This window comes from Myotis nattereri (genome assembly GCF_964212035.1).
Source record: "Myotis nattereri genome assembly, chromosome: 16".
In the NCBI taxonomy this organism is placed as follows: Eukaryota; Metazoa; Chordata; class Mammalia; order Chiroptera; family Vespertilionidae; genus Myotis; species Myotis nattereri.
The window spans coordinates 18,601,848-18,746,026 of NC_138091.1; the positions used below are offsets into that span (position 1 = coordinate 18,601,848).

The following is a 144,179-nucleotide window of genomic DNA, read 5'->3' on the forward strand; positions in this document are numbered from 1 at the left end:
GGAGACGGGATGCCCTGCAAGCGAATGCAAAAGGGAGTCACTGTTATTCTACTAAAACATGGGGACATAGATGAGGGTGGGGGGAGATCGGGGCGAGCGCTGGATGGCATCGATGTTATGTTTGAAGTTTGTAGGCAAGAGTACCAACCAGAAGAGAATGAAGAAACGTTGGACACAGGTTGGAAGTCCTGTTTCAGTGTCTCCTATATGTACTTTTTTTTGAGACTACTTTTATTAAAGCTGTAAGAGTCAGAGAGGATGGGTTGAAAGAAGGATTTGAGAACAGGATGAGCGTGTCAGAACAGAAAAGGGGGAGGACTTGAAGTCGAAGTTTTCGGTGCTACCAGGATTAAGCATTAGTGGGTAGTGAGCGAGGTGGAGGAAGAATTTGGAGTTCAGAACACGGGAAACGGGGTCATGGGTTAAAATTTTGAGGAAGAGTACGTCTGGCTAAGGGACACCTGGGAGATGGGAGGGAAGAGGGTTATTGAAATATGTAAGAACAATAAGATGCCCGGGGAAATGATGGTCCAGTTGTGGCGGGGAAACTAAAGATGTGGCGGTATGGGTAGGGAGGTGCTTAGAGGAGCTGCACTGAGCAAGCAGCACTTAGACCAGCGGTTCTCAACCTGTGGGTCGCGACCCCTTTGGCGGTCAAACGACCTTTTAACAGGGGTCGCCTAAGACCATTCTGCATATCAGATATTTACATTATGATTCGTAACAGTAGCAACATTACAGTTATGAAGTAGCAACAAAAATAATTTTATGGTTGGGTCACAACATGAGGAACTGTATTTAAAGGGCCAGAAGGTTGAGAACCACTGCCTTAGACTAAGAAGGCGAGGGGAATACTATACTTTGCCAGGTTCCATGGAAGTGTCCTAGCGCAAAGCTTCCCTGGCTGTCAAGAATGGGTTGTAAGTGTGCCAAAAGGTGAGCCCTTGGGGCCATCAGGGTGGCCAAGAAGCCTCATCTGTTTTACCTTAACAGTACCCTACAAGTATTGTCTGGGTCACAACATAAAATGACATAAAAGTGGTGACATGACTGATGTCTGGTCTGACAGCATATGACAGTGATGGCGAACCTTTTGAGCTCGGCGTGTCAGCATTTTGAAAAACCCTAACTTAACTCTGGTGCCGTGTCACATATAGAAATTTTTTGATATTTGCAACCATAGTAAAACAAAGACTTACAGTTTTGATATTTATTTTATATATTTAAATGCCATTTAACAAAGAAAAATCAACCCAAAAATGAGTTCGCGTGTCACCTCTGACACGTGTGTCATAGGTTCGCCATCACTGGCATATGACTTACCTTTGCCTCACCTACACCAGCCTAATTAGTGTCTGGTGTACAGCAGCTGTTCAGAATGTTTGAGGAGTTGTTACCACTGTGACCTATACCAGGAGTCTGGAGAACTGGGTTCAAGTTTGGCTCTGCAACTGATTTCCTGTGTTGGTCATGGGCAAGTCCCTGCAAGCTTTACACTGCCATCTCAGATTCTCCATCTATCCATCTATTTGAAGGAGTTGGACCAGAATCCATGGTTCTTAATGATTTGAAGGGTCATGACCCTTAGAGCATTTGATGACCTTTTCCCCTAGAGAGCATGTGTTTATTCCTAACTTCAAATCCTCCCCCTTTCCCTTTAAGAGATTTAATCCACGCAAGGGCTTGACTACCTCCTCATCAAAACTCACCTTCAAGAAGCCCTCTAACAGGTAAAAGCAGTCCTTTTGGGAACACCTTTCATACAACCCTGCCTCTGGGCCCTTGTCTTCTGAGTGGGCTCTACCTGGCATGAGTCCTCTGAGCTCTAGAAGACTCCTTAACGCCTGTAAATGAAAACATCTGTAGTACTCAGCGACTACAACACCCAACAGACTTGGATGGAGCTACAATAGATATGACCTGAAATACGGTCATCTTGAAAATGTTGAGCACTAGAAAACATCGTTCATCTTAAGACCTAATTCAGGTTTTTCTATCAGATTAATAGAAACTTTTTTTTTCTTTTTACGAACCCTTCTGTTGAGGGCTGACTTTCAATAGATTGCAGTGAGGGAGCTGCTCTGCTACATACAAAACCCCGACCCAGCAACTGGTCGTCTACGAATGGTTTAGCACCAGGTTAATAGAAACGTAATGTGGAATTGTCTCGGGCAAGGAACATGAAATACAGAAGGGATAAATGCTGACTGCCTTAAGAGCACAAGGGAACAGACTTTCTGGGGAGGCAGTGCCATAACATGGTAGGAGGAGGAAGGGCATTGCTAGACCCAGACTGGTGCCAAGTCCAATGAATTGAGTTCAAGTACCAACCTCAACACATCCACTCTCCATGTGACCCTAGAAAAGATGTTCGTGAGGTAAGGGATAACAGCACCCAGCACGTAAGGTGCTTGACTACCTTTGTGGAACTGAAACCTGGCCATGAAATTTGCTTGACAAATTTATCTGAACCTCTTTCCTTATGAGATTTGAAGGATCCATGTAAGAATTTGGCTAGATCCTTTATGAAGCCTACCTAGCAAAAGCCTGTCACACAGAACCTCAATAAATAGAAGCTGGTGCTCTTTAGGGATAAATGAGATGTCACCAGTGTCACTTATTCCTAATACTGCTGGCAGGAGAGAAAAATCAAGTATCTTTCCTGTGGTTTTCTGTGCAGCTCCTGCCTGAGATATGGCTGCCTTTTGTGAACCTCTTCCTTCAATTCATTCCACCCATGTGAATAGGATTCAAAATTCTTTAATCATTTTCACTATAGCTCAGTGTGATGCGCTGACTCAACGAGTCAAAAAGCCTAATCCTACCCTAGCAGATTATATCTGAAACTGAGTGACCAAAAATACTTTACCTAGAAATAACTTGCTCTGCAGACTGAATCCTGTTGAGGTTTGCAATCCCCCAGAAAATAAAAAACTTAATTTAATAACATGGTTACAAACCCTCTGAGAGGTTGGGAGAAAATCAACTGGTCTTTACTAAAAGCCCAGTTAGTGCCTGGCACAATGTAGCACACCTAAAACCTCAGTTGCATTGGCAGCAGCACGCAAATAAAACCTTTTTGCTATGAACCTTGAGTAGATGGTTATGCATAAAACGGAGTGTTCAGCAACATTATTCACGCCCTTCTGTAATAATTTTATTTCAAATATATTTACCAGGGAAATTAAACTTGGAAAATGACTCCCAATCTTCCCCAACAGCTCCCAAGGATTTTCTTGCTTTGTAAAAAGCAAGCTCAGCTCCATGTTTTCTGTTTGTAAGGAAGAGATCTTAATAGCCACTGGCAACTTGTATCAACACAAACAAGCTTTCAACACCTAACACTGAACTATATGTAAAAAATGTAGGGTAAGAAGCTGAATATTGACATCCTATTTAAACAAAACAAAACTATATTGCCTCTTTTGCCACTAACTTACTAAGTGGTCCTGTGCAGAGATTTGGGCCAAGTGTGTCCATCTATTTAAAAGAGGGAATAGGGTGATTGAGATGGTGCCTGTGGTCTCTTCCAGTTCACATTTGAGTCTGGGTCCTTCATCTTTTGCTTATCTTTATGGTAGAGCCAGTTTAGACCAAAGACAAAATTTCTGATAATGCTCTAACATGTGCTCATTTTATTTAGATTCTAAATTAGCATCACAGAAAACTCTGATTAAAGAAGGGTGGTTGATCCTTTACTAGAAAATTTAAGACCATTATATCTGGTTGGAAGTAAACTTCCCACCCTCTGGTTCCTTCTTTAAATGAAGTTTTAAAATTTTTTTTATCAAGGTTCCCCTTGTGGACCTTTTGGTATCATGGGCTGTTTATATAAAAAGAATCCCACAACTTGCTTTTGAGACCTGCATCCTAAAACCAAAATAGCTCATGATACAGCCTCTAAGTCATCATTTATTGATTTATAGAGCCCCCATCACATGATTGAGGTGCTTTACAATACAGTAAACATCAAAACAGAACTCACATAGTTAAATACAATCAACAAATTACAGAACTAAAACTGGAATGAAGCAACATTATGTCAAATTTCAAAGATGCTGAGAAGTGGCAGTACAAAAGGTAATTCCACCAACTGGAGACCAGACGGGCAAAGATACACAGGCACCACAACCCCAAATAGGCAGATTTGTAAAGGGTGAGTGAGTGTAAGATAAAATTTCACAACTAAGAATGAAGGCCATTAAAAAATACTAGTGACACCCAAGTGATCACACAACCAGTGGAATAACCTCACAAAGATATTACCTTATAAATAACAAGGTAAAACCAACTTCATATGGATTTTAAACTCTTTACAAAGAGGCCAAAAAGCCACTGACATCATCTATCCTGTTATGAACAGACTGAATTCTATAAGCCTTTACAAGAACTTAGAATAAATTTAGGAAGCAGCCAACAGTTCTATAATCCATGACTATGGAGATGTCAATAGTTGGCACAAGGTTAGGGAGAAAAATCCTTTTCCTAAAGCAGAGAGGACTCACCTCACACTAACGGCAAGGCACTGGTGGGACAACAGCCACCTGGATCAGTGTCACCCAAGTGTGATTTAACAAATATGGAGGCATTTAAATTCACACTGTCAGATGAACTCTTGGAAAGGCACAGATGACACCTCTGACAGAGGAAAAGTCAAAACATCTATCTAGGCCTGTGTTTCCATGTGTAGCATGGCCAGGGCACCAGGTGGAAAGGTGCACTCATTTCTGGCTCTCCCTTCTAGATCTAAACTAAACACATATGATTATACCAAAGTAACTGAATTAAAGTGGCACTTAAAAGTTCCAAGAATAGTTGTCCCTGAGTTACTAGGTCATTTGCCACTCCCAAATCACTAGGTTTTAAACTCAACAGATTGCTAGGCAGAATTTTTGCAACAGGATAGCAAAATTCAGACTTCATTTTGTCACAACCACCACCATGTGAACAATTTCTGATTTAAGAGTAAAGGGATTGCGTTCAAAGTCCCAGGTAGGTGTGCAGTACTGACACTTAGGGGCAACAATTCTTAAGAGTCTTAAAAAAAAAAGTCACAAAGTTCTTAAAGAAATTTGGGCCACAATGAATAAAATAAAAAATTTCACATTCAGTCATTACACATTTATGGGTTTTTATAATGCTTCAGAGTGGAAAACAGCCTGAGATTTAGAAAAATCACTCTCTATGGTGACTACGTCCTTAACCATTTTACTTCTGCTTAAAAAAGGACATGCAAAGTTCATAAAGGACTAGGCTACTTGCAGGAATCCTTTCATTATTCTGCCAAAATAGTTCTCCAAACTCATCAGAGCAGAGATGCACCAATTCTCACAAATACCATGTCCAATCTGGTACTGTCTCAAGTTCTATCCCTCATCTGCCAAAAACTACTTCCCAATCCCAACCTCACACCAAACAGAGAGGAATCTGGACCTCCCTTTAACATTGTACATGCTCATTTTACCATTTCCTGAAATTATTTTAGAAAACTCACGAAATATATTTATACTCAAACATTAATAAAATCCAAGTGCACTGTCAGTGACAGAATCTGTATGTCAAAACAGAAAGCATTTACACCTCTGTAATGCTTTGAGATTCACTTAAGAATCTAGATAGAGACAAATAAATATACTGTCATGGTCATGTGATTTTCAAGTATTAAGAGTTTGTTTGCATAAAGAATCAACCTGAGATTTTTCTAAACTGCACTTCTCTGGCATTCAGTATTATAACCTTCATTCAATACAATAAAAGCCAACAACTTGACAATTATTGGAAAAAAATTATATTTTGGAAGAACTCACTACATAAGGTGACAGAATTCCAAAATCAAATTACATGAAAATATACATCGCAATTTCTTTGTACAATAAGTGAGAAAAATCTGAGTATAGAAGAATCGAGGCAAAGAAATATGAAGGGCTAAGGTTATGAGGGTAAATAGCATTTTTAATAGCAAACCCAGAAGTTAAGTAGAAAGCCTGTAGCTGTGCATGCTTTAGTCATCCAACTTTAACATTAGGTAACTGGAGGGCAAAAATAAAACCAAATCAGAATTTTGTATAATTGGGGTAAATTTCACTAAATTGAATTCAGAACCAACTCTTTTTAGTTCTTAGGAATAATGACAGTTCAAGAGCTCTCAACAGCCAAAAAATGTTATTGCTACATCCAATCCAAGTGACGGGTACAACTAGAATACAAAAAGGACAAAGCACCTAGTGATGACCACTCCTCCGAAGTCATCATTAAAATCAAGTAACTGCTTATTTAGTATTTCAGTATTGGAACTAAATGATTTGAAAACCTTCTGGCAGATAGAAGAGATAAACACAAAGGGGAGTGTGTCAAAACAAAGAAGATACAAACTTTAGTAAATGGAAAGAGTTTAATGAAGCCTCAATGGTTTAAAGGAAATTAAATGGAAACTTTTCATCCTAATTGCTTTTCATCTGACATGCTTTAAAGAGTCTTTTAAAACATAAGAAACAATGAGTAGGGGAAGAAAACCTGCTAAAATCTTTTAGAATTTACACGATTCTTATTCTACTACAAGAAAGCATTATTTGGTACAAGGTGTATTTGTGGATGTACATGAACAGTATATATATTATCCGGATCATGTTGTGCTATGTACAGGTCTTTACAATTCTTCCTGAAGGTTAAAACAGTTCATTAGAATTCAAAATACGTAATCATCTGTAAGTTGGCACTTGTTAGGCTCTTGTCAGCAATGATACTGGCATGTTTTATTGCAGCCCAGTTCCAGCCAGTGTTTGCCAACTTGTTACAAGAGAAGTCCAGCAATAGGTGGGTAGAGTGCAGGAAAAACAGTGCCATGTTTCTCGATTGGAGACCTACAACAAAACAAACAGCATTATAAAATAAATTTATAAATTACAAAAGAATCTATTATAAATTTTTACTCACATGCTATTTCTTTAAAAACAAATTAATTTCATTTTAAGGTAACCTTTGTGTTTGTCCAATATGGGAGCCACATATGGCCACTTCACTTTACATTTAAGTAATAGTAAATAAAATTTTAAATGTAGTTCCTGCCATGGCCAGTGGCTCAATGGTTAGGGCATTTGGCCCAAGCACCATATATCCATCCACCTGTTAAAGTCACACATTTTATTAAAAGGCCCTAAAAATACAGAGCAGACAGTATGCTTCCAAATAAAAAACACTTTTTGATATCACAGACAATAAAAGTACTCGCTCAGGGGTAGTGGTTAGCCATTCTTAAGTGAAAGCAGTCCATGAATTAATAAACAGCTTAGTATCGCCGAAACTGGTTTGGCTCAGTGGATAGAGCGTCAGCCTGCGGACCGAAGGGTCCCGGGTTCGATTCCGGTCAAGGGCATGTACCTGGGTTGCGGGCACTTCCCCAGGGGGGATGCGCAAGAGGCAGCTGATCGATGTTTCTCTCTCATCGATGTTTTTAACTATCTCTCTCCCTTCCTCTCTGTAAAAAATCAATAAAATATATTTAAAAAAAAATAAAACAGCTTAGTATCAAGAAGTTTTCCCATTACTTTCACACAGACACTTCCAAAAGTTCCAATTCATACTGAACTGGCACTAAGTATACTAGTAGAAAACAATTCTCCCCTCTCACCTGCCCTGCATATCACCAATTCACTGGTTTTCCACCAAAACTGATTCTTATATCTTATTAGAGGCCCGGTGCACGAAATTCGTGCACACGTGTGTGTGGGGGGGGGGGCCGGGGGGGTGGCGGGGGGAAGTTGTCCCTCAAACCTGGATTGTGAGGGTGCAGGCCAGGCCACGAGACCCCACCAGTGCACAATCGGAGCTGGGGAGGGATGCAGGAAGTTGGCCAGCTGGGGAGGGACCCCGGGAGGGTTCCAGGGCATGTCCGGCCTTTCTTGCTCAGCCCCAATCAGCCGGATCCTAGTAGCATGCTAACCAACCGGTCAGAGTGTCTGCCCCCTGGTGGTCAGTGCCCATCATAGCGAGTGATTGAGCGGCCTTAGCATATCATTAGCATATTACACTTTGGTTGAACGGACAACCGGACACTTAGCATATTAGACTTTTATTATATAGGATTCTTTGTCTTATGTCCTGGCATTGGTGACCATCCACATCCACTCCCTGTCTGAGGTCAGTAATGCTTCACTCTCCTTCTTGTGGCCAACCAGCCCATATGTTTCTGTCTCTGTTTCTTCCTTCTGTCCCTCAGTGTGGAAATTATACAAGATGCTGTCCTTGGCCCTAATAAGTACTGCTCCCTACATCAAGTGAATTTTCACCTCTACTCTGGAAACTTCCAATCTCACCAGCACCTCTATGTCTAATCTCTGTCCTAACCATCGTAACCATTCAGTACTTAGGCATGTGCTGACTTATCAAAACCATACTCTGCTTCTACTCCTACTGGAGTTTTTAATGTGATTTAACCTTACCTTTTTATGTCTGATCTAACTGGCTAAATTAACGGCTTTTTAATTGGGCAGGATAATGTAGATAATGTATCTATGTAACTATCATGCCTTTGCAAATAGTAGGCATTTAACAAATATTCATTAACAAGAACTGAAATAAGCTCAGTGTGTCTCCTGTTCTTGGTGTTACCTCTCATTTCAGATATAAATCTTGATTCTTAATAACATGGAACTTTCACCCTAGCCAGTTTGGCTCAGTGGATAGAGCATCGGCCTAAGGACTGAAGGATCCCGGGTTCAATTCCTGGTCAGGGCACATGCCCAAGCTGTGGGCTCGATCCCCAGTAGGAGGCATGCAGGAGGCAGCCGATCAATGATTCTCATCATTGATGTTTCTATCTCTCTCTCTCCCTTCCTCTCTGAAATCAATAAAAATAAAAAAATAATATGCAACTATTAAAAAAGGAAGCAGATATATATATATATATATATATTATTGAGCTAGCAAAATATCAAAAGACAATGTTGAATTAAAAGTACAGAAAAAAACAAGCTTAACAGTAGCATAACTAAGATAGTAACTAAAATTAATCACTGGAAAAAAAGAGTGCATTAATTTCATTTAAAATTCTATTAAGGACTCTAAGCTGCCACAATATGCATACTGAATATATCTGGAGTACTTGCAACTTTAAAGAAGGCTGTTTTGTTATTAATGTGTGAACAGTGCTGACATATGTTAGTGAAGATTTCCAATTATTGCTTCCATACTCTTTAAAAACAGTAATTAGTTTAGTTTCATGAGTAACAGTATACTGTTTTTCAATTAACTTATTCTACGTAATGAGGTATTTTAACTCAACATTTTTTGACTCTATCTTTTTGATAAGTGAACTTTAATCTTGAGAGGTATATCTCTTTTTTTAAATAATTTATTGATTTTTAGAGAGAGGGAGAGAAACATCATGTAAGAGCAACATCGATTGGCTGCCTTCTGCAAGTTAATTTAGCCAGTTAGATCAGACATAAAAAGGTATGTTTCTCTCTTAGTGTCTACAAGAGATCAAGTCTGCAACCTGGGCATGTGCCCTTGACCAGAATCGAACCTGCAATGTCCTGGTGCATGGGATGATGCTCAACCAACTAAGCCAGATCAGTCAGAGTTTGACAAATATATCTGTTTAAAAAAATATATATATATTATTGATTTTTTACAGAGAGGAAGGGATAGGAATAGAGAGTTAGAAACATCGATGAGAGAGAAACATCGATCAGCTGCCTCCTGCACACCTCCTACTGGGGATGTGCCTGCAACCAAGGTACATGCCCTTGACCGGAATCGAACCTGGGACCCTTCAGTCTGCAGGCCGACGCTCTATCCACTGAGCCAAACCGGTTAGGGCAATAAATATATCCTAAAGATGTGAATGTTATAAGCATAAATTAACTCTAGTCCCACTAGTAAAGGAGATAATATATAATCCCTTATAAAATTTGTTTCTGACACTTCATTAGTACTTATCTAACTTACAATATATTATCAAGGTAAAAGTAATAAAATTCTTCGTTATTTCCTAAAGTTTTGAAGTACTGTTAAGGTAAAACCACACATAAGCTTAGGCTTCAATATGTTATTTCGTTCCTCATCAATTCTTTGTTGTCGCCAAGCCCTTTTCTAACTTGAAAATGATATGGGTAAAAACCATGAGTGTGTCTGTTGTTCCTAAGATTTTGTCATACTCATAAACCAACCGATGCAATGAGTTGAGCTTTGTGAAGATCAATGTGCAGCTGTATCCAGAACAAATACTCAGGATGAAGTAGAGGCTGGCATGAAGGATGTTCAAAACTAGCAGACTAAGGCAGTGTCTAGTAACAAGAACTTGATCTAAGGTGGTGGAAAGCAAGAGTTAAAGAAGGGAAAAGACATGGACCACTGACTAGATGTGATGGAGGTATTACATGTAATGATAATGAAATAACAAAATTATTAGCAAAAATAAAAAGGATATAAACAAGATGAAAAACAAATAATTTTGAGACTATAAGCTTATTATTATATCTGGTGGTAACAGCAATAAGTCAAGTTAATTTTCAGCATTTCAGGTTATTATAAAGAGATCAGCTGAAACCGGTTTGGCTCAGTGGATAGAGCGTCAGCCTGCGGACTGAAGGGTCCCAGGTTCGATTCCGGTCAAGGGCATGTGCCTGGGTTGCGGGCACATCCCCAGTAGGAGGTGTGCAGGAGGCAGCTGATCGATGTTTCTCTCTCATCGATGTTTCTAACTATCTATATCTCTCTCCCTTCCTCTCTGTAAAAAATCAATTAAAAATATATTAAAAAAAAAAAGAGATCAAAAAGTAGATCTGAGTCTCTTCAGAAATCAGAGATAGTATATAACCTTAACAATTCCACCCATAGGTATACACACTAAAGAAACACATAGTACATGTGCAGCAAGAAACAAGAATAGCCACATTCTCTATAATAGCAAAAACAAAGCAAAATAAACAAGCAAAAAACCCCCGCCATAATCTGGAAAATAAATGCAATTAAGAAATTAGAGGAGAGACGTAATTTATCTAATAACCCACTACATAACAGTGAAAACAGATTAAATGTAGCTGCACATAATACAGACCAATTTCAAGAATCTGATATTGAATAATAAGTCATAAAAAAAGGATGCATTATAATTCCATATATACAATTCAAGACATCCAATATTGTTTGGGAATACAAACTGATAAAATTACAAAAAAAAAGCAATGGTAAAATGGAAGAAACTTGAAATAAGCACTTTATCATTGGAAATTTTACCATCTCTAGTTTCTGAAAAAGAAATAAACTGCTACCATACTAACTAGTTTGGTATACCTACTTGAAAACAGCTGGGCCTACTAAAAGAAAAAGCAAGTAAGTTATACACTGTTTCTGTTGAGAAACAGCAAACTACTGGATACTAACCACTAGAAACTGAAGCCAATAAAAAATGCAATTCAAATAACTAAATCACATAATTTCCCCAAAAAAATATAACATTTATAAAAAAGGCAAAGTAATAATATGATTTTTAAAATGAACTTACCCTGAAATAAGTAAAATTACAGATATTGAATAAATGTCACTCAAAAGCAGTCTCTTGGCTTTTTCTTACACAGCGGGCAACTTTTCTTTTGAATTCTCCATTTCTGTCTTCCCTCCATTCTTTCTGTAGGTACAGAAGTGAGATCAACTGACTTTATCAATTCCTCTTATAATTTCTAATACTAATTTTACTTTGAATGTAATGCTTTGACAATATGTAAGCTGATAAGATAGAAAAGGAGTCAAAAAATACTTCTGCAAGGCACTCTGCTGGGATAAAAGAGTAGAAACCCCCCCATGCAAATCACCACTATAAGCAAAATTCTCTTGAAAAGGGAAAGATCATTAACAGTTTTATATTATACTAGAGGCCTGGTGCACAAAAATTTGTGCATTCGGGGGGGAGGGGGGGTCCCTCAGCCCGGCCTGTGTCCACTCACAGTCTGGGACCCCTCGGGAGATAAACCTGCTGGCTTAGGCCTGCTCCCGGGTGGCAGAGGGCAGGCCCAAACCCTAGGTGCAGCCCCTGGTCGGGCTCAGAGCAGGGCCGATTGGGGAGTTGGGGCGCCGCCCCCTGTCATGCACAGAGCAGGGCGGATTGGGAGGTTGCGATGCCACCCTCAGTCACGCTCAGGGTAGGGCCGATTGGGGGGTTGGGGCACCGCCCCGTCACACTCAAGGCAGGGTCGATGGGGAGGTTGCGGCGCCACCCCGTCACGCACAGAGCAGGGCCCATCAGTGGGTTGGGGAGCTCCCCCCCCCCCCGTCACACACAGAGCAGGGCCCATCAGGGGGTTGGGGTGCCGCCACTCTCACACTCAGGGCAGGGCCGATGGGGAGGTTATGGCTCTACCCCGTCACACACAGAGCAGGGCCCGTGGGGGGGGGGGGGGGGGCGCACTGCACCCTGTCACACACAGAGCCGCAAGGCGATCAGGGGGTTGGGGAGCTCCCCCGTATCAAGCACAGAGCAGGGCTGATCAGGAGGTTGGGGCGCCTTCCCCTGTCACGAACAGAGCAGGGCGGATAGGGAGGTTGTGGCCCCGCCCCCTGTCACACACAGAGCTGCAGGGCGATCAGGGGGTTTGGGCGCTGCCCCCTGTCATGCTGATCCCAGTGCCGGGAGGCCTCTCGGCTCCTCTGATCCCGGTGCTGGGAGGCATATTACCCTTATACTATATAGGATAGAGGCCTGGTGCATGGGTGGGTGCCGGCTGGTTTGCCCTGAAGGGTGTCCTGGATCAGGGTGGGGGTCCCCACTGGGGTGCCTGGCCAGCCTGGGTGAGGGGATGATGGCTGTTTGCAGCTGGTCACACACCCTTCAGGGTGGGGGTCCCCACTAGGGTGCCTGGCTAGTCTGGGTGAGGGGCTGAGGGCTGAAGCTCCCAACTGCTCCTTTTTTTCTCTTTTATTCTGGGCCAGCTTTAGCTCTGGCTCCAGCTCTGAGGCTTCTGCTGCTGAAAGCAGGTATCTGGTTTGTTTGGGTTCTATAATCGAAACAATGTATAACTCCAGCTCTGAGATCCCGGCTCGCTGAAAGCAGGTTTCTGGGGTTTTGTTTAGCTCAGGGGTGGGCAAACTTTTTGACTCGAGGGCCACAATGGGTTCTTAAACTGGACCGGAGGGCCAGAACAAAAGCATGGATGGAGTGTTTGTGTGAACTAATATAAATTCAAAGTAAACATCATTACATGAAAGGGTACGGTCTTTTTTTTTTATTAGTTTTATTCATTTCAAATGGGCCGGATCCGGCCCACGGGCCGTAGTTTGCCCACTGCTGGTTTAGCTTCTATATTTGTTACAATGTTTCAAGCTGCAGACTCAGAGGGCAGCAAGGCAGGCGGGGAACGTTGGAGTCCTCCATCACTGAAGCAAGCAAGCCTCATGTTCACTTCCAGCTGCCTGGCTGCCGGCTGCCATCTTGGCTGGCAGTTAATTTGCATAACTCCCTGATTAGCCAATGGGAAGGGTAGCAGTCGTACACTAATTACCATGTTTCTCTTTTATTAGATAGGATTGATAAGAAAAGTACAACTTATAAATAAGATATGCAAGCTATCTGAAGGATTACTGACTCTCCCTGACGGAAGCAACCAGAAAGTAAAAAAGACAAAACTCTCCTATATACAGTAGACAGGTGGAGTACATCACATTGAGATGATACTGAGCACTACTTCATGGGGGGGCGACGGTGGAGAAGAATGAAACAATATCACTATCACTGCCAGACACATGAAAAAGGAACACGAAGCAGCACTGGCACAGTTTCGCACAAGAACAGAGCTGATTTATCTAGCATGTAAATACATAGTAGGAAATTCCCACAAAAATGCCCAGGCTTCTTTTCCCACCTTTTTATAAAATAACATCCATTTACAAACAGCGAAAACCATAGACCTCTTCAATCACTGCCCTTGTGGAGGAACACATTAGAAAATAATTTTGCCCTCAAAGCAAAGAAGGCACCACCAAAATCCAATAATTACAATAAAATGAGCTAAATTATAATGCTAACATGTCCAGAGACTGAGATATATTACTTAAGTATTTATGAATAAAATGTTATAAAGTCTGCAATTTCCTCATCACTTAAGTAAAAGGAAGAAAAGAGCAATTCTAGGCAAAGGGAGATGGGGGGGGTGGGGAAGACACCTAAAAATACCATTTAGCCGAGAGAATTTAGAGTATGAGCAGGGTCCTGGCCAGTTGCTCAGTTGGAGTGTTGTCCTGTACACCAAATGATTGTGGATTCGAGTCCCGGTCGGGGTGCTTAAAAGAGGCAACCAATCGATGTTTCTGTTTCTCTTTCTCTCCCCCTCCATGTATCTCCCCGCTCCCTCCCTCCCTCTCTAAAAATTAATGAAAACATCTCAGGTTGAGGGTTAAAAAAAAGACTGCCCTGGCCAGTGTGGCTCAGTTGGTTGGGTGTCATCCCGAGCACCAAAAGGTTGCTGGTCTGATTCCCAGTCAGGGCACATGCCCCAGTTTCGGCTTGATCCCCAATCCCCAGGAGGGTGTGTGCAGGAGGCAATCTCACATAGATGTTACCCTCTCCTTTCCTCTCTCTCTGAAGACTAAGAGCAGGGATCAGATAGAAAGCTATTACAACAATGTAGGTAAATAAGTCAAAAGGACAAGAGTCAATGGCAGGGGGATGGCAAGGAGTTTAGAGAGACGATATAATATGACCGGCATTCTCTGATGACTGAGACAAGACTGGGCAAGGATGACTTCCCCAGTAAAAGATAGATTGGTAGATGATGGTTCCAAAGCAGGAGCTAGCTAATACAACCACCATTTGTTTCATCCAGTATAGCATAAACTTGGATAACCTGATAGGTTATATTATCTTCTGCATTTTATATAAATGGAGAACCTATGAATTCAGTGGGGCAAAAAGCATATGTTTTTCTCTATTTGCTTTCCTGAGAGAAAATATCATATGGGAATTTTTTCATTATCAAAGAAAATGACAGGAAGTTATCTAATAATGGGGGGGGGGGGGGGGTTGATGAAAGACCAGAAGATCAAAGAGTAATGAAATATGAAGAAAGAAGAAAAAGTAACAGTCTAGAAATGCTTCAATAGAACCAGAGCAAAAGAGGGAAAGAAGCTATTAAACAGAACTCTAAAGAAGGTAAAGCTTGAAAATGGTAAACGTGAGAAGAAGTAGTAAGAAGTAGGGCTGAAAATAAAGAAATAGAAGTCTGTATTGCTCAACAGTTTGGCATTCCTTCCACCTATGTGCAAAATTCTAATACCTTCCTAAAATAATAATGATATATATATATATATATTTTATATAAATATGCTGCGCTGAAGAGTACTAAAATTAGAGATGCTTCATTTAGGCATTTACATGACACCCCTCCTCCTCCAATCCTTACTCTTAGTTTAGTATCTGGCTTGCTACTCACACACTCGAGGGAAACAAAATCAGCACCTGAGCGCAAGCACACACACACACACACACACACAAATACATACACCTCCAATCTGCTTTCCTAAACCCTCATTTATTACTTATCATGAATGGAGGATAGTTACGTAGAAGGCCTACCTACAGTTCTGAAGAAGTCTTCAAAATACAAAAGAAAAACTGACTTCAAAGAAAGAGACTTCAGAATTTAACTTTTAAAAATCTCTAATTTGAACTCCCAAGAGAAACATTAAGTTCATTAAAGAGTGATTTCATGAAAAAGGAAACAACGAAGAAAAGACCAAGCATTTAAAATTAAAAGTAATACTGTCAAAATAAAAATTCAACAGAAGATTCAAAATCGGCACCATTTTTTTTTTTAATTCTTTATTAGTTAAGGTATTACAAATGTGCCGTTCGCCACCATTTTTAGATTAAAAGTTACAAGGGATCAATCTGAGTTATAGCTACAAGTTCAAAAGAGGGAATAATGCCGCCCTGGCCAGTAGTGTTCAGTGGTTAGAGTGCCGCATGTTCAACTCCTAGTCAAGGGCACATACCTTGGTTGTTGCGACCCCACTGAGGGCACATATAGGAGGCAGCCAATCCATGTCTCTCCTTTACATCAATGCTTCTCCCCGCCCCTTTCTAACTCTCTCTGAAAAGCAATGAGGAAAATATCCTCAGGTGAAGATTAACAACAAAAATGAAAGAATGCCAAACCTGAAAAAAATTTTCAAAATAATTTAAAAGGTAAATTTCCCACAGCCGAAGTCTTCAAAGTATACATCAACTAGAGGGATGGAAAATTTTACATATTGTGAAATTTCAGAAGACCAATAATCCAGAAAAGGACCTAAAGGGAACTAGAAAGAAAAAGGAAAGAAAAGGCACCTATAGACACAGAAGAATGAACCTAGCATCAACTTTCTCCTCAGTAACAATAAGTACTAAAGAAAAATTCTGTAGAAATTTTATTTTCTACCCTAGAATTCTGTAAACAAAGTATCAATTTTAAGGTCAGGACAGAAACACTTTCAGACATGTAAGAACTTAATTCCCAGCCACCTTTTCTTAAACATTACTCTTGGATGAAGAACAGCAAAAGAAAAAAGTTAACAACAAAAAAGGGGGCAGGGGAGACCCAGGAAACAGATGATCTAATACAGAAGAGCAGCAAGTGAAGGAATGAAAATACAAGGAAAGCAATCAAGCAGCAGGCTTAATCAACCTAATTTGGATCCAAAGAATGGAGGGATCCAGGAGAGAGATCTCCAAGAAAAATGGGAGTTCCTTAAAATAGGTATTCTTCACTGATTGAGAGGTGAGAAAAACAAACAAAAAATACATAATAATATGATTAAAAGGTATGCAATGCAAGTAGAAAAGGCAAATAAGAAAGGTAACCAAAACTGTTTACAAGATAGCTTGTGGTTTAAATATGAGACAACTGGTTAAATCAGACAAAGCAGCAGTGGGTTTCACAAAAAAGAACAGGACAGATTTTGCATAGTCTGTGAAGTCAAGTTTGTATATTTCAACTTCTTATAAAGGCCATTTTCTACCCTTATGAAAATTTTGCCTATTCACATTGTCAAATATTTATTTGTTCTTATTTTCTCCTTTTTGAAGATTAAAACTCAACTTGTCAGTTCCAATCTTATAAAAGAGCTGACAACTGTGAATGAAACAGGAATTACTTCTCAAAATGATTCTATAGGATTTTTTTAAATATATATTTTTATTGACTTAAGAGAGTAAGGGAGAAGGAGAGAGAGATGATGAGAGAGAATCATTGATCAGCTGCCTCCTGCACACCCCACACTGGGGTGTGCCCTGACCAGGAATTGAACGTGACCTCCCAGTTCATAGGTCGAGGCTCAACAACTAAGCCACACGGGCTGGGCAGGATTTTTTTTAAAAAACAGCTTTCACCTCTTCTCCCTCACTCTCTCTTATACTGTTTGAATACTTGACTAAACAGAAAAATAGAATAGTGTTCTACCAGGCTTTACTTCAACTTGATTACTAAATGCAAAATTTCAAAGCCATAGATATGAAAAGGGATTATCTATGTAGTGTTTTTCTACATCTAAGATCTCACCTAAATTGTTTTGTTGTGTTGTTGTTGTTTTTTTGTTAATCCTCATCTGAGGCTATTTTTCCATTGATTTTTAGACAGAGTGGAAGGGAAGGGCAGGGGAAGAGAGGGGTGGGGAGAGAGAGAGGAAGAGAGAAAGAGAGAGAGACACACACATTGATGTGAGAGAGACACATTAATTAGTTGCCTCCTGTATGTGCCACAACCAGGACAAGGGATCGAGCCTGCAACCAAGGTGCGTGCCCTTGCCCAGAATCGAACCCAGGACTCGTTAGTCCGCCGGCCAACACTCTATCCATTGAGCCAAACCAGCTGCAGCGGTTCTCAACCTGTGGGTCGAGACCTCTTTGGCGGTCGAACGACCCTTTCACAGGGGTCGCCTAAGACCATCCTGCATATCAGATATTTACATTACGATTCATAACAGTAGAAACATTACAGTTATGAAGTAGCAATGAAAATAATTTTATGGTTGGGGGTCACAACATGAGGAACTGTTTTAAAGGGCCAGAAGGTTGAGAACCACTGAGCTAGGGCTTAAGTTTTTATATGATTGAAGTAACCCACCCCCCCCCCCCCAAAAAAAGGTGATTTTAATCTTCTGGCTTTCATATACAGTAACAAATAAAATTCCAAGAATAAGAATAAAAACAAAAGGCTTTTCAAAGAAGGACAGAAGATTGAGTAACTAAGACTATTAAAAAAGACTAATAAAACAAAAATATAATGTGAAAATATAATATGGGCCCAGCCTGCATGACTCAGTGGTTGAGCGCTGAACTATGAACCAGGAGGTCACAGTTCAATTTCCTTTCAGGATACATGCATGGGTTCTTGGTGGGCTCCATCCCCAGTGTGGGGTGTGCAGGAGGCAGACGATCAATGATTCTCTCTCATCATTGATGTTTCTACCTCTCTCTCCCTTCCTCTCTGAAATCAATAAAAATATACATTTTTAAAAATAATAATAAGTGGGATCCTAGATTCTGGATTTTTAATAACCAAAAAAAGGAAGCTATAAGAACAATATTGAAGAAATCTGAGTATGGGCTGTATATGTATATTCAATAATAGTACTGTATCAACGATAGACTCGTACTATGCTTATATGGAAAGATACCCTTGTTCTTAGGAGATATATGCTGAAGTATTCAAGTATGAAGAGTTAGGATATCTGTAAAGTATTCTCAAACAATTTGGCAAAAAAAAAAAAGTAAAATCTCCACTACTGGTAAATCTAGGTGAAGGATATAGGAATGATTAACTAATGCCAGCTTTGTTGTAAATCTGAAATCAACAAAAACATACTAAAGACAAAAAAAGCCCAACTGATGAGGTTTAGAGGTTGAGCATCAACCCATCAACCAGGAGGTCATGGTTCGAGTCCCAGTCAGGGCACATACCTAGGTTGTGGCCTCAATTCCCAGTAGGGCATGTGCAAGAGGCAGCCTATCAATGATTTTCTCTTATTGGTTGATGTTTCTATCTCTCTCTCCCTCTCCCTTCCTCTCTCTGAAATCAATAAAGACATATTTAAAAGAAAATACAAAAAACTCAGGAATAATAATATGAACTTGATATTAAATTTTCCTAGGTATGACATGTAAGATGGTGTCCTTATTCTTTGAAGATCCAGGTTCAAGTATTTAGGGGTGAAGCTGAGTTGTATCTGTAATTTATTTTTGTAAAATGGATATAAACAGATACATACATACACACACACACACACACACACACACACAGAGAGATATATAAAGATACTATATTTCTGAGTTTCATTAAAGGGGAGGGGATATGTGCATATGACCACCTTACCGCAGCATCAACATTAGCAGGTGAGTCTCCATTAGGATCTGCCAGCATAGAAATAACACTAATCATGATGGTTTCCACGGTGTGAATGGGAAGCCAACGTTCCTCTGGTTTTTCATAACCATATTTATCTTCACCAGGCTCATGAAGAATAGAAATGCATACATCACCATTTTTATCAACTGCAAAATTAGAGAAAAAACAGTCCTGTTTAAAATACATATTTGAAATAACTTGGTTATACAAAAGATATCTATTATAGATCGAGTCCTAATTTCCACAGAACCTGTATAAAACAATGAATATACAGAAGTTAATTTCCAAAATGGAACCTGTTAACCTTCTAAGAAGACCATGGACTTTACTAACTAGGATTCATCTGAAAAACCCAATTGAATGTAAGTTATCTTGTACATCTGAGCAAAACTTCAAGATACCTAGCATGTAGCTAGATGTTGCCTAGCATTTACATGTAGTAAATACAGCAGGTCCTGGAATATTATGCAGCCGTAAAAAAGAAGGATCTCTTACTTTTTGAGACAGCATGGAGGGACCTGGAGAGTATTATGCTAAGAGAAATAAGCCAGTCAGAGAAAGATAATTATCACACAATCTCACTTATATGTAGAATCTAATGAACAAAACAGATCCAGAGACACAGAAGCATGGAACAGACAGTCAAATCTCAGAGGGAAGGTTGGGGGTTGACGGGGTGTGGGAAGCGATCAACCAAAGAACTTATATGCATATATATGCATAACCCATGGGCACAGACAATAGGGTAATTGAGGCCTATGGTGAGGGCAGGCTATAAGGGGTCAATGGGAGAAAAAAGGGGACATATGTAACCTTCAACAATAAAGACTAAAATATAAAATAGCCCTAGCTGGTTTGGCTCAGTAGATAGAGCCTCGGTCTGCGGACTGAAGAGTCCTGGGTTCAATTCCAGTCAAGGGCACATGCCCGGGTTTCAGGCTGGATCCCTTGTGGGGGGTGTGCAGGAAGCAGCCAATCAATGATTCTCTCTCATCAGTGATGTTTCTATCTCTCTCTCCCTCTCCCTTCCTCTCTGAAATAAAAATATTTAAAAACATATATAAAAAAATAAACAAAATAAAAACTCATATTCTCTAACTTCCTCTTCTATGCCACCAATACACCTTTATAACTACATATCACTATCATCCTTCAGTTTCACCATTAAGTCTACATGTCCACCTTTGCCTTATATAGACCATAATTTCCTTATAGAAAGAGACCATACTGCATTAATCATCTTTATATCTCCAGTGCCTAACAGATACTCAGATGCTCGCTTTTCCTCTCATTCCTATTTCAAAATGACTTTTCACTCTTTCCTTGTCTAATTCTTCCTGTACTTGCCATCATTGCCCCTCACCTCCTCAGGTATCCTTTCTTAAGTTTTAATTATTTCACTCCCCAGTAGGGGGCCTGCAGAAGACAACCTATCAATGATTCTCTCTCATCATTTATGTTTCTATCTTTCTCTCCCTCTCTCTTACTCTCTGAAATCAATAAAAATATTTTTTTTTTTAAATAAGGGCACTGTGGTTAAAAAAAAGTCTTTTCAACTTGAAGAAACACACACACACACACACACACACACACACACGAAAACACTTGTTCCCTCAGCTTTCCTCTTAAATTACCTAGGCCACTGCTATGTTTCCTCTTAACAGAAAAGAAGTGCCACTTACTGTGTACACATGTGCTCTCGTTTAATTCTCACAGATAGAGAAAATAAGGCTCAAAGAGGCTCTGCCTAGAATTCTATAGCTAATCTGGTGTAGCCAACAGTGAGAAGCTTAGTCATATCTTCAGAAATAGGTGCAAACAGACTGATATTGCACATTGAATAATTCAAGTGAAGCATAAGAAACCCTGCCAAAAGCCCAGGAAGAGATGAAAGAAATTTCAAAGAAACAAGAGGTGAATCTCATTAATTCATGCATCCATACTTCATGTAGGACTATTGTTAATGCATTTTCCCACAAATAAATTTTAGATATTTTTCTCCCTTCTAAACAAAAGTAATTATATGCCTTTTGTAACCACTGCTATCTCAGATGCTATGAAGTATGGTAGTCCCCTTGGTTCCCAATAGTTTTCAATTTGCCAGCTCTAGTCTCTCAGAAGACCCATTTGTTTTGCAAGCCACTAGGTTCTAATATATACTCCCTATCCATGCAATAATGCCTTAATTTATTCTATAATCCATACTCTCCCACAGATTTTGTTGAAACTAATTAATAAGGGTTTTTCTTCCTTGCAACTGAAAGAACCTTGACTAGGAGAAACAAAAGGCAGATTAGTGTAGTAGTCTAAAAAGACAGCTGATGCCCTGACCGGTTTGGCTCAGTAGAAAGAACATCGGCCTGCAGACTGAAGGGTCCCAGGTTCAATTCCGGTCGAGGGCATGTACCTTGGTTGCAGGCACATCCCCAGTGGGGAGTGTGCAAGAGGCAGCTGATCGATGTTTCTTACTCATCGATGTTTCTAACTCTCTATCCCTCTCCCTTCCTCTCTGTAAAAAAATCAATAAAATATATTTAAAAAAGAAAAAAGAAAATAAATAAATAAAAAGACAGCTGATTACAAAATACTGATAAGTCAACATAATTAGAAAACAAATCCTTGCAAGCTCATACAAAACAAGGCCAAAAGTTCAAGGAAACTGTGTATAATAAACATAACTTATCTATCCTAACCTTTGGTTCACAAGGTGGATTTTATTTATTTATTTTTTCACAAGCTGGATTTTAAATGGTAGCAGATCTTTGGGTAAAAAAGTCAATGTCTTCATTACACAAACAGCAGTACTGGGATGCTTTCCAAAGGTTAAAACGTACACTATTTCACCTCATTTGAAGCCCTCAGTTGTTTTATGAAATAGGTAGGACATGCCCTGTTTTATAACTAAGAATATAGTTTAAAAAGTCTAAGAGCTAAGAAGAGAAAAAGTAACTACACAATCCAGGTTTAATTACTTTTGTGCTTTTTGGAATAACCAATGAGTCACCTAATGCCTTGGAAATTATCTCTTCAATTTTAAGAGTTCTATTAATGCTGAATATCATCGTATCACCCACCAAACTTGCCTCTAGTTTGGAACATCATGAGACTCAAAGGAGCTGAAAACTAAGTAAAAAAACCATTTTTTCCATATGATCTCTGTTGCTCCTTCTCACCCAAAGAATCTAACGCATGGCCATGTGCATAACAAATACAATGAACTTAGTACAAAAATACCAAAGCAATTTCATTGAGAACTGTATCTTTCTTACTGAACTTGAAAACTTCAGTGACGGGCCATCATATTTGTAAATGTAAAAGCACAAATAGATAAACTTACCATTTGGATGCCAGATTTCTGTAATGAATTTCATTTTAGGAGGCCGGAGGGGATAATCTTTTGGGAAAGTGAGATGAGCCTTAAAAACACCACCTTCACTGGAAAGCAAAACATAAACAAGTCCTTGCCAATAAGTTCCTGCTTATAAGTAAACAATTATTAAAACAAACATAAAAACAAGGGTGCTGGTGTTGACAGCATAAATAAATGAATAATCTGGATTTCAAGCAGTTTACTTTATAAATAACCAGGTTTAAAAACTGTCATACCTACACCATCTTCTTAAACTCTCAAAAAACTAGTAAATATCTCAAAAAAGACATCCAAATCAGATTGCACTACTGCTGAGCTACAAAACTTCCTATTACTTCCCACTGCACTTAAAACAAAATTTAGAAGGTTTAACATTGCCTTAGGGTCAAGTTGCCAAATTTCTATGTTGATCTCAAATCATCACTCTTTGTTCTAGCCCGTTTCCTTTCCTTTTTTCAAACACAGTAAGCTCTTTCTCAGCTCAGACTTTATGCACATTTTGTTGTTCCTTGTCTGGGAAGAAATGTGTTGACCTTCTATTCATTCATCCACTTATTTATCTCATCATTTAACAAATGATGTGTCAGACACTCGGAGCATAGTAATGAACAAAGCATACAGTCGCTCAAGTAATTTATATTCTAGTGACTTTCCAAAGGAGTCTTGTGCAATAGAACATTCTACACATTGGAGATGTTCTATATTTGTGTGATCCAATATGGTAGTCACCTGCCACTTGAAGTATGGCTAGTGAAACAAAGGAACTGAATTTTACATTTTATTTAATATTAATAGCCACATTTGACCAGTGACTGCTGTATTAGTGCAGTTCCAGAGCACTGATATTTACTTAAGAAATATTCTTGAAGAATTGTCAGAACAATAAAATGAGTTTTATATGTTAACAATAAAAAATGAGATGAAGTCAACCTTATGGGGCAAAAATGACTAAGTCCTGCATTGTGGCCTTGGTACCTACCACCTGTCTCTTCTCTTTGAAATACCAGTTTCTCCTTGTCATTCAGAACTCAGCTTAAATGTTACCTCTTAAGAAAGATTTGACTACCCAATTTTAAACAAGCCACCATGTCCCTTTATTACATTGACCAATTTGCTGCAACAGCAATTTGCATATCAGATTTTTTTTACTGTTCAATGTACATACCATTATGTGATTGTGTTTGTTTTACATCAGTGAGAAATAGAATTCTCAGCTCATTAAATGGTTTTCATTCACTGAACAAATATACATTGGTTATCTACTTGTGCCAGACACTAGTCTATGTAAAAGGATATAACAGAGCAAGACATTAGCACTGGTTTCATGGCACTTACCATTCTAGTGACAGAGGAAAATACAAAAAAAAAAAAAAAATCAGTAATAAGTACTGGAATAATATGAGAAATCTATTATTAAATTTAAAAAAGAAACATAAATATCTACTGGATAAACCCATCTATCTTTAAAATATAAAAAACACGGGTATGTTTACATGAAACATGACATAAATACATTAACAATGGTTAACTCTGGAGCACAGGATTATGAATCTTTTACTTTCTGTTTTGCACATTTCAGTAGAGCTTCACTTTTTAACCACAGCAAGTATTCATTTTTATTGCCTTTCTCTGATCATAAAAGCAAAATTGGGGAGAGGGTAATAAAAGAGAGGGAGATCATTAATACCAAGTAGTCCTAAACACTTAGCAAATGCCACTCACTGGACTCCAAGCATAAAAAGTAACCTTAATAATACAATTTTGGTAAAAGCAATAGGAAAAGACTGCCAAGGCAGAAAGTAAGAATAAAGTGGTAAAGCACAAGCATAACAAACAGGATAATTTGATTTAACAGTTAAAGAAGATGGTAACTTGCCCTGGATGGCGTTGCTCAGTGGTTAGAGTGTCAGCCCAAGAACCAAAGGGTCGAGGGTTCCATTCCAGGTCAAGGGCACATTCCTGGGTTGCAGGTTCAATCCCACATGTGAGAAGTAACCAATTGATGTGTGTTTCTCTCACATCAGTGTCTCTCTTTCCCCCGCCCCCACCCCAACTTTCACTCTCTCTAAAAATCAATGGAAAAAATATTCCTAGTAATGATTTTTTAAAAAGAAGATGAGAAATAATACAAATGAAAGGCTTTAAAAGAGAGGGGCGGAAGCCAATTTTTTTTTAAAGTAAGTGGTAGAAAGACTAAAAAAAGGGTAAATAAAAAAGTAAAATAAGAAAGAAAATAAGGACCTAACAACAAAACAAAAAAAAAGCTTTTCCTTCTGTACAGGAAGAAAACCAGACTGAGTGCAGTACAAATAGATATCCAGAGGCAGAAAGGAAGAAAAATCACAAATTTTATGCCTGCCTTACTGGCCTTAACTTTCATAATTTGTAAGATTATGTACTGAAGGGGAAAAAAAACCTGAAGATGAGGAAAATTGAGAGTAGAGTATCTGCTGTGAAGAATGCATTACACTGATAAAGAGATAAGACTATTTTCTCAGCCTGTATTACCCCAATTGTAAAAGATAGTGCCAAAACTGGTCTTAGAACAGAATTATATTAACTAGTTTCTCAAGCTGGGGCTATAAATCAATTAAGTAACTAACCAGTTTTCTTCTTAAATAAATAAAATTAGAATAGAAAACAAAGGTGCTTATCACAAGTAATTTGTTTCAGTTATATGATCTACACACATGCTTCTATTCATTAAGATGTATACACCTGCCGAAACCGGTTTGGCTCGGTGGATAGAGCATCGGCCTGCGGACTGAAAGGTCCCAGGTTCAATTCCGGTCAGGGGCATGTACCTGGGTTGCGGGCACTTCCCCAGTGGGGGATGTGCAAGAGGCAGCTGATCGATGTTTCTCTCTCATCGATGTTTCTAGCTCTCTATCTCTCTCCCTTCCTCGCTGTAAAAAATCAATAAAATATATTTAAAAAAAAAAAAAAAGATGTATACACCTAAGCATACATTGGGTCACGATGTAAATTATTCCTGATTATGGGTTGTGGTGTAAAAAAACAAAACAAAACAAAAAAAAACACAAACGGTTTGAAAGCCATAATTACAGAAAATAGCCAAGAATCGTTGCCACAAAGCCCAAGCACTTTATTCTACTGATGAGGCTAATCCTCAATATTCAGTTAGCTTTTCCTTAAATTTTGATTGGTTAGATCCCCTTAAAAGCTTTATATTAGCTGACTGGAATTCCTGTCATAAAAAATTACCTAGTCTCATTATTTTCAATCAAATCTAATTAACAGGATTATCCTAGAACATTTAAAGCGCAGATTTTTTTTTTACTCTGTCTGCAATGCCCTCACCCATACTGTACCAACCATGCTATTCCTTATAGTTTTTCTCCTATAGGTGGATTCCTTAACACTTCCTTTATCATTTTGTGTGTGTGTGTGTGTGTGTGTGTGTGTGTTTAAGTCTTGCTCAGTAGTCCCCATTTGTGGGTACAAACTTCTAGTTAACAGCTAAATTAGCAAAGAGGAACTCAAAAGACCTACAGGATCCAAAACATTGTAAAATAAGTATTAACATGTCACATGTTCACTGTTTTTCAACTATACAGGGATGCTACAGTGATGAGCAAATTCGAAGTTTATTGAAAAGCATCAATGAATTAAAAATATCTTCTCTTCTATTACATATTCTCTTCATCACAGATATTATTGGCATGATGTTAAAAAAGAGTGTACAGTCCAGCCAGTGTGGCTCAGTGGTTGAGCACTGACCCATGAATCAGTAGGTCAAGGTTCAATTCCAGTCAGGGCACATGCCCAGGTTGAAGGCTTGATCCCCAGTGGGAGACGTGCAGGAGGCAGCTGATAAATGATTCTCTCTCACCATTGACGTTTGTATATCTCTTTCCCTCCCTCTGAAATCAATAAAAAAAAAATTTTTTTTAAGGTATGCAACCATGAGTTCCCAATTTGAAAAAGTTGAGAAACCTAGGCCTAGTTCAAGTTTCTTCTATTACGCCTATCTTACTGTTTTTGAATTAAATTATAAAAATCTGACAAGGATCAGAAATCCTATCATTCTGCTTTGTCAGACCCTACCATTCTGCCATATGTACTTCGGAATCCCTATCATAAAATGATAAATTGTATGCTGTCATATAAAATTTTGCTCAACATTTTTCTTTTATATACACTCATCTTGATACTTGTCTCTTGTTCATTTAGTTTACCTGCCACATTCCACAGTTTATCCATTACAATTGTAAGACATTTGATTGCTTCCATTTTGCTACTGCAAGCAACAGAACACTGAACAATCCAAACACTTCCTAGGCATAGGGCTTTGACCCTAGAAATAAAACTGCTAAGACAATGTTTAAGTAATTGTTCAATCATACAACTAATAAAAATGGTAGAGTCAGGGAACTAAACAAAGATAGTTCCCAAAGCCCATGTTCTTAAGCACTGAATGATAAATGGTATGGCATAGCCAGTGCTCCGTCAATTCCTGAGGAATACGTGTATGAGGTTCATTCCCTCCAAAAATTCATTACAGAACATATGGCTGTGACTGTATGTCTTAAAAGTATAAAAAAATTTTGTTACTGTAAAAGAATATTAATCAGAGTTTGGTTACCTAATTCTTTATTTTCTATATCATCTCAAGGTAAGGCAATAGTACAAAATACAGCCCAGTGGTGTGGCTCAGTGGTTGAGTGTTGACCTATGAACCAGGAGGTCACGGTTCAATTCCCAGTCAGGGCACATGCCTGGGTTGCAGGCTTGATCCCTAGTGGGGGTGTGCTGGAGGCAGCTGATCTCTCTCATCATTGATGCTTCTCTCTTTCCCTCTCCCTTCCTCCCTGAAATCAATAAAATATATTTTAAAAAAACAACAACACTACAAAATACATATAATCTTAAGATTCTCTCATTTTTCATTGCCAGTAGTAAGAAACAAAGCAGCATACAACGTGAACAGAGTAGCCATTACTGATGAAAGAAAAAGAGAGTAAGAGATAAAAAAGAAGTTGTACATTCACCATTCACCAATATAAATTTAAACATATATTTACACAGTGCTATCTGGGTGTCTGAGACTTTAAAAACCCACTGCCATTTCTACCTGAATTTTTCATTTCTCTGGATATGAATAGCTATCCACTACTTGATAACCAGTTGTATAAAAACAATAGGTATATCTATCACACAAGTTTCAGAATCTCTTTCATAAAGACAGCCTCAAGAATTGATTCTTAACAGCACTAGAAAAATTAATAGACAGAGAAGTAATAGATTCAAGACTGTGTAAAGATAAATATAATGGCTAAATTAATACTCATGGCAACTATCAGTTTCAAATAAAGTAATGCATAAGTATACCAGTTCATTACATAGATTGTAAAGAGTATGGACTGCCCTCTAGTGACTAAACGAAGGCTAATGTTGCCACCATGAAATATCATGCTAGCTTTTAAAAAACTTTAGTAACCTATTCTTCTATTATTACATTAGAAGCCCGTTGCACGAAAATTCGTGTAATAGGCCTTCCTTCCCCTGGCTGCCGGCACCAGTTTTCCTCCGGCACCTGGGACCCAGGCCTTTGGTCCAGCCGCAGCGGAGGAGCCAAGCCTCTTCAGTCTTCAGTCTGGCCGGAGTCATCAGTCTTCGCTCCTCGCCTGCGTATGCAAATTAACTGCCATCTTTGTTGGGTTAATTTGCATACTCATCTGATTGGCTGGTGGGCATAGCGGAGTGACACCAATTTGCATGTTTCTCTTTTATTAGTGTAGATTAGAGGCCTGGTGCACAAAATTCATGCACAGATGCAGTCCCTAGACCTGGCCGGCGATTGAAACGCGAGCATCTGGCATGGAAGGGCAGGTCACAGCTGACCTCTGGGCCCTGGGCAGCACCTGAGCCCTGGACCCCGGCATGCCCACCTCCACCTGAGTCACAGCGCCAGAGTCCCCACACGGAGATGCAGTAAGCGCGGCCAAAAATCACAGGCCAGGGCGCAGTGTGGGCCTCTGGATGGCCCAGTGGCGCCACACGGAAGCCAGGCGGGCAGCGTACTCTTTCCCAGCTGGCCTCGCAGACTGGCTCCTGCGCGAACCCACGGGGAGCCTAACCAGCCCCTGCAGTCCAGTGGCTGCGGCCCAGCGTCCTCACAGGCGCCCAGTGCTCAGGGCCACCTGATTGCGGGGGCTTCCCCAGTGCACAAGCCCTGACGTCCCAGGGGAGGGTAGCACTGTATCTCCGTCCCTGTCATCCCCGCCCCCAGGTAGCCGGTGAGAGGTTGCAGTGTATGGCTGACACCCGCCATGTTCCACGTCGCCCCCTGGTCGTCAGCGCACGTCATAACGAGCAGTCAAACTCCCGGTCCAACGACCAGAGGGAACAATTTGCATATTAGGCTTTTATTATATAGAATAAATTATCTAATCATTAAGTGGAGAATTAATCACGTAGGTCTAGGTACCATCTAAGCCCACATTAACTAACTTTCAACCCTATATCCTTGCCACCCTGACCCCCATTGTCAGCCTCTATTTCTCTTCCTGGCAGTTATTTATACTCAAGGTCTATGTATTCACTCCCAAATCACTCCTCAAACAGAATGATTTCTACCCTCTTACTCTCTTCACTCCACTGAAGTAACTACAAGAACACAATGCCCGTTCGATTCCTGGTCAGGGCATATTCCCAGGTTGCGGGCTTGGTCCCCAGTGTAGGGTGTGCATGAGGTAGCCAATCAATGATTCTCTCATCACTGATGTTTCTATCTCTCTCTCCTCCCTTCCTCTCTGAAATCAATACAAATGTATTTTTTTAAAAGAACACCCATTGCCCTAACTGGTTTGGCTCAGTGGATAGAGTGTCGGCCTGCAGACTGGGGGGTCCCAGGTTCGATTCCGGTCAGGGGCATGTGCCTTGGTTGCGGGCACATCCCCAGTGGGAGGTGTGCAGGAGGCAGCTGATCGATGTTTCTGGATCTCTATCCCTCTCCCTTCCTCTCTGTAAAGAATCAATAAAATATATATATATATATATATATATATATATATATATATATATATATAAAAAGAAACAAAATATTACAAATACTCCATAATCCTCTAAAAAAAAAAAAAAAAAAAAGGAACACCCATAATCTCCTTACTGTTAAGTAAATAAACACTATTAAATACCTGATTTTCGATTCTTGATTTATAGTAGAATTTTAGAAAGCTTACTTCTATAAAACCTTTCCTCTCCTTATACCTTTCCTGGCTAATTTCCTCTGCTTTCTCATTGTCCTACCCTAGACACATATGCTCTTTCTTTAACCTCTAAACAAAGACTGCTGATCTCCCTACTTCAGGCAGCCACGAGAACCCCTCAAACTCCGCAAAATTTGTCTATAACATTCTTATGTTATAGACAAAATTTTAAAATAACATTGTTGTTGCAGAAATACAAGTAGCAGGAAAAATAAAACCCATAATCCCAAAATTATAATACTTAGTAATTCAATGCACATTTTTTAATATAAATTTAACTGGTGCCTCCAGATGCAAAATTTCTCAATGGCTGGGCTTTGTCCTTAGGACAAAAGATAAATTCAAACTCTTTAATAGTATTTGTAAATTTCAACTAGCCTTCGACTCCCTACCCAACCTCATTTCTTAAAATTCTTTATAATCATTTTACTGTTTCCATATCCTTATTCCATCCCTTTTTTCTAGGCTCTATGTATACAGTTCTCCCTATGAAATGCTTAATCCCTAGTTCCCGTCAACTTACCCCTACCACTCACTATTATTGCCTGAATATCTGTCTAGTTAATTCTTACCTTGCTGCTGACAGTCCCAAATCTCTTCCATCCAAGAATAATTAATCTAAGCCAGATGTGGCAATCTGATTCATATTGCCAGTTACTGGTTAAAGAATGAGTAGGCCACTCAATTCTGACAAATGAGACAAGAAGCAGAGCCTGCTGAAGAAACTACCTTCTCTTATTTCCTTGGGTGATATTCTCAAATGTTCGAAACTGCTGTAACCATTTTGTGTCGGGACAACAAATATTCAAAGTATTCTAAGCCAGTTAAAATCAGATTTCTGTTACTTGTAGCCAAAAAGCCTAGTAACTAATACAGTTACTAACTCTTCATTTCCCATTTTAGACATCTTTTCTTCTTGGAAAAGTTCCTGGCACATTCAAAACCTGCCATGTTTCCAATGACTTATCATAATACCCCATGCCTATCTGCACCATACCTATCACTAAAGTGTATTAAATGACTATGCAATGATCTGTTTTGTCAACTAAAGTACAACCTCTTTGGGAACAGTGACTATTAACTAATTCAAGGTCATGTTCCCATCTGGAGTAAAGAGTACTCAAAAGAAATCGGAGAACTAAATAAATTAAGTAGTGTAAATGCCAGTATAATGCTTTATTTTTGCAACCATTCAAAGGAGGACATTGCCAAAAGTGATGGCATAAATTTAATAAATCATAAACCTCTTTTTTGAGGGCTTGATAGTAAAAACAACTTTATAACTTCCAGTACATGAATTTTAAAAATAATCATTAATAAAAAGAAATCAGATCCAAGTAATTTTGGATGATTATTATGTCTGTCAACTGCATTAAGGCTTGATTACTCACAGGATGCTCAAATACGCATGGCACTGAGGTCAAATTTATATAGCCCAGGTGTTGCTGGTGCTCTCATCAGGATGGGACAGTGTGGAAGTGGCCGTCAATTGTCTCATCATAGGTCCATACTCCAAAGGAGCTACCAACAAATGCTTCTGCTATGCACATTTCGTATCAAACAGCCAGCACTTTTTAAATGTATATTCAAGGCCAGAAATAGGTTTGTATTGATGAAAATAATGGTCTATTAACTAGTACAGTATTAAAAAAATATTCAGAGACAATTGCATGAAAAAAGTATAAGAAATCTGTGAGGTCCTTAGAGATGGAGCTCAAGTCTAGATGCCTAACCAAGCCTCTATATCAGGGTTGAAGTCCAGCATGATGGCCATATAAGACAGGAGAAATCATTTGGTCAGGCCCTGCCAAGGCATTATGTTAAATGTTTGACAGAATATAGCAGGCTAATTTTTAAGTCGATAATTTTGTATGGCCTGCAATTATGTTATAAATATCCAAATGGCCCTTGGTAGAAAAAAGGTTCCCCACCCCTGTTCTACATAGACAACATCAGTTTAGAGGAATTTCTCTCATTATTCATATTAACTGTAAGAGTAACAAGATTCTATCACTGAAATATTGCTGTGTAAACATTCATGCAATGTGTTTTGATTGCAAAATCTAGAAAAGACCTGAATTTCATCAAGCTCATAAACCAGGTTGTATGTATGGTTTTGTGTATAAAATTTGGTTAATTAGCTTTCAGCCCTTGCTGGTTTGGCTCAATGGATAGAACGTTGGCCCAAGGACTGAAGGATCCCAGGTTCAATTCCAGTCAAGGGCATGTGTGGGGAGGCAACCAATCAATGTGTCCCTCTCTTTGTTATTTCTCTTTCTCTGTCTCTCCCCATCTCTTCCACTCTCTAAAAATCAATGGAAAAATATCTTTGGGTAAGGATTAAAAAAAAGGAAGGAAAAAAAAGAAATTAGCTTTCAAATAATAACAAGACTGTGGCGGACTACTTCTAGGATGTTTTCAATGGCCACTGTTATCTATCAAGCTAACATGGTGGTTATTGTAAACTGAGTTATTTTCATTTGCAACAATTACTAATGCAAACATACATCTGGGAAATATACCAGCAAAAACTTTGATTGACAATACGTATGACAAAAAAACCCCAAAAATCCACACTATAGTTCCATGCTCTATGTCATATACCAGTCTACAGAGAAGTAGCTGAGTTTTCTTTTCTATCATGTATTTTGTGAGGTGAAAAGGGGTTGCCATCTTAGTATACCTAAAATGAGACTACTTGCCCTAACCGGTTTGGCTCAGTGGATAGAGTAGGGGTCCTCAAACTTTTTAAACAGGGGGCCAGTTCACTGTCCCTCAGACCGTTGGAGGGCCAGACTATAGTTTAAAAAAAAACTATGAACAAATTCCTATGCACACTGCACATATCTTATTTTGAAGTAAAAAAACAAAACGGGAACAAATACAGTATTTGTATTTGCATGTGGCCCGCGGGCCGTAGTTTGAGGACCCCTGGGATAGAGCGTCGGCCTGTGGACTGAAGGGTCCCAGGTTCGATTCTGGTCAAGGGCACGTATCCTTGGTTGCGGGCACATCCCCACTAGGGTGTGTGCAGAAGGCAGCTGATCGATGTTTCTAACTCTCTATCCCTCTCCCTTCCTCTCTGTAAAAACTCAATAAAATATATTTTAAATAAATAAATAAATAAAATAAAATAAAAGGGCATTACTTGACCATCAGAAAAAAATGTGTGATGCATCCAAATCCTTGCCTTAGTACCATCAAGGAAGGACCATGGCTGAGTGAGAACGTGTAGTTAGTCCCCAAGAGACTCAGATCTAGATTTGTCCCTACTGTCTCTCAGTTGTCTGTCTGTGAGAAGGTCACTGCATTTTCTTCCAATACCTCAACTTCTAAAAAAATATGGAACTTGTACCAGTCAGGTACAAGGTAGTCATGACCTCTCTTACAGAACATTAAATATTAGTAAGTTTAAGTTAGTCTATAAACACTTGGGGCAGAAAATAAAACTGTGGCCTTCCAATCTAGAAATGTATTACATAAAATATTTAAGAAATTCCATCTCCCTTTTTCTATTGCTCTTTGATAGCAGTACATTCTGTTGTTCATCTTTACAAATCAGTTAGTAAGTGGTTAATGAAAAATGATTAACTGTAACAGTCACATTTACAAACTGGGAAAAGATGACTGTAAGTTCATTTTAGAGCGAGAACACCTTGGTTCTAGCCAGTATTCTGTGAGAACCCAATTAGAGAACCGCTGAAATTGATATTCTTGAAAGTTCTTTCCAGCCTGCTCAAGACACTTTTGTGTACACTGTGCTCTGTATGAAATCTCCCAGATTAATAGTATGCTTTCATTAAACTGATAAAATGTTAAAATTTATAAATCCTTATCTTTAAAATTATAATGTTCAGGCAAGGCACAGTAAGCACAAGGGAAGGAAGAAGGAGAAACATTTCAATGAAGAATATTCTTTTCTATCTTGACAAAACCAATCCAATTTCTGTAATACAAGTAAAAAACTGTATTATTTATATGTAACCTCACCTTAAAGATAGCTTTTCTGTAATAAATTTGTCCCAGGGAGCAAGAATATCTGAATTTCTGAAACTCATATATTTAAGAAAGCAACAAGTTTTAGACAGTTTCAAGCAGGATACAAAAACCCTAGAAAGATCATTCCATACAAATAATACTAAATACAGCCATTTCATCTGCTTTTTAAATAATTTCATTTCAGTTTGCCAAAATAGTTTACATTTCAATTAATTAAAAGAGCTCTACTTTGATGTCAGTTTCATTGTACTTACTAAAGTGTATCTGGAGGACCAATAATAAGGACTTCCCATCGGTAGAGATCATTGTCATCTATTAAACCTGCTGAAAAACCTTCCACTGGATTTTTGTTGAGTTCTGTGGAGAAAGAAAAATTTGATCAAACCTTTAAAATTAAATCACATAAATTTCACCCAACAGATGAATTACAAAACTTGAATATACATTTTATTAATTTTAAACTATTAAATAAATATAACGGGATTCATTAGCAAAATGCTACCTGATGACCAAAACATTTCCAACTCTGATGACATAAGGAGCCAAATGAGCAAAAGTAAACTAAACTTCCCAGAAGATCATCTTCTACTGCCCTCTAACTTCTACCCTGGTTTCAACTAGGTTCTTATTCTAGGTAGCTCTACAATAGTATAAAGACACAGTGGTGTAGAGAACTTGTAAAAATGCAGATATCCAGGCCCATTCACCAGAAACTCTGTTTCAGAGGGAAATTATTCAACCAATACTTCTGACGATTCTTATGCTGTGGTCTATAGGATGCACTTTCAGAGTGCCTAACACTAACAGAGTGCCTAATACCATTTCATTGGGATTTGCTGAGCTTAACCAACCTTCACTTAATACTAATATCTACATATCTTTTTGTTAACTCCTCTGTAATCCTGGGGAATATACACCTACAGTGGATGCTCAAACGTGCCCTGCTTGTGTGTGTTAATCCTTCTGCTGGCCACAGCTTCCAGCACACAAGAGTGGCTTAAGAATAATTCCCCGTCCAGACAGTGCAGCTCAGTGGTTGAGCGTCGACCTAGGAATCTGGAGGGGTCACAGTTAGATTCCCGGAGCAGCAGCGATCGACCTGCCCGCCCGGGCATCCCATGTGCGACCTGACCCAGGGCGGCGGGGCGGGACAGCGTGGCTCCTCTGTCACCCCAGCTTCCTCATCACAGCTCCCTTGGGGGCCTAAGCCTTTAGTCGGACATCCCCGGAGGGTTCCCTGGCTGCCAGAAGGACGTCTGACTGCAAGCTTAGGCCTGATCCCTCGGGGAGTGGGCCTAAGTCAACAAGTGGACATCCCCCAAAGGGTCCTGGACTGCAAATGGGTGCAGGCCGGGCTGAGGGGGACGACCCCCCCCCCCAGTGCACAAATTTTTGTGCACTGGGCCTCTAGTAACACATAAAAAAGATACTGAAAATGGAAACATGGGAATTACACTTTAATCTTATTTTGTTTATGCATGCAAACATTTACTGAATGCTAACTACACAAAGAGCTGAAAGTCCCACTTTTACTGTCAATTGAGAGACAGGGTAGAGCACAGACAACTGCAAAATGGAGTTATCTCATTTCCAATCTTTTTCTAGATAAACACAGACCATTTATCCAACACTATACAAGAGTCTTGTAGAAGATTCTATAATTTATCTAGAAATCACCTAGTTACTGCAGTTTCTGTCTGAAGTTTTGTGGAGTTTTATAAATGTAGTTGGATAAGCTCTGAAATGAGCATATATGGTTTAAAAAAAAAAAAAAAAAAGCCCTTAACAATTTTCTTACACTTCCCATAAAGTATGTCATTGCATCTCACTTTTGTAAATACACAGTAAGTTCTTAAAATCTTTTGCACATTTTTACCATGCTTTTCTTCCATAGGAATTGTGTCTAGTGCTTGTTTCATGTAAGTAACACAAAAGCAATGTTGAAGAATGTACAAGCACTTCAAACTCACATGCCGCGAGTTTGACATGGCTTTTGCCCTCTACCATGAGTCCTCATAGGTCCATGGATATTCAACAGGTTTAATTTACCTATAGTTGCAGATCATTACCATACCTTCATGAATGCTTCCTTCAAAGTCCAATTCAAGTAATACCTTCCTCCATGAGGCCTTCCTTAAGTAATTTACCAAAAAATCTTCTTTTGACTTCAGAGTTCCTATTAATTATACTTGTTGTCTGCACTACATCAGCTGGCACTTAACTATCAGCTCCTGATTCCACAATGTGTGTAAACTCTCCAACATTAGTACAGAAATGTGGAGAGCACAAAAGAAGGGCACATTATAATCATGAAGAGACAGAAAGGGCTTCTAAAAAAGAGAGGAGACATCTGAAATAAGACAAAGGATTTGGGTAAGAGAGTTTCTAGAGTTAGAACAAATACAAAAATTGAAATATGGGAATCAGTATGTAGAACAAAGGGGATGCATTAAGTTGAAACCACACAGAAGGAACTGGACAGCAAAGAGCCTTTGTAAGAAATGTAAGTTTAGACTTTATATCCTGAGGACTACGATGATGAGCCTCTCTGTGTTTTGTCTTTAAAACAATGAGATAACCTCTTAAGATTTACATTTTTGAAAACCAACTTTTCAGTAAGTGAAAGATGACACAGAATAAGGCCATGGTGATGACAAAGAAAACAAAAAAGAAGCTAGTAAAGTAATCCTGGAAAGTGTACCTTTAGTATATGGTAAAGGAATAATGATGAAAAACAGGAATATTTAGAAGACAGAATAACCAACCAAGCTTCGTGATTGTGGGGGGTTAAAATAATAAGTTAAAAATCACACACAATTCCTCAAAAAGTTAAAGATAGAGTTTCAATGTAACACAGCAATTCCACTCCTAGATATATACCCAAGAGAAATGGAAACATCTGTTCAAACAGGAAGTTGCACACAAATGTTTATATAGCAGCATTGCTTATAATAGTAAAAAGGTGGAAACAATCCAAATATCTATCAACAAATGAATAAACAAATTATGGCATATTCACATAATAGAACATTATCAGCCATAAAAATGAAGTTCTGATACATGTTACAACTTAAAAGAATCTCAAAAAAATCAGGCTAAGTGAAAGAAAGCAGACACTAAGGTCACATATTGTATGACTCCTTTGATATATCCAGAAAAGGCAAATCCACAGAAACAGAAAGCAGAATAGAGGTTACCAATGGATGGGCGAGGGGGTAATGGGATGTGATTACTTAATATGTAGGTATTGGGGGAGGGGATGTTATAGGAGGATGAAAAAGTTTCGAAACTAAATAGTGGTTGCACTTTGTGAATACACTAAACACCACTGAAATATATACTTTAAAATGGCTAAATGAATCAGTAAACACCTCTGAGTTTGTGTTACAGATTAAGCTCCGCACCCCCACCCCCCACTTTTTTTTCTGGAAATTTATGAAGTGCTTCTGGTTGCCAATGGTCACACTGTCCTGGCCTCCCTTAGGCTCAATTCCTACAGAGAATATTAAGGAGCTTTCCACATTAACATAAAGGTTTTATTTTCTGTTAGTTTTTAAGTCCAACTTTTTAAGTCTTTTAAGATTTAGATATTTTTAGATGGAACATTAAAATTTTGTTTTGCTTGAAGAACCAAGGTTACCTTGGTATTACTGTATAGTATATCTGCATGCACACCATTTTTGTGTAAAAACAATTTTTACTATAAAGACATTTCAAGAAATTTAAGAGAAGTGCTTTTGCTGAAACCGGTTTCGCTCAGTGGATAGAGGTCGGCCTGCGGACTGAAAGGTCCCGGGTTCGATTCCAGTCAAGGGCATGTACCTGGGTTGCGGGCACATCCCCAGTAGGAGGTGTGCAGGAGGCGGCTGATCGATGTTTCTCTCTCATCGATGTTTCTAACTATCTCTCTCCCTTCCTCTCTGTAAAAAATCAATAAAATATATATTTTTTTTTAAAAAAAAGAGAGAAGTGCTTTTGAGTTATATGGTATGGCATAAATACTTTCAATTACTAATCACATAACTAAATGTTATTGAACTGCATTAATAAATGAGTTCAATCGTCCTTTGGATGACTCAGAATAACCTAATTTTGCCTACCCTCTCCTCAAATGGAAACATATGCTTATACTTGTAGTGTTCGTTGTATTTTTCCCTCATTTTTAAAAATTTGTGACACATTGAAATGTGCCTATAGGAAGTTAAGAAAGGTATTTTGCAAGCAATTTCGATAAAGCCTTTCTTAGCAATAAAATTCCTTTACATTTTAAATTAAATTTCACAGTAGGAAGAAATAAATTCAATGAAAATAGCTAAGTAAAGAATCTTAACATTTCTATTAGCAATTGGAAAAGCTTCACTTTCTGTCCTTTAATTAAAATCTACATTTCTCTTATCAGTTTTGTATTCTGCATTTGTGCCACAGTGAACATTCAGTGATGTAGCTGATATGCCAGGCTGGTGTCATAACTGGATGAACAGCAAAAGGGAATAAAATTGAAAGAAGGATACATTGCACTCATATAACTTGAGTTAAGGAGACCTTATTTCATATGTATAAGTACTCATCGTGTGTGTGTGTGTGTGTGTGTGTGTGTGTTATAAATAAGGGTGCATGTATGTGTGTTTTAACCAGCTCCAGAAAGCTGTTGGAAACAAAGATTTCTTTTGCCAAGAGCAAATTGCCAATGGTCAAAGTTATGACTCTAGTAAACGTTTAGTAATAACTAGATGCCAATAAAGTCATTGCAAAGGTTAAGACCCTGCATCACTGAGTTATAAAATTGTAACTCTCACTCTGCAATGGCAGATAATGATGCACTCAGCAGGGCTGCTCTAGGTTTTCTGATGCTTAACTAACCTGAAAAGTAGTTTCAGGTCTTTTTAAGGACCACATATACTGAAGGGACAAACTTTCAGTAAAATTGACCATTAGGGGAGAAATAACCCATCATTTTCTTGGACAGATAACAGTTCTTACATATTGGATATGGGGCAATACTTTTCTCACCTTCCCCATCCTTTAATTTTTCATTTGTGAAATGTAGGAGAAGGTTTTGCTTTTTGGAATTCCAATCTTTTGCAGGCTTTATTGATTTATGTTTCTGTAAAGTGAGCATCAATGTATTAGTTTATATAAGTTATTTAGGATTATTATACAATTTATATGCTTGTTAATATTAGCATCATTAAACTCTTATGATGTTCTTTAAAAAGGTTGAAGCACATGAGTACAGAGAGTCCTCGGGTACGTAGGACTCAACGTACGTGGTTACGTCGCCATCTCCCATTTACAATATTTATTAAAAAAAAGTTCCGTCATTTCAACGTATGTACATATGTGCTTTATGTTTTTTATTATTTATTTACCACAAGTAAAGGTCAGTAATTGTTAACTTTCTTTTAAGTTTTTTTTTACTGTTTCACTTCATTACTGCTGTGTGTGTGCTCCATGTGAGTGACATAGGTACGTATGTAGGTGGGTTCCAACTTACAGCGAAAATCAGGATAGCACCCTAGGAACGGATCTCTGACGTAACCAGAGGACCTACTGTAGTACTACAGAAAGAAGTGGAATCAAGTTCATGATCATTTTAATGAGTCACTGAAAAACACCTGGTTTTCAAAGCAAGGCTATAATTCTTAAATCAAAGACTGAGGGCACCATGGCCAGTGTGGCTCAATGTTAAAAGTGTCTGCCTGGGCACAGAAGGATCACAGGTTCAATCCCTGCCCCTGCATGTGAAAGGCAACCAATCAATGTGTCTCTTTTACATCAATGTTTCTCTCCCTCCTTCTCTCTCCCCTCTTCCTCTCCCAGTCCCTCCCCCTTTCACTCTCTCTAAAAATCAATGGAAAAAATATCTGCCAGTGAGGATTAACAAAACAAAACAAAAAAACTTGGAGTAATGAAAGAAAATTATATCAAATCACCACATCACTTATCTTGGATTCAAATATGAAAAGTAGCCTCATAAAAAAAAGTAGCAATTCTGTAAATAATGAGATAAGGAGAATTTAAAAATTTTAATGCCCAGCACTATCATTGACTGATTATACTGGAAAGGCATATTTCTTTCTCTCTCATGTAGTATACATGTAGACAAAACACCTTTTATAATGCTTAACTTTGTCTTTAAATAGATAGGGATTTCTAAAGTATTATAGGTGCTATTGAAGTAAAAACAAAAGAAAAAAATCAAGAGTCCGGGGAGAGATACTGAGCAGTGTTCAAGGTTAATCGATGATTGGTTTGCCTTTAACCTTTGGGCAAAGTCACTAAAATCAGATGACGATGATGATGATGACCAAGGGTCTCAAGTCAAATGGGGCTAAGTTCAGACCTCAGTCACTGGCTACTTTGATTTTAGGTGTCAAAGTGATCTTGAGCAAGGTTATTAAAACTTTCTGAGGCTTATTTTCTTTACCTATATAATGGGATGATATCTACCTTCCAGGGCTTTTATAAGGATAAATTTGGTCGTGTTTATAAAGCATTTACAGCAAAGACTTTGGTACTCAGTAGCTAATGTAGCTATAAATCTTAAAGGAATTTTATTTCTAACTATTTTCTGAAAGTGTATAATTCATGAAATGAGCAGAAAAATACTCTCACATTGAGTTTCTTGTGTTGAAGTTGTCTAATTGTCCAGATGTAAGTGATTTACTTTGCATATATTCTCTGTAAACTCTTCTTACCTCATGGAGCCTAAGATATACCAGAATATTTTTTAAAGTAAAAGAAAAGTACTATTTTTATCATTAGATCAAGTCTGATTATATCTACTTTATCTCCATTTAAATAATCAGAATCTTGGTGATGTCTACTAAATTTTTACTTATTATAAGAGCAATTAACAAACAAGACATTAGGAAGATATTTCCTATCAAATATCCATTGGCTTTTTCATGTTAAAAAATTGTAAAGATACAAATAAAATATATTTAAAATCATAAAAAGGTATACCATCAAAAAGTTCTGGAACTGTGGTTCATTCCAACCTACATTCCAGACACGATATATATGAGTGACAAGGACACAAGAGCATTAATAAACCAGGTTGCTGGGAAGAAAATCAGTAAAGTTGATTCTGAAGGTCTGGCTTTAATTAAATTTGTTAAGAACAGAGTGGCTGAGAAAATGTGCAGGACCATTTTAACTATTAACCACTTTTACTTCCCCTCAAATTTCTTTTCTTCATTTTAAAAAAACATCTATTTTTTTATTGATTTCAGAGAGGAAGGGAGAGGGAGAGAGAGGTAGAAACATCAATAATCAGAGAAAATCATTGATTGGCTGCCTCATGCCCCCTTCTGGGGATCAAGCCTGCAACCCTGGCACATGCCCTGACTGGAATCGAACCATGACCTCCTGGTTCATAGGTTGGTACTCAACCACTGAACCATGCCGGCTGGGCCCCTTCAAATTTTTAAGATTTTAATAAACAAAATAGAAATAGATTCACAGATACAGAGAACAAACGGACAGCTGTCAGAGAGAAAGGGGACTGGATGGCTAGGGGGAAAAGGTGAAGGGATTAAGCAAAGGAAAAAAATTCAGACACAGACAACAGTATAGTGATTACCAGAGGAAAAGGGGGGGTGTAGGGAGGTAATATAGGGCCATGGGGGGTTAACAGTGATGGAAGGAGACTTGGGTGGTGAACACACTATACAATATACAGATGAGGTATTGTAGATTTATACATCTGAAACCTATATAATTTTCTTAACCAATAAATTCAATAAAATATTTTTTTAAATGGCTAAGTGTATGTTATTTGAATTCCAACTCAATTTTTTTAATATATTTTATTGATTTTTTACAAAGAGGAAGGGAGAGGGATAGAGAGTTAGAAACATCGATGAGATAGAAACATTGATCAGCTGCCTCCTGCATACCTACTACTGGGGATGTGCCCTCAACCAAGGTACATGCCCTTGACTAGAATCGAACCCGGGACCCTTCAGTCCGTAGGCCGATGCTCTATCCACTGAGCTAAACTGGTCAGGGCTCCAACTCAATTTTTCAAAATGACAAACAGGTTTCTATACGGAGCAATTGGGTATAAGTCTGTTCATTCTCTGAAGTGAGAAATATATGAAGATGTGCTGATTTGAGAGATGAGGGGGAAGAAATGATGATAAGTTTGGTTTTAAATGCCCATGGGGCGTAAGTACAAATATAAATTTCTTTTTTAAAAAGTCTGAGTTAGCCCTAGCCCGTTTGGCTCAGTGGACAGAGCTTCGGCCTGGGGACTGAAGAGCATCACAGGTTCGATTCCAATCAAGGGCACATGCCTGGGTTGCGGGCTCGATCCCCCTGGTGACATGCAGGAGGCAGCCATCAATGATCCTCTTTCATCATTGATGTTTCTATCTCTCCCTCTCCCTTCTTCTCTGAAATCAATATATATAAAGTCTGAGTTTGAGATAGAGATTTGGGGGTTATATCAAAACATTGTTGATAACTGAAGTCATAAGATTGAAAACATCACCAAAGGACGCACATTAAGTATCCTATATAATAAGAGAGGAATATGCTAATTAGCCATTATGTCCTGAGGGGTAAAGACCAAGGGCATCACTACCAGATCACCACGGATTAGCTGTAGGGTGGGCCAGCAAGATACAAGCAGGCTGTGGAGAGCTACAGAAGGGGGCAGAGCAGCAAGCTATGAGGGGGGGAGGGGGGAGCTGCAGGAGGGCAGGGCAGCGGGAGGATGGAGAGCAGCGACCTACTGGCTACAAAAAGGTGGCAGAGAGCTACAGGAGAGGGCAGGGCAACAAGCTATGAGGGGAGGGGGGGCAGAGGGGAAGCTACAGGAGAGCAGGGCAGTGGGCGGAGAGCTACAGGAGGGTGGCAGCAACCTACTGGTGCATGGATTCGTGCGCAGGGCTACTAGTAAACCATAAAGGATCTAACTGAAAGAATTCTAGAGAATACCACTATGTGGGAGATAAAAAAGAAGAGGCTACTAAAGTGACCTAGGGGATAAAACTGAGAAATAGGAAGGAAACCAGGAAAAAGCTGTATCAAAGAAGATGCATTTCAAGGAGAAAGTTACCAACAATGATAAATATATACTGCTCAGGAAGGAGGGGTCTAAATTCAGTCCTTTGGGCTCAATAAACAGAAGATCAAAGGCTGGCCTATGCCTAAATAGTTTCAGTGTAATGATGAAGCAGAGACCATAAAGGCAACACTGAGTTGACTAAAAGAAGGCACAGTAGAAAAATATGAGTGGAAACTTTTTCTAGAAGTTTGTGGGTGGAAAAGTATAGTAGCCAAATGTAGATGAAATTCAAGCAGGTTTTTAATGGAAAAGGCCAAAAAGGATGTTTAAATATCCTATCTGCTTTTAAATGCTGATACCTCACACTACATTCAAATCCCAATGGATTACACATATATAAAAAAATAAAACTTAACTAAAATACAGGACATTTTTTTTTTACATAATTTTGGGTAAAGGCGGCCTTCCAAAGCAGAGCACAGAACTCAAGTCAGATTACACAAAATATTTTAAATTTAATACAGCAATAAAATTTAAACACAAGTGACAGGATGGGGAGAACATTTACAACACAGGTGGTAAAAGTCTAATATCCCTAATGCAAATAAAGTTCTTGTAAATCAAAAGAAGAGAAAACATGCAAAGGGTACAAACACATGGGGAGAAAATGGAAACAGCTTATAAACACAAAAACCTAGCCTGCTTAAGGCAAATATTTGAACCAAGAAGTGCCTATGCTTGGTTTTCTACTTGTATTTCCTAAGGTATTGCAGAGAAGTTTTAAAGGTGACAAAGATGAAGATAACATCTTTTGTGAATGCTAACTGGACGCACAATTAAGAGTTGGAAAGACCTACAAAGGGCTCTGTTTCCCACAAATCATGAATGATAAACAAAACTGTAAAGTTCTAAAACAGGCAAAACTAATCAACATTATTCAAAATCTTTTTTTTCTCTTTTCTTTTGGAAAGGGGAATGAGAATAGTATCTCAAAGGAGGAATAAAAAGGACTTCTTGGGTGCTGGTAATGCCATGCTGTACATAATATTTTGTTGTTGTTAATCCTCACCCGAGGATATTTCTCCATTGATTTTTAGAGAAAGTGGAAGGGAGGCAGAAAGACAGAGAGAGAGAAACATAGATATGAAAGAGACACATTGATTTGTTGTCTCCCAAACAGGGAGGGAGATTGAGCCTGCAACTGAGACATGTGCCTTTGACAGGAATCAAACCCTGGACCCTTCAGACTGAAGGCCAACACTCTATCCACTGAGCCAAACCGGCTAGGGCTGTTATACTTCTTAAAACTCAGTAAATCATGGAGTGTCACAGGATTGTTAAATGAGTTACATATGCATTCTGTGAATCTAGAAATACTGTGGGCCAGAGTGCTGGGGTCCAACCCCAGCAGGTCCAGGGGTCCCCAAAGGTGTGGACGGAGTCGGCGAAGAAGGAATGACACGGAGACGGCGTCCAGTTGATCAGCAGCCTAGCCAGGATCTCTAGCCAAGTTCTGCCTAGGTTCTCTCACTAGGTTCCCCAGCCAGGTTCTGTAGCCATGTTCCCTCGCTAGGTTCTCCAGCCAGGTTCAGGCAGCGTTCAGTTGACCAGCATGGTTGGGTTCTCTCTCCTGGTTCTATCTAGGATCTCCAGTTAGGTTCTGTCGTCAGGTTTGGTAGCTAGGTTCTTCAGCCAGGTTCTGCCTAGGTTCTCCAGCTAGGGTCTGTCACCAGGTTCTAATCAGGTTCTCTTGCCATGTTCTATCCAGGTTCTGTAGCCAGGTTCTGTCTCTAGGTTCTTCAGCCAGGTTCTCTCGCTAGGTTCTGTCTCTAGGTTCTGTCTCCAGTTTCTGTCCAGGATCTTTTGCCATGTTCTCTCCAGTGAAGTTCTTCTGTCTCTAGGTTCTGTGTAGGTTCTGTGTCTAGGTTCTGTCTAGGTTCTGTGTCCTGTTGTCTTATAGCATCTGTATTTATACCAGTTGATTCCAATCCTATCAATCTCTATTCCAAAGGTTAGGGCGTTTCTTATCTCCATTCCAGGGAGTAAAGATTATGTAGCTTAAGCATGATTGTTCGTAGTTAAAGTGATTAATTACCCGCCTGGCACTTAGTTAAGGGGTTTTATTCCCTCCCTAACTTCAGGGGAAAATCCCTACCTGGGGAAACAACCTTTCTCAGAGAGGTGAACTTGGTTAAAACACATGGTGCCAAGAAGGTGAACAAACATATTAAGAACAGTATGCCATATATGCCAGGTCCCTTGAAACAGCAAGGACCGGCACCAGAGTGCTCTACAAACCATGAAAAAAAAAGGAAACCAAGCACAGGAAATGTCCTTGAGAAGAATGATTTGAATAGGTATAAGTGATGAAATATAATGCATGACTGACTTGCTACGATAGAGTTATTATTCAAGGTTAAGACTAAAAGAGAGTGAGGAGAACATATGAATAGGAAAAAACTCTATAGTCCTGAATTTGAACTGGAAGTATCAGTACAAATTCATGACACAGATTTAAAAATTCTAATCTCACCGTGGCTGGTTTGGCCCATTGGATAAAGCGTCGGCCTGCGGACTGAAGGGTCCGGGGTTCAATTCCAGTCAAGGGCACATGCCCGGGTTGTGGGCTTGGTCCCCAGTAGGGGGCATGCAAGAGTCAGCCAATCAATGATTCTCTCTCATTGATGTTTGTCTCTCTCCCCCCACTTCCTCTCTGAAATCAATAAAAATATATTTAAAAATAAAATATAAAAATTATGAACTCTGTCCACTGAAAAAGTGTAGAAAAAAAATTACCAACCATTTAGCAATGAGTATGGTCTCCAAACAAGATTAACTCTCAAAGAGATGAGGGCTCTTCAGAGAAATGGCTGATTCCAGATCCGGGACAGGAAATGCTCTAAGCTTATCTCTTACACATCAAATAAAAAAGCAAGCCATCAAATAATACAATGGTCTTTTTTTTTAATATATTTTTTTGATTTTTTTACAGAGAGGAAGGAAGAGAGAATTAGAAACATCAATGAGAGAGAAACATCGATCAGCTGCCTCCTGCACACCCCCTACTGGGGATGTGCCTGCAACCAAGGTACATGCCCTTGACCGGAATCGAACCTGGGACCCTTGAGTCCGCAGGCTGACACTCTATCCCCTGAGCCAAAGTGGTCAGGGCAATACCATGGTCTTGATAAAAGAATTCAGCCAACTTGAAGAGGCTCCACTAGCCAAATATGGGAAAGCTTAAGTATCAATAGTTAATAACCACAATGAATTAATATATTAATGGATTTATAAACAGTGATATAAAAAAACAACAAACTAATTGGTCACTATTATGGGATGCTACTAAACCATTTTGTTATTTTGAAAACGAATTTAAAAAAACATTAAGAATAAAAATTTCTTTTTCTATACAAATTATATTTCTAAGTAATCATATAATAACTACCATGAGGTATCTCTCTTTAGAAATAGTCTGGTTAAAAATGAAAAATATGTACAACACTGCCATTTTGTCATTTTAATCTAGACATTTTAGAAAGAAAGACAACCTGACATTTTCTCCTGATAAACAAACCACCACTTATAAGGTGATCTTACCTGACTCACAAACCTGAAACTGTTTAAGCCCCTAGATACAATTACCAATTTACAGAAAATACAGACAGAAAAATATGTTTAAAGACAACTCTGCGATACAATTAGCAAAATATACATTGTGGGAAATTCTAAAGAGCTAGGACTGGAATCTTCAATAAATACACTTGCAAGGGGAACAAAAGGAGAGAACTGAATTCAATTTTTAAAAAATGTGTGACACAAGTTAAAATGTTTTTGTTTTTTTAAAGATATATATTTTATTGATTTCTGAGGAAGGGAGAGGGCAAGATAGAAACATCAATGATGAGAGAAAATCATCGATTGGCTGCCCCCTGCACGACGCCTACTAGGGATGAAGTCCACAACCCAGGCATGTGTCTGTCCTGACCAGGAATCGAACTTCAACCTCCTGGGGTTCACAGGTTGGCGCTTAACCACTGAGCCACACCAGCCAGGCCACAAGTGAAAACTGAATACTGACCAGATATTGATAACATTAATAATATTAAAATACTGTTAATTACTTTAAAGTGTGATAATGGTAATGTGGTTTTTACCCCTATTTTTAAGAGACAGAAATATTTAGAGATGCTGAAATATTTATAGATAAATGATTGTGATGTTTGGGATATGCTTCAAAATCACAGGGGCTAGGAGTATTATTAAGTCTAAAACTTTTCTCAATAAGAGTTTAATGCCGAAACCGGTTTGGCTCAGTGGATAGAGCGTTGGCCTGCGGACTGGAGGGTCCCAGGTTCGATTCCGGTCAAGGGCATGTACCTGGGTTGCAGGCACATCCCCAGTGGGAGATGTGCAGGAGGCAGCTGATCGATGTTTCTCTCTCATCGATGTTTCTAACTCTCTATCCCTCTCCCTTCCTCTCTGTAAAAAATCAATAAAATAAATTTAAAAAAAAAAAAAAAAAGAGTTTAAAAAGCAATACTAAAAAATTTAATGTCGTCTAAAATAATGTCTGAAAATATTTTGCTGCCCTGGACAATGTGACTCAGTTGGTTGAACACCACCCAGTGCATGGAAAAGTCCCCTATTTGATTCCTGGTCAGGATGAGTATTTGACCCCTATTTGAGGTGCCTGCAGAAGGCAACCAATTAATGTTTCTCTCTCACGTTGGTGATTCTCTCCCCACCCCTCTCTAAAAATCAATAAAAACATATTTTTAAAAATTATTTTGTCAATAACATGAAAACAAACATTCATGGAGCCTCAGCAAAAATACAAGGTCTCAAAATAACAGCATACAAAGACCCAAATACTGTCATTTTATACTTGACTATGAAGGAAATAAGCTACTTGAACACTATAAATATACTTTGCCAAGACCAAATCTAACAGCTACAAAGCCAAATACAAACTGTATTTATAGCCTAGCACTGATTTTCCTTTGTGTCTGTGTGGTTGTAGTCTCCTGCTCCAGGGAATGTGCATTCCTGTCAAGTTTATTTATGTAACACACAGCTGGCTGTAAGGTGCATTTTATATAAAGTGACCATTTTACAGCTTCATTTTGAAATCACGGATAGAACCTTTTGTCCATAAACTATCTAATTACTCTTAAGTATTGAGATGGTTTGTCAAAATAATTTTAGCCTTATTATTAGAGGAGTAAAATTGCCATATTACTTTAAAACATACAAATCACCACAAACCCAGTCACCAAAATTAACTGGGAAAACATTCCTTTCCTAGAGGCTTCCATTAATTAATTAATATTGAAAAAAGTAATATATCAGCAAATACCTGCAAAAGGTTTACTTGTATTTCTTCTATAGATATTAAGATACATCAATTTAATCATTTTTATAGGTTTCTTATAAGCTTTAAAAGTTTGCTTAAAATTTGAATTTCTTTTTAATATCATGCAATGTGCTAGAGCTAGAGCTGGCTAATTTCCTAATCTAAATCAGTTTCAACCCCGATGAGTTTCTTATACCATACTTCAAAAACATCAGAGCAGACAAGCAAAATAGGTCAGAGATCATATCTTGCAAAGATTTTGCCAATGTTTCAGAAAAGATTTGCTTGGCAGAATTCAGGACCACGTTCCTCAAATAACACTAATGGAAGGTCTGCTGCCTGCAATATTTTACCTTGCTAACCCTTCTGCCAACTTAAATCCAGGGGTTCTTCAACATTACATCCTAAACATGTTGTTGCTCACGGTTAAGTTAAACACAGGAGCATCATCATGCATGTCTGCCAAGATATGCTACGGCAGGAATCCCTCCCAACAGAGAAATTGTTATGCTTGACACTCTAGTAGGATATAGTTCTATACACACTTCAACTTACTTAGTGTTCCCATTTATTTATCAGAAACAACTGTGATTGACATTTTAGGGGAAAATTCTGAATTTAATTGCACAATAGAAAACTTGGGACATAGTTTTGCACACAGGGCATAGTACTGTATGTCAGACCTGGGTTTGATTGCCAACTCTCTCTTAAACAAGTCTCTCTCTCTTTTTTCCCTTTGGTCTCATTTGCCGGATCAGTAAAATACAGTAAAACCCATGGTCAAGTTTACAAGACAGATGAGAGGTATTGTATGTGCAAAAGATTCTCCATCTTAGAGTACATAAATGATAGCTGTCCATTTTCTTCCTTTAAAATTGCTCGTCAAACTCCAGACTATGAAAGGAAAAGAATACAATGTTCTTTAGAATCTCAAGAACAAGCCATACTTTAAATACTTTTTTTGAAAAATACTACCCATCCCAACATCATACTCCACTATTTGTTTCTAGTGGGAGCGGCCAAACAAGGCTCCCAGACCCTTTGGCCATAGGAATGAGTGAGTCAATATCTGACACAAGCCAGAAAAATGAGATTACAGGGTTTTTCAACTGGAATTAAATAAGAAAGGGAGCCCCAAACCATGGGGAAACTAAGTTTTAAAAGGCCTGAGAGCTGCCAACAGTTACAGTTCAAATCTCGAGAAAGCTAATGTGAGAATCAAGCTAAAATTGAATTAAATAAGCAAAAGTAAACAACAAAAAGAGAGAATCTGACAGAAGAACAACCATATGTATGTGTTTATTCCCTTATCCTGGTTATCAATAAGTCAAAGGGTTCTGCCAAAAGAGATAGTGTGGTGATTGTGGGAGATGAAGGAGGGGTGGAGGGTGGAGGCAGAAGAGGGCATAGAGGGGATAAATGGTGATGGAAAAAAATTAAATTAAAATAATAAAACAAAGGTATCACTTTTCTGTTTCTCCTATGAGAGGCAAGAAGCCAAATGAAATGAAGAGGATATAGATTAAAAACTAAAAACAGCCAAAACCGGTTTGGCTCAGTGGATAGAGCATCGGCCTGCGGACTGAAAGGTCCCAGGTTCGATTCTGGTCAAGGGCATGTACCTTGGTTGCAGGCACATCCCCAGTAGGAAGTGTGCAGGAGGCAGCTGATCAATGTTTCTCTCTCATCAATGTTTCTGACTATCTATCTGTCTCCCTACCTCTCTGTAAAAAATCAATAAAATATATAAAAATAAAAAATAAAAAAACAACAAAACTAAAAACAAAAACCCATCCCAAATGACATTCCAGGGCATCCATAGGAAGCCAGAAAGAAGACAGAAATTGATCTTAGCAGATGTTAATTTTCTTGAGTCACCCACACTATTTAGGACAACTGCAATGAATTCTATAGGGCAAACTTAACAATCAGGAAAAAACTGATTTTCATCGGGCCGGCAGGAGAGGGCAGTTGTGGGAAATCGGGCAGGCAGGGGAGGGCAGTTGGGGGTGATCAGGCTGGCAAGGGAGCAGGCAGGCATCCATCAGGCTGGCAGGGGAGCGGTTAGGGGATGATCAGGTTGGCAGGCAGAAGCGGTTAGGGGCAATCAGGCAGGCAGGCAGGCAGGTGGGCAGTTAGGAGACAGAAGTCCCAGATTGTGAGAGGCCCAGTGCACGAATCCATGCACCGGGCCTCTAGTTTATCTATAATAGCATTTACTTATAAAATGTGTTTAACTCACCTTAAAATCGACCAAGAAACTAAAATATCAATATGAGAGAACACATTGATTAGTTGCCTCATCCACATGCCCTGACTAAGGCCCGGGCCAGGGAAGAGCCTGCAACCAAGGTACAGGCCTTTTGGTCACCGGCCAACACTCTATCCACTAAGCCAACCAGCTAGAGCTCAAATTTCACTTTTAATTAACAATGAAAACTTTCCAGAAGTCAAAATAGTCATATCCATCCTGTGGTTACTTGCATTCTAAGTAGAAAGCTCTTTCATAGCCTTCCTCATAAATAAAGAACAGGCAGGCACATATTTTTAAAATTGTTTATACAAACTTAAAATACATCCCTGAGCTTAAAATATTTCATTACAATTAGCACTAAATTGTAATTAGTAAATTTTCTATTTATAGTTGTTTTAAATTCAGTACCATAAATATCTGTATTATAATCTCATAGGCAAAAATATAATTTACTGCTACTTTATTAGTAAGGTGAGCTTTATTTTATGTGCTAATTACAACAAAATGACATGCTGTCATTTTCCTGGGTGTTTTTTTTTAAGATTTATCTTTTTCATAATTCATATTAAATAAAAACATCAATTTTTAAATATTATATTCAGATATATATCTAAGCTCTTATTTCTTTTGATCATTGTTTGGTAACATCTCACTTGATTTCTTTGTTTGCATTCCTTGTGTTTCACTTATTGTCTTGTTTTCCTGCATTGGCTAGAACATTACCGAAAAATAGAAATAAAAGTAGTAATATATATCCTTTTATTATTTATACTAGAGGCCTGGTGCACAAAAACTTGTGCACTCGGGGGGAGGGGGGAGGGGGGAGTCCCTCAGCCCGGCCTGTGCCCTCTCGCAGTCTGGGACCCCTCGGGAAATAACAACCTGCTGGCTTAGGCCTGCTCCCGGGTAGCAGAGGGCAGGCCCAAACCCTAGGTGCAGCCCCTGGTCGGGCTCAGAGCAGGGCCGATTGGGGAGTTGGGGCGCCGCCCCCTGTCATGCACAGAGCAGGGCGGATCGGGAGGTTGCGATGCCACCCTCAGTCATGCTCAGGGTAGGGCCGATTGGGGGGTTGGGGCACCGCCCCATCACACTCAAGGCAGGGTCGATGAGGAGGTTGCGGTGCCACCCCGTCACGCACAGAGCAGGGCCCATCAGGGGGTTGGGGCGCCGCCACTCTCACACTCAGGGCAGGGCCGATGGGGAGGTTATGGCTCTACCCCATCACACACAGAGCAGGGCCCGTGGGGGGGGGGGGGGGGGGGCACCGCACCCTGTCACACACAGAGCAGGGCCGATCAGGGGGTTGGGGCACTGACCCCGCCACACACAGAGCAGGGCCCATCAGGGGGTTGGGGCACCGCCACTCTCACACTCAGGGCAGGGCCGATGGGGAGGTTATGGCTCTACCCCATCATACACAGAGCAGGGCCCGTGGGGGGGGGGGGGTTGGGGAGCTCCCCCCTATCAGGCACAGAGCAGGGCTGCTCAGGGGGTTGGGGCCCCACCCCGTCACACACAGAGCCGCAGGGCGATCAGGGGGTTTGGGTGCTGCCCGTCACGCTGATCCCGGTGCCGGGAGGCATATTACCCTTTTACTATATAGGGTAGAGGCCTGCTGCATGGGTGGGGGCTGGCTGGTTTGCCCTGAAGGGTGTCCTGGATCAGGGTGGGGGTCCCCACTGGGGTGCCTGGCCAGTCTGGGTGAGGGGCTGAGGGCTGTTTTCAGGCTGGGAGTGACTGAAATTCCCAACCGCACCTTTTTTTCTTTTCTTTTTTTTTATTCTGGGCCAGCTTTACCTTGAGGCTTGGCTCCAGCTCTTAGGCCTCCGAGGCTGAAAGTAGGTTTCTGGCCTTTGCTTACAATGTTGCGAATCTGCTGGCTGAAGTTCGGAGGTATTTGTTACAATGTTTCTTAAATTGCCCGCTCAGAGGCCTGCAGCCGCAGGTGGGGAACGCAGCGATCCTCCGTCACTGAGGCAAGCAAGCCTCATGTTAGTTTCAAGCTGCCTGGCTGCCGGCCACCATCTTGGCTGACAGTTAATTTGCATATCTCGCTGATTAGCCAATGAAAAGGGTAGCGGTCGTACGCCAATTACCATGTTTCTCTTTTATTTCTCTTTTATTAATGTAGATGTATTTATACCAACTGTTGATTCCCAACCACCATTATTTATACATTACAGCAGTTTCATTCTTTTCCTAGGGTTCTAAGTAGTTTATTGTTTGTTTTTAAAAATCAAGCATAAATGGACACTGAATATTTTTTCAAATGCCTTTTCAACATCTGTGTACATTATTAGTGATCCACAATCATGGTATTGTTTCTTCCTTAATGTATTAATATACAGTATTAGTAGTAATATGAATACATTATCTCAGCAATCCTAAATAGAATCTCATTGGTCATTTACTATACTGCCATTTTCAACTGCAATGTTGACATCTATACAGAGATTGGTCTAAAGTTTTTCTATGCTGTCAGATTTTGATATCAGACGAGAACGGGCGCGTTCAGGGTGGTATGGCCGTAGACAGATTTTGATATCAGAGTTTTCATTTATACCCCTTACAATAGAGTAATTAATATAAATAAGAAAAAAAAAAAGTGGGATAAGTACCAGAATAAACAGATCAATGGAACATACTGGACAAAAACAGGTTATTTGGAAATTTACAGAATTGTACATTGGGGGAGAAGGGAATAAAATTTATATTCACATTATACATTTATTACATAATATAACATTTACCAAAATAATTCATTCTTATTTATTTATAATTTTTTTTAATTGATTTCAGAAAGGAAGAGAAACAGATAGAAACATCAATGATGAGAGAGAATCATTGATTAGCTGCCTCCTGCACAACCCCTACTGGGGATCGAGCCCGCAACCTGTGCATGTGCCCTTGGCCGGAATCAAACCCGGGACCCTTTAGTCTGTAGGCCAAAGCACTAACCACTGAGCCAAACCAGCTAGGGCTATTCTTATTTATTTATCTTTTAAATATTTTTTTATTGATTTCAGAGAGGAAGGGAGAGAAAGAAATATCAATGATGACAGAGAATCATTGATCAGCTGCCTCCTGAACGCCCCCTACTGGGGATGTGCCCACAACACCCAGGCATGTGCCCTTGATGGGAATCGATCCCAGGACCCTTCAGTCCACAGGCTGACGCTCTATGCACTGAGCCAAACCGGCTAGGGCTATTCTTTTTTTTTTTTTTTTTAATTCTTTGGCTCAACTAAGCAAGAGATGAAACCTAAAAGTCAGACTAACAGCTTTGTCTACATAAAAATGTAACTACTTGAACCACAGGGAAAAATTACTAACATATGACCAAAAGTTAATCTACTTTTAGTATATGGATTCACATAAGAAATACAAAAAAAGGCAATCTATAAAGTAAAAACCAGAATGGATAACACAAATGTATAGTGGTTCCTCCCTTAACCTTGTATCCATGCATATGAGCATGACCAATGGACACTGACAATAGGGGGTGGGGGCATGTGCTGGGGGTGGAAGCAGGCGGACAGAGGTCAATGGGGGAAAAGGAGACACATGTAAAACTTTCAATAATAAAGAATTTTTTAAAAAACACTAAACATCACCGATACAGATCCTAGGGAATTGGAACCTAAAGAGAAAATAAACAAATGGGACTACATCAAAATAAAAAGTTTCTGCACAGCAAAAGAAACCATCAACAAAACAACAAGAAAGCCCATTACATGGGAGAACATATTTGCCAATGCTATCACTGATAAGGGTTTAACCTCCAACATTTATAGGGAACTCATACAACTCAACAAAAGGAAGATAAACAATCCAATCAAAAAATGGGCAAAGGACCTAAATAGACACCTTTTAAAAGAGGACATTCAGAAAGCCAAGAGACATGAAAACATGCTCAAAGTTGCTAATCATCTGCGAGATGCAAATCAAAACAACAATGAGGTACCATCTCACACCTGTCAGAATGGCTATCATCAACAAATCAACAAACGACAAGTGCTGGAGAGGATGTGGAGAAAAAGGAACACTTGTGCACTGCTGGTGGGAATGCAGACTGGTGCAGCCACTATGGAAGACAGTATGGCGTTTCCTCAAAAAACTACAAATGAACTCCCATTTGACCCTGTGATTCCACTTCTAGGAATATATCCCAAGAAACCAGAAACACCAACCAGAAAGGATATATGCACCCCTATGTTCATAGCAACACAATTCACCATAGCTAAGATCTGGAAATAGCCTAAGTGCCCATCAGTAGATGAATGGATTAGAAAACTGTGGTACATCTACACGATGGAATACTATGCTGCTGTAAAAAAGAAGGAACTCTTACCATGTGCAACGGCATGGATGGAACTGGAGAGCATTATGCTAAGTGAAATAATCCAGTCAATGAAGGAAAAATACCACATGATCTCACTCATTTCTGGATAATAAAGACCATTATAAACTTATGAACAAAAATAGATACAGAGGCAGAGCTGCCTCGAACAGACTGTCAAACTACAGCAGGAAGGCCGGGGAGGGTAGGGGGGCAGGGAGGGGGTAAGAGATCAACCAAAGGACTTGTATGCATGCATACAAGCATAACCAATGGACACAAGACACTGGGGGGTAGGGGAGGCCAGGGGATTGTCAAGGGCGGGGAAAAAAAGGAGACATATGTAATACTCTTTGTAATACTTTAAACAATAAAAAAAAATGTAAAAACAAAACAAAACACTAAACAAAAAACTTCACACAACTATTTCTTCACCTGGGTAGAGGTTATACTGTCATTAAATAACAAGTCTTGAAACTGCACATGTTTTATACTACATGTATCTCTCACACACATACACAAATTATTCTGCATGTCTGAACATAGAGCATAAGAGTAAAAAAGACAAACACTGGGGAGAAAACTGAAAATAAATAAATTTTAAAGAGAGACTTTTAAACAATTTTTTCTTTACTTTAAACATATAAAAACTACCCAATACAATCTACAGATTCAATAAAATCCCTATTAAAATCTCATAAATGGCCCTGGCCAGTGTGGCTCAGTTGGTTGAGCATTGTCCCGAGCACCAAGAGGTCACAGGTTTGATTCCTGGTAAAGGCACATGCCCAGGTTGCAGGCTCGATCCCAGGTCAGGGTGTCTGTCTGTCTCTCTCTAAAATCAATTTAAAAAAAATACAACCGCCGTACCCGGTTTGGCTCAGTGGATAGAGCATCGGCCTGCGGGCTGAAGGGTCCCAGGTTCGATTCTGGTCAAGGGCATGTACCTTGGTTGCGGGCACATCCCCAGTGGGGGGTGTGCAGGAGGCAGCTGATCGATGTTTCTCTCTCGTCGATGTTTCTGACTCTCTATCCCTCTCCCTTCCTCGCTGTGAAAAATCAATAAAATATATTTTTAAAAAAATACAACCCATAAAAGAAATAGTAAGAATTTTTTTTATCTCATAAATGTTTTTTGAAGGGGGGAAAAAAACAACCCATCCTAATAGTTATATGGAATCTCAAGGGACTCTGAATAGCCAAAGCAATCTTTAGAAAAAAGAAAAGAACAAAGTTGGCAGGCTCATACCTCTGATTTCAAAGCTTACTGCAAAGACACAATAATCACAACAGTGTAGTGCTGGCACAAAAACAATCATATAAACCAATGGAATAGAATAAAGGCCCAAAAATAAACCCTTGCATACGCGGTCAAATGATTTTCACCAAGAGTGCCAAGACCATTCATTGGGGAAAGGACAGTCTTTTTTCAATAAATGATACTGTGAAAACTAGATGTCCACATGAAAAATAAAAAAGAAATGAAGTTGGATTCTTACTTCACACCATATGTAAAAATAAACTGAAATGGATCAAAGACCTACATTTAAGAGCTAAAACTAAAAGATGCTTAGAACATAAGGGAAAATTCCCAATATTACATTTGGCAGTGATTTCTTGGATATGATACCAATACACAGGCAACATAAGAAAAAAAAGTTAAATTAGACTTTCATCAAAATTAAAAACTTATGCATCAAAGGCAACCTACAGAATGGTGAAAATCTGCAAATCACAGATCTGATGCGGGATTAATGTCCAGAATATCTCATAAATTTAGGGGTGAGGGGTTTATTCAAAAATGGGCAAAGGATTTCAATGGACATTTTTCCAAAGATATACAGGTGGCCAAACAAACACATGAAAAAATGCTCAGTATCACTAGTCATTAAGGAAAGGCAAATCAAAACTACGAGATACCACTTCACACACCCATTAGAATAGCGATTATTTTTTAATTAAAAATAAAACAAAGCTAAATAAGTGTTGACAATGATATAGAGAAACTGGAGCCATTATGCATTACTAATGGTAATGTTAAGTGCTGCAGCCACTACCAAAGATAATATAGCAATTCCTCAAAAAATTAAAGATGGTGGGCAAAGGACCTAAATAGAAACTTGTTGAAAGAGGACATACAGAAGGCCAAGAGACATATGAAAGCATGCTAAAAGTCACTACTCATCCGGGAAATGCAAATCAAAACAATGAGGTACCATCTCACACCTGTCAGAATGGCTATCATCAACAAATCAACAAACAACAAGTGCTGGCGAGGGTGAGGGGCTGAGGGCCGTTTGCAGGCTGGCCACGCCCCCATCGGGGTGAGGGTCCCAGGCTGGGGGGCGTGACTGGCCTGGGCGAGGGGCTGAGGGCCGTTTGGGGGCAGTTTGCAGGCCGGCCAAGCCCCTGGCTTTGTCCAGAAGGACGCCCAGAAGGTCTCTCGGTCTAATTAGCATATTACTCTTTTATTAGTATAGACTAGTGGCCCGGTGCACGAAATTCATGCAGGGGGTGAGGGTCACTTGGCCTCTCCTGCACCCTCTCCAATCTGGAACATCCCTCTTGCAATCTGAAACCACTGGCTCCTAACCGCTCACCTGCCTGCCTGCCTGATCGCCCCCAACTGCCCCCCACTGCCAGCCTGATCACCTCCAACTGCCCTCCCTTCCTGGCCTGATCGCCCCTAACCGCCTCTGTCTCGGCCTCACCACCATGGCTTTGTCCAGAAGGACGTCCAGAAGGTCTCCTGGTCTAATTAGCGTATTACCCTTTTATTTGTACAGATAGATTGATAGATATTCCCAATGCTGTGCTTTACATACCCTATGCTAGTCTTAATCTTTAAAAAAATACTAGAAATACCTTTCACAAATTAATTTTTAAAGTAAATCTACAGTTGCAATTATTTTATGCTCTTCAAAATACTGACATATTAAATTTTTTGTAAAAGCACTTTAGGACCTTATGCATAAGAAAAAGCTCTTTCGTGTATTGGGTAGTTAATGAACATTATAAATATCAAGAGAATTAACAAGAGATACAATAAAGCCTAAGATTTTGGTCTGAATTCACTGCCTTACACCCTGACTACTAGAGAGAGGTGAAGATGGTGAAACAAAAAGGATGCTGTCTATATGCATAACCCATGGAAATGAGACAGTGGGGTTGTGAGGGCCTGGGGCAGAGGGACAGGGGTGGGCTGGTGGGGGTTGATAGGGGAGAAAGGAGGACATATGTAATACTTTCAACAATAAAGATTTTTTTAAAAAAAGGATGCTATCATATTCACTTCTTTGCTTCCAGTTTCATTCCTCTACATCAAGGGTGGGGAAACTTTTTTCTGCCAAGAGCCATTTGGATCTTTATAACATCATTTGTAAGCCATACAAAATTATCAACTTAAAAATTAGCCTGCTATATATGGTCAAACATTTAATTAGCTCACACCTAATAAGTTGGCAGGACAAAACCAAATGATTTCTCAGGCCTTATATAGCACTTGGGCCAGATGTTCCCCACCCCTATCAATGTGTAGCTTCCTGCTATAGAATAACTTATCTGCTTGAGGTACCAAGAACTCATAAAGCAACTCTGAAATTTATATATTTACTCAATTTTCTAAAGGAAACTTAAACACCTACACAAAAAATTAAAATTTAAAAATTTCTCAAGAGTAATGGGGGCGGGGGGTCAATTGGGGAAAAAGGAGACATATGTAAAACTTTAGACAATAAATAAATAAATCATAAAAAAGAGTAAATGAGAACTTATATGACTGCCACTTGATGGCCTCTTGTGTTTAATTAAAAATGACAATGAAGACAATCGTGTAGCAAAATAAAAAATGTTTATATTACCGAGTAGAGTAATATAGAGATGATTATAAAATATGTAAACAAATTATATTAAAAAGGCTGGAGAAAAAACACAAGCAAAACCCTGAGTAATTATGTTCAGGTGAAATGAGACTGATATTTCTCTCCCCAATTAACCAACTTCTCATAAATATCAGTTTATTTCTATAGTTTAAAGAATAAATACATCGAAAATTTAACACATTTTTATAATAGTTAAGAAAATAGGCATCCCTTCAATATAATATTGGTCTATCTTTTGCAGCCAATTCATAAAGCAATTTCTCTCTTCCCCATATAACTTTTTTTCTTTACTATGATTCCATTTAGGCTTTTTAAAAAGGTTATTTTTTAAAACATTTTTATAACATGCTGCTACTTATAATTTAAAATGTCAGTAATGTTCTCTTAGTCTAAAATTAAATGAGTTCATTTTCCCAAAAAAAGAACTAAACTATCACCAATAGAAGTTCCTAATGGAATTATGCCAAATAGTGATCCATTCCCTGGTGACACTCCATGACTCATTAAAAGAAAACTTAAGTATCATGCCTTTTGAATGAAAAGATTAGTTTAGCAAGCCAGATCATCCAGAGCAATGAGTTACCAGTACTAACAACATCTCATTTATTTAAAAAGCTTTACACATTATAAAGTACTTTCATGATGTGTCTAACAATCTAATATCTCTATTGTACAAAGCAAATGATCATATTTAGAGGTTGCATCACTTCAAAATCTAAATTATCCTGATGGAGTTTCTCAACAAAGCCACGGGCAAATTGTTTTTGAAGCAACTGTTGTCAAAAGTTTCACACACACACACACACACACATTTCAAAGCTATTTTAAATTTTTTAATGATCTTATCTCATTTTAGGAATAGGAAATATTCTAAGTGCCAAAAAGAAAGAAAACTTAAGAAAGCCTAATTAACTGGACAACTAAAAAATTTTCCGTATGTCAAAATACCATTAAAAAATTAAAAGGCAGCCCCAGTTAGCATGGCTCAGTGGTTAAGCGTTGACCTATGAACCAGGAGGTCATGGTTCAGTTCTGGGTCGAGGCATATGCCTGAGTTGTGGGCTCAATCCCCAGTGTGGGGCATGCAGGAGGCAGCCAATCAATTATTCTCTCATATCTTTGATGTTTCTATCTCTCTCCCTTTCCCTTCCTCTCTGAAATCAATAACAATGTATTTTAAAATAAAGTTTTTAATTAAAAGGCAAACAACTGCTCTTACAAACCTTTAAAACAACCAGCCCACATGTATACAATTCAAAACTGTCAAGAAGTCTTCAACTTTCTTGAAATTTTTAAAAATAAATTTATATTCCTTTACCTAGCAGAATCAAACATTTTTAGGAGTACCTAAGAGTAATAAGAACATGGTAAAAAGTGACATTTTAGTTTTTAATGCAATGATAGTGGAAATATAAATTGGTACATTTTAGAGGCAATTGGTGATATTTATTAACAATATCAACGAGGTATAAATTTAATAAGTACTGGGGATATAAAACACAACATGATAGCCCTAACCGGTATTGCTCAGTGGGTAGAGGGTCAGCCTGCGGATTGGAGGGTCCCAGGTTCGATTCCAGTCAAGAACATGTACCTTGATTTTGGGCACATCCCCAGTAGGGGGCGTGCAAGAGGCAGCTGATTGATGTTTCTCTCTCATGGATGTTTCTAACTATCCCTCTCCCTTCCTCTCTGTAAAATCAATAAAATATATATATAAAAAAACACACACATGATGACCATAGTTAACATAAGGAAAATCGACAGAAGCATTAGCTATAATTTAAATAATTTATAATTATATGTAATTCAAAAACAACAACCTGAAAGTCAAAATTTGGAGAATAGTATTATCATACTATTGCATATGAAAGAATGCTATATACCTATTTTTGAAACTTTGAAAGGGTATTTAATGGCATGGGAAATATTTATAATATGTTTTTAAAAGATAAAATATTGTAAATATATCTAATTCTTTTTTAAAAACACATTACACATACATACTTTAAAAAAAAAAAACAACAACAACAAACTTTGGCCTAAACTTCTATCTTCCAGTTCAAGGTGTCAGTATGAGTACATGTGTTTACTTCCTTTCCTTCCTAATAACTTAATTAAATACATTTTCTAAAGAAGTTTTAAAATAACTTTTTAATTTAAAATATTAGGAGGTTAGGGTTAGATCGTTCACAGTTCTGAAAGATGAAAAAACAAATGGAAGAATGTGAACTGATTAAGCAAGAGTGGAGGGAGCAGAAGAGCAGAATACTCACATAGGGGGCAGCAGCGAAGGAGGAAGCTAATCTTCTGGGCAGAACCCCAGAAAGGCACCAGTTCAGTGACCGTCGTACGAGGAAGGTCAGTAGTGAGAAGTGGGACTGAAAACATCTGTCATAGCAAGAAGTCAACAGAGAATGTCTAAAGTTGATAAATCAAAAAAATAAACACTATAAGCATATTATTTAGAAACATGGGGTTTAAGCCCCAGGAAATTTGAACCAAAAAGGTTTTTTTCAATTAGTTGCCTCTGGGGAGTCAGGCTACTCATTATTAGGCCTTTTGTATAACTGCTATTTGATTACTTGATTGTTTAAGCTAAATGTATATATAATACTGATTTTCAGTTTTTATTCCTTTTAATTTTATACTTCGTTCATTTTCCTTTCATACACAATTCCCCAATGTTTTACTTCCTTCTCACTAAGGCTGAGGCTGTGTTTCATTTAGCAATGTTTTTCAAGTGTAAGTTGGGCAGTCATGAAATAGACCTAGTGGAACATAAAGAGCATTTCTTTTTCATAATAAAAATAAAAAGTAAAATAGAGACATTGGTGCTTTCATTTCAGTTATAAATGTTTACTTAAATGTGAGTACTGGGGTACTATGTAAAATCTCTTATTGTATTTATTCTCAGCCCAGCAGTCAGTGATCCGGTAAAAATGTGAATTCGGATTATGTCACTACTTTCACTTAGAGTAATAGCATGTATGATGACCCAAAGTTCCATCAGAATTAACTAGCATATCTTTCAACCTTTCACTTGCTACCTCATTCACTTGGCTTCAGCTATAACTGCTCTCTCCTTTATCATCTTCCAACATTCAAGTATGTCCCCACTTCAAGGCCTCCCAATTATTCAAATATCACCCTGCTTTAAATTATAATCTCCACACTCTTCCAAACTTCTTATTTCATACCCTTACTCTTTATTACTCTTAAACATTATTTTATTCCCTGTTTTACTTCCTCTAGCACTCTAAAGCTTTCTATTAATTCTGTTTATCTCCCCCACCTCCACTAGAATGCATGCCCTAAAAGGTCATGGATTTTTGTTTGTTTACTGAGTTAGACCTAGCACCTGTTAAAGTCCCTGGCATGTAGTATGCCCTCAGTAAGTATCTGCTGAGTTAATAGAATAGTCTAAAAATATATACCATCTTAGGAAGATGCTAAACAATTGGCAGTCAAGCACAACAGTTTGGAGCAGGGGTCCTCAAACTACGGCCCACGGGCCACATGCAAATACAAATATTGTATTTGTTCCCATTTTTGTTTTCTTACTTCAAAATAAGATATGTGCAGTGTGCATAGGAATTTGTTCATAGTTTTTTTAAACTATAGTCCGGCCCTCCAACGGTGTGAGGGACAGTGAACTGGCCCCCTGTTTAAAAAGTTTGAGGACCCCTGGTTTGGAGTCATTGAATTCTGGCCCAGCCATTGTGGCTCAGTGTTTGAGTGTCAACCTATGAACCAGGAGATCGGTTCGATTCCCAGTCAGGGCACATGCCTGGTTGTACCTCTAACTCGGGGGACACGTGCAAGAGGCAGCTAATCATGATTCTTTCTCATCCTTGATGTTTCTCTCTCTCTTCCTCTCTAAAATCAATAAAAATATTTTTAAAAGAAATTCTGGTAATTTTAATTATAAGGATAAGCTAAGAATTATACTCTGGAGCAATCAAGTAAGGTCATTCACAATACTGAATATATTGCTGACATAATGAATGTGCAAACCTACTGAAATAATTAAAATAACCTTGGTTAACATCAACAATAACATTATCTCAGCCATCATTTTCAAAAAACAACATCAGAGAACCTATGCCTTAAACAGTTAAGATACTTTAAGGTGTAGAAGTCTTTTACTTTTTTTTAAATAAATTACAGTGAAAGTCTTATTCTCAGTAACCACAACTGGCACACATTCACAATTTTCACTATTTCCTTCAACCCTGGAGATCAAGGAGGCACACTGTTGATCACCTTCATTTCTTCAGAATAAATCAAAGAGCAAATTAGAATTCAGGTGCAAGTCACATAACAGGTCTTTTATTGGGGCACACATGGATAACAGAGCCTGTCAGTCATGATTTCAATGAATTATTTTCTAATTTACATTACAACTTAGTGAATGAAAAAATATCTTCAATAGATTTCAACAATTAACAGGGGGAAAGTCCTTGAACACCTCTCTCATACAAAAAGCACACTTGGTGCCTGGCCAGGTAGCTCAGCTGGTTAGAACAACTTTGATACGCCAAGGTTGCAGGTTTGATCCTCAATCAAGGCACATACAAGAATCAACCAATGAATGCATAAATAAGTGGAACAAATCAATGTCTCTCTAAATAAACAAACAGAAAGAGAATTCAAAAGGCACATATGGCTAAAACAGATGTTTATTGTATACAAAAAAGCTTATCCAACTGCAAAAAAGAAATGTCTTTTACTCTGCAAGTAAATAATGGCTTTTCCACATTTCATGCCATTAATATAGCATGACTTGATAAAAACAATTTTACTTATCACTTGTTTTGTGTTCTTGGAGAATAAATTTCGATATTAGCTGCTTTGAAACTGGTTTTACCCACCTTCTCAAAAATAATGTGGTTTTACTGTTTTGACCATAAGAAGGAAAGGTCTTGGGGGGGGGGGGGGGGATATATAAGACAAATTGAAAGGGCAACTCAGACATAAATAAACAAAATTGAATGAAGTACTGAAGCCATTGGCAAAATGAAAACTACATAGTATAAAAGAAGTAGTAGACCTGATACTGATGAAAACAAATTTAGGAAATGAAATATAATCTCAAGAAAATTACACAGAACACAGCTGAAAAGAACAAAGGAAGAAACATTTAGAAAAATAAAAAATGAAAGAAATGAAGATGAACAATCATAAAACTGGCATTCCTTAAGAAGAGAACAAAAATGAAAACATATTAAAAGATATATAAGAAAATACTCCTAAATCGCAGATTGAAACGGCTTACCATGTAACAGGAAAATGTAATAGAGAATCACACCAAGACCGAGATATATCCTGATGAAGTTACTGAACTTCAAGGATAAAGAAAGAATTCTACCAATACCCAGGCAGAAGTAGGTCACCTACAAAGGGAAAAAGAAAGTCAGGCTCACCCCAGACTTCTCTAGAGTAACCCTAGACGCCAGAAGATTATGGAATAATGTCTACTAATTACTAAGGGGAAGATAATGTAACTAAAAATTCTATAACCAACCAAAATATCATTTCACTTGTGAAAACCACTGACAGACGTTTTTAAACATACAAGAACCCTGAGAATACAGCATTCAAATAACTACCCCTCAAACAGAAAAATCTATTTGGTAAACATAATAGATTTAAATATTTTTAAATTACAGCTTTATAATAATGGCCACAGGCCTATAAACAAACTACCATATTTCATCTTTTCTAAGATAGTTTTTCTTCATATTTTAGTATCTAAAATCAGCATGCATATTTCTGTGACAGCACTTAACCATATTAGTGGCTATCAATATAAAGAGGCATCTTACAATCAATGGTACCTTAGACATAATGAAATACAGTATATAACTTCCAAACTCAAAGGAAAAACAAAGAAAATAAACCATGTAGTTTAAAAAGAAAAATGAAAAGAAAACCAAGCAAAAAGGTAGGATGGAAAAAAAAGAATATTACAGAAGCAAAACCAAACATACAATATAAATTGTTTTTTTAATATATATTTTTATTGTTTTCAGAGAGGAAGGGAGAGGGAGATAGAGATAGTAACATCAAGGATGAGAGAGAATCATTGATTGGCCGTCGCCAGCACACCCCCACACACTGGGGATGGGTCCTGCAACCCCGGCTTGCTCCTGAACTGTGACCTCCTGGGTCATACTCAACCACTGAGCCACACTGGCCAGGCCACATTAATATAAATTATTAACAGTAGCTCAGATTGGGTCAAAAAGACTAATCTTTATCTCCAACTACATGGGGTCTACATGAGACAAACCTAAAACAAAAACTGAGGGGTTAAAAGTAAAATGTTAGACAATAGCATACCAGGCAAGTGTAAACACTCTTAAAACCAGTTGCATTCAAAGTAAACACTAAAGGTGGCCAAAAAGAAGGGGGGGAGGGTCACATTTTTAAATGATCACAATTATAATCTATAAAGAAGACATAATGTTTATAAAACTATATACACCAAAACCTACAAATATATATTTGGAATCAAAACTTTAAAGAAAACTGGACAAAAATAAATATAGAAGGTAATCACCATTTCAGTCCTGAAAGATCAAACAAAACAAATGATAAAATGGCTGGACATATGAAGGAATGGGATGAAATCCTTATGGAACATTTATAAGAACTGATCATCTATTTACACTATAATACCTTAAAATTCAAAAAAGTAGAAATGATAGAGACCATAATCTGACAATGAAGCAATTAAACTACTCTCCTTAGTGGAGGAGACTTGAGCACTTACATATATCTCACCCTAAACTTTCTCCATTCAAAGATGAAAACCAAAAGCAATACAGACTATCTAGTAAATAACAATTATAAAAGCTTCCTATATAAAAAGCCTTTAGCACACAAATAAAGCTATACTCAATGGATCAAGAGTTGAAATTAAATGTATTAAGCACTCAAGATTAGAAAATGAAATACTTTGAAAATCAGAATAAAGGAATTTAAGAAATTCTCAAGTTATACACTAGAAAGCAGAAGCTAATACATTTAATTCTAAAACAGAGGAGTTGCATTTTGAAGGAAAAAACAAAACAGATAAACCATTAACCAGAGTAAAATAATTTACATAACATTAGAACTAAAAAATAAGAAGATGCAAAGGAAACCAAAATAAGTATGAAGTTTCCAGGAAATTTTAAGCTACTAAATTTTAAAATGCAGATAAAATTGATGGTTTTCTAGGAAAATGCAAATTATCAAGTGGAATCAAGTAGACTAGAAAACAAACCCCTAGATAACCTCCAAAGAATTGAATAAATTGTCAAAGATTTAGCTCCCAACCACTCCAAACAACAGTCCCAGGCATTTTCATAGTAATTTCAAAAGGTAATTCCTTTATTAAAAATTTTATTAAACTATATCCAGAAAAGAAAATTCCTTACATTTCATCAAGCCAATCACAGACAAAAATCTTGAAAAAATTCTAAATAATAACAAACACTATTATATGGTACTTCATATATATATTCCAGACACTGGTCTAGATAGGCAAGGTTCATAACATCAACTCATTTATTCTCAAAACAATCTGACAAGCTTGAGGGTCCAAATATTTAACAGCAGATATAGAATAGTTACCAAACCCATCAGAAGGATGCCAGAGCTAGGCTAGGTTGGAGCCTAGTCCTAAAGGCCCTCTTTTTGTGCCACATATTATCCTTTTAGTGGCTAGATCACAAGGAAGAAGGCTCATAGCCAAGAATGGATTAAGTATGTTAACAACTTGTACATCATAACATTAATGCTAGTTCCTACTGACTTTTTACCACTCCTTGCCTATGTGCTGAGAACAACAACTTATCTCCATTTTACAGTTGAGCAAACAGACCCAGAGAAGTTAGATAACAGAGGTTGGGGTTTGAACTCAATACAATGAGGCTCCAGAGATGAGGCATTTAACCTCTATGCTATGGGACCTTCCTAAATTAAAATTTTAGTAAATATAATCCAATAATAAATTTAAAAGGTGTCACTCCTTCACAAATTCAAGAGAGGCTCAATCTTTTGAGCTAACATCATATTAAAGTCTAAAGAGAAAAGGCATTCATTTTTATTGTTGAAAATCTCATAAAATGCTAGTCTTAAAAGGAAAGAGAATTCCAGCCCTAGCCAGTCTGGCTCAATGGATAGAGCATTGGCCTGTGGACCAAAGGGTCCCAGGTTCAATTCCAGTCAAAGACACATACCTCGGTTGCAGGCTCCTCCCAGGCTCGGGCCCTGGTCAGGGTGTATGCAGTAGGCAACCAATCGATGTGTTGTTTTTCTCACATTGATGTTTCTCTCAGTCTTTCCCTCTCTCCCACTCTCTAAAATCAATGGAAAAACATCATCGGACCGTAACCGGTTGCTCAGTGGATAGAGCGTTGGCCTGCGGACTGAAAGGTCCCAGGTTTGATTCCTGTCAAAGGCCATGTACCTTGGTTGCAGGCCTATCCCCAGTAGGGGGTGTGCAGGAGGCAAATGATCGATGTTTCTCTCTCATTGATGTTTCTAACTATCCCTCTCCCTTCCCCTCTGTAAAAAAAAAAAAAATCATCGGGTGAGGATTAAAAAAAGAGAGAGAGAATTCCAATAAAAGAGGTGGGTATAGAACGAATATTTTAAGACACCACATAATATACATTAAGCTGTATATATGTATATATTTGTTAAAGATTTTATATACACAGATAATATATTAAGCCAGTAAGGTGAAAACCAGTAGTAGTCCCATTAAAGTCCACTAACAGGACAAAACAAGGATGCCTGCCAAGAAAACTATTGTGGAAGAGAGGAAATTAAGATGAACAATCACAAAACTAATGTTCTTTGAAAGAAAAAGAAAAATGAAAGCATGTAACACCATTAATAGTTAAATAAACTATTCATAGTAATAAATAATAAAAACATTTAACACTTTTAGATCAAGCAATGTACTCAGGTTTAAAATATATTTAAAGAAGAGATTTGAAAATAATTACTTTATAGCTAGGAAACCAACAAAACCAAATGAAAACCTAGAACTAAGCAACCAATTAAACAAATTAACAGCTTCCTTACACATAAATACTAATAAAAATGCAGTAGATAAATTAAAACAAGCTATTCAAAAGTAAAACACTGCATTAAAAATTTACTTAAAATACACAAAAAGAAAAATATTTTAAGTTTGATTTTAAAAGCACATCTATTGTGCCATTTGAATTTTAAGTATTCAGGGACCAATTTTTCTAGCTACTAAAAAGTGTATTCTAACTATTATTCTAACTATATCTTCAAATACCAGTAATCCCCTCTTATTCAGTAAGGCTGAGAGTTGCCGTTTTCATTTTAAAAGTGATCCTAAAGTCAGATGATGTCTCTCCTCTGCTGAAAACCCTCCTTGGCTCTCCACTTTACTTAGAGTGGAAGTCCTTATAATGGCTCATAAGTCCTACCTTCCCCTTCAGCTGTCTGACTTCATCTCCTACTTCTCTCCCCACTGCTCACTTTAAGCTTTCCACACTGATCAACAAGTCTAATGTCCCATTAACCTAAGTTCCAGAAAGAGATAATAACCAGAAAAGGGGAGGGACATCACACACATAATTTTCCCAGAACTACACTTAAATTTGTAATAGGACCTTCAAAATGCCTAAGACATTAATGGCAAGGTTCACACTAACATACATCAAAATAAAATTTCAAAACACCAAATCCCAAAAACTTCCAGACAAAAAAAAGTGACTTTTTTAAAAATCAAAATCTCAAAATTGATACTGACTTTACAAGTGAGAAGGGCAGCTGTTATAAGTCCTTTAGAATTGATTTTTTAATCTCTTTGCTCATAATTAATAAAAATAAGATAAATGTAAATGAAAAAAACTCTAAAATTACAGTAATCCATATAGTATAATTTGGCCTAAGAATGGACTTGGAGATCTAGAGAACAGAAACTAACCACAATACACACAGAAATTTGGTATGTAATGAATTTGATAGCATTTCAAATCAGGTGGGGAGAATGGATTAGTAAAAAATGGTGTGATAAGACAATTAGCTCATTAGAGAAAACAAAGCCAATCTCTACCTAACTCCTTACAATTTAAAAAAAAGTGCAAATGGATAAAATGTTTAAAAGTAAAAAACAAATCCATCAAAGTAAAAAAAGAAAATGTGGAGCATATGATGGGAAGATCTTTATAATATTGGTTTAGTAAAAGCCTTAAATCATATACAAAACCTGGAAGCTGCAAATGAAAAGACTGAACCTTTAAGTTTCTCAAAGACTTAAAAGGGGGAGAAAGGAACCCAAAGGACAAAGCTGAGGGGAAAATATTTGCATGTTTGACAGAGTTAATCCCCAAGTGGGTAAAGGCCACTCACAAGTCAATGAGATTAAATCCTAACATCTGCAAAAGGAGTAAATACTAATGTGCAAAATATTCATGAACAACTATTTAACCTATTTATTATTTTAATAATTCTTTATTGTTGAAACTATTACATGTCCCGCTTTCTCCCCCCCATTGACCCCCTCCACCCTGCCTCCGCCCTCTGCCCCAGAGGGTCTCCGCCCAATTGTCTGTATCCATGGGCCCATGCACACAAGGTCCATGGTTGATTACCTCCCACCCACCCACCCTCCCCCATCTTCCCTCCAAAATTCTGTACTCTGTTACATGCTTCCATGTAATTCTCTGACTTCTTTTTTTTTTTTTTAATATATTTTATTGATTTTTTACAGAGAGGAAGGGAGAGAGATAGAGAGTCAGAAACATCGATGAGAGAGAAACATCGATCAGCTGCCTCCTGCACATCTCCCACTGGGGATACGCCCGCAACCCAGGTACATGCCCTTGACCGGAATCAAACCTGGGACCCTTCAGTCCGCAGGCTGACGCTCTATCCACTGAGCCAAACCGGTTTCGGCAATTCTCTGACTTCTTAATGCTGATGTGCCCAAAGTCTTAGTCCTTTATCCTCTTCTTTTACTGATTGCATTTATCCTCATGGCTTACATACAATCTCCCAGTTTATGACTCTAAGTCAAGCCTCTTCATCACTGAATACCTTGTTATATATGGTAAGCTGCCTGTCTAACTTCTCTACTTCAATGTCCAATAGGCAAATCAAAATTAGTATATTCAAAACCAAGCATCTGGTAATTTTTTCTCCTTGTCCTGTAGTCTCTTCCATCTCAGTTAATGCCAACTTCATCCTTTCAGTTACACAGGCCAAAAACCTTGAAGGCGTCCTAGATTCATTTTCTTTCACACACTCCACTACCCAAAAAAATCTAGTTCATCAGTAAATCCTGACAACTCTATTTAGCAAATATATACAGAATTCAACCATTTATCATTTCCACTGCCACCATGTCCAAGCCAATATTTCATCTGGCATTGCTACAGTCTTATAACCACTCTATTTATTTCTACCTTTTCTCTATGCAGTCTATATTCTCAGCATCAAAACCCAAAAGTAATCCTGTTAAAATTTAAATCAGATCATGTCACACCTATGCTGAAAAATTTTTTACAATTTATCTCACTCAAGAGTAAAAGGAAGTCCTTACCTATAAGGACCACACTGCCACCTTGCTGTTTCACTGACAAACTAGGCCCCTCCTCCCACCTCAGAGCCTTTGTACTTATTATTGCCTCTGCCTGGAAAGCTTTCCCCCCAGACATCAATGCTCCACCCAATTTTTTATTTCAGTTCCCCATTTTATTTTTCTCTCCGGGGCACTTATCAGACTAATACACCATATTTTAAACCTAGTTATCTAGCTTATCTGTCTTCCCACACTAAATATATAAATTCTGTACCAGCAAGATTTTTATGTTCTGTTCTTTAAAGATTCTAAGCCAGGGGTGGACAAACTTTTTGACTCAAGGGCCACAATGGGTTCTTAAACTGGACCGGAGGGCCGGAACAAAAGCATGGATGGAGTGTTTGTGTGAACTAATATAAATTCAAAGTAAACATCATTACATAAAAGGGTACGGTCTTTTTTTTTTTTTTTAGTTTTATTCATTTCAAACAGGCCTGCCCGCGGGCCGTAGTTTGCCCATGGCTGTTCTAAGCACTACTATATTTAGAAAGTAGGCACTCAAATATTTCTTAAGACTATAGAATTAAACTTGATCTGTCAGCACTTTAAATTGCAAGTGCGATCATGTGGTATTTTTCCTTCATTGACTGGATTATTTCACTTAGCATAATGCTCTCCAGTTCCATCCATGCTGTTGCAAATGTTACCATCCATGCTGGTAAGAGTTCCTTCTTTTTTTACAGCAGCCTAGTATTCCATCGTGTAGATATACCACAGTTTTCTAATCCATTCATCTACTGATGGGCACTTAGGCTGTTTCCAGATCTTAGCTATGGTGAATTGTGTTGCTATGAACATAGGGGTGCATATATCCTTTCTGGTTGGTGTTTCTGGTTTCTTGGGATATATTCCTAGAAGTGGAATCACAGGGTCAAACGGGAGTTCCATTTGTAGTTTTTTGAGGAAACTCCATACTGTCTTCCATAGTGGCTGCACCAGTCTGCATTCCCACCAGCAGTGCACAAGTGTTCCTTTTTCTCCACATCCTCTCCAGCACTTGTCGTTTGTTGATTTCTTGATGATAGCCATTCTGACAGGTGTGAGATGGTACCTCATTGTTGTTTTGATTTGCATCTCTCGGATGATTAGTGACTTTGAGCATGTTTTCATGTCTCTTGGCTTTCTGAATGTCCTCTTTTGAAAGGTGTCTATTTCATGGATAATAGAGACCATGATAAACTTTTGAACAATAATAGATACAGAGGCAGAGCTGCCTCAAATAGATTGTCAAACTGCAGCAGGAAGGCCGGGGAGGGTTGGGGGGCAGGAGGGAGGGGGGTAAGAGACCAACCAAAGGACTTGTATCCATGCATATAAGCATAACCAATGGACATAAGACACTGGGGGGTAAGGGAGGCCAGGGGACTGTCAAGGGCAGGGGATAAAAAAGGACACATATGTAATACCCTTTATAATATTTTAAGCAATAAAAAAATTTTAAAAAAATAAAATAAATTGCAAGTGCTATGTAGGATCATTTCTACATGAGCCTATCACTTAAAAGCTAAACCAAAGTCAACTACTCTTTTCCTATATAAGAGGATGAGGGATTTCATTAAACTCTTCTTCAAACCTTTTTTCCAGAATGGAAAAAATATATACATATATTACTGATAAATTTATCTTCAGTCACAACAGATATAAACTCGGGAGACTAAAACCCTAGGGATGCCTCTGGAAGAAAACAGCAATGGCTATTATCCAAAGGAAAGAACTGAAGCAAACAAATACGTTGGTGCTCTAGAAGGTTTCTAAAACAGCACTGAATCCTTCACTTATTGAAGGCAGAGCCAAAGTTATTCTGAATAGTAAGGCATGTAATATGAGGGATAAATAGTAAAACAAGAAAACAAGCAATAAAGAGTATAGTTATTGCCCAGCTGGTGTGGCTTAGTGGTTGAGCATCAATCTATGAACCAGGAGGTCGTAATTCGATTTCCAATCAGGGCAACATTCCCAGTACGGGGCATGCAGGAGGCAGCCTATCAATGATTCTCTCTCATCATTGATGTTTCTCTCTCTCTTTCTCTCTCTCTCCCTTCCTCTCTGAAATCAATAAAAATATATTTTTTAAATAGTATAGTTATTGCCATTAACACTGACTGACCACACAACATACAGTTTATATCACAAAGAATCTACAACCCAGAAGGCCAATCAATAATATGAAACAGGCTGTCAATACAGCTTGCCCTAGTAATAAAGCTAGTGGTCAAATTAAAAGGAATGGGTCTCAGTAGTTATTTTAATCCCAGTATTAAAAAATAAAAAATCCTTAACCTAACCACAAGGCACATAAGTAAACTAAGAAGCTGGCAAACAAAATACTCCAATAACTAGAGAGAACCATAAATAAACCCAAATATAAATTTCTTTCAAATATAATTTTTCTTAAAGATAAAGGCAAAATGCTAATTTTAACTCTATAATATATAATCATGTTTAATTCAGTATTCGTGATTTTTCTTGAATTTTCAGGTAAACTTATTAGTTCCAGGATATTCACACCATATTTTATACTGTAGCTTTGGGTACACCCTGGTAAAATGTATAGCACTAGACAAGCATGAATTGATGGCAAATTAGAGTAACCCTACATTTGCAAAAATGAGGTATGAATTTAAGTTTCACAGATTATTCAAATTATAAATACCATCACCAGAAAGTTCACCTAGTCTTAACCAGCTCAAGAAAAAAATTTAACAATTGCAAGAACTCATTTAGGTAATGCATATTTTAATTTTATACAATTTAGATAAGACCAAGGCAGCAACACGTGACCTTTTTTAAAATATGTATTTTTTAATTTTTTTTATTGATTTCAGAGAGGAAAGGAGAGGGAGTGAGAGATAGAAACATCAATGATGAGAGAGAATCATCAATCAGCTGCCTCCTGCACACCCCACACCAGGGATCGAGTCCGCAACCTGGGCATGTGCCCTGATTAGGAATTGAAATGTGACCTCCTGGTTCAGAGGTCGACATTCAACCACTGAGCCATGCTGGCTGGGCTCACCTTTCTTAAAACTTACCAAATTTTCTGCAGAAAGGTAAAATAGTAAAATGACCTATCATGTACCCATCATCTGGGTTCAATTATCCACATGGACCATTTTATTAGTCTATATATCCTTACCTATAACCCCTCAATCTAGAGAGTTTAAAGTAAATTCTAGATGTCACGATTTTATTAATATCCTATCCTATATAATAAAAGACTAATATGCAAATAGACTGAATGGAGGAACGACCAGTTGCTATGATGCGCACTCACCACCAGGTGGCAGACACTCAACATAGGAGCTGCCCCCAGCGTGGGTGCCAGCGGGGCTCCCCGAATCACCCCGCCAGTCGCCCCACAGATCAGCCCTGTTCGCTGGCCAGGCCTAGGGACCCTACCCATGTATGAATTTCGTGCATCGGGCCTCTAGTTTTAGTATAAGTTCTAAACTATAACCACAACATTATCACATCGTAAGAAAAATTAACAATTTGTTAGTACTGTGATCATTTTTTCCCTTTTGCTCCATATGAGCATTTTTACAATTAGTTGGTTAGAATCAGGATTCATCCAAACAAAATCCTCACATTGTATTTGGTTAATAGGTCTCTCTTAATTTATAGATTTCCTGAGCCTTTTCTTGTCACTTATTTGTTGAAGAAATCAAGACACTTGTCCTATAGAATTTCCTTCTAGATCTGATTGTATCCACCAATGGTGTCTATGAACATGTTCTCCTATACCTTGTATTTGCTATAAATTGCTAGAGGCTTGATCATATTCAGATTTGAATTTTTTGACAAGAAATTTCATAGGTGGTGCCACTGCATCACATCAAGAGGCACATGTCTGGTTTGTCCCTCTTTTTATGATCTGTGGATTCAGGTGTTGTCAGCTTTTACTTACTAGCTTTTTTATTTGTTAATGATCATTGATTGCCTAGATCTATTTCATTAGAGGTTGCAAAATGGTGATATTCTAATTCTTTGTTTCTTCATTTATTACCTGGAATACTATTATAAAGAAAAACATCTTTAACCAACTACTTGGTTATCAGGTAAAGTCTTGAAAGGTAAATGCTTAATTCTTCATAGCATCTTCCAAAGATGACCATTAAGATGTTTTGTTGTTATTGCTTTATTTTAGTATTGAGAAATCATGGATTTTAACACAGTTGGTGTGTTTTAGCTCATAATTATTGCTCTTTTTATCCACCCAAATTGTCCCAGTGAGTAATTTGTCCAATGGGAACCCTGGCCAGTGATCTTTGATAGCTTTTTTGTTTTCTGATATGACAAGATATTCTGAACATTTCCAGTCCCAGAAGAATTGATCATTTCTCTATGTCAGTGGTTCTCAACCTTGGCTGCACATTAGAATCACTTGGGAATCTTTTTAAAACCCTGATTTCTGGGCCTCATCCTCCGGAAATTCTGTTTCTTTGTTATGGGGTGAGGCCACAACATTAGTAACAAAGAAACAGAATTTCCGGAGGATGAGGCCCAGAAATCAGGATTTAAAAAAGATTCCCAGGTGAGTCTAATGTGCAGCCAAGGTTCAGAACCACTGCTCTATGAAGCCCTGTTTCCCTTTAGTAAGAAAAAGTAATAAATATGTTATCATATCCTGTGGCCCATTCTCCCAAAATCTCCTATCTATCATTGTTTCCCTAATTACTCCAGTATCAATACAAAGTATACCCAACTGTCTATCCAGCTAATAGACAAAGCTACCTTTTATGGCCCAATTCTAATAAGTCTACCTTGCCACCCATAAGAGGACAAAAGTGGGAGCAAAGAACAGGCAAAACTCAGGGGTAGACTGTTGTAACTTTAAAACAAACAAACAAAAAACCTTAGGTAAAAGAAAGGATTAAACTTACCAATTTCAAACAACAAATTATGAATATATAGACAAACCAGAATTTTAAAAGAAAAAGTAATGAGAGTTAAGGTGTGGGAAATACTGAATAAGTATTTTCCCTACCTTTTGAAATTTCCTAAAATTTAAAATGCAAAACAAGTTTTGCTTTATTATATGCATTTATGTACCCAAGAAATAAAAGATCAAACTTTAACTTGAAAACATAATTATCGGAAAAGTTTAAATTGGCTTTGCAAAGTAAGTTGCTTCATAAGTAAAGTTTCATATGATGTCATGTTAGGCCAGAGACCCAGAAAGAATAATTAAAATGATAGCACCAGGTGGGCAGTCAGAAATACATAATGTTCATTACTTGGGGGGGGGGGAGGATAAAAGTGTTATTAGGTCTTCTCTGCTATGTTTAGCAAAAGTAATCTTCTAACAAATAATCTTTTCAACCCAAACCCCAAGCAGATTCCAATGCCTTGAAAAGTATCAATGTTGCTCAATTTGAATTGTACTTATTTAATTTTTTTAAATTTTTTTATTGATTTCAGAGAGAGAGGGAGAGATAGAAACATCAATGATGATAGAGAATCATGGATTGGCTGCCTCCTGCACGTCCCCTACTGGGGATGGAGTCCACAACCCAGGCATGTATGTGCCTTGATCTCCTGATTCATAGGTTGATGCTCAATCACTGAGCCACACTAGCCGGGCCTCAATTTGAATTTTAAACAGTACTGTTTCATTTTCATTTAATAATTAAAATGAAGATAAAAACTGACTTGCAAGACCTGCTTTTAATTCAACACTCCTGGCTTATTTCCAACAATTTATAAATATTCCATATGTGTTACTTTCATTGATTCCTTAAAGAGTTAAAAATTAAACATATATTATTCAATACAAACAACTACTTCTATCAAGTTCTTATCAGCCAGAAAGCCAGCAACTGAATTTATTATTTCTCTTTAGTCATAGTACCAAGAGACATTTGGTACAGCATTACTTTTCCTTGAAAAACACCTCATTCAATAAATGCTTACCAACTTACTAAGACATGTTTACTCTTTTAACAGTCCTCTTTACACAATTCTCATCTTACAAGAGAAGATCCCTTGTTGATCTTCAGAGCATGAAATCAGAGACAGCTTCAGTATGAGGATCCACAAGTAAAAATAGAACAGATTCCAGAGACTCAAATTGAGAAGGTGGAGGAAGAACACAGCAAGCCTTATTTAAGAAAACAACCTATGGTTCTATTCAAAACCAAAAAATGGATTATTTCCTATAATTTGATTATAAAGTGTTAAATAATTCAAGACTGCACTTTTCAAACTAATTTTACATTAGGATTACTAATAGGGTGCTATTGATATTTCAAAAATACAGCATTCAGAATTGCTATCCAATTCCAACTTATTCTTTATAGAAATGATTACCTTTAAAATACAGAAATATTATTTACTGACATTAATGTAACACAAATCTGAATTCTCATCGTAAGTATATTCTCTACCTACTGAAAGAAGACTTTATATGTAGCTCATTCTCCAATGAACATCAAATATTAATAATGCTGGTCAACAATAAGTGTGAACATTGTATCCAGACCTAAACTGAAATAATCCTAACTCTATTGATTAGATAGCTATCTCAATTAGATACCAAATAAACTCAAATAGTTTTATGGCCCTTGAAAGTATGTAAAATACTGCAGTCTCATTTAATGGGAGTCAAGAAAGGAGGAACAGAGAAAAAGAATAAAGATGCCAGAGAAAAAGGTACTAATGAGGAAGCAAATACAATTGTAGAAATTCAAGAATAAAAAGACTGCCCAGCTGGTGTGGCTCAGTGGTTGAGCATCGACCCAGGAACTAAGAGGTCACCAGTTTGATTCCTGGTCAGGTTACATGCCTGGGGTTGTGAGCTCAATCCCCTGTAGGGGGAATGCAGGAGGCAGCCCATCAATGATGTTTCTATCTCTCTATCTCTCTCCCTTCCTCTCTCTCTCTCTAAAAATTAATAAAAATATATTTTTTAAAAAGAATAAAAAGTCTGCTTAATTCATCTAATACAGTGGTTCTCAACCTTGGCGCACATTAGAATCACCTGGGAATCTTTTTAAAATCCTGATTTCTGGGCCTCATCCTCTGGAAATTCTGTTTCTTTGTTATGGGGTGAGGCCACAACATTAGTAACAAAGAAACAGAATTTCCGGAAGATGAGGCCCGGAAATCAGGATTTTTAAAAGATTCCCAGGTGATTCTCAAGGGCAGCCAAGGTTGAGAACCACTGATCTAATATAATCTATCAGCCGTTCCCTCTATAACACCCCTTACAGAACAGCTACCTGAACAGTACCACCCACTGAACATGTATTTACTGAATATATACTAGGGGCCCGGTGCACGAAATTCGTGCACTGGGTGTGGGGGGGGGGGGGGGGGAGAGTGTCCCTCAGCCCAGCCTGCCCCCTCTCACATACTGGGAGCCCTCAGGCGTTGACCCCCATCACCCTCCAATCGCCTGATCGGCCCCTTGCCCAGGCCTGACGCCTCCGCCAGAGGTGTCAGGCTTGGACAGGGGACCCCCATCTCCCCCCGATCACTGGCTCTGGCCCCCACCCAGGCCTGAGGCCTCTGGCCCAGGAATCATGCCTGGGCAGGGGACCCCCATCTCCCTCTAATCGCTTGCTCCACCCCCCGCCCAAGCCTGACTCCTCTGACCCAGGCTTCAGGCCTGGGCAAGGGGACCATCATATCCCCCCAATCCCCGGCTCCACCCCCGACCCAGGCCTGATGCCTCAGCCAGAGGAGTTGACCCTCATCACCCTCCGATAACCAATCACCTCCGGCAGAGGTGTCAGGCCTGGGCAGGGGACCCCCAGCTCCCCGCGGTTGCAGGCTCCGCCCCTGCCCAGGCCTTAGGCGTCTGGCCCAGGCAGTGGGGATCTGCAGTGGCAGCGGGGGGCGCCGCGATCGTGGGCTTCGCTTTAGGCCCAGGCAAGGGACCCCTAGCTCCTGGGACTGCCAGCTTCAACCTTGCCCAGCTCCCATCGCTGGCTCCACCCCTACTTCCTGCTATCAGTGGCCAGGGCGGCAAAGGCGCCTGATTCTCCGATCATGGCTGGGGGGCAGGGCAAAGGCGGCCCCAGCTCTTAGCTCCCCCCTGGGTTTCAGATCACTGTCAGTGGCAGGGGGCTTCTTCCTGCTTTCCCTTTCGCCTCCCTGCATTGTGCCTACATATGCAAATTAGCCGCCATCTTGTTGGCAGTTAACTGTCAATCTTAGTTGGCAGTTAACTGCCAATCTTAGTTGGCAGTTAACTGCCAATCTTAGTTGGCAGTTAATTTGCATATAGCCCTGATTAGCCAATGAAAAGGGTATCGCCGTACACCAATTACCATTTTTCTCTTTTATTAGTGTAGATCTGTCAAGTGCTAGCAATATAATATTGTAATCATTAGTACTGTTGTCAAATATTTCTGGTTTTCCCCCCTAGCAGGCACTCAAGTAAGAGATTTCTTGGCCCTCTATAGTTGGCAGACACCAGGTGATTAAAGTTAGCCTATGATTTGTAAGTGGAAGTGTCTCCATTCACTTCTAGCCAGAGAATTTAACTATTGGTTAAACGGAGCCTCCAGAGAAACATTGCCTTTCTCTGGCAAAGTCTGAGATTGTAACCTCAATGAACAGAGACTCTAACCTAGGCCAATGAGAAATCAACCTTTGTGTTTTAAGCTACTGAGACTTTAGGGTTGTGTGTGCTTTCAATCACAGAATAACCTGGTCTATTGTGACTAACACAAAAGGTGATCAACACAGCTCTTTTTCTCACAAGCTATCTATGGCTAAACTAGGTCTCCCTGACTTCATGATGCTGGCAAAGTTTTTGTGTGTGTTTTTTTAAGACACATACTATTATCTATTATTTTAGCAAATTTTCTGCCCAACTAACATAATGGTTATTCAATTCCTGTGATTTCTACAAACAGTACATATACTGATGTCTTCAATCAAGTGATTATTTCTTGTAATGTAATCAATCAAGTTCAGGAACCCTGATATAAACCAGCAGAATATCCATCCTGTTTAACATGAACCAATCAACCACCATTCTGGTTACACCAGTAAATGTTCAACTTTTACAAGCATCCAGTCTTTCACATGGCTACAATGAACCATTCTGACAAGTGCCTTAACACAATCACTATAAAATATTATATGACTACATGACTGAAAAAGGAGAAAAGGAAGAGAATGGGGATTAAGAAACAGGATATTGCCTGGCCATTGTCGCTCAGTGGTTGAGCACTGACTTATGAACCAGGAGGTCATACATGGTTCAATTCCCAGGCAGGGTATGTGCCTGGGTTGTGGGCTCGATCTCCAGTGTGGGGTGTGCATGAGGCGGCCGATCAATGTGTTTCTCTCATCACTGATGTTTCCATGACTTTCTCCCTCTCCCTTTCTTTCTGAAATCAATGAAAATATATATTTTTAAAAAGTTTAAAAAGAAATAGGATATTAATAGTAGATTGACAGTTAATATCAAAGGGGAAAATGCAAACACATAAAACTAATAGCTAAGTACACAATGATAAATGCTTTTAAGGAAAAATAAAATATTGAGTAGAGTGGGTAAAAGTTCACTAAAAATATGCCAGGCCCTACTCTAGACATATTCTCAATGCCAACAACCTTGAACAACTATTTTGCAAGGGATAGTGTGTCGGAGAAGTCATTTAAGCAGCAAAAACATTTTAACTGATCCTTTATTTTAAAGGATGAGTTTATTTTACTAAGCAGAGATGGAAAAGAGAAAGGAATGCTTCCAAATAAAGTGTGTTTTACATAGGAAAGAAACACATAACAGGAGAGAAATGTTTTTTTTCCCAAAAGGGAAATTCCTAAACGCAGAGGGTTTAGGGTTGGTTTTTAGATATCTGTCTTGGGGGGAGGGAGGAGAGTGGAGTAGAGGGGGTGGGAGAGATTCAATTGTGGGTGGGAGAGAAACACATCTGTAATAATTTCAATAATAAAGATAAATTAACAATAAGTAATAAATAAATATCCTATCTTGCTCCCAAGTATAAAGCACTTTACAGAGATACATAAAATACAAATATAAATTAGAAACAGATGAGAAAAAGAGAAACAAGAGAGGGACAATTAAATGGAAGCAAATACTGATAATATAAAAATGCCTTAAAAATTCTCATAGGAGACCTCTACATTCACAAGGTTAACAGCCTACAATTTCAGCTCTAACGCTTAATTTTTGATGAATGACTAGTTTGCTGTAATCAAGATTTCTAGCAACTGACATGGAAATATAATCAGAGAGTCACACAACTAAGGCCACTAAAGTTAAAAAAATTATTTTTCTGACTAAAAAGAATTACAGTTAATCTTGGTCCTCAAAAGTCTCCCATCTCAAACAATTCAGTTCTCAACCAAGTTTTTCACAGAAAATGTCTTAGTTGTTGCACAAAATTCTGTTCTCGACCCAACAATTCTTTCATGCTGACACCTGTATGATCAAGTTACACATCTCTCAGTGACAAAGGAGAGAATTGGAGAGTATGAGTCAATTTACTGCTAAACCTACCTCTCATCATTAACATCTCAGGAAATTATGCTATTAATATTTTTGTGGGGTTTTTTTTTGCTTTTGTTGCTGCTTATTATCATTAAGTACATACAGTAAGTCACCATGGGTTCTAAGAAGGTCAGTGAGAGCATAAAAGTGAAAAGGAAAGTTGTGAGAACAATAGACAGAACTTAAAAAAGATAAAGGTGTTCACATGTCTGATCTGGCTACTGAGTATATGGCATGGCGAAATCCATGATTAACACAATTTTAAAACATCAAAGAGGCTATCAGCGGTGCTGATGTTGCTAAGGTTTGTGAAAGTGCTCACAAAAACAATGATCACAGGCTATTGAAGAGGTAGAAAAATGTTGATTTGGATAAACGAAAAAAAGCCGGTGATAGCATTTCTGAGGCAATAATGTGAAAAAGTGAAGATACTACATATTGACTTCCTAAAAGACACCCCTGGTATGAGGGCTGAAAAGTAATTTGTTTAAGGCTAGGTGATGTTCAATAAAAAATTTAAGAAAAGTGGCAAAGGATATGTGCACCCCTATGTTCATAGCAGCACAATTTACAATAGCGAAGATTTGGAAACAGCCTACGTGCCTATCAGCAGATGAGTGGCTTAAAAAAACTGTGGTAGCCCTAGCTGGTTTGGCTCAATGGATAGAGCGTCAGCCTGCAGACTGAAGGGTCCCAGGTTCGATTCCAGTCAAGAGCACATGCACGGGTTGCGGGCTCGATCCCCAGTGGGGGGCGTGCAGGAGGCAGCCGATCAGTGATTCTCATCATTGATGTTTCTAACTCTCTCTCTTCCTTACTCTCTAAAATCAATAAAAATATATTAGACAGAACCAAGATGGCGGCATAGGTTAACGCCGGAGTTTGCTGCCTTGAACAACTACTTCAAAAGTGAAACTAAAAGACCAAACAGACATCACCCAGAACCACAGGAACGCTGGCTGAGTGGAAGTCCTACAACTAGGAGGAAAGAGAAACGCATACGGACACTCAGAGGAGGCGCAGTGCTGAAGTCAAATTCTGAGGTGCGGAGCGGGCTGGCGGCGGAGGGTGCGGTTGGCGTTTTCAATCGGGAGGGAGTCGCAGACTCTGAGCTCCAGATACAGGCGAGTCTTTAGGGACCCAGACTAAAACGGGAGAAGCGGGACTGTCTGGCTTCGGTCAGAGCGAGTGCAGCTTTCTCTCCAAGGTCTGCAGCGGTTGCTGGGACTTGGAGAGGCAGAGCCCCTGGGGACAGGACTGAGAGCAGCCATAACTGCTCTCTCTGGCCCACCCTGTTGATCCCATGCAACCCACCCGCCCCGCCCAAGCCCTGCACAGAGGCATTTGCCGGATAGCCTCAGGCAAAGGCTAGATTAGCACCTCCCTAGAGTACAGAAGTTCTCTCACTGCAGACACAGCTGATCATCACAGCCACTTGGCCTGGAGGTCAAACCCTCCCTGGCATTAGCTACAACAATCAAGGCTTAACTATAAGACTGCGCACAAAGACCACTAGGGGGTGCACCAAGAAAGCATAACAAAATGCGGAGACAAAGAAACAGGACAAAATTGTCAATGGAAGATATAGAGTTCAGAACCACACTTTTAAGGTCTCTCAAGAACTGTTTAGAAGCCGCCGATAAACTTAATGAGATCTACAAGAAAACTAATGAGACCCTCGTTGTTATATTGGGGAACCAACTAGAAATTAAGCATACACGGACTGAAATAACGAATATTATACAGACTCCCGACAGCAGACCAGAGGAGCGCAAGGATCAAGTCAATGATTTGAAATGCGAGGAAGCAAAAACACCCAACCGGAAAAGCAAAATGAAAAAAGAATCCAAAAATGCGAGGATAGTGTAAGGAGCCTCTGGGACAGCTTCAGGCGTACCAACATCAGAATTATAGGGGTGCCAGAAGATGAGAGAGAGCAAGATATTGAAAACCTATTTGAAGAAATAATGACAGAAAACTTCCCCCACCTGGTGAAAGAAATGGACTTACAGGTCCAAGAAGCGCGGAGAACCCCAAACAAAAGGAATCCAAAGAGGACCACACCAAGACACATCATAATTAAAATGCCAAGAGCAAAAGACAAAGAGAGAATCTTAAAAGCAGCAAGAGAAAGAAACTCAGTTACCTACAAGGGAATACCCATACGACTGTCAGCTGATTTCTCAACAGAAACTTTGCAGGCCAGAAGGGAGTGGCAAGAAATATTCAAAGTGATGAATACCAAGAACCTACAACCAAGATTACTTTATCCAGCAAAGCTAGCATTCAGAATTGAAGGTCAGATAAAGAGCTTCACAGATAAAGAAAAGCTAAAGGAGTTCATCACCACCAAACCAGTATTATATGAAATGCTGAAAGGTATCCTTTAAGAAGAGGAAGAGAAAGAAAAAGGTAAAGATACAAATTATGAACAACAAATATGCATCTATCAACAAGTGAATCTAAGAATCAAGTGAATAAATAATCTGATGAACAGAATGAACTGGTGATTATAATAGAATCAGGGACATAGAAAGGGAATGGACTGACTATTCTGGGGGGGAAAGGGGTGTGGGAGATGCGGGAAGAGACTGGACAAAAATCGTGCACCTATGGATGAGGGCAGAGGGTGGGGCGGGAACTGGGAGGAGGGGAGTTATGGGGGGGGGAAAGAGGAACAAATGTAATAATCTGAACAATAAAGATTTAATTAAAAAATATATATATATTAGAAAAAAAACAAAAAACTGTGGTACATCTACACAATGTAAAAAAGAAGGAATTCTTACCATTTGCAACAGCATGGATATATAATAAGCTCACTCATTTGTGGAATATAATGAATAGCATAAACTGATGAACAAAAGTAGAGCCAGAGGAAAAAAACTATTTTAGAATGGAAGTAATCCTGTTATTTGCAGATTTTTAATATTTCCTACTTTTGTGATATTATACTATGTTGGTACAGTTTTGGTAATATTATAATTTAAATCTTTATTTTTTGAAATATTAAAGTTTATTGCATTTAAATGGCTAATTATTTTGTATCTACAATCTGGTAATAGTTTTATTTTGTATATTGTAAAAAAAAATTAAAAAATATATGCTCTGAAAATAAAAAAATTTAAGAAAAGTGGCATTCATAGAGTAGTGAGGCATGAGGAGGCTGCGAGTTCTAATAAAGTAGCTGCTGATTTAGTGACAGAATTTCAATAATTCATAGAGGCCAAGAGATGTGTTCCCCAGTAAGGGTTCAATTATGAGACAGGCCTCTTCTGGAAAAAAAAATGCCAAAAAGGACCTACATCACACAGAAGTCAGTACCAGGACATAAGCCAAAGAAGGACAGACTGACGTTATTGTTGTGTGGGAACACCATTGGGAATTTTCAACTGAAGCCTTCACTCATCACCATTCTGAAAACTCAGTTGAGTTTTCAAGGAAAACAATGCCATGAAAAACAAGCTGAATGTTATGTGGAGGACAAGAGCAAAGCTTGGGTAACCAGGCAATTTTTTATTGAGTGGATTCATAAAGTGTTTGCCACAAGTGTGAAGAAATATCTTCAGGAAAAACAATTCCTACTCAGGGCATTTCCTATCATGGAAAAGGCTCTTGCCCACCCTCCAGGCTTGGAGAAGGAGTTGGTAGAGTACAGCTTCATTACCGTTAGGTCTTGCCACTTAACACAGCTCCTCTCATCCAGCCCATGGGCTAGCAGGTCATTTATAATTTTAAGAAACTCTACACAAAGACGTTGTTTGAGAGGTGTTTTTGAGGTGACCTTTGAAACTAACTTAACCCTCAAGGAGTTCTGGAAGGAACATTTTAATAACCTCACTTGCTTGAGGATCACAGACAAAGCATGGGGTGATGTGTCTTCCAGGACCATTCAATCAGCTTAGAGCCTGGAAGAAGTTGTGGCCTGGGTCTGTTCTTTAAAGAGACTTTGAGCCGAGACCAGTTTGGCTCAGTGGATAGAGCGTCGGCCTGCGGACTGAGGGGTCCCGGGTTCGATTCCGGTCAAGGGCATGTGCCTGGGTTGCGGGCATATCCCCAGTGGGGGATGTGCAGGAGGCAGCTGGTCGATGTTTCTCTCTCATCGATGTTTCTAACTCTCTATCTCTCTCCCTTCCTCTCTGTAAAAAATCAATAAAATATATTTAAAAAAAAAAAAAAAAAAAAAAAAAAATAAAGAGACTTTGAGGGCTTTGGGGATGAGCCCATGTCTACTGTGGATATTGTGTCTCTGGGCAAGTCCATGGGTTTGGACGTGGATGATGATGTGGAAGAGTTGGTGGGAGACCACAACACTGAGCCTACCACGGAGGAACTCCAAGACCTTCAGAGGGAGAAACAACTACCAGTAGCAGAGGAGCTTTTTACATAGGAGGAGGAGGGAAAGGAGGATGTTCCTGCTTCACTAATCAAGGAAATACTTGGGAAATGGGAAGAAATGCAAAGTTTTATTGAGAACTATCACCCTGACAAAGAAGTAGCAAACCTTACAATAAACTTGTTCAATGACAATGCAGTGTTTCACTTCAGGCAAGTGTTAAATGCAGGCAAAAACAAAGTCTCTGGATAGGTTTTTAGTGACACAGAGGTCCAATGAGCCTGAAGCAAGTTCTAATGAGAAAAAAGGCAAAAGAGAGAAAGAACCCTAGAAGAACAGCTACCTGACATTTTTATGGAAGGGGTCTCCCCTTCTAATAAAAACATCCCTCCAAACCCTCCTTTCCATTTTCAGTCATCAATAACTCTCAACATTTAGGGTAAGTTCTAGTGTGTACGTAAATTTACATTTCATGTCTTTTTTGTTTTTAAAGTGTTTATTCTTAAACTAGAGGCCCGATACACGAATTCGTGCAAGAGTAGGACTTCCTTCCCCCGGCTGTGAGCACTGGCTTCCCTCTGGCACCTGGGACCCGGGCTTCCCTCTGGCCACAGGCAGGCACCCGGGTCGCAGCCCCGGCTTCATCTGGAAGGTCATCCAGAAGGACTTCTGGTCTAAGCAGCATATTATGCTTTTATTATTATAGATTAAACCATATGTTAGACATGTACTGTATACAAGAAAGATTAAAACAGAATCATTGGGGGTCTGAAACGGATTAATTCAATTTACATTATTTTTCATGAGAAAAATGATTTAGGTTTTCAAACAAATTGCTTCTTAAACAGCCTTCCAGAACAAATTAAGTTCAAGAACCATAGTTCCATTGTATTAGCAATGATAACAAGAATGAATTTACTTGCGAAGGTCCCCTTAAAAAGGATACTATAATGTAACATCTTCACAACACCCAAAATGAATTTCACAGGGCTGCTACTTGACAGCATACCTCCACAGGTAGAGATAGCAATGATATCACCCAAAGCACAAGTCAGTAAAGACACCTCTATATAGGGTTGGTACATAGGACTCTACAGTCTAAAGTTGCATTTTTAGGTACCGAAGACTATGATAATTTGTTGCAGGACAAGAGGATTAAAGAGATCAGCAGGAAGGTGACTTCAAAACCCTATGAGAATCTATGCCCTGGTCAGGTAGCTCAGCTGGTTAGAACGGGGTTCTGATACACCAAGGTTGTGGATTCCATCCCTGGTCAAGGCACATACAAGAGGCAACTAATGACTGCATAAATAAATGGAACAACAAATCAATGTTTCTCTCCCTTCCTCTCTCTAAATAAATATAATTGAGGAAAAAAAAAAAAAACAACTGTGAGAACCTAAACGTAGGGACAGATTCTTCCCTCCCCCTCTACAAATGCACAGATAATTTTGAATATAATTTCAAGGGATTCTAGACTGTAATATCCATCCAAAACCCCCACAGGGAAGTGCTGACTGCAAAGACTATTCAATCCTCAAAATATATAATTTAATCTTGACAGAACTGAATATGGTAGCAGCAAATCTAAGACTGTATGCCCTAGCCAAGGACATATTACATATATTCTATGTGGCCCATTTAGAGTAAACCTAGAGTAGAGCAGACATCCTCGAGAGCCTTCATGAAGTCTTATGACTAATGAGAAGACTATCCCAATGGATACTTAAAATGGCTAATAGCGGTCACTGACTCATGCAGCCACCACCCCCAAACATTCTGGACCTGTTTTAGTTTCCGAAAATGTCCCAGTCTTTTCAAACATTTGGCTACTTCCTATTATCTTTTTCTCCTCCTCCTATATCATTCTCAGATTTTATGATAATTAAAAATTTGACTGTCTTCCTTGCTAACCTAATGTGCTTTCTATGAAAATCAATTTCTCCAATGTCTCCCAAAACCAATAGTATTTAAAGTCAGCATTCACATATTTAACTAAAGAACGAGACTACCTCTGATGAAAATCAAATTAGCCTTAGACATTTTTTAATCTCCTGATATGCAAATTTAGCTGAAAACACTGCCAAGGCAGTTAAAACCAAATGCCACCTTGAACATTTCAAAATAAATAATAGAGCATTCACAGAATGTCTGGATTTGAGCAGTGTTACTTTCTGCTATACTCTCCAACTCCAGCTCTGTGTTAAAATGTGCACCCAGGAACTGAAAGAAACAACTTATAATTAAACCTTGAAAGGAACTGTGGGCCGCCAGGCTGCAGTGGGCACAGGGGCGGGTCTCGGCCCATCCTCCACGCCCCCACCCAGCCCCTCCCACTGCAGGCCTCAGTCCTGTCAGCCGGCAGGCTTGCTCCCACGTGCTGATGGCACTGCCCCCGCTCGCACCTGAAGATGCCGAGCAATTGGGACCGGACCAGTGCCAACAGTGGGTGCATGCGGCGGCCGCTGCCCCAATCACCCCTCAGGAGCAGGGGGAGGTGGAGAAGCCCTCAGGGGCAATCAGGGCCAGCAGCTGCCACTCACACCCACTGACTGACAGCACCACTGAGCCAAACCAGTCAGGGCAGTAAAAACATTTAAGTTTATAGTTTTCCATGTACAGATCTGCTTTGTCAAATTTAAATGTATTCCTATGTATTTCGTGTTCTTTAAATGCTGTTGTAAATTATATTCTTTATGTTATTTTCCAATTATTTATTGTGTGTGTGTGCATAAACACACCCTATCTAATAAAGAGGAAATATGCTAATTGACCCTCACACCATTGCAAAGATGGCAGTGCCCACAGCCAATAAGGAAGTGATATGCTAATTGCTGCCCCACCCTCAAAGATGGCAGTGCCCACAGCCAATGAGGGAATATGCTAATTGCTGCCCCGCCCTCAAATATGGCGGTGCCCACAGCCAATAAGGAGGGGATATGCTAATTGCCACACCCTCAAGATGGCAACACCCACAGCCACAAGATGGCCCGCAGAGGAGGGCAGTTGTGGGCAATCAAGCCAGCAGGGGAGGGCAGTTAGGGGAGACCAGGCAAGCAGAAGAGGGTGGTTGGGGATAACCAGGCCTGCAGGGGAGGGCAGTTGGGAGCAATCAGGCTGGCAGGGGAGTGCAGTTGGAGGCAATCGGGCCAGCAGGGGAGCAGTTAGGCATCGATCAGGCTGGCAGGGGAGTGCAGTTGGAGGCGATTGGGCCAGCAGGGGAGCAGTTAGGCATCTCTCAGGCTGGCAGGGGAGTGGTTAGAGGGTGATTAGGCTGGCAGGCAGAAGTGGTTAGGGGCAGGCAGGCAGGCAGGCAAGCGGTTGGGAGCCAGCAGTCCCAAATTGTGAGAGGGATGTCTGACTGCTGGTTTAGGCCCCATACTGTGGGATTGGGCCTAAACCTGCAGTCGGACATCCTCCGAGGGGTCCCAGATTGGAGAGGGTGAAGGCTGGGCTGAGGGACACCCCCCCCAACCCCACGCCAGTGCATAAATTTCATGCACTGGGCCTCTAGTGTGAGTGTGTGTGTGTGTGCGCACACACACACACATATATAATTTATTTTTGTGTTTTGATCTTGTATTATTCAACCTTGATAAACTGGGCTATTAGATCTAGTAGCTTTTTCACATTTTCCTTAGAATTTTCTACATACACAATTATGGTCTGCAAAAACACAATATTACTGCTTCAATCCGTGGCCTTTTATTTTATTATGCTGGATGATATGCACAGAAGTGGTGTAGTGATTTCTTCTCGACTCATCTTTGTGAATCTGGATCACGGTGCTGTATTCTGTTCTTGAATTCTTAGCTTTTAAGGCTCCTGGGGGGTCAGTTCCATATTTCTCTGGTTGCTATACTGGAGATTTTTCTACTTAAATCATTCTTTTAGCCCTTCCAATATTTTTGTAAGCACCTAATTTCTCTATAATTCTTTCTCACGAGTTAGAAGGTTTATACTACATGATTTCAAGACTTAATATACAGCAATAGCTATGATATTGGCATAGAGGTGGACATGAGATAAAAGAGTACCCAAGGAAACATACACAGGTTGGTTAACAGATTTTTCAACGAAAGTTCCATGGTGATTCAATAGGAATAGGATAGTGTTTTCAACAAATGATATGGAACAACAGATTTAATATACAACAGAGATCAACCTTAAAAACATGCTAAGTGAAAGAAGCCATACACAAAAGAACACATTCTATATTATTTCATTTATATTAAATGTCCAGAAAAGATAATTTCATAGGAACAAAAAGTAGATTTATAGTTGCCTGGATGTGGGGCTAAGAAAGAAGAGTGACTACTAATGGGCACAAGATTTCTTTCTAAAGTGATGGAAGAGTTCTAAAATTACATTGTGCTGATGGTTGAACAACTCTAAACATATCAAACTGTATACGTAAAATGAGTAGATTTTATGATATGCACATTAAAACTCAGTAAATGTGTTATTAAAAACAGACTTCTATGGGAGAGACTAAGTTCTTGGAAATTAGATATACAATTACTAAAATGAAAAATTGAATGGCCAGTCTAAATAACAAAACATGCATGGTTGAAGACCAAGTCATTAATATGGGGGAAAAAGGGAGGGGGGGGTCCACAATATAGTAACAAAAGACAGAAAATAGACAATATGAAAATTAAAAGGCAAAGAAATGAGATTAAAAAGTTCAAACACCTGCCCTAGCTGGTTTGGCTCAATGGACAGAGTGTCGGCCTGTGAACTGAAGGGTCCCAGGTTCGATCCCGGCCAAGGGCACATGCCTTGGTTGCAGGCTCGATCCCCAGTGGGGGGCATGCAGGAGGCAGCCAATCAATGATTCTCTTCTCATCATTGAAGTTTCTATCTCTCTTCCCCTCTCCCTTCCTCCCTAAAATCATGCTAAGTGAAAATATAGTAAAAAAAAAAAAAAAAAAAAAAGTTCAAACACCTGACTAGTAAAGGTTCCAAAGATAATGTAGAGGATGACAAAAAAATAAATAGAAACTTCTGAGCTCAAAACAGACTGAAGCCTTCAGCAGTCAAAGAGCCCATTAGGGCCTGGCTGGTAAGTCTAAATGGTTAGAGCCTCAGCTGATGCACCAAAGGGTCTTGGGTTTGATTTCCAGTCAAGGGCATATACCTGGGTTGTGGGTCTGCTCCCCAGTCCCCAATGGGGAGCATGCAGGAGACAACCATTCAATGTGTCTCTCTCACATTTCTCTCTCTCTCTCTCTCTCTCTCTCTCTCTCTCTCTCTCTCTCTTCTTTCCTCCTTCCCTTCCGCTCTCTCTCTGAAAAACAATGGAAAAAATATCCTCAGGTGAGGATTAACAATAAAAATAAATAAAAGAGCCCATTAAGAATCTAAAATAATGAATGAGCCCTAGCTGGTTGGATTCAGTGTATAGAGCGTCGGCCTATGAACTGAAGGGTCCTGGGTTTGATTACAGTCAAGGGCACATGCCTGGGTTGCTGGCTCGATCCCCAGTAGGGGGCATGCAGAGGGCAGCCAATCCATGATCCTCTCTCATTGTTGATGTTTCTATCTCTCCCTCCCTTCCCCTTCCTCTCTGAAATCAATAAATGTTTTGTGTACTTTTTTTTTTATTTTTTTTTAAGAATCTAGCCAGTTTGGCTCGGTGGACAGAGCGTTGGCCTGTGGACTGAAGGGTCCCAGGTTCGATTCAGATCAAGGCCATATGCCTAGGTTGCGGGCTCAATACCCAGTGGGGGGCATGCAGGAAGCAGCCAATCAATGATCATCATTGATGTTTCTATCTCTCTTTCCCTTTTCCTTCCTCTCTGAAATCAATAAATGTATATTTTTTTTAAAAAAAAAGCTCTGAAAAAAAAAAAGAATCTAAAACAATGAATAAACAAAGTTACACTTAAGACACAACATGGGTAAAATTTAGAACTCCAAGTATACAGAAAATCCTTTAGAACTTCAAAAAAGCATCTACACAGAAACAAAATTATACTGATAGGAGTCATTCCTTTTTTAAAAAAATGTTTTTATCAATCTTTAGAAAGGAAATGAGAGGGATAGAAAGATGGAAGCATCAATGAATGAAAAACATCATCAATAGGCTGCCTCCCGCATGCCTTCCCCTCCACACTGGGGATCAAGCCCCCAACCCGGGCATGGGCCTTGACCAGGAATCAAACCAGTGACCTCTTGGTTTATGGGTTGATGCTTGACCACTGAGCAACCCTTGCCGGGCTGACATGAATCATTCTTCATCACTGTCTTCTCATTGAGAAAATTCTGGACAAAGGAATAACGTTACAATGGAAAAATGACATCAAAGTTCCATGGGAAAATATTTTTAACCCAGAATTCAATTTCCAGAAAACCAAATGATCAAATCTGAGGACAAAATTAAGGCATTTTTCAATATGCAGACTCAAAATTTACCACCCACATATGTATCTTTATAAAAGTTAAGAAATACTAGAAGAAGACAACATAGGGTAGGAGAGAAGTGATAGTTGAGTATAAGCCATAATAACTAAGTGAAGATAGAAAGAAAATTTTGAGGCTTAAAGATTTTTCTTCAATAGGAAAAGTTTCAATGATGAGAATTACAGCCCCTTGTTAGTACCAAAATCATTACAGGCAGTCCTCAAGTTATGATGTACGTTCTTTCATGATTTTGTTTCATGGTTACATCGCCATCTCCCACCCTATCTAATAAAAGAGAAACATGGTAATTGGCGTACGACCGCTACCCTTCCCATTGGCTAATCAGGGCAATATGCAAATTAACTGCCAGCCAAGATGGTGGCCGGAAGCCAGGCAGCTTGAAACATGAGGCTTGCTTGCTTCAGTGAAGGAGGACTCCAACGTTCCCTGCCTGCCTCTGCAGGCCTCTGAGCTGCAACTCTAAGCAACTATGTAACAAATATAGAAGCTAAACAAAACCCCCGAAACCTGCTTTAGTCCCTCAGGCTTCAGCCAGCAGGATCGCAACATTGTAAGCAAAGGCCAGAAACCTACTTTCAGCAACGGAGGCCTAAGAGGTAGAGCCAAGCCTCAAAGCTAAAGCTGGCCCAGAATAAAAAAAGAAAAAGAAAAAAAGGAGCAGTTGGGAGCTTCAGTCACCCCCAGCCTGAAAACAGCCCTCAGCCCCTCACCCAGACTGGCCAGGCACCCCAGTGGGGACCCCCACCCTGAAGGGTGTGTGACCAGCTGCAAACAGCCATCATCCCCTCACCCAGGCTGGCCAGGCACCCTAGTTTATTTAGAAAAAAAAAAAAAAAACAGTTCCGTCATTTCAACGTATGTACATATGTGCTTTATGTTTTTTATTATTTATTTACCACAAGTAAAGATCAGGAATTGTTATTTTTCTTTTAAATTTTTTTTTACTGTTTCACTTCATCACTGCTACATATGTGCTCCATGTGAGTGACATAGGTGCTTATGTAGGTGGGTTCTGACTTAACGGCGAAAATCGCATTACATCGCACTGTAGGGAAGGATCTCCGACGTAACCCGAGGACCTACTATATATAAAAGGCTAATATGCTAAGTGTTACTCCTACTGTCCGACCAGTCAGTATGACATGCAATGACCAACAGGGGGCAGACGCTCAACACAGGAGCTGCTGAACTGCAGTGGCTTGGCAGCAGCGGTTCTCAGGTGACACACCCCAAAACCAGAGAGACGGAGCCCAATTCCTCACGGGGCCACACGATTCCACCTTTGGCAATGGGTTATGCTGTTGCTGGGGCACTGTTGGCCCAGAATCTGGTTTACTACACATGTGCATTTGCGCTCTATACCCTGTACAATAGCAACTTTACAGAGTGCCCTCTCGCACTCCGGAACCCCTCAGGGGATGTCAGACTGCCAGTTTCTGCACGATCCCCGCAGGCCAGGCCAAGGGACCCCACCTGCCGGAGGGACCCCACTCACTCCCTTCAAGCCCTGGCATCACCCCAGGTGCGGCCAGCTAGGGAGGGACCAAAGGAGGAGGTTGGCTCCTTCTTGCCCAGTCCCACTCCACTGGCCACGTTTATTTTTTTTGCTGTCTTGAGTTTAAATTTTATTTTACAAAAAGAGAAATAAAGAAAACTGATAGGCAATTATACTCACAATTGTTCTGTTTGCTTTTTTTAAAAAGTGACATGAAACACAAGTAAAAATAAATACGTCATAGAAACAGCCAGTTGTCCAGTCTCTGGGGAAGGAGGACTTGCCCTGCGAAAGGAGGGAAGCCCATGACTACACTAGTAGAGCAGCAGCCACAGGTGCTCCTCAAAGCCAGGTGCAATCCCAGGCCTCAGGGGGCGTCCTGAGGAAAGAAGACAGAAAACCAAAGCCAGGTTCCAGGTCCTCGGAGCCCCAAACCTCCCCCACCCGCTCCTGGCAGCAATGTGGCCTTAGTGGTTATTCACTGTGACCCCCTCAACCCACCTGGACCTCCTTCCCCTGACCCCTTTGGAGAGGGTACAGTAAAAAAACAGTCTTGAGCAGGCTAAGGGGATTCTTCTGGTGAGTCCCCAGCCCACCCTGAGTAACACAACCAGACAAGTCAGTTTATGCTCATGTGCACAGGCACACATACACATACACACACACACACACACACACACACCTAGGCTGAGCTTTCTTCCAGAGGAGGGTCCTGGATCAGGTCATAGTATGAGGTCCCCCCTCTTCTGACTATCACCCCAATAGTGGTAACAGAAAGTACCCAAATCTCTCCCAGCCTCTGCCCCAAAGACTCTGAAGCCTGCCTGGCTACCTCTCCCGGATTCAGATGCACCTATTCCTAGGTCACATAGGCCCAAGAGAGGAGAGAGGCAGACTCAGTCCCTGAAGAGCAAAGTTGGACATCACCTGCTCAGAAAGTTCATTTTAAGACTTGGGTATTCAAAAAAGGCCCAGGGCCAAGCTAGTGGCACAGTCATACATTTAGGGGTAACAGAGGAATACACAGGGCAGAAGAGAAGCGCCAGTAGGAGGGGAATGGATAGGGAAGGTGATGGATGGAGAGCGAAGCACTCTCAGACAGGCCTTGAGGGCAGGCTCCTGGGAACAGTAAGCAGAGGGCCAGAAAGTCTCCTGGGGTCCATTGGGGAAAGGAGCTCCTCTCTCAGGAGTTTTGGTGGCAAAAGAGCCACTTAGCTGGGTGTACAGGATGCCATGGTTTGGAAGGGAGACTGATCTTCTGAGGAATCACAGGGAACTGGGAAACAAGGAAGGGGTCATGACCAGGAACACTAGGAACAAGGAATGTAAAGCCCCCAAACCTTCCACATGGGATGAGCACTCAGTTCCAGAGCAAGGCCAGGCTTCCGCTGGCCACTTTCTAATTAATTTCCTTTCAATGTGCACAAATCCATGCACCGAGTCACTAGTGCTATATAATAGAAGCATAGTATGCAAATTGTCCCCTTGACTGGGAGTTTGTCCAGGAGTGTGATCAGGGCAGGGCTGGCTGGGGGAAGGGAGGGAGTACACGGCAGGCAGCCAGCAGCTGCTAGGGACATTACCAGTGCACGAATTTCATGCACTGGGCCTCTACTTCATTATAAAAGGCTAGGCCCTGGTCAGTGTAGCTCAGTTGGTTGAGTGTTGTCCTGTACATGGAAAGGTTGCCAGTTTGATTCCCAGTCAGGGCACATGCCCAGGTTTCAGGTTGGATCCTGGTCAGGGTGAGTAAGGGAGGAAACAGATCAATGACTCTCTCTTGCACAGATGTTTCTCTGTCTTCCCCCCCCTCGCCCCCCCCCCCCCCGTCTCCCTCTCTTTTCCTCTCTCTAAAAATCAGTAAAACATATTTTTTAAAAAAGACTAATGTAGAAAGTATGTTTCAGCCTGAAGTAGCTTACAAAAAATTAAACTACTGTTACTTATAAAAAACTAAATTTCATTGTATTTCAAAAATATTCACTGAACAAAAATTATAACTTAAAAATCACCTATTCCTGCCCAGCCAGGTGTAGCTCAGCAGTTGAGCCTCAACCCAGGAAACAAGAGGTCACCAGGTCAGGGCATGATCCCCAATAGGGGGCATGCAGGAGGCAGCCAATCAATGATTCTCTGTCATCACTGATGTTTCTATCTCTCACTCCCTCTCCCTTCCTCTCTGAAATCAATAAATATATATATATTTTACATCATCTACTCCCTAATGTTAAGAAAGTTCACTTATTCATTAAAAAGTTGAGACTTCTTTCCAGCTTTACTAAGATATAAGTGGCATATAACATTGTGTACATTTAAGATGTGCAACATAATGATTTGATATATGTATATATTACAAAAATAAGACTATTTTAGATTCTGTAACACAACATAACAGATGCATAATTCTTATTTTGTTGTGTTAATCCTCACCCAAGGATATTTTTACCACTGAATTTTATAAAGGGGGGGGGGGGGAGAAAGAGAGTGAGAGAGCAAGAGCGAGAGAGAGAAACATAGATATGAGACATATCAATGCTGCACCCCGACTGGAGCCAGAGATCAAACCTGCAACCCAGGTATGTGCCCCAGACCTGAATTGAACCCGAGACCCTTTGGTACAAGGGCCAATGCTCTAACCACTGATCCAAACCGGCCAGGGCAGATACATAATTCTTTGATGCTCCCTCTACTACAAGGATTGTAAATCATCCTACACCCTCCCTCAACCAAAATGTTTCATCTATGCATTTTTTCTGACAATATATTCAGTACAATATGTAGTAACTGCATTCTTTCTACAATAGTGTAATGATTTCTGGATATAAAAATTCCCACACTCTGTTAAAGCAATTAGTAGTTTGATGCAATGTAAATTTACTTTTAGACTTTTCTTCCATTTCTAAATATGTGGGTCAATAATTATTAGCATTAAGATTATTAATAATTAGCCCAGCCGCGTAGCTCAGTTGGTTAGAACACTGTCCCCAATACACCGAAGGATGGGTTTGATCCCCATCAGAGCACATACAAGAATCAACCAATGAATGCATAAGTAAGTGGAAAAGCAAACCAATGTTTCTCTATCTCTAAAATCAGAAACTATATCTAAACTTTTTTAACTTAAAAAAAAAAGGTTATTAATATTTGGCTCGTCACCCAGAATCTTCTATCACTAGGATGTCCCTGTCAATAATCAATTACTGTATTTCTGCTTGTTTAAGATTGTTAATGGAGTTGTTTGTCAGAGTACCAATATATTCTAGAAGGTCCAATAAGAAATATCAAATCATTCTCTTTTTTTTTTTTTAAATATATTTTATTGATTTTTTTACAGAGAGGAAGGGAGAGGGATAGAGTCAGAAACATCAATCAGCTGCCTCCTGCAAACTTCCCACTGGGAATGTGCCCGCAACCAAGGCACATGCCCTTGACCGGAACCGAACCCGGGACCCCTCAGTCCGCAGGCCGACGCTCCATCCACTGAGCCAAACGGGTGCTGGCCTAACTCCTCTTTTAGGAGTATTCTTTCAATATCCTATGAACACCAGGAGAGCTAATAAAACACAGCACATCACAAACTCTAGGAACTGGGGCTGCCTGCAGGTCATCCCGATTGGGTACCTATTATTGCAGCATAGCTCAGAACACCTGCTTCACAGCCACCCAAAGCGCTGCTGTAAAAATTAGGTTTTCTTGGGCCCCCATCAAGACATGTAGACTATGGAGATAAGGCCAGGAATCTGTATTTTTAACAAACTCCCAATGACTTTATTGCACATTATGTCTAAGAACACACATGACTCACTAATCAAAACAACCTACTTATAAAAAAAATAAAAATAAACCTATTTAGCCGAAACCGGTTTGGCTCAGTGGATAGAGCGTCGGCCTGCGGACTGAAGGGTCCCAGGTTTGATTCCGGTCGAGGGCATGTGCCTGGGTTGCGGGCACATCCCCAGTGGGAGGTGTGCAGGAGGCGGCTGATCGATGTTTCTCTCTCATCGATGTTTCTGGCTCTCTATCTCTCTCCCTTCCTCTCTGTAAAAAATCAATAAAATATATATAAAAAAAATTTAAAAAAAATAAATAAATAAACCTATTTATATGGGTAGCCAAGGAGATAAAAATTAGGGAATTTTCCAGATTATTAATATATGCAATCAAAATTTCTAAGTAAAAGAAGCTCAATTATTTCATTGTATTGCATAAACAGATTCTTCCTATTCTAGAATGACAGGTGCCTGTGAAAACTACTGAAAACAATGTTATCAATGTTAAAAAAAAAAAAAAAAAAAAAACTTGGCCCTAACCGGTTTGGCTCAGTGGATAGAGCGTCGGCCTGTGGACTGAAGGGTCCCAGGTTCGATTCCGGTCAAGGGCATGTACCTTGGTTGCGGGCACATCCGCAGTAGTAGGTGTGCAGGAGGCAGCTGATCGATGTTTCTCTCCCATTGATGTTTCTAACTCTATCCCTGTCCCTTCCCCTCTGTAAAAAATTAATAAAATATATTTTAAAAACAAACACACAAAAAAACCCTTCAAGTAATCTTTAAAAAAAAACCAAAAACACCTCCTTTTATTCCTTATAAATGCTTGTCATATAGTAAAACTTAGTATGGCCAGAGTAGGAAATAAGTCCAGTCAGCCCCAATATTTTCCCTCAGAATTAACTGTGAACACCAAAAAGCTTACTGCTTGCCCTGACCGGTTTGGCTTAGTGGATGGAGTGTTGGCCTGCGGACTGAAGGGTCCTGGGTTCGATTCCTGCAGGGGCATGTACCTTGGTTGCAGGCACATCCCCGGTGGGGGGTGTGCAGGAGGCAGCTGATCCATGTTTCTAACTCTCTATCCCTCTTCCTTCCTTTGGGTAAAAAATCAATAAAATATATTGGGGGGGGGGGGGAAGCTTAGTGCTTTCAGTCTGTGACATTAAATTCAAAGATATTTTCCTTGATTCTGCAGAATGTTGGTCTTAAGTTGACAAGAGCTAACATATCTTTTTATGATTACCTCTAATATCACTTAGATTTTAATGCATATTATTTTAATGCAGTAAATTTTATTAAGATGAGAATGTTTTCTCATTTTTTGAGTTACTGGATAGATTAACTTTGTTTTGGGTTTGTTTTGTTTTATTTTTAAATATACTTTTATTGACTTCAGAGAGGAAGGGAGAGGAAGATAGAAACATCAATGATGAGAATTATTGACAGGCTGCCTCCTCTATGCCCCCTACTTGGGATCAAACCCTGAAGGGGAATCAACCATGCATAGACTTCTGGTTCACTGGCCTATGCTCAACTACTGAGAAACACCAGCTTTGAATATTTAAATGTATAAAACCCTATTGCGTTATTAATTACTAGAAACCCGATGCACGAGATTCTTGCAAGAATAGGCCTTCCTGCCCTAGCTGATTTGGCTCAGTGGATAGGGTCCCGGGGACAATTCCCGTCAAGGGCACATGCCTGGGTTTTGGTCTTGATCCCCAGTAGGGGGCGTGCAGGAGGCAGCCGATCAATGATTCTCTCTCATCATTGATGTTTCTATCTCTCCCTCTCCCTTCCTCTCTGAAATCAATAAAGATATATTAAAAAAAAAAAAAAAAAAAAAAAGGAGTAGGCCTTCCTTCCCCCAGCTGTCAGCACCTGCTTCCCTCTGGCACCTGGGACCTGGGCTTTCCTCGCAGCCCCAGCAAAGCTGAAAGGTCGTCCAGTCTAATTAGCATATCATGCTTTTATTATTATAGAAGATTCCCTGGGAGGCAATACTGCCAATTAAAATCATCAAAGTCACCCTAGCCAGTTTGGCTCAGTGGATAGTGTCGGACTACGGACCAAAGGGTCCCGGGTTCGATTCTGGTTAGGGCGCATGCAGGAAGCAACCATCAATGTATTCCTCTCACATTTTCTCTCTGTCTTTCCCTCTCTCTTCCACTTTCTCTAGAAATCAATGGAAAAATATCCTCAGGTGAGGATTAAAAAATAATAATTTAAAAATGAAAAAAATAACACAAAAATAAGAGAAACTTTGTAAAAAATACAAATTAAAAAAATCAAAGTTTCTCAAATAAGAAGGTCCTGAATATGAATCTAGAACAGCCGTGGGCAAACTACGGCCTGCGGGCCGGATCCAGCCCGTTTGAAATGAATAAAACTAAAAAAAAAAAAAAGACCATACCCTTTTATGTAATGATGTTTACTTTGAATTTATATTAGTTCACACAAACACTCCATCCATGCTTTTGTTCCGGCCCTCCGGTCCAGTTTAAGAACCCATTGTGGCCCTCGAGTCAAAAAGTTTGCCCACCCCTGATCTAGAAGCACCACTTAGTACCTGTGTAATCTTGGGGGAGTTACTTAAGCTCTCTAAGCCTCTATTCCTTATTGGGAAGATAAAATAATATATGTAAAGCACTCAGCTCCTAGTATCTGTCAGTCCTCAGTAAACATTAGACCATATATAAACATATATAGAAGAATCTCTCTGAAAAGACAAGACACACAAGAAATTATCGATGATGGCTGTTTCCAAGCAAAGAATTGGAGGTCAGGATGGAAAGACTATACCTTCTTGTACTCTTTGTATTTTTATCCAGTGCTTATCATAACTTTTAAAAAATGCTTAAAATTTTATCTCTTGTGCTGTGGGATTTCTTAGTGTTTAACATAATGCACTGCCAAAGTTAAACTGCCACTGCAGAATTCGCAAAGGAATAAAGTCATAGTCCAATAATATCCACAAAGAAATACACAACCTATCTGATTTCAGGAATCTGTAAGGTGTTCTTATTCCTTTACAACAGCCAAATGGTCTTAACTAAAACACCTTAAACCAGTAATTTCTCAGTCCGGGATCATTCTGTCCCTTGGGGGATACTTGGCAACATTTTTGTCTGTCACAACTGAGGGGGTGTACTACTGGCATCTAGTGGATGGAGGCCAAGAATGTTGCTGAACATTCTATCATGCAAGTATAGAACCACACAACAATCCACCCAAAAAGTCAGTAGAGCTGAGGTAAGAAACTGCAACCTAAGGAATCATTCTGTTCAACTCTTAAAGTACCTAGGTTCTTCATTAAAGTTACCTACAAAACACACAATAAATTCTCCCCTTAAGTAATGAAATAAAATCCTATATAAGGACTAGCAGACTAGGGGCTCAATAAATGTAACCATTGTTGGCCACTGCTGTTACTTTCTGAAATTCTAGCAGCTAGAATGGCTTACAGGTTTGTGTGTCTACTAAATTCAATACATTTCAAGATTTCTAAAGTACTTCTTATAATGCCTTCCGAAAGTGCAGGCTAAAAGATTTCAAGAGATTACAGATTACCATTCTTTCCTGTTTTTAAATATCTGAAGAACCACAAAGTTCAAACAATGTAGTACTAAAATACAACAGGACCTTTATTTTAGTATATACTTATAAACTCTTTCCAATAAACTTGATATTTTTACATTTCACTACACCTTGGCTTCTATTTTATACATTTTGAGCATGTTAATTAAAATCCCTCAAAAATATAAGAAATTAAGAATAGTCCATTGACTCTGATGAAGGCAAAAAAGCCCTAGCCAGTTTGCTCAGTGGATAGAGCATCGGCCTGCGGACTGAAGGGTCCCAGGTTCGAAACCAAACAAGGGTGCATATCTCAGCTGCAGGCTCAATCCCCAGTGGGGGCCTTGCAGGAGGAAGCCGATCAATGATTTTATCTCTCTCCATCTCCCTTCCTCTCTGAAATCAACAAAAATATATAATAGTCAATAAATGCGTATTTTTAAAAAAGCAGCTAAGTAACTTTATAATGAGGCCTGAAAATTACAAACTAAATTATCCTCTCCTCTGATCTTAAAGAATATTTTAGTGTGCCTTACCAAAATGTCAACCATTAATAAAGACCTTTAGAAAATGTTTTATCAATAAGTGGGATTAACCTTGTCAAAAAAGAGTACTCAACTGAACCAGTGGCTATCAAAATCTATAGCTAATTCATAAATGGGTAGGAAGTAACTTCTAACATTGCTACTGCCTAACACTCCTATTAGCTTAACTTTCTTATTAACTATGTAACTCTTTTATACCTTTTTTAGTGTATAGTTTTCTCATTATATGAGTTGAGTAGTATTTTAACACTAATTTAGTATTTCCATATTGCTTAATAATCCACTACATCGCAAAAACTTATTTTGATTAAAGAACTTTTAGGGAGATTCCTTCATCCAAAAAAAACAAAAACAAAAATTACACAGAAAAGTAAGGTGTTTGAAAATATACGATGCAATAAGGTTATTATTCTTTCACTATTTTTCCAGATGAACATAGGTATCCAATACTTCACTCGCTTCAAGTCACTCCCCTTGAGCACCTAGAACTTTAATCCTTGCCCAAACCTGCTTGCTCATGCTCTAATAATAAACCTAATTATACAATCCGTAACAGCCCCTGACAACCTTTTCCTACGAAGCCATAAAGGTGATTTAACCTCAAACTCTCAAACCTAACTCAAAAACGGATGTCTTCATTCCAGCCTTCGGCTTCTGCCGGGGGATACGGGCTGCAGGCTGTACAACGGGGAGGTGAAAATTCGCCCGGACCATAAAGGGCACACGCTGGGCGCTGGGCAGCGGGAGTAACTGCTGGCTCATTTCTCTTTAAATCTGGCAGCACGTGGGGCGGCATTGTAAAGCCTCCAGCCCGCCTCCCCCCTGACACTCGGCACACGTACACCTCCAGCGCGCATGCTCCGCTCATACAGTCCTAGCAGAGTAGGAGCCAACCCCCTAAAAAGTCAACCTGGAAGCCGCAAACGGCCGGAGGCCGGGACAATGGGGGAGGGGGGCGCAGGCACCTCTGGGAAGGCACAGCCGGCCGCCTCCCCAGCCGGAGCCCGCGGGCCGCAGTCCGGAGGTCGCAAGGGCCTGCGCAGGGGCCAGAATCGCTCCGAGCACAAAGCCAGCCCCGCGCCGGCCAGCCCCTACCCTCCCCCCGCCGGCGGCGCAGCGGAGCCCGTGCCAGGCGGAGGCAGGCGAGGCGCGTCCCGCACCCCGCCAGGTTCTCCGGCCCCGCGCGCCCGCGTCGAGGCCGCGGCTGCCAGCGCTTTGTTATCCGCCCCAACTCCGCGGCGCCGGCGCTGCCCGGGCAGAAGTTTTGCGCGCCTCACCTATCCGGCCGGGGGCCAGTTCCTTCGCCTACTCTCGCCACCCGCCGCCCGCCCGCCGCTCCGACACCCGAGCCAGGGACTCGCGGCGGGGCGGGCCCAGACGCTCCTTCCCGCCCCCCCCCCCCCCCCAGGGTCCGGCGGCCTCGGCAGCACCTGAGCCCGCGACCCGCCCCTGGGAGGGTGGGTCTGGGCTGGGGACCCACAGCCCCTCCCCCGCAACGTCCCACCCAGCCGTGGGGGAGGGGGCCGCCTCCCTCCTCTCCAGGCCCCGTCCCAGCGCCGAGGCTGGGGCGCGTCCCCGCCCCCAACACCCTCCGAAAGCCGGGGAAGAAGTGCCCGCCCGCCCGGCCGGGACCGGCGCCTCGGGCTCCCCACCCTCGCGAGCCCGCACCCGGCCTCGCCAGCGGCTGCCGCTCCCCTCAGCCGTCCGGCCGCCGGCCCGGGAGGAGAGGCGAGGAGGAGGGAAGCCGCAGCGCTCGCCACGATCGCGGCCCGCCCGCCCGCTCACTCACCTGCCAGCTGTCTTCGCAGTAGCAGTGCCGACTGCAGCTCCGTCATCCTCCCGCCTAGGGCCCGGGCTGGCGCCGGGGCGTGCGAAGGGCCAGGGGCAGGCTCGGAGGCGGCCGGAGCTGGGTGCGCTGCGGAAACCGGGCCCCACGGCGGGAGCGCCGGAGCCAAGGGAGGCCGGCCTGGGGCGGCGGGAGCGGCGCCTCGCTGCCGGTGCGAGTCCGCCCGGTTCGGCGCTCCTCACAGCCTCACGCCCGGAAGGGGTGGGTGCCCGGGCCGCCGCGGCGCGCGCTGGGATTCCGCTCGCCTGCTTCCCTCCTCCAGCCCGCGGGTCGGCCCCACCGGTGCCTTCCCCCGCCACAGCCTCACTGCGCGCAGGGCCGCTCCGCGCAGGCGCGCTGGGGCTGCCGACTGGGGCTCGGCCGGCTCGAGAGCCCTGCCCCGGTGCCTCCCGGCCCCGCCTTGTGCGCCGGGCCCCGCCCCTGACGCGCGTTCGCCGGGTCGCCGCCATCTTGGGAAGGTCGACGCCCGGCTGCCTGCCGAGGCCTCAGGCGGCGGACGCCATGACAAAGAGGTCATGGAGGGTCAAGACAGCGCCGCGGGTGGAAGCAGGTGCTGTGGGAGCAGAGGGACCAGAGGAAGTGGTTTTGTGTCCAGCGACCAGGTAACTCCACGCGTGGTGTGCGCGTTAGGCATTGTGAGAGCCGAGTTTAGGACTGGTGGGCCCCGTTTCAAGCAGACACCCCCCCCAAACGGACTTACCATGTTGATAATTCACTTTACTACAGAAAGAACGCGCAAAGATTCCTGAAATAAGCAAAATATTTTGCACCTCATAGTACGAAACGTCTAAACATCATTAAAAATAATCTCTATTGCCCTACCAGTGGTTCTCCACCTTCTGGCCCTTTAAATACAGTTCCTCATGCTGTGACCCCCCAACCATAAAATTATTTTCGTTGCTACTTCATAACTGTAATGTTGCTACTGTTATGCATCGTAATGTAAATATCTGATATGCAGGATGGCCTTAGGCGACTCCTGTGAAAGGGTCGTTGGACCGCCAAAGGGGTCGCGACCCACAGGTTGAGAACCGCTGCAACCGGTCTGGCTCAGTGGATAGAGCGTCGGCCTGCGGACTGAAGGGTCCCGGGTTCGATTCCGGTCAAGGGCATGTACCTCAGTTGCGGGCACATCCCCAGTGGGGGCTGTGCAGGAGGCAGCTGATCGATGTTTCTCTCCCATCCATGTTTCTAACTCTCCCTCTCCCTTCCACCCTGTAAAAAAATCAATAAAATATATTTTAAAAAATAATCAGAATCTCTATGAGTAAAGGGAGTTGATATCAGCAAAATCTAATATACCCAATTCAAAATGTCATTCAGAAATGCATCTACTGTGTAAAATCAAAGCATGAGACCTGGGGTTTGGAAAAAGCATCTTTACTCCGCTCTGCCTGCTCATCCCCTCAGCCCCCCGCTTTGCACAAAAGTCTCAATAAAGAGATGGAGCAGAAGGAAAAGTAATGCCTCATGGCACTGAAATTTCTCTGTTCCTTCAACAGACATTTATAAAAGTTGTATTAACGTTGTGCCTGTATTATAGAAACACAATACAGCTCTGTCCCTGCCGTCAAAGGGCTTCAGGTCTCTGTGCGTTCCCAGTAAGGTAAACCCGTAAACAGCCGAAGAAGGAGCAGGTTCCAATACAATCCTTGTTATAAAAATTACTCTCCCTCTAGAACAAGAATTAAAAGGAGCAAATAAATATAATGAATGAATCCCAACTCCTTTGGGGACCCCAACCCTCAGGGACTAGCACAGGTTTGGTGAGGCCTAAAGTTTACTGAACTTGAAGGACTACTTTTAGGTGGGCAGGGGAGTTAATAAGGTTCAAAAATGACTTTATTTAGAATAAGAAAATAAATTACAACTAACTGTAGGCTTGGGGAATCCGTCCCTTTCTCTTTTAAATCATTTCAGGCAGGTTATCCAAAATGCTGCTGGTTGCAACTTGCTTGCTGTCTCCCCCAGAACAAATCCAGCCCTCACAGGGGCTCTGAAGCTTCCTTAGCTTTACCATAAAAATAAAAATAAAAAACATTTCAACAACACTTCTTTATGGACAAAATTCTTCCTTTTTGAATTTTCTAATTTTATCAAAGCAGTAAATACATAGTTTATAATGTATCTTTTTTTTCCTAATAGGTGTGTAGTGTAGTGGTATATCATTTTTATTCTATTGTTGACACTATTACAGATGTCTCCCATTTCCCCATCTTTACCCTCTCCACCCAGCCCCCCCACCTCTGTCCATCACCACACTTTTGTCCATCCCCCTCCCCTCTGACTTCTGTCAGTCCCTCCCATCTACACTAATAAAAGAGAAAGATACAAATTGACCATACCTTCACGACGCCCACCAGCCAATCAGGAGTGAGTATGCAAATTAACCCAACAAAGGTGGCAGGTTAATTTGTATACGCAGGATCTGAGCGGCTGGGGGTGGGGCCGGGATGCCTGTGTTATTGCCATGGCGATGACCCAGGTGTTCCACACCGCACCAGCCGCTCTGGGCCTCTGGGCAGCTTGGGAAGGCGGAAAGGCGGCTCTGGGCCGGAGTGAAGGCAGTGACGGCAGCCAGGGGAATGAAGGCCCATTCTTGCACGAATCTTCATGCATTGGGCCTCTAGTCTTAATAATAAAAGGCTAATATGCAAATGGTCATTACACACGATCAGCAGGAGACTTCATTCCCCGCCCAGCAAGGCTTGACTGGGGTGGGGTCGGCCAGGTCTGGGTCTCATGCGATTTCGAGGCAAGCGTAGGTGGGTGGGGACTTTACTCTGGGTCTTGCGGGGCACCCAAGACTCTGACAGGAGGGAGATTTTCGTATACATTTTACTACTTTTCTTTCATCTCTGACACTTCTATTAATGTGCATGAATTTCGTGCACTGGGCCACTAGTCCTATATAATAAAAGTCTAATATGCAAATCGACCAAACAGCAGAATGACTGGTCACTATGATGCACACTGTTCACCAGGGGACAGACGCTTAATGCAGGAGCTACCCCTTGGTGGTCAGTGTACTCCCACAGAGGGAGCACTGCTCAGTCAGAAGCCGAGCTCACAGCTGGTGAGTGCAGCAGTGGTGGCAGGAGCCTCTGGAGGCAGTAAGGAGTGAGGGGTCCTGGACTGCGAGAGCCCCGGACTGCGAGAGGGATGTCTGACTGCCAGCTTAGGCCTGATCGCCTAAGCCAGCAAGTGGACATCCCCCGAGGGGTCCCAGACTTCAAGAGGGTGCAGGCTAGGCTGAGGGTCCCCCACCCCTGCCCAGTGCACTAATCTCATGCACCGGGCCTCTAGTGTATCCATAATATATCTTAAGGCTTATAAGCAAAAAACTATATATTTTTAAATCAATGGAAAAAATATCCTCAGATGAGGATTAACAACAACCACAAAAATGTTGACTAGGAAAGCCAAATACTATAATGGATTATAATTGTATTTATTCTTTAACAGATTGGGGGAGGGGAGGCTGGAGTCTATAATTATTATAGTTGTTTTTCTTGCAGCATCTTAATTATAATTAATATCCCTCCCTTCCCAATCTCACCCGATTGCTATTGTGTTCTATCAAATTCTTTTTCTTGGGCCCTGGCCAATTTGGCTCAGTGGATAGAGCATTGGCCTGCAGACTGAATGGTCCTGGGTTTGATTCTGGTCAAGGGCACATGCCCTGGTTGTGGGCTTAGTCCCCAGTGTGGGGCTTGCAGGAGGCAGCCAATTGATGATTCTCTCACATCATTGATGTTTCCATCTCTCTCTCCCTTCCTCCCTGAAATCAATAAAAAAAAATTTTTTTAAATTCTTTTTCTTGGAAATCTCCCTCCTGGAAACCTCTCTATTATGTTTCTGATCTGCACTGGTTGCCTTGGACCATGCCTGCTATATAGAAGTCTTCCTAGGATTTCCCCTGGCTGCTCTTCTGGGCTGAGTGGACTGCGTCCTGGATTTCAAGTGAAATTATTTTTTGTTTACTCCTTTCTTTTTCTGGGGCATATTATCAGATGAGTGATGAGTGTGTATGAGACAGATTTTCTACATTCTTATATATCCAAAAATAATAAAACTTTAAACATATATAATTCAATGCCAGTTTAGCTGGGTATAGAATTTTGTATTTAAAATCAAGTAATTTTTCTCTAAAAATATGAAACCATTGGTCCATTGTCTTCTAGCATCCAGTGCTGCTGTTGATTTTTGTTCTATTGTAGATGACCTATTGTTGTTTTTTGTGTGTTTTTTTTTTCTTCTTGGATATTCTTAGGATTTTCTTGCTTTGGTATTTTAAAGTATCACAATAACATGCCTTGGTAGTCTATAGGGTCTTTTTTTTTCTTTTTACATATATATATAAATATGTATATATTTATATATATATATATATATATATATATATATATAATTTTTTTAATTGATTTCAGAGAAGAAGGGAGAGGGAGAGAGACATAGAAACATCAATGATGAGTCCTAGCAGGTTTGGCTCAGTGGACAGAGCGTCGGCCTGCGAACTGAAAGGTCACGGGTTCAGTTCTGGTCAAGGGCACATGCCCGGGTTGCAGGCTTAACCCCAGTAGGGGCCATGCAGGAGGCAGCCAATCAATGATCCTCTCTCCTCATTGATGTCTCTCTCTCTTCCCTCTTCCTTCCTCTCTGAAATCAATAAATATATATTTTAAAAAGAAAAAAGAAACATCCATGATGAGAGAGAACCATTGATCAGCTTCCTCCTGCACGCCCCCTACTGAGGATTGAGCCTGCAACATGGTCATGCACCCTTGACAGGAATCAACCCCAGGACCCTTCAGTCCACAGGTCGACGCTCTATCCACTGAACCAAAACAGCTAGGGCTCTTTTCTTTTTTTAATTCACTGTGCTCACAGTGAGTTTTGTGGTGATAGAATGGTTGATTTTATTTACATACGTATAAAGATAAGCTTAGAATAATGAGATAGGCTGTATTTTCCTGGTATAGTAAGAAAAATTTTTTTAGTAACAAAATTTTTAAAAACATTTTTGTAATTAACCATTTTTATAGTTTTTTAAATTAATCATTTTTAGCCGAAGCCGGTTTGACTCAGTGGATAAAGCGTCGGCCTGCGGACTGAATGGTCCCAGGTTCGATTCCGGTCAAGGGCATGTACCTGGGTTGCGGGCACATCCCCAGTGGGGGATGTGCAGGAGGCGGCTGGTCGATGTTTCTCTCTCTTCGATGTTTCTGACTCTCTATCTCTCTCCCTTCCTCTCTGTAAAAAATCAATAAAATATATTTTTAAAAATAAATAAATAATTAATTAATCATTTTTAACTTTTTATAGTTTTTTAAATTAATCATTTTTATAGTTTTTTTCTACATAAATTATATGTGTTCAAATTTCCTTTAAAAAAAGACAACACTATTTCTCTTTTTTCCACACTCTACTGGCCGGGATCTCCAGCAGACATGCATAGAAAATGTGGTAGTGGGCACCCTTGTTCCATTCTTAAAGGGACTGTTTTGATGTTTCACTATTAAGTCTCATGCTATAGATTACTTTGTAGATCCTTTTAACCAGTTAAGGAAGTTCCTTCTTTTGCTTATTAAGATTTATTTCTTGCCCTGGCTGGTTATTTCTATCTCAGTGGATAGAGCGTCGGCCTGTAGACTGAAGGGTCCCGGGTTCGACTCCAGCCAAGGGCGCATGCCTGGGTTGCGGGCTCAATCCCCAATGGGGGGCATGCGGGAGGCAGTCGATCGGTGAGTCCCTCTCATCATTGATGTTTCTGTCTCTCTTTCCCTCTCCCTTCCTCTCTGAAATCAATAAAAATATATTTTAAAAAAAGATTTATTTCTTATTCCCAAATCTTTTTTTTAAATATATTTTATTGATTTTTTACAGAGAGGAAGGGAGAGGGACAGAGAGTTAGAAACATCAATGGGAGAGAAATATCGATCAGCTGCCTCCTGCACACCTCCCACTGGGGATGTGCCTGCTACCAAGGTGCATGCCCTTGACTGGAATCGAACCCGGGACCTTTCAGTCCGCAGGCCGATGCTCTATCCACTGAGCCAAACTGGTCAAGGCTTTATTCCCAAATCTTTATGTTCAGCCCAGATCTTTCACCAGAGGATTATATCTGCACACCCACCTCTCTCACTCTGCATTCATTTACTTAACGAATGTTTGCTGAGCACCTACTATGAACTAGAGGCAATTCTAAGACCTGGGGTCTGGGTGTTAAAATCAAGACCAAGTCCCTGAGCTATGGTACTGACATCAAGTGGGAAAGAATAGTAAATAAAAAAGTAAACAAGTCAGCTTCGAATTATGAGAAGTGAGTGATATGGTGGAAATAAATAGAGTGAATAACTTAGGAAAAGGATCTATGTAGATAAAAGGTAGTCAGGGAAGCCCTCTCAAGAGTTTATATTTGGGCTGAGATCTGAATTACAAACAGGAGAAGCTATTTAAGGCTTCTAGGGAAGAGCATTTCAAGCAGAGGAATGCTAAGGCCATGAGGTAAGAAAGAGCTTGGCTTATCCAAAGACTAGAAAGGAGGTCAGCATGGGCGGGGTGGCTCCACTGGAGACTGATGAAAAGGAGGCTAAGAGGAGGTTAGAGAGGCAGTCAGGATCATCTTACAAGGGCCTTGTTGACCACAGCAAAGAGTTTGGATTTTAGTTTAGTTGCAATAGAAGCCTTGAGAGGGGTGTGATCTGATTCACATTGTTTAAAATTCCCTTTAGTGTTTATAGAAAAGGGAAGAGTTTACTGGAAGAACAGTCAGAAGGCTATTACAGGTGGTGGCTTGAACCAGGATGGGAGTAGGGGTGGTAAGACAGGTGTGGGGAGGGAAGGGAGAATGGATTTGAGATAAATTCTGGAAAAAAAATAGAGCTTGCAGACAGATTGAATGTGGGTGAAGGGGAAAGATGACTCCTAGGTTTCCGATTCCTGGAATGATTGGCTAGATTTCAAAAAGGGAGAGGGAATAATAGTTTTGGGGGAGGGGAGGTATTAAGAGATCTATTTTGGCTGAATTCTACTTTAGCTGTTTATTAGACTTGCAAGCAGAGATGTCAAATTAGCATATACATACATAAGACTAGAGCTCAAGAGGCTAACCCTATCCACACAAATTTGGAGAGATCAGCATTAGGTTGCCTAGGGAGAAAGTGCAATGAGTTTTGGGGGGATTTTTTTATATATATAATATATTTTTATTGATTTCAGAAAGGAAAGGAGAGGGAGAGAGAGATAGAAACATCAACACTGAGAGAGAATCATTGATTGGCTGCCTCCTGCACATCCCCTACAGGGGATCAAGACTGTAACCCAGGCATGTACCCTGACCAGGAATCGAACCATGACCTCCTGGTTCATAGGTCAATGCTCAACCACTGAGCCACGTTGGCCGGGCTTGCGGTGGGGAGGCGGTTTAAGCCTAAAAATGAGCCCAGAAGCACCCAGGCATTTAGAGGTCGTATAGAGGAGAAGGAGCTAGCAATGGAGACTAAGAGAGTGAACATAAAGGAGAGAACCCAAGGTGTGGTGTTACAGAAGCTAAGAAAGGAAACAGTGTTCCCAGGAGAAAGGAATGATCAACTACCACATGCTACTGAAAAGTAGAGAAAGATGAGGGCTGAGAAGTGGTCACCAAATTGTGAAACTGGGAAATTGTTGACCTTGATAGAAGGATTTTGATGGAGCAGCGCTGACAGCAGGCAAAGCAGAGTGGTCTCAACCTAAGGTGAGGAAATGGAGATCTCAGTGTCGAGTGCTTATAGGAGGTTTGAAGTCATGAACTGAAAGTGGAACCAATAGGTACAGTTCAGTAATTTTTTTGGTAATGTTCATCTGCTCAGGTGTAGGCATGGAGAAGGCTGGTAGAAGATACATTTGGGGTTGGGGGTTAGCCAGTCAAGTAAAGGAGAGAGATGGAGATAAGACAAATTTGTGAAGGTGTATGAAGATTGTAGGAATGGACTCTCTTCTAAGCTGAGTAGAGAAGGAAGTAAAAACAGGAGGGAGCCGATGAATAGTGAAAAAATGATAGGGGGGCCGGAACCGGTTTGGCTCAGTGGATAGAGCGTCGGCCTGCGGACTGAAAGGTCCCAGGTTCGATTCCGGTCAAGGGCATGTACCTGGGTTGCGGGCACATCCCCAGTGGGAGATGTGCAGGAGGCAGCTGATCGATGTTTCTAACTCTCTATCTCTCTCCCATCCTCTCTGTAAAAAATCAATAAAATATATTTAAAAAAAAAAAAATGATAGGGGGGAGAGTGTGGATGGGTGGGAAGAGATCAACCAAAGAACTTGTATGCACATATGCATAACCCAAGGACACTGACAATAGGGTGGTGAAGGCCTGGGGCAGAGGGCGGAGGTGGGCTAGAAGCGGTCAATGGGGAGGGGTGGGGGACATATGTTATACTTTCAACAATAAATTCAGGATTTTCACTTCTCGGAATGTATCCTAAAACCCCCGAAATACCAATCAGAAAGAATGTATGCACCACTATGTTCATAGCAGCACAATTTACAATAGCTAAGATCTGAAAACAGCCTAAATGCCCATTGGCAGATGAGTGGCTAAAAAAGCTGTGATACATTTACACCATGGAATACTATACAGACATAAAAAAGAAGAATCTCTTACTCTTTGAGACAGCATGGCGAGATCTGGACAATATTATGCTAAGCGAAATAAGCCAGTCAGAGAAAGAAAAGTATCACATGATCTTACTTACCATATATGTGGAATCTAATGAACAAAATAAGCTGATGAACAATATAGATCCAGAGACATAGAAACTGTCAATCTCAGAGGGAAGGTGGGGAGGTAGGGTGTGGGGGTGGAGGGGGTGGGGTCTGGGATTAGGTGGGGAAAAGATCAACCAAAGAACTTGTATACATATATGCATAACCCATGGATACAGATAATAGGGTGGTGGAGGCCTGGGGGTGGGGTGGAGGGGTGGGGCAGGCTATAAGGGGTCAGTGGGAGAAAAAAGAGGACATATGTAATACTTTCAACAATAAAGATTTTTTTTAAGATTCGTTTTTTAAAAAGTGACACAAATAATGAGGTCTTGATGAGATTAAAGACTTGTGTGGTGTAGCCACTACAGCAAGTGAGCTTGTTGGGTAGGAAATGGTGGTCAGGGTGGGTGACTTGAAATCCAGAATTTGGCTGTGGTATGGTCATGGGAGGTGAGGTGGTCTCATGTGAAGATGGGAGAGGCTGCCTGGTGTGGAGGGGGCGGGAGGCAATCAAGGAGGTGACAGGCAGGGGTACTAGATAAGTCACCCATGTAGGTGAATCCCCCAGCATGAGGACCAGAGTAGGATGAAGAGAAAGACTGTGAACCAGGAGCCGAAGTCATTGGTGAAGGGGCCCACAGATATAGCAGTAAAGGGAGTAATAAGTGACACAGCTAGATGGCACTTACTTCAAGAGAGCTAGAGTAAAAGCCCTGGCTGGGTGGCTCAGTTAATTAGAACGTGGACCCAGTCAGCCAAAGTTTCCCACTCAGGGTGCATACAAGAATCAACCAGTGAGTGCATAAGTAAGTGGAACGACAGCACTAGCCGGTTTGGCTCAGTGGATAGAATATTGGCCTGCAGACCAAAGGGTCCCGGGTTCGATTCCAGCCAACGGCACATACCTTGGTTGCAGACTCCTCCCTGGCCTAGGCTGGTCAGGGCGCGTGCAGGAGGCAACTAAATCTATGTCTTTCTCTCACATCAATATTTCTCTCTGTCTTTCCCTCTCTCTTCCACTCTCTCTAAAAATCAATGGAAAAATACCCTCAGGTGAGGATTAAAAGAATAATAATAAGTGGAACAATAAATCGATGTCTCTCAAATCAATTAAAAAAAAAAAGCTAGGATTAGGAGAAGGAAGAGGAGGAGAAAAGGTTGAAAAGCAGTGGTGAAGCACAAGAAAATGATAAGCCTGCAGGCCCTGAGGTCCGTGGGATGTAAGAGAAGATGGCCTGTCCTTGAGAGGGCTACAAAACTGAGTCCTTTGAAGACAGCCAGGATCAGATAAGGCCAGGAGGTGGAGAAGTATTCCATGAGCACCTCAAACTACTGTGACGGGAACCCATCATCTTCTCCCCATCTGCTTTGTCACAACCAATGGTACCCAGTCACCTAAATCAGAAACGGGAAACTCAACCTTGGTATTCCTCCTTTCTCACCCCTACCTCTCATTGATCTCCCAGGCCTAAATGTTCCCTAGTTTCCATTCCCATAGACATTCCTTAATCCAAGCCTGGTCTCCTGGCCACTGGTCTTGACCCTCCCTTCCCTCATCTGTTTTCTGCAGCCAGAGCAAAACTTTCAAAATGAAAATCTGCTATTGTCCCACTCCTACTTCCATGGCCTCCCAGCTGTTTTAGGATGAAGTCCAATCTCCCCAATATGGTTTGATTGCCTTTCCTAGTCCAGTCTCCAGGAACTCTCCAGCTTCATCCTGACTCTCATCCTGTGCCTCTTCCTGACTCTCCACTCCTGACACACTTCTTTTCCTTCCTCCAAAAGGTCAGGGGTTTTTTTACACCTCTGGGTCTTTCCATTTACTGTTCCAATGGCCTTACAACACTTTTTTCTACTACGTACTTGGCAAACTGCTACTAATTCATCTTTCAGGTCCTTGAAGGAAGCAATTTTCTTTAAAAAAAACAACCCGTTCTCAATCTCAAAATTAAAAATCTTACTCTTGCCGAAACCGGTTTGGCTCAGTGGATAGAGCGTCGGCCTGTGGACTGGGGGGTCCCGGGTTCGGTTCCGGTCAGGGGCATGTGCATGGGTTGCGGGCACATCCCCAGTGGGAGATGTGCGGGAGGCAGCTGATCGATGTTTCTCTCTCATCGATGTTTCTAACTCTCTGTCTCTCTCCCTTCCTCTCTGTAAAAAATCAATAAAAAAATATATAAAAAAAAAATAAATAAAAAAAATAAAAAAAAAATAAAAATCTTACTCTTATGTTTCCTATTTCCAGCATGTATTACATCTGCTAGCCTAATGTTTATCATGCAGTATTGCTTTTTTTTTCCTTTTCAATTGTTGTTAAGCTTTGTGATGGCAGCACTCTATTTTACCTCTCTGTTCTCAGAATTTAATATAATGATGCTATGTAGGAGGCACTCAACAAATATATGAATGAATGAGGCAATCCTATTAAATTAATAATAGGATAATCTTTCAATATTAATCTAGACCTATGCTTATTAAATGTGGGTTTGTGTACCTGACAGAGGGTAGTACAGAGTGATGTTGTTGAATCCACAAGATAAGCCTTTCTTGGATTATTAATTTTACTATTTTTCTTGAGACTAAAAAATAAAAAAAAAATACTTAAAGGAAAATGTATAACTTTAAGTGTTTATATTAAAAAAGAATAAAAGAAGGCTCTCTCTGGAACATACCCATGCCTTATCCCAGGCATGAGCCTTTTCTTTTTCTTTTTTTTTAGATATATTTTTATTGATTTCAGAGAGGAAGGGAGAGGGAGAGATAGAAACACCAATGATGAGAGAGAATCACGGGTTGGTTGCTTTTTTTTTTTTTTTAATATATTTTATTGATTTTTTACAGAGAGGAAGGGAGAGAGATAGAGAGTTAGAAACATCGATCAGCTGCCTCCTGCACATCTCCTACTGGGGATATGCCCGCAACCCAGGTACATGCCCTTGACCGGAATCGAACCTGGGACCTTTCAGTCCGCAGGGCGACGCTCTACCCACTGAGCCAAACCGGTTTTGGCAGAGAATCATGGGTTGGCTGCTTTCTGCACGCCCCTACTGGGGATCGAGCCCACAACCTGGGCATGTGCCCTTGATTGGAATTGAACCCAGGACCCTCCAGTCTGCAGGCCGATGCTCAATCCACTGAGCCAAACTGGCTAGGGCAATAAGTACACCTTAAATTTAAAAAAATAAAAACAAAAAAGAAGAAACAATGAAAACATAATGAGTAAAGTATTTATTGTAAAAAATAATAGGGAGGATATAAGGACATTGGAACCCTCATACTAGAAGAATAAAATGATGCAGCCACTGTGGAAAACAGTCTGGCAGTTTCTCAGAAAGTTAAACATAGAATTACCATATTATTCAGCAATTCTATTCCTAGGTATATACCAAATAGATTTGAAAATATGTGTTCATACAAATACTTGTACATAGTGCTTGTGGCATCATTATTCATGATAGCAAAAGGTGGAAACAACTCAAATGTCCATCAACTAATGAAAGGATAAACAATGTGAGATATCCATACAATAGAATATTATTCATCCATAAAAAGGAATGATGTGCTGAACCGGTTTGGCTCAGTGGATAGAGCGTCGTCCTGTGGACTCGAGGGTCCCAGGTTCGATTCTGGTCAAGGGCATGTACCTTGGTTGCGGGCACATTCCCACTGGGGGGTGTGCAGGAGGCAGCTGATAGATATTTCTCTCTCATCGATGTTTCTAACTCTCTATTCCTCTTCCTTCTTCTCTGTGAAAAATCAATAAAATATTTTTTAAAAAAAATTTTTTTAAAAAAGGAATGATATATGCTACAACACAGATGAACCTTGAAAACATTATTCTAACTGAAAGAGGGCAGACACAAAAGGCCACATATTATATGATTCCATTTACATGAAATACTCAGAATAGGCGAATCTATAGAGACAAAGTAAATTAGTTGTTGCCTATGGATGGGGTTGGAGGGAGGGGAATGAAGAGGAACTGCTAATGGGTGCAGAATTCTTTTTGGAATGGTAAAAATTAATTGTTCTAAAATTAATTGTGATGTTTGTACAACTGTGAATATACTAACAAACATTGAATTGTGTGCATTTTACGTGGATGAATTGCCTGGTATATAAATTATGTTTTAGTAACCCTATTTAAAAAAATAATATACCCAAAGAAATAAGAAAATAATAAAAACAAGAGCACAAAACAGAGAATATACTAAACAATAAACAGGAAAACCAGTAAAGAGGAATAACAAAGCCAAAAACTGGTACTTTGAAAAGTTGAAAAACCTCTGGGAAATCTGTTCTAGAAAAGAGAAAGCACAAATAAAATTAAGGATGAAAAGTGTCTTCATTGCGCTTCTGGTCAGACAGAGGCGTCTTTGTCGAGGGTCACATGGAACTGCCAGCTGCTTCAGGGGTTTCTTTTGGAGTCGGCAACATGGCAGAAGACATCAAGACCAAAATCATGAGCCCCCAGTGTGGCCGGTGTGGCTCAATTGTTTAAATGCTGGCCCAACTACCTAGAGGTTGCTGGTTTGACAGCCATTTCCCCAACCAGAACCAGACCAGGAGCACCTGGCAGAAGTACCTGTGAGAAGCCAATGACCACTAAAGGGAGTGGTGCCTTCATTTGAATGGGACCAGTATGTGTACAAGTCCCTCTGCCCCATTTCCTGGGTATCAGCCTGAAGGACCGCTGGGCAGAAGGCACATGTCCTAGGAAGATCTGAACTGGCTCCACTCTGCCTCTCCTCTGTCCTCCATCCTTCTCCCAAGGAAGTGAAGGAGTACCTGGGTACACCTCACCCTGGGATGCTGAATCACGGCTTAACTAATAGTAAATACTTGTTGGAAAAGTGAAAAAAATTAAATTAAGGAAGAAAAGAAGCAAAACCACATGGATTAAAAAGATAAGAGGATTATGAACAACTCTGTGCCAAAAATTTGAAAACTTAAATAACTTCCTAGAAAAACATAATTTACCAAAAATGAATCAAGAAGTGAGAGTGGGATCACACAGCTCCCACAACTTAGAGAGAAATTTCTTATGCATATGTCTACTGAGAATAACAACAGTACCTACATAATCAGGAATGTTGTGGAGATTAGATGAAATAGTATAAAGCGTCTGACACATAGTAAGCATCAATAGATTTGAACTGCTAAAAGAAAAGCAAGTCAAGAAGTAACAGAAAGTCTAATTAATTTCATTACTATTAAATAAATGGAATTTTAGTTAAATATCTTGCTACAAAGAAAACTACAGGTTCAAATGGTTTTACTGGTATTGATATTTTTTTACCAAAGTTAAAAAGATCATATAACTTGCCGAAACCGGTTTGGCTCAGTGGATAGAGCATCGGCCTGTGGACTGAAGGGTCCCAGGTTCGATTCCGGTCAAGGGCATGTATCTGGGTTGTGGGCACATCCCCAGTAGGAGATGTGCAGGAGGCAGCTGATCGATGTTTCTCCCTCATCGATGTTTCTAACTATCTCTCTCGTTTCCTCTGTAAAAAATTCAATAAAATATATTTTTTTAAAAAAATCATATAACTCTAATTTTTGTAAAGAATTTACAAACTATTGTAAAGGACAGAGGATACATTTTATAACAGTAGCATACTCTTGATATCAAGACCTGATAAGAACAGTCTGAGAAAAGGAGAGTTGCAGGTCAGTATAAATCACAAACATCGATGCCAAAATCTTAAAGAAAAAATTTAGTGAATTGAATACAGTACAGCAATACAGTATGTAAAAACAACAACTAGTATATCATGCTCAAGTTAGATATGTCCAGGAATATAAGGTTAGTTTATTATTAGAAAATCAATTAACATAATTTGCCACATTAATAAATTAAGAGAGGAGTGAGAGAGGCATGTAGATACAGAAAAAGAATATGATAGAATTCAACACTTTTTATAAGTAATAAACCAGAAATAGAGAGGAACATCCCTAATCTGTTAAATGGGAGCTATAAAAAAGAATCCTTAGTGTAAGGTGAGACCTGGAAAACGTTTCCCTTAGGAACAGAAACAAGACAAGTGGTCCACTATCACCATTTCTATTCAACTATGCTGGGGATGCTGGCCCACACAGTAAGGCAAGAAAGAAAAACAATGTTTCAAGTGGAAGAAACTTGAATAATATGTAAACAGTTGGAGGAGAGGAGAACACAATGGTTCAAGGAGAGCATGAAGCACACTGAGGAAGATGACCTTTGAAAGCTGTGATAGGGGTAAGGAATCTGCAAGAAGATTCCAGAGAAACTAAGGAGGATGAAAACCAGGAAAATGAATGGTAGTCAAGATTAAGGGAAGAAGGATTTCCAAGAAGAAGGAAGTGGTCAACATGAAGGTTAAATAAGAAACAGATTGAAAAGACTAAAATGCCCCAGCCGGTTTGGCTCAGTGGATAGAGCATCAGTGTGCAAACTGAAAGGTCCCAGGCTCGATTACGGTCAAGGGCACATGCCCAGGTTGTGGGCTCGATCCCTAGTAGAGGACTTGCAGGAGGCAGCCGATCCACCATGATTCTCTCTTATCATTGATGTCTCTCTCTCCCTCTTCCTTCCTCTCTGAAATCAATAAAAATATATTAAGAAAGAAAAAGAAAGAAGAAAAGAAAGAAAGAAAGAAAGAAAGGGGGGGGAAGGAGGGAGGGAGGGAGGGAGGGAGAGAGGGAGGGAAGGAGGGAAGGAGGGAAGAAGGAAGGAAGAGAACTAAAATGTCCTTTGGTGACAGAATCTTGCGGGACCTTGGTAAGAGCAAGGTCAGGGAATGGCACAGGCCAAAGCCAGAGGTGCAGAGACAGAGGAACAAATGGCCAATGGGCAGTGGAGGAAGAAAGTTAACATATATGTATGGGGACCTACTATGTGCCAGTACTATTTTAGGCACTTCTGAGCCAGCAGTGAACAAACAGACAAACAAACAAAAAAAAACACAAGATCTTCAAGGAGTGTACATTCTAGCGGGAACTGACAACCAGCAGACCAGTCAACAAATTAAAAAAGAGAATTGCACATCCTGAGATATACTGCGAAGAAACTAAAACAGAGTATCAGAAAAGGCTGACTGAAAAGATTACCTTAGCTAAAAGGTGGTCAGGGACGGTTCTCTAGGGTGTTGACATTTGAATTGAGACTTGAATGGTGAGAAGGAGGCAGTCTGAGGAAGAGTGACTCAGGCATAGGAAACCACGAAGACAAGGCCCCATGACTGACTGACATAAGAGCATAAAGAAGGTCGTAGAGCCCAGCCGGTGTGGCTCTGTGGTTGAGGGTCCACCTATGAGTCAGGAGGTCTTGGTTTGATTCCCAGTCAGGGAACATGCCCGGGCTGTGTGGCATGCAGGAAACAGCCCATAAATGGTTTTTCTTATCACGGGTGCTGCTATCTCTCTCCCCCTCTCTCTTCCTCTCTGAAATCAACAAACATTTTATTTATTTATTTTTTAAAAAAAGAGTGATTATAGGGCTGGGGCAAAAGGAATGAGGAGAGAGAATACCAGGCTATGTCAAGAGCATAAAGAAGGTTGTAGGGCTGGTGAGAGAGAATACCAGGCTGTGTCCTTAGAAATAGGTTTCCTAGGCCAACATGAGGAGTGGATTTTTCTATCTGCAGTGGGAAGTCATTGTAGAGTTTGAAGGAGTCTCTTTTCTTTCAAGAAATTTGACTATGAAAGAGAAAAAAAGGCAGGCTAATAGCTTAGGGGAGGGATACGTTTTCATCACTGTGAAGATAGAAACTTGGTCTTAAGTTCTATGGATGTTTCTACCTTACACCCTACTCTCCCAGCTGCTGTCACAGATTTGAGCAGCAAATCTGTTCCTTTCTCAACTGTGATGGAGTAGCAACAATGCATGCATAGATACCTGCAGTTCCTCCTAAGTGATAATTAGCTTCCTTGTCCCTTGGTGCCTTAGTTCTCCCATCTGTAAAATGGGATGGGACCTGTGTTCCTTCAGAAAGTCCTGAGTGTGCCCTAACCGGTTTGGCTCAGTGGATAGAGCGTCGACCTGCGGACTGAAAGGTCCCAGGTTCGATTCTGGTCAAGGGCATGCACCTTGGTTGCGGTCATATCCCCAGTGGGGGGTGTGCAGGAAGCAGCTGATTGATGTTTCTCTCTCATTGATGTTTCTAATTCTTTATCCCTCTTCCTCTCCTTTCCTCTCTGTAAAAATAAAATATATTAAAAAAAAGAAAGAAAGTCCTGAGTGTAAGGCCCTCAAAGGAAATGTTTTCCAGGACTCCATGCTTCCTGCAGGCTTCAGAACAGCCCACTAACCCTAAGTGCTTGTTGGGCTCCTCACATTCACCCTGAGGGACCATCAGAGAGACCTAGGTCCAGAGAGGGGGAGGGGCCTGCCCATGTTCCCAAGGAGACGAAGATAAATCCAGAGCTAGAACCCAGGCCTCATTTCTCATTTCCTGCTGTTCTTACAAAGCACGGTGTGGTGAGTTTGAGATTCAGAGCCTGCTAAGATCTATGTAGTTCCCTGAAAGCCTGACCTCTCCTCACCTGTGCTGGGTGTTCAGGACTTCAGGAAGTCCTTATCTGTCCCAGGTGCCACCCATCTCTGAGCGCTGCTCCCCTCACCTGCCAGCTTTAGCAACAAGGAAGTTGTTGTTGATCTTAGTAAGCACGCTGATAATAGAAGTGCGGGGTAGAAGCCAGAGTAGAGTGTGGAATGACTGACACAGGTGACTTTTTCAAGACATATGACGATCGAGGAGTTGAAAGATAGAAGGCAGTGGCTGGAAAGTGGTCCAATGGAGAAGCTTTTGTTGGTTTTGTGTTGTGCTTGTCTTTTAAGATGAAGGAGTTGAAAATAATCTGGATTGCTGACAGTAAGGAGTCAGTGGAAAGAAAAATGATAAAGATTCAGGAGAACAAGGGTGTGATAAATTGAGCAGAGTCCCTGAGAAGGGTAAGAGGTGTGCCCCAGAGCACAGGTAGAGAAGTAGGCTTCAAACAGGAAGTGGAATACTTCTTCCTTTGTAACTAGAGGGAAGGAGGAAATAACTCACATAGATGCAGGTGAGTTTGCAGGTGTGGGGGGAGCAGTTTGTGGGGGGATTCTCTTCTGTGTGATTTGTGAAATGGGAAGCAAGGCTCCTTGCTGAGCATGGGGATAAGGTGGCGGGGAGGGTTAAGAAATAGCCATTGTGGAGAACAGTAGAGAAAGTTGAGGAGGGAAACAGGAAGGATGGCCAGGCAACCATAGATTCCAGTTGATGCTGGAACAAATTTATAGTGGTACCAGTCTGCTCAATGTGTGATTTGGTTTTCAGCAGTGCTCACCTGCCCAGATATAGACGCAGGGAAGATGGGGAGTTGGAATGATTAAGGACTGGTATGACACAAAGACAACTGGGCAAGAGAGTTGAGGATACTGGTGGTCCATGTGCTGCAGACAAATGTCTCAGAATGGTGATTGGTGCATGTAATGAGATTGGTTATATGTGTAGACACTCAGCATCTTTGAATACCATTTCTTATATTTTGGTAATTTCCTACCTACCAAAGGTAGATGCCAGGACTTGTCTGCCCAATCTCCTTTGCAGCCAGGGCACAGAAGTTTGACCTGGCCACCGATCAGACGTACCCCCATCAGACCTGAGTTGAGGATACAGTGCCATAAGGAAGGTGGCATTGGCATGACAAGGGTGGTAAGGCTCTGAGAGGCCGTAGGAGCAGAGGTCCTCGCAATAGTGATAATGCTCAGAAATTGCTACGTGAGCTACTGTGCGGGGGTCCAGTGGTGGTAGAGCCCTGCCTCCTGCCTGTGAGCAGCCTGGCTGTGTAATCAGCATATCCTATGAGTTTGGACAAATGTATAATGACGCATCTCTACCATTATAGTATCATACAGAGTAGTTTCACTGTCTTTTTTATAAAAAAATATATATTTTTATTGATTTCAGAGAGGAAGGGAGAGGGAGAAAGACAGAAACATCAGTGATGAGAGAGAATCATTGATTGGCTGCCTCCTGCATGCTCCCCACTGGGGATCGAGCCCACAACCCAGGCATATGCCCTTGACCAGAATCGAACCTGCAGTCTTTCAGTCCGCAAGCCGATGCTCTATCCACTGAGACACGCCAGCTAGGGCTAGTTTCACTGTCTTAAAAATCCTCCCTCTTTCTCCCCAACCTCTGTGTAACTAGCATATTATTTCGAGCTCTAGAGCAGTGCTGTCTAATAGAAATCTAGAGTGAGCCACATAAGGAATTTTAAATTGTCTGATAGCCACATTTTTAAAAATTAAAAAGTGAGATCATCTTCATACTATGTTTTTTTAACTCCCAATATACCCCAAATATTATTTCAACATGTAATCAATATAAAAAAGTATTCATGAGATCATTTATATTCTTAATTTATACTAAGCCTTTGAAATTCAATGTGTATTTAGCACTTAAAGTATGTATCAATTCAGACCAGCCACATTTCAGGTGCTCATGTGTCTAGTGGGCTACCGGATTGAATAGTCAATCTAGTGTAGATCTGGAGCCTCCCAACCTGACTGTCTGGCCACCCCGGACACTCTTTAGACTACCAGATAAAGTCCTCTTCTGCTTAAATGCCTTAGAAATGCCGTTATTTGTAACTAAAGATCATTTGGGGAAGTTAACTACAATCAAAAAGGAAAGCTCCATGTGCAAAGGGACATCATCTCATCTTTCTTACGTATCCACAATGGGTGGTTCTCACTATTTAATATTACTTCTATGAAGAAATGAAAGAATGAATGAGTGAACGAGGAAAAATGTTCTTCCCTCAACACATCTTCCCGTATGAATGCTTGACCAAGGCTTTCTCTGACAAATTGCCTGGCAGTTGCTATATCTCTTTATGGCTTTTTCATGATCAGAACACACTCCAGGCAGCACACGTGGCTTGTTAAGTGTGGTCTTGGTGACAACAGTGCCTGGTGTGCTGTGGGTGACAAGGGCAGGAAAACACAGCTTCTCCATGAAAGACTGACTCAGAAGCAGACGACTAAGACAATGGCTCATAAGGGGTTTGACCCTGAAGAGGGTGAGTGAGCATGACTAATACTGTGGGAATGGCACGCCCCATCCTGGGACTTTCAGGGTCCATAGCTCCGGGCACGGATATTTGATGCCACTTCTCCAGATGGGCTATAGACTCTGGAGTGAGCAGAAAAGTCACAGTTGTTTGAACTACGAAAATCACCCCACACTCTTGGTGTCTGCACAGACAGCAGAAGCCCAAGAAGCAGTGATATTCTTCCTGGCTGCTGTGGTGACTACCAAAGCCTCCTTGTCCTCCCGGCAAAGAAGGTCCCCACTGGGGCTACCAGGTTTCTGGATTTTTAACGATTGTCAAGCACGGGCTGGTGAGAAGAAGTGCTTGTGCTGAAATCACCTGATTACTTTTCTCCCTTTCCTAAACGGCAGTGCTGAGACCAAAGGCTGGCTCTGAAATGTTGACACCCTTGACTCCCTCCCTGCCTGCCAACTCAGCTTTCTCTCTAATAAAACGGAAACAAAACCTCATGGATTACTGTGAAGATTAAATGAGAAAACATAGGTAAAAGCTCAGAGCAGTGCTTGGCACTCCATAGAGGCTGAGAAATGCCCTTCTTGTTTTGTCCTTCAAGGCCTAATGCAAGTCTTATTTTCTACATTGACTGTCCCTAATACCTCACCCGCACCTTCTCTGAATCCCAAGGACTTGCCCATTCTTTACAGTGCTATGTGTGTACACGCACATACACGAATAAAGGAAACACACTGTTTGATGACTAGGAAGAGCCTGTGAGTTGATTTCTTTTTCTTTTTCTGCCATCTTTAATACAAAGGAAAGGAGATGAAAATGCAAGAAGAATGATAGAGGAGAAATTTATTCAGATGGGAATTTTATTTTATTTTTGTTAATCCTCATCTGAGGATATTTTTCCATTGATTTTTACTAGTAGAGAGAGTGAAAGGGAGGGGGAGAGACAGAGAGAGAGAAATACCAATGTGAGAGACACATCAATTGGTTGCTTCCTGCAAGGGGGATGGGGATCGAGCCTGTGCCCTTGATTGGACTCAAACCTGGGACCCTTCAGTCCCTGGGCCAATGTTCTATCCACTGAGCCAAACCAGCTAGGGTCCTGAGTTGATTTCTTAGTGGTTCAAATCCTGAGGGTGTGGCTGCTGAACTTAACATTTCCAAACAACAGGGCCTATTTCTTTTTTTTTAAAATATATTTTATTGATTTTTTACAGAGAGGAAGGGAGAGGGAGAGAGAGTTAGAAACACCGATGAGAGAGAAACATTGATGAGCTGCCTCCTGCACACCTCCTACTGGGGATGTGCCCGCAACCAACGTACATGCCCTTGACTGGAATCGAACCTGGGACCCTTCAGTCCGCAGGCCAACGCTCTACCCACTGAGCCAAACCGGTTAGGGCAAGGACCTATTTCTTAAAAATTGTTTACTTCAAGAGGATCAAAAGAGGCTGATAGATGACCCTGTAATATTCCTGGCACAGTTGAAAAAATCACTTATTCACTCTTTCAGACAATCATTGTTTATTCATTCCTGCACTTATTTCTCACACATTCATTCAGCAGGTTGTGCAAATGAGAAAAGGCTGGAGGTGAAAAGTAATCTTTATAGCATTCAGGATCTAATTTCCACCTTACATGCAGACAGACATCTTGCCCTGAAGAGGTTAACATTCCCAAAGAAAACCAAAGGCATTTAACCCCATGCCTTAAAGACTCTGATTGAGATGGAATCTGTACTTCAGTTCTTCAGCGGGACTCACCTTGATGGTGATGTCCCCAGCACTGTGCATGACTCTGGACAGAGCGTGTTGATTTACACAAGAGCAAGTTCACACCCATTTATTTTTGACAAAGTCCCATAAACACTCTATGTACTAAAACACTACCATCACCACCACCACCACCACCACCACCCCCAAACTAAAAAGCTTAACTTGCCCTGGTCGGTGTGGCTCAGTTGGTTAGAGTGGCTTCCTAAAAGGTTGGGGTTTGATTCCCAGTCAAGGGCATGTGCCTGGGTTGCAGGTCCAATCCCTGGCCAGGTTGGGGTGCGTACTAGAGGCAATTAATTGACATTCCTCCCTCATATCAATGTTTCTCTCTCTTAAAATCAATAAAAAACATACCCTCGGGTGAGGATTAAAAAAAAAAAACCAAAAAGCATAACTCCACCTGGTTACCTTATTAGCTATACTTTGGCAATGTGTATGTTGATATAATGATATAATCAAAACACGGTAATTCTTCCAAAGGAACCGCTGAGCTGACAAAGGTGGGGCACTGCCAATGCTGCCCTCTGCTTCTCTCTGTGGTGGGAAGCTTTCTCTGGCTGGAGCCTGCTCTGCCGGTGTGGCAGGCCCAAAGTGCAGGAGAACTAACACACCCGTCAGGCCCCCGGCAGTTCTCACTTGGTGACTGATGTGAGTTGTTATTTACCTCAAATTATCAAAAGTCTGAGGGACATGTTCTATGCTGGCCCCCAGAGTCCCTGAAAAATCGAGCCTGCTGCCCACAGAGGTGACCTGCCTGGCAATGCTTTGTTCTGGCTTTCTTCACATCCTTGCTTGTCTACAGGGGTTCCTGGGATCACCTGCCAAATAAATCTCTGCATTCAAATCCCTGTCTCAGGGTCTGCCTCTGAGGGCGTCCAAACTAAGACAGGGGCACACTGCCTTTTTAAAATAGATGTATTTTTATTGAGTTCAGAGAGGAAGGGAGAGGGAGAGAGAGAGAGAGATAGAAACATCCATGGTAAGAATCACTGATGGGCTGCCTCCTGCACACCCCCTACTGGGGATCTAGCTGGCAACCTGGGCATGTGCCCCGTAAGTCCCGAGACCCTTAAGTCCACAGGCTGATGCTCTATCCACTGAGCCAAACCGGCCAGGGTGAAGCAGTCACTCTCTTGCGCCATAAAATAACTGAGCCTGCTGTTAAACTCAGAAGAGGTTTTACTCATTACGTACTTCATGGGAAGAAATGGGACTTCAGGGCAAACTTAATGCGTGCTTTACATTACTTCTTTCACTTATTTTTGACTCTTAGGCAGACACAGAGTGTAAATTTGGGGTGAGGATGGGGTACAACCTGGCATGGCTGTGGTGCCTTTCTCCACATCATTCTCCCCTCCGGATCAGGCTCTGCCTAGCTCAGCCATCTTCCTGGAATCCCCTTCCCACCTCCTTGTGCCCATTCAAAGGAGGAAGCGTCCACACCATGGTAGAGCATGACCCACCGAGCTCCTTCCCCAACCAGGCCTCCTCCTTTAACAGACGATGGTTTATGCCTAAGGATGTATTGGGTCCCGGGACTCCAAGAGCTGGGCTGGCTTCCGTAACTAAATCAGGGCTCAGGTGAGGTCCCCAGGCAGGTCTCTATCTCTGCTTGGCTCTGCTCTTCTTTCATTGGCTTCTTTCTCAGGCTTCAGGTAGAAGCTAAATGATGGCAGCAGCTTTCAGAGTCAAGGCCCACCAAGAGGCTCATCTGCCTCGTTCCCAGAAGCTTGCCCAGTTAGGACCCTCGGCTTCGGAGGGAACACACAGGAAAAATGTAAGACAAAACCTCTCTGCAATGCACCAGAGGAAGGCTTCTTTAAGCCCGGCCAGACCACCTGCATCAGAACTACCTGGGGGCACCTGGTAACAGACAGTCTCCTGGGCCTGAGCCCCTCTTCTTGCAGGTGGACTATGAGGCCCCAGGAAGGGGAGTGACTTTGTCAGGGAGCCAAGGCCAATCTAGGACAGAAACACTGGTCCTCTGGTTCGAAAACCCAGAGAGGAAAGGAGAGAGAATGAGGGACAGGAAACATGTCCAACTTTGACTCCTGCAATTCCCATGGATTTTCCCTTTGGCTCCCATCGCAAGGGAAAAGCCCAGTACTAACCGGGCAGGAGACTGTGGGGGGAGGTGGCTTCCACTGAGTGTGCTCTGAGGGCTCAGGTTGCTGTCTCTCTCCTCCCAGGGAGGCTCAGTGTAGCGGGCATCTCAGGTCTCCCAGCCTCCTGCACAGACATCCTCTGTTAAAGGAGGAGGCCTGGTTGGGGAAGGAGCTGGGTGGGTCACGCTCTACCACGGTGTGGACGCTTCCTCCTTTGAATGGGCACAGTGCTGTGGGAGATGGGTGAGCTAGGCAGAGCCTGATCCAGAAGGCAGAGAGCCAGAGGGAGGCCAGGACCTCAGTCAAAGAGGAGAGCTGCATCTTCTCTCTGCCCCCACAGAACCTGTTCTGCTGCTATCTTTAGTTCCTCCCCTGGGCCAGCCAAGGGCCTCAGTGGGCAGAGACAGGTGGGCAGACACGTGATGGGAGGGAGAAGCTTCCAAGCCCTGGGGAACTGACATCTGCAGAAGCTGGCAAAGGCCGGGCAGACTCCTCCAATGCAGGCAAATGCAGGTTTGCCCTCGTCACCTGCTCAGGTGGAGTGAGACCCTTCCCCATCGGGTGACGGGCACTGCCTCCTGGTTTGATCAATGCCAGTTCATACTGCCCCCCTTACTCAGGCCATCCAATGTCATCTTATGGCCACACACTACCCCAGTACTTAACTGGGTTGGTTAGCTGTAAAATTTAGGAATAGTGCAGGAATAGTCTTCTGGTCCCAAACTTCATTATATGGGTGGAATATGAGGTCTAGGGAGGAGCAGGGCCTTGCCCAGGGCCCTGCAGCTTTTTAATACACTCATTACCTTCTCTCATGGAGCACTGTTGTAAAAAGTTACCTACTTTAAAAATTATCTTATATACACTCATACATCATATATAGATGTGTGTGTGTGTGTATATATATATATATATATATATATATATATATGCATTTTATAATATTTTGGTTAATTTGTTAATATTTCACAAAATTCAAAAGGCACATGCCAAAACCGGTTTGGCTCAGTGGATAGAGCGTTGGCCTGCGGACTGAAGGGTCCCGGGTTCGATTCCGGTCAAGGGCATGTACCTGGGTTGCGGGCACATCCCCAATAGGAGATGTGCAGGAAGCAGCTGATCGATGTTTCTCTCTCATCGATGTTTCTAACTCTCTCTCTCTCCCTTCCTCTCTGTAAAAAATCAATAAAATATATTTAAAAAAAAAAAAGGCACAAAAAAGGCCTGGCCAGTGTTACTCAGTGGTTAGAGCACCCGCCTGAGCACTGAAGGGTTGTGGATTCCACTCCTGGTCAAGGGCACATACCTGGGTTGCAGGTTTGCTCCCTGCGGGAGGCAACCAGTTGATGTGTCTCTCCCACATTAACGTTTCTCTCTCCCTCTCCCCAAACCCCTTCTACTCTCTCTGAAAAGCAATGGAAAAAATATCCTCAGGTGAAGATTAACAAACAAACAAAAAAATAGATCAATAAAAACCTGTTTTAAAGGCACAAAAAGTAAGCCTCCTTCCCACTGCTATTCTTGATCTCCCAGCATTCCACCCGAGGGTACTGCTGTTGACTTTTCTTATTTATCCTTCCAGAGACGTTCTACACATACCAAACATTTACATTTTTTTAAATCACAAACTTTATATGCTGTCCTCACTGTTCTGTACTTTGCTTTTGCACATAACAAATCTTAGCTCAGATCACCTAATTTTAATACCTATTTCTGATAGTGCATACTATTTTTTTAGCGCATATTATTTACAGTAATTGTATGACTGAAGCATAATTTATTTAACCAGCTTCCTATTTAGGTTCTAAACTTTAACTATGAAAACAATGGCTAAATGAACTTTCTGGTACATATTACATGTCTTGGGGTACCTGTATACCTACAAGGTCAGTTTCTGAAAGTGGAATTACTAGGACAAAGAGTTTGTACATTTGATTTTTAAAAAAAATATATTTTATTGATTTTTTACAAAGAGGAAGGGAGAGGGATAGAGCGCTAGAAACATCAATCAGCTGCCTTCTGCACACCCCCCACTGGGAATGTGCCCGTAACCAAGGCACATGCCCTTGACTGGAATCGAACCCAGGACCCTTCAGTCTGCAGGCCGACGCTCTATCTACTGAGCCAAACCAGTCAGGGCTTGATTTTTTTATAGATATTACCAATTTGTCCTCCAAAGGAGTTTGCCAATTAACTGTCCCACCAGTAATGTGTGCTGGTGCCTGTTTTCAGACACCTTTAACTGTGTGAACTCAGTTTTGTTGGGGTTTTTGTTTGGCCAACCTGATAGGTGGAAAACGGTATCTCCTAGTTTTAATTTACCTTTCTTATATTATAAATGAGGCTGAGCATCAAAGATAGAAACCCAGAGGGCAGTTTGTAACTGGAGTGGGGTCTTGCGCCTATCCCAGGCTGAGCCAATGTGTCCCCCTACCCATCACCCCGGTAGATGACAGGAGGCCAGGCAGCCTGGGCCCTCAGCCCTCCCAAGAGCTGTTTCCCCGCCCCTTTACCTGAGATGAGTAACAGTTTCTCTGGTGTTACTGGAAGAGGCATGTTTTATTCAGGCTCTCTGGTTTGTCCTGCTCTTCTGTCCCTAAGGGCTGGGACTTGGCCTCTGATACAAAACAGACTAACGTACAACAGGGGAATGGCAAGACGAGACCTGCTTATACTGGGAATAGGCTGGGCTAGGTGGGGAGTAAGGAGGCTGCAGCAGTTCAGGTGGGTGCTGAGGAGTCTGAGCCAAGCAGTGGTATGTGGGCCCTGAGATTCATCAGAGGTGGCCATGCAGGACGGACTGGGTGAGGAGGAGGAAGGAGAGTGGCAGACAGGTGATAGGGAGCATTAGGGTGGAAGATGAGTGAACTGGAGGTTACCTGTGGGATAGGAAAAGGAGGAAACGTTTGTTGTTTGTTGGATTAATGTGTTCCCAGTGGCAATAGGAATGGAGTGGTCCTGTGTCCAGTTGGGAGATAGTTAATTTGCCCAGTCTGGCCACAGCAGGTTAAACCACCTCTGGGGTGTGTCCTGCGCCTGGCTTTCTGCAATGACACAACCTGGTTCCCTGGGATATAATTAACACAGAGCTAACTTTACTCCTGATTTACCACCTCCAGTTCCTTCCATGAAGCCTCCTCCTGTCCCTGTGACTCAGGGAAGGGTGGGTTGGGGAGTGGGCTGTTGGCCAGGTAGCCAGGCCAGTGGAGCTGGAGGAGGAGCAGGTAAACTGGGGGTGGGGGTGGGGTGGGGACACCAGGCCCACTGAGCCCAGCCCCCATGAGAGTTTCTAGAGTGTGGCTGGCCTGAGAGCAGAAGGTGGTCAAACAGGCCTGGGAGCCTTCTCCTACTTTGACCCACGCTTCTTCCTTCTCCCGGTGGCTCTCACCCTGTCTCTCCGAGTTCCCAGTCCCAAATGAAGGCTTCTCTCAGGTGGCAAGAAACCCCAACCTGATCGGTGCAAAATGGTATCTCCTAGTTTTAATTTACTTTTCTTATATTATAAATGAAGCCGAGCGTCAAAGATAGAAACCCAGAGGACAGCGCCTTAGCCTCTGTGAGGGTTGCCAGAGACATTTCAATTGCAGATCGTAATTTTTTTTTAGTATGAGTATATCCCAAGAATTGCATGGAACTTACATACTTAAAATTTTTTTAAAAAAGTAGTTGCATATCTGAAATTCAAATTTAACAGGTATCCTTATTTTATTTTATTTTAAAATATATTTTATTGCCGAAACCGGTTTGGCTCAGTGGATAGAGCGTCGGCCTGCGGACTGAGGGGTCCCGGGTTCGATTCCGGCCAGGGGCGTGTGCCTGGGTTGCGGGCGCATCCCCAGTGGGAGATGTGCAGGAGGCAGCTGATCGATGTTTCTCTCTCGTCGATGTTTCTAGCTCTCTATCTCTCTCCCTTTCTCTCTGTAAAAAATCAATAAAATATATTAAAAAAAAATAAAATAAAATAAAATATATTTTATTGATTTTTTACAGAGAGGAAAGGAGAGAGATAGAGAGTTAGAAACATCGATGAGAGAGAAACCTCGATCAGCTGCCTCCTGCACACCTCCTACTGGGGATGTGCCCGCAACCAAGGTACATGCCCTTGACCGGAATCGGACCTGGGACCTTTCAGTCCCCAGACCAATGCTCTATCCACTGAGCCAAACTGGTTAGGGCTAGGGTATCCTTATTTTAACCTCCCACAGCGTTGGAAACAGCTGCCCCCACCCCCACCTCACCCCTACCCCCTGCCTGACCACTCACAGGCCCCGAACTTTTATTGTATTTATTTAAAATGGATTTGAAATATATTTTTTAAAAAAATATATTGGCTCAGTGGATAGAGCATTGGCCTGTGGACTCAAGGGTCCCCGGTTCGATTCTGGTCAAGGGCATGTACCTTGGTTGCGGGCACATCCCCAGTGGGGGGTGTGCAGGAGGCAGCTGATCGATGTTTCTAACTCTCTATCTCTCTCCCTTCCTCTCTGTAAAAAATCAATAAAATATATTTTTAAAATAAAATAAAATAAAATAAAATGGGTTTGAGAACCCTAGCTGGTTTTGCTCAGTGGATAGAGCATCAACCTGTGGACTGAAGGGTCCCAGGTTCCATTAGGGTCAAGGGCACATGCCCTGGTAAGGGGCTCCATCCTCCGTGGGCGGCATGCAGGAGGCAGCCGATCAGTGATTCTCTTCATTGATGTTTCTTTCTTTCTCTCCCCCTCCCTTCCTCTCTGAAGTCAATAAACATATATTTAAAAATAAAATTGATTTGAGAGAGAGAGAGGAAGGGAGAAGAAGAGAAACATCAATGAGATCTGGCCTCCTGCATGCCGCTCACACCTGCCCCTTATAGGGGATCGGGCCCCAAGGGGCTGCTCAGAGCCTAACCAGCGACCTCGGGGCGCTTGGGGCGACGCTCAACCAACTGAGCCACACTGGCCAGGGCTAGGCCATGGTCTCTAGGGCGCAGACACAACTGCCATTCTTCAGGGAGCTCCACAGGCTTTATCTGCATTTTCTGGGCAGGACAACACTCTGAGGAGGGTCTTCAGTCCCTTTCACGGGTGGGAAAACCGAGGCTCCGATTAGTGATGAGCCGAAGGTGAAACTCGAGCGTCCAGGAAGGACTCCCGCCATTGCCCGCCGGGCTCCGAAGTTCAAGCTCTTCGCACGCCGCGCGCAGCTGGCAAATCGCCCTCTCTCGGAGCGGAAAGCCTCCGCGTGGGGTTTCCAAGCAGCCGGCCACCCAGGAGGAAACGGGCAACGCGGCAGGTGGGGGCGGGGGGGGGGGAACAGGGGCACCCAGCGCGGAACGGACGGGAGTGGGTGCTAGAGTCCTTAGTGATTTTGAACCCCAGCTCCTGTGAGTAATAACAGTACCACCCCGGGCATTTGCATAGCTCTCTACAGTTGACAAAGGGTGCCCTTAGCAGTCAATTAGAATAACTAAGAAAGAGGGAGACGGCCTAGAGGACTTCTCCCCATAAAAGATGGTGGCTCGGGAGGGGGGAGGGGAGTGAAGGGGGCAGTGGTGGGGAGGGGAGGGGAGAGGGAAGGATGGGGTGGACCCTCTGGGCCGACTTCCGGGAGATCCCAGGTTAGGGACCTGGACCCCCAGATTGGGACCGCGGACCTGGGCGGCGGGCCCAGAGCTCGGGTCGGCGTTGCGCGTTCCAGCCCCGCTGGTAACCCCGCAGCGGGCGTGGACGCGAGAGCGGGGTGCAGCTCCGGACACTCCCTGCTGGGGCCTGTTCCAGACCGTGTGACTCGTCTGTGCTCTGGGCGAGTGTCTGACAGGTGACAGGTCGGACTTGCTCGGGAGGGAACTGGGAGCCGGCCCGAAGGTGAGCTAGGACGGGGGCGGGGAGGGGCTTGGGCGGAAAGGGGGTTGGTGGTGCTGGGGTGCTGGGGGTGGGAAAACGTTGGGGAAAACCTGGCCCAAACGAGACTTATGTAAATCAAACGTGATTTTCCTCTTGACTCACAGGATCCTTTCGATCCTTCACCTCGAGCTCTCACCTGCAGCTGGCAGAGGCTGCTAAAGGCTAGTTTTTCTTCCCCTTTTACATGCCCCGTGCGGCTGGGGGCGGGGCGGAGGTGGGGGTGCGCTTTCAGCCATCCAGGGTTCAAGGAGGCCTGTTCAGGGAACCTAAGGGAATCTTTCTGAAAAGTTAAAGTGATGCGAAAACAGTCTCCCCGCACAATTTCTGTTTTGATAACTGTAGTTTCTTTTCTTAGTTTCATTTTCGAAAAGCGTGGTGGTGGTAAAGCCAATGAGAAGAGAGCGCATGAGAGGACGTGCTGAGTTCAAATTTTATTTCAAATTTGTTGCAAAGGGAGTTACTTTAGAAAGGTCCAATGGAAAGACCCCCTCTGGGTAGAAACATTTACTATGAAAAAAAAAAAGAAGATAATCATTTGCAAATTGGATTCTAAAAATCCGGGTAAGTATCCTTAGCTTGTTTGCCAGATGGAAGGCTGGTTGTGTGCGTAGATCTGACTTCCAGAGAAGGTCTTCATCTCAATAAAATTTACTTAAAACTACTCAAGGGTGTTTTTGTAAAAAAAAAAAAAAAAAAAAAAAAAAAAAAAATCAGAAATGCTAATCACTGAAGGGTCAGGCAAAAAATTTAGGCCCCAGATGAGGCCCCAGAAGAGGCATGGGGCAGGCAGGTGGCACCATGAGGTCCCAATCCAGGCAGGTCCCAGCCCTCCGGGTCTCTTCTGTAAAAGGCACCTGGAGGATGTGGGCGACGACCAGAGCAGTGCAGTGTGGAGTGGACACTGGGGAAAACTACCTTGGGAAGCACTTGGGCAGTTTCTGCAAAGCTGCAGATGGTGCACTCTGTCACCCCGCAACTGTTGCCCTCAGCACGTACCCAGGGGAGCAGAGTGCATGGGTCCATGAAGAGACATGGGCAGCACCATCACCAACACTCCCGGGCACCCTCACCTGCGCCCTCACCAGCCACGCTGCACAGCACACCAGCTGCTGCAGGCCCCCCCTCCCAACCCCCACCGGCCCTCCTGGAGGAGCAGTAGACTGGAAGGGCCAGAGAGGGGGCGGTCCTGTCAGTATCTGGACATCTGTATGCAGAAGCCTCAGGCCTGGAGCTGCCACCTGGTCGAGCTCACACTCCACTTTGTTTCTGCAGCTTTCTTGCTGGTCATAAGGGCTTCTTTTCTTCCGGGGGGAGCCCCTCCAGCCCACCAGACACCCCCCCCTCTCCCGCCCCCCCCCCCCCCCCCCACACACACACACCTGTTTGCAAGGCCCACCACACCGCAGTTCCTGCCTCAGGCCTGGTTTCCTAGGAGCATTGTGAGGCCCAGGCAGAGGGGTTGGACTTGGGTGGCCCCGAGGGAAGAACTGGAGTAGTGAGGTGGAGCTTTCCCTCAGATAGCCCTGCCTGTGGATGGGTAGGTGGCTGCAGGAGGTGGAGAGCCAACAATCCCTGGGCGTTAAGTCCTTTCCAGAGCTTCTGTGGAGAAAACCCAGCCACTGACAGCACCTACAGTATTCACACCTGGGACTACTGTCCGTCACACCTCCGTGAGAGGTTGCAAACTTGTGAGGGCATTTCTGGTTGTCACAATGACATGGGGTGCTTCTAATGTTTTGTGCCCGCTAGAGTTTGGGGACCAGGATACTAAACTCATGCAGTGGGTTGGGAGTAGGTCCGGTCAAGGAAGAATTAATCCTGCCCAAATACCAATAGTGACCCACTGGGAAGCATTGGGAAGGTTGAACTGGATGACTTTTCTTTTTTTTAAATCCTTACCCGAGAATATTTTTTCATTGATTTTAGAGAGTGGAAGAGAGCGGGAAAGACAGAGAGAAACATCGATGGGAGAGAAATACATCAATTGGTTGCCTCCAGAACATGCCCCAACCAGGGCCCGGGCTGGAGAGGATCCTGCAACTGAAGTCTGTGCCCTTGGCCGGAATTGAACCTAGGATCCTTCTGTCTGCAGGCCGATGCTCTGTCCACTGAACCGAACTGGTCGGTGGGGCCTTTTTATTTTTTTAAATTGATTTTAGAGAGAGAGGAAGGGAGAGGGAGTGAGAGAGAGAGAAACATCAATTGGTTGCTCCTGCATGCACCAGGACCGGATACTAACGCCACAACCAGGGCATGTGCCCTGACCAGGAATTGAACAGGCAGTCTTTTGGTGCATGGGATGACACTCAACCAACTGAGCCACACTGGCCAGAGCTGAACTGGATGACTTTTAAGGGACTTTTCAGTTGAAAGTGATTGTCATTTTTTTAAAAATATATTTTTATTGATTTTTTATAGAGAGGAAGGGAGAGGGATAGAGAGTCAGAAACATCGATGAGAGAGAAGCATCGATCAGCTGCCTCCTGCACATCCCCCACTGGGGATGTGCCTGCAACCAAGGCATGCCCCTGACCGGAATCGAACCTGGGACTCTTCAGTCCCCAGGCCGACACTCTATCCAGTGAGCCAAACTGGCTAGGGCGAAAGTGATTGTCACTTTAACATTCATTGTAGGTGATATAGGGACTACTGGCAAAGTAACCCCCAAAAAGGAGGGTTCAAGGTCTAGGCACATATGGTCTAGGGCTAGGCACACGATACGTATGTATTTGCCTGTCTAGGTGCCATGGGTGTGTTCATAGACATACAGGCACACATATATACCTCGTTGCAAACAATCCTCTGGGAGAACTTTGACCAGCTCAGAGATGGATGTAGTTAGCTGGGCACGGAGACAGGGGAGAGAGGAGTAGAGAAGGGAGGAGCGGGCAGGGAGTCCTGGGGACAGGTGAGTGGAGAGGTTGGGCTGCCTTTGGGACCCAGAGGGTACAGTGGCCCCAGTTCCTTTCCTGGGAACTGGTCTCTTCCTGGCAGGCTGGAATTGAGCCTCTCCCTGGGGCTCTGCCCACCAGCAAAGGTAGTTGGAGCCAAGAAAATGCCATTTGATTTGAGTGATGGAGTCAGCTGGTAGCTGGTGGGCATTGTTCCCTGGGTTGATTTAGACACGTGTCCATCCACTGCCTCCTACAAGCTCCTGTGCTCTGGGGCCAAGGGCACATGCAGGCTGGGAGGTGAAGGGCCCTTCCACTGGTTTTCAGCAGCCCCTCCTGAACCCCTGGCTCTGCCTCTTGTGCTCCTCCCCCACCTTGCCCACCTCCTGCTGACAGTCTGCCCCCAGCCCCCTGACTTCCTCCCTCCCAACCGAGGTTTGGGATATATCTCACGGACCTTCAGGTGGCCCAGTCCAGCCCCCAGTAGCTGGTTTCTAGGTTTGTCTTGGGCCATATGTGGACCTAGACTGGATGAAATTCCCATGTCTGGGAGGACAGGGGCAGGAAAGGGGTTTGGAAGAGCTGAGGCAGAAAGAAACCATTTGTAATGAATAGCTTGTCACAAATGTGGGCATATTGGCATATGGGTACTTTTTTAAAGCATCATATTTAAATTTTATTATTTTTTATTGATTGATTGATTGATTTTAGAGAGAGGAAGGGAGAGAGAGAAACATCGATTTGTTGTTCCACTTTTCCATGCATTCATTGGTTTATTCTTCTACTATGTGCCCTGACGGGGGATTGAACTCACAACCCTGGCGGGACGACGCTGTAACCAACAGCTACCAGGCCAGGGCCATAAGGATCACACTATATATATATATATATATATATATATATATATATAATTGGTTTTTTACAGAGAGGAAGGGAGAGAGATAGAGAGTTAGAAACATCCATGAGAGAGAAACATCAATCAGCTGCCTCCTGCACGCCCCCCACTGGGGATGCGCCCACAACCAAGGTACATGCCCTTGACCGGAATCGAACCGGGACCCTTCAGTCCGCAGGCCGACGCTCTATCCACTGAGCCAAACTGGTTCGGCAAGGATCACATTTTTTAAAATATCACCACTTAGAGGTCCATGTTATGGTGCAACCTCAAGAACAGCCTCAAAACACACAGGTGTGTGCATGCACTATAGGTGCACACAGAGACTCACAGGTGTGCTAGTTGTCTCCAGCCATTCACTGGGCAAGCTCTCTCTTTTGGCCTGTTTTCCCAACTCTGACAGGCTGTATCTCCGGACCCCTACTGAAGGGCAGAGACTGCCAAACCTTATGGAAGAGGAGGAGCAGGAGAGGCATGAAGTGTCTGTACCCCATTGGAAAGGCATGGCCTCCCGAAGCCATTCCCACCTCCAATTGGCAGACTTCTCCAGGGGGGAGTAGGCAGGCACCTCTGATTAGCCTGAGCCACGGTAATTGCCAGTGCACCAACTTGGCCAGATTGCCTGTCAGATTGAATTTGGAAAAGAGTCCAGATTCATGCTGTTTACCAAAGAAACACCTAAAATAAGGATATGGAAGTTTGAAAGTAAATTGATAGAAAACATTAACCCAAAAAAGCTGGTATATCTATACAAATAGCAAACAAAATATTATTTAAGGCCAAAAGTATTTATGAGGGAAAATAAGAGTGTCTACATCATGATTATAGGAACAACGTGCTAAGATAAAACAATTCCAAGGGCCTGGTTGGCATGGCTCAGTGGTTGAGCATCAACCTATGAACTAGGAGGTCACAGTTAGACTCCCCGTTGGGGCACATGTCTGGGTTGCAGGCTTGATCCCTAGTGTGGAGCATACAGGAGGCAGCCAATTAATCATTCTCTCATCATTGATGTTTCTATCTCTCTCTCCTTCTCCCTTCCTCTCTGAAATCAATATATATATATATATATATATATATATATATATATATATATATGTATATATATATATATATGAATTCTCAGAACTCTAATCATATTCTTTTTTTTTAATATATTTTATTGATTTTTTACAGAGAGGAAGGGAGAGAGATAGAGAGTTAGAAACATCGATGAGAGAGAAACATTGATCAGCTGCCTCCTGCACACCCCCCACTGGGGATGTGCCCACAACCCAGGTACATGCCCTTGACCGGAATCGAACCTGGGACCCGTCAGTCCGCAAGCCGACGCTCTATCCACTGAGCCAAACCGGTTTCGGCTCTAATCATATTCTTAAAACATAAAGCAAATATCAAGAAAGTAAAAAGACAACCCATGGGAGAAAATGTTTGCAAATCATGTAGCTGATGAGGAATTTGTATTTAGAATATATAAAGAACTCTTATAACTCAACACTAAAAAGGCAAATGACCCAATTCAAAAATAGGCCAGGGATTTGCATAGACAGTTCTTTGAAGAAGATATACAAATGGCCAATTACCACATGAAAAGATGTTCAACATCATCGGTCACGAAGAAAATGCCAATCAAGCCACAATGAGATACCACGTCACACCCACTAGGATGGATAGAATCAAAGACACAGCAAATGTTTGCAAAGGATATGGAGAGATTGAAGCCTTCACACATTGCTGGTGGGGAAGCAAACTGGTGCAGCCACTTTGGAAAACAGTCTAGCATTCCTCAAATGGTTAAACATGGAGTTACCATTTGATCCAGCAATTCTACTTCTAGGAATATACCCAATATTTAATATTTGTGAGAATATAGGTTCACACAAAAACTCATACATGAATGTTCATAGCAGTGTAACTCTTGATAGCCAAAGGTGAAAACAACCCAAGTGCCTATCAACTGATGAATGGATAAACCAAGTGTAGTGTATTCATGCAATGAAATATCATTCAGCCACAGAAAGGAATGAAGTACTGACATATTCCACACATGGCTGACCCTTGAAAGCATGCCAAGTGAAAGAAGCCAGGCACAACAGGCCATATATATATTGTATGATTCCATTTATATGAAGAGTCCAGGACAGGCAAATCCATAGAGACAGAAAGTAGACTGGTGGTAGCCAGAGCTGGGGTGGGGTGGGGTGGGGGTGGGGGGAAGAAGGAAGAAGTGGGGGGGGGAAATAGGGAGCACCTGCTGATGGGTATAGGAATTCCATTTATGGTGATAAGATGTTTTAAAATTGATTGTGGTAATAGTCGCACAACTCTGAATATACTGAAAACCGTTGATGTACAATTTCAATGAATGAATGGTATGGCATGTGAATCATCTCAATAAAGGTGATATATATGTATATATCTGTATGTTTGTAAATTCATCTTTATTTTAGTCTGCCTTTTGATTTGGGGTCTGCTCCCCAAAAGAGGCCTGCCGGCCTGGGCTGGGGCTCCTATGTGGGAAGGAAACTCCACCCCTGCTTACCCTTGAGTATTTGACAAGGACCTGAGGCTCTGCTCCCGAGTCTTTCATTGGCTCTGGGCCTGAATGTGCCCCCAGGAAGGTGCCCCCTTATCTTTTGGGGCTGTGTGGAATCGGGACAAGGAAGAGGGTTCTAGCAAGAGGTATAACCCGCTCACTTTTGGCACCTTGACCACTTTGAGGTATGCAGTAAAATTCATTCTTTTTTTTTAAAATATATATATATATATATAAATTGATTTTTTTGCAGAGAGGAAGGGAGAGAGATAGAGAGTTAGAAACATTGATCAGCTGCCTCCTGCACACCCCCCACTGGGGATGTGCCTGCAACCAAGGTACATGCCCTTGACGAGAATCGAACCTGGGACCTTTCAGTCCGCAGGCCGACGCTCTATCCATTGAGCCAAACCGGTCAGGGCAGTAAAATTCATTCTTACTGAAGATTAGGGTTTTTGAGACTTGAATTTCCCTCTTGGAATTGTCCCTCCCTCTTCTTCCTCTCTCCCTTGAGTTCATGAGGAGCAGTTTGTTGAGCATATTTTGCATGTGTGTTTTATCTGACAGAAGAAAGTGAAGACACTGGACAGATCCATGCTTCTCCCTGTTGCTTGTCAGGATTTCCTCGATACTGGGGTCTGTGGATTCTGGCTGGCTGGCAAGCCTAGCTGTTGGCCTACTAGTATTTTTTTGTTATTGTTGTTAAATCCACACCCAAGGAGATTTTAAAAATATATATATTTTTATTGATTTCAGAGAGGGAGAGAGAGATAGAAACATCAATGACGAGAGAGAATCATTGATTGGCTGCCTCCTGCATGCCCCACACTGGGGATTGAGCCCACAACCCGGGCATGTGCCCTTGATCGAATCAAACCCAGGACCTTTCAGTCCACAGGCCAACGCTCTATCCACTGAGCAAAACCAGCTAGGGCCCAAGGAGATTTTTTCCACTGATTTTTTTTTTAAATATATTTTATTGATTTTTTACAGAGAGGAAAGGAGAGAGAGAGTTAGAAACATCGATGAGAGAGAAATATCAATCAGCTGCCTCCTGCACATCTCCTACTGGGGATGTGCCCGCAACCCAGGTACATGCCCTTGACCGGAATCGAACCTGGGACCTTTCAGTCCGCAGGCCGACGCTCTATCCACTGAGCCAAACCGGTTTTGGCTTGTCCACTGATTTTTTGTTTTGTTAATCCTCACCTGAGGATATTTTTTCATTGATTTTTTAGGGAGAGTAGAAGAGAAAAGGAAAGAGAGAGAGAAACATTGATATGAGAGAAACACATTGGTTGCCTCCTGCATGAGCCCGGACTGGGGCCTGGGGCAGGGAGGAGTCTGCAACCAAGGTATGTGCCCTTGACCAGAATCGAACCCCTTCAGTTTGCGGGCTGATGCTCTGCCCACTGAGCCAAACCAGCTAGGGTCTCCATGGATTTTTAGAGAGAGTAGAAGGGAGGGGGAGAGGCAGAGAGAGAGAAACATGAATGTGGGGGACATATTGATTGGTTGCCTCCTGCACACACCAGACCAGGGCCAAGGATTGAGCCTGCAGCCGAAGTCGTATGCTTGAGCAGACTAGAACTTCAGTCTGAGGGCTGATGCTCTATGGATATCCATTGAGCCATACTGACTAGGGCTGATGGTCTATTTTTATTGAATCCTTAGCTAATAACGGTTTTAACATTTGCTTGTTTAGAAAAATACATTTTCCCCCCTCTCCTCCAGGACCTCCTCAACCCTCATAAGAGGAAGGGTCCCTGAAAATACAAGAGAAAAGAAAAGGGGCCCCTTTTATCTCACTTTCCTCCCACCACGATTCTGCCACAGGAAGGGTCTGAACCAGAAGAGCCTGGACAATAAGTCTATCTACACCCAACAGACAGATGGGAAAGCTGAGGCCCCGCCCCAGAGACAACCCAGGCCTAGCCCCAGGTCCTCTGCCCGGCTGACTGAGTCGCTGGAGACACCCTATTCCAGGGTCCCCCTTAGGTATGTGCTGACTCCAAGTGTTCTCAGTGGTGAGCTGGCCATTTGTCACTTGGGCCAAAAAACTGCAGCTTAGCGAATAGGTTCTCACCTTAGTCTTTAGCGCCACCTGGTGGTCCCTGATCATTATAACTCTGACTCACCTTAAGGTTGGTTGGTCCTCAGAATCAAAGAGCTTATCCTCATAACTTCATTTCCTAAAGTAGGTCACACAGGCATTCATTCTTTTCTTTATTAAAATCTAAATGAAGACGGCCTGAGTGCCAGGGACTGTGGCGCAGTGATACAGCAGCTGCTGAGATAGACAGTGGGGGAGAAGAAAGAGAAAAAGAAACAAGAAAACTATCAGACAGTTGATAAGAGCTTTGCAGAACATTAAAGTATGGAGCTGGGACATGCAGGTCACAGACGCTGGGAGGCAAACTGCACGGTCATGGAGGGCTTCTTGGAGGAGGTGACATTTAAGCTGTTACCTGAATAAGAGGAAGCCCCTTGTGCAAAAATCTCAAGGAGCAGTATTGCAGGCAGAGGACTGTTTGCGTCCCTGAAATGGGGATGAGCACTCATGTTTGAGAGACAGAGAAAGCAGTGCGACTGTAATGGAGTGAGCAAGAGGGAGGGTGACAAGAGATGGGAGGCCAAGACAGCAGGGGAAGATCTGGCCTGAAGGGCTTGGTTTTACTCTGTGTGTGGTGCAAAGCCTGTGGACTAGGCCGGTGGTGATGGGGATGGGGGAGAAAAGAATGGGTGCAGAATGTGTCACAGAGGCAGAGTTGGCAGGATTTACTGAAGGACTGGGCATGGAGGGTGAAAGAGGACGAGACTCGTGGTTTTTATTTGAGCGTCTGGGTGATGACGGTGCCGGAATAGATGTGAGAAGACTGAGGGTGGAGGAATTTGGGAGGAGGAACCAAACATTGTTTTGGAAATGGTGAGTGTGCGATGCCTGTTGGATGTGCAGGTAGGGATGTCGAAGAGATGGCTAGAAATGTACATCTGAGGCTCGGGGGAGAGGTCAAGGCTGAGGTTGCAGATACATTCAGATATTCAGATGTGGGAGTCATAGAGATGACCTTTAGCCTCGGGGTGCTGGCTGAGAGAGAGGGGTCGGGTGGGGTGGGGGAGAGGGAATGGCTGAGGGGTGAGCTCTGGTGTCTGCCTACAGAGTAGGCAGCAGTATGAAAATCAGCCATAGAAGCTGAGGGGAGCCAGTGAGGCAGGAGAACCAGAAGAGCATGCAGGTCACAGCGGCCGGAGGGAAACTTCGAAAGCGAGTGGGGTGAGCTGGGTGTCCTACCGCTGAAAGCCAGGAGCAGAGACAGAAGCGACCGTTTGTTATGGCTCTAAGGAGGTTGTGTGGTGACTTCCATTGGTTGAGACCCTCAGCTAAGAGGCCAGGACACATGAGGGATTGTGGGGCCAGAATTCCAGGCGGGGAAAGGAGACAGTGGGACAGACAGTGCCTTTGAGGTAACGCTGTGAAGGGGATAAATCAAAAGCTGAGCCAGGCCAGGGAGGCATTCTAGAGAATCGGGCAACAATAGATTATTCACTTTTGCAGCATAACCACTCTTATGAGGGATTTAAAGGAATGTGCTGTTTTAATCTTTCTCAATTGATAGGAAAACAACATTCAACAAATTAGGGAAACCATTTCCTAGGTAAAATTGTGCTGCACCAGCATGGCCAAGAGTGAGCCTGAGTGGGGGTGGTGAAGGATTAGAAAAGACAGACAAAAGAAGAAAGCTGGGCCCTGACTGGTGTGGCTCAGTGGATAGAGCATCAGCCTGCGGACTTAAGGGTCGGGGGTTCGATTCTAGTCAAGGGCATGTACCTTGGTTGTGGGCACATCCCCGGTGGGGGATGTGCAGGAGGCAGCTGATCGATGCTTCTCTCTCATCGATGTTTCTGACTCTCTTTCCCTCTCCCTTCCTCTCTGTAAAAATCAATAAAATTGTTATGCCCAGATTTCAAGATCCCCCAAAGGACATCACTAGGGAGCACCGAGTCCGATGCAAAAGCATAGAGTCTTTATTCCAGCCCGGGGCTTGGTCCTTCTGCCTCCCCTGACGCAGCGATAGGGTGCGAGAGAGCCCCCGGAGTTCCTAGAGAACAAAGAATTTATAGGGCTTGGGGTTGGGGGGTAGGGGCACACTCTGACCACTGATTTGGCCGATTCCGGTTGGTTGAGTGAGGGCCTGGGGGGCTAGTGACGCAAGGGCAGGGTGCAGCCAGGGTCTGGTTACACAAAGACAGGGGGGTGGCCAGCATACTTTTGGCCTTGGGCTAGTTTCCCCCACTTTCCCATTGGCCGAGATAAGGGCAGGCTGAGTAACTGATACATTCTGCAGCTTTTTCTTGGAAGAGGGGTTAGGGACACAGCTATCAGTCCTGTTCTGTCCTTTCAAAATATATATATAATAAAAAAAAAAAAGGAAGAAAGCTGGGTCTGGGTAGGACTCTGCCCTCTCTGATGAAGAGAGACAGTGCCACGGCCTGTAGGCCGTCTCTTTATTTTATAGCCAGATTCCACGAGGCAAAGTAAGAGCGTGGTTACAACGTTCTCGTGGGTTTCGATCCTACTCAATTACATGCACCTGAACTCTATCAAGCCCACATCACTCAGGCAGGTGGGGCCGCATGTTCGGACCATAGGTTCAAGCTCACAGCTACAGCTGTTGGCTATAATTGTGCTGGGAGGGCTTTGCCCTCCAAGCTGGGAGTTGCACGTGGCCATGAGAGGACTGTGCCCTCTCATTAGTCCAAGGCTTGAATCTGTCCAAACACTGTAGCCACTCTCCACATAAAACAACGAGAAGGGTTTTTTGGATTTGACTCATCCAATGTCTGGGTTGCAGGAATTATTTTTAATTTTTCTCCTGTTTATTTTTTAAAAAATAGTTTTATTTTCAGAGAGGAAGGGAGAGGGAGAGAGAAATAGAAACATCAATGATGAGAGCGAATCATTGATTGGCTGCCTCCTGCACCCCCCCACTGAGGATCAAGCCTGCAACCTGGGCATGTGCCCTTGACCAGAGTTGAACCCATGACCCTTCAGTCCACACAGGCTGATGCTCTATCCACTGAGGCAAACTGGCTAGGGCTTGTTTATTTCTTTATAGTCTAATTGTTGCTGCTGTATTCCATGTCTTCCTCTTTTTAGATCCTGCATTCCCTGTATTTCATCCCTGGGAATTGCTTTCAAGGCAGAAGCAAATGTCGTCCAATAGGATGAGACTTTTCATGTAAAACTAATCTCATAGATATGAGATGATAGAAATAGCAGTGGGGAAGGAAATGTTAGGGGCAGAAATAAAATATTGGGAACTAGCTATAGTTAAGAAGAATATTAATCATGCTCTGTTAACCATGGTTGCCTGGTTCTGATTAAAGAAAGGACAGGACATCCTAACCTG

At 41.5% G+C, this 144,179-nt stretch overlaps 1 protein-coding gene across 1 annotated transcript; it reads right to left on the reverse strand.

Annotated features, from left to right (window-relative positions):
* Positions 1-3,858: 3,858 nt before the first annotated feature.
* On the reverse strand, positions 3,859-103,240 carry UBE2G1 (ubiquitin conjugating enzyme E2 G1). The gene is made up of 6 exons (XM_081110640.1): positions 102,846-103,240; positions 34,229-34,331; positions 22,711-22,808; positions 19,341-19,519; positions 11,507-11,629; positions 3,859-6,860 (listed from the first exon to the last, which is right to left on the reverse strand). Exons 1-5 carry the CDS (start codon positions 102,889-102,891, stop codon positions 11,543-11,545), a joined length of 513 nt encoding a protein of 170 aa, XP_080966766.1. The 5' UTR covers positions 102,892-103,240; the 3' UTR covers positions 3,859-6,860; positions 11,507-11,542.
* Between the last annotated feature and the right edge of the window lie 40,939 nt (positions 103,241-144,179).

Coding starts and splice junctions, on each gene's coding strand:
- UBE2G1 (XM_081110640.1), bottom strand. CDS start 102,891: ATGACGGAGCTGCAGTCGGCACTGCTACTGCGAAGACAGCTGGCAG. Junction 34,332..102,845: donor ACTGCGAAGACAGCTGGCAG/GTGAGTGAGCGG, acceptor CTTTCTCCACAG/AACTCAACAAAAATCCAGTG. Junction 19,520..22,710: donor AGAAATCTGGCATCCAAATG/GTAAGTTTATCT, acceptor CTAATTTTGCAG/TTGATAAAAATGGTGATGTA.